The 103,666-nt window shown below is 57.8% G+C and overlaps 4 protein-coding genes across 6 annotated transcripts; 1 reads left to right on the forward strand and 3 right to left on the reverse strand.

Moving 5' to 3' along the window:
* Positions 1-2,553: 2,553 nt before the first annotated feature.
* On the forward strand, positions 2,554-10,726 carry LOC106857156 (acidic leucine-rich nuclear phosphoprotein 32 family member B). 2 transcript variants are annotated; one of them, XM_088179126.1, is made up of 7 exons: positions 2,554-2,709; positions 5,160-5,309; positions 5,752-5,874; positions 6,812-7,010; positions 7,258-7,379; positions 7,728-7,782; positions 8,950-10,726. In XM_088179126.1, exons 1-7 carry the CDS (start codon positions 2,656-2,658, stop codon positions 9,036-9,038), a joined length of 792 nt encoding a protein of 263 aa, XP_088035252.1. In that variant the 5' UTR covers positions 2,554-2,655; the 3' UTR covers positions 9,039-10,726. The 2 variants fall into 2 exon arrangements, with proteins under 2 accessions (XP_088035252.1, XP_088035253.1); XM_088179127.1 differs by having other exon boundaries at positions 7,261-7,379.
* A 1,300-nt stretch (positions 10,727-12,026) lies between these two features.
* ZNF414 (zinc finger protein 414) lies at positions 12,027-20,009 on the reverse strand. 2 transcript variants are annotated; one of them, XM_088179124.1, is made up of 9 exons: positions 19,916-20,009; positions 15,503-15,621; positions 15,072-15,167; positions 14,886-14,993; positions 14,604-14,709; positions 13,943-14,472; positions 13,540-13,590; positions 12,849-13,004; positions 12,027-12,442 (listed from the first exon to the last, which is right to left on the reverse strand). In XM_088179124.1, the coding sequence occupies exons 2-9, from the start codon at positions 15,570-15,572 to the stop codon at positions 12,366-12,368; spliced, it is 1,194 nt and encodes a 397-aa protein (XP_088035250.1). In that variant the 5' UTR covers positions 15,573-15,621; positions 19,916-20,009; the 3' UTR covers positions 12,027-12,365. The 2 variants fall into 2 exon arrangements, with proteins under 2 accessions (XP_088035250.1, XP_088035251.1); XM_088179125.1 differs by lacking the exons at positions 13,540-13,590; positions 19,916-20,009 and having other exon boundaries at positions 15,503-19,360.
* Positions 20,010-22,118: 2,109 nt separating this feature from the next.
* On the reverse strand, positions 22,119-38,712 carry MYO1F (myosin IF). Its single transcript, XM_014883004.2, has 28 exons — positions 38,596-38,712; positions 35,112-35,249; positions 33,273-33,362; positions 32,719-32,813; positions 32,128-32,215; positions 31,843-31,932; positions 31,210-31,341; positions 30,995-31,129; positions 30,785-30,917; positions 30,267-30,463; positions 30,101-30,181; positions 29,820-29,906; positions 29,585-29,671; positions 29,067-29,234; positions 28,902-28,987; positions 28,136-28,217; positions 27,927-28,033; positions 27,013-27,111; positions 26,367-26,511; positions 26,158-26,272; positions 25,385-25,554; positions 25,117-25,262; positions 24,702-24,848; positions 24,474-24,622; positions 24,135-24,218; positions 23,841-24,042; positions 22,939-23,105; positions 22,119-22,862 (listed from the first exon to the last, which is right to left on the reverse strand). Exons 1-28 carry the CDS (start codon positions 38,596-38,598, stop codon positions 22,786-22,788), a joined length of 3,300 nt encoding a protein of 1,099 aa, XP_014738490.2. The 5' UTR covers positions 38,599-38,712; the 3' UTR covers positions 22,119-22,785.
* Positions 38,713-39,909: 1,197 nt separating this feature from the next.
* ADAMTS10 (ADAM metallopeptidase with thrombospondin type 1 motif 10) lies at positions 39,910-103,076 on the reverse strand. Its single transcript, XM_088179080.1, has 25 exons — positions 102,753-103,076; positions 89,550-89,859; positions 83,362-83,717; positions 78,432-78,591; positions 76,092-76,309; positions 74,511-74,594; positions 74,001-74,146; positions 70,100-70,143; positions 68,513-68,618; positions 68,268-68,414; positions 66,137-66,278; positions 61,141-61,248; positions 57,597-57,742; positions 55,911-55,974; positions 54,588-54,690; positions 49,838-49,971; positions 48,539-48,662; positions 48,097-48,177; positions 46,863-47,026; positions 46,172-46,298; positions 44,719-44,848; positions 44,150-44,354; positions 43,374-43,550; positions 42,117-42,273; positions 39,910-41,672 (listed from the first exon to the last, which is right to left on the reverse strand). The coding sequence occupies exons 2-25, from the start codon at positions 89,635-89,637 to the stop codon at positions 41,563-41,565; spliced, it is 3,321 nt and encodes a 1,106-aa protein (XP_088035206.1). The 5' UTR covers positions 89,638-89,859; positions 102,753-103,076; the 3' UTR covers positions 39,910-41,562.
* Between the last annotated feature and the right edge of the window lie 590 nt (positions 103,077-103,666).

Consider the following 103,666-nt stretch of genomic DNA (forward strand, 5'->3'; position numbering starts at 1 on the left):
GGACAGGGGCCAGGCAGGGGGACAGCAGTGTGGCACTGGGGACAGAAAAGTGGCACTGGGGACAGGAACATGGCAGTGAGGACAACAAAGTGGCACTGGGGACAGGAATGTAGCCCTAGGAATGGGAATGTGGCGGTGGGGACAGGAACATGGCACCAGGGACAGGAAAGTGACTCTGGGCATGGGAATGTGGCACTGGTGACAGAAAAGTGGTACTGGGGACAGGAACATGGCCCTGGGGACAGGAACATGGCACTGAAGATGGGAATGTGACAGTGGGGACAAGAACATGGAGCTGGGGTCAGGAACATGGCCCTGGGGACAGCAAAGTGGCACTGGGGACAGAAATGTGGCACTGAGGACAGGAACATGGTCCTGGGGACAAGAACATGGCAGTGGGGACAACAAAGTGACACTGGCGACAGGAATGTGGCCCTAGGAATGGGAATGTGGCAATGGGGACAGCAGAGTGGCACTGGGAACAGGAATGTGGCCCTGGGAATGGGAACTGGCACTTGGGATGGGAATGTGGCACTGGAGACAGCAGAGTGGCACTGAGGACAGGAATGTGGCCCTAGGAATGGGAATGTAGCAGTGGGGACAGGAACATGGTGCTGGGGACAGAAAGGTGGCACTGGGAACAGGAACATGGCACTGGGGATGTGAATGTGGCACTGGGGACTGCAAAATGACATTGGGGGTGGGAAAGTGGCACTGGGGACAGGAACATAGAATCAGAGCATTTTTGAGGTTGGAAAAGCCCTCTGGGATCATCAGGTCCAACCATGACACCAGCACTGCCAAGGCCACCACAAATCCATGTCCCCAGGTGCCACATCCACATGTTGTTTGAGCACCCCCAAGGATGGTGACTTTGCCCTGGGCAGCTGTGCCAGTCTGACACCCTTTCTGTGCAGGAATTTCTCCTGATCTCCAATCTAAACCTCCCCTGGAGCAGCTTGAGGCCATTTCCTCCTGTCCTGTGCCTTGGACTTGGGAGAAGAGCCTGACCCCCACCTGGCTGCACCCTCAGGAGTCAGAAAGTTGCCAGAGGCACCTGGGGGTGGGAGCACGGAGTGGAGAAGGGACTGTGGTGCCTGAGGATGGGAACAGTGCTTGGGGACTGGAACACGATGCCTGTAGTTGGGAATGTGGCTCTGGAGACTGGAACACAATGCTGGGAATGGGAACACAATGCTTGAGGATGGGAATGTGGCTCTGGAGATGGAACTGTGGTGCCTGGGCATGGAAAAGTGGCTCTGGAGAAGGAATCACAGTTCTTGAGGATGGGAACACGGTGCTGGAGACTGGAACACAGTGCTTGGAGATGGGAACATGGTGCTTGAGGATGACAACATGGCTGTGAAGATGGAAACATGGTGCTGGAGAAGGAGCCATGGTACCTGGGGATGGGAATGTGGCTCTGGAGGAGGAACCATGGTGCTTGTACCACAGCACTGGAGACTGGAACACAGAGCCTGGGGATGGGAACATGGTGCTTGAGGATGGGAATATGGAGATGGGACTGTGGTACCTGGGCATGGAAAAGTGGCTCTGGAGAAGGAATCACAGTTTTTGAGGATGGGAACATGGTGCTGGAGACTGGAACACAGTGCCTGGAGGTGGGAACATGGCTCTTGAGATGGGAACAAGCTGCTGGAGAAGGAACCATGGTACCTGGGCATGAGGATGCTCTTGTGGAGGAGGAACCATGGTGCTTGAGGATGGGAGCACAGCCCTGGAGACTGGAGCACAGTGCCTGGGGTTGGAAATGTGGCTCTGGAGAGTGTGACACAATTCCTGGTGGAGGGAACACGGTGTTTGAGGATGGGAATGTGGAGATGAGACCATGACTCTGTAGATGGAAAAGTGGCTCTGGAGAAGGAATGATGGTGCTTGAGGGTTGGAACACAGTGCTGGAGACTGGAACACAGTGCCTGGGGTTGGAAATGTGGCTCTGGAGATTGGAACTCAGTGTTGGAGACTGGAACACAATTCCTGGTGGTGGGAACACAGTGCTTGAGGTTGGGAATGTGGGGATGGGACCATGGCTCTGGAGATGGGACTGTTTTACCTGGGCATGGAAAAGTGGCTCTGGAGAAGGAATCACAGTGTTTGAGCACCACAGCACTGGGAACACTGTGCTGGAGACTGGAACACAGTGCCTGGGGATGGGAATGTGACTAGAGATTGGAACAAGCTGCTAGAGAAGGAACCATGGTACCTGGGCACGGGAATATTAATGTGGAGGAGGAACCATGGTGCTTGAGGATGGCAACACGGCGCTAGAGACTGGCACACAGCATCCGAGAATCGGAATGTGGCCCTGGAGACGGGAACGCGGTGCCTGGAGGCAGAAACGCGGCCCCGCCGGTGGGCACAGAGCGGTGCCGGGACTCGAACCCGCGGTCCCCGGGGCGGTGCCGTGGCGGGGGGGGCGCGGTGCCGGCAGGGGGCGCTGCCGCGCGCGGGCGGGGGGGGGGCGCGGCGCGCGCGCCTTTGTTGCCGTTGGCGCCTCTTCCTGCGCCGGGCGGCGGCGGCGCGCGCGCGGGCGGGGGCGGGAGCGCGAGCGCGGCGGGGCCGGGGAGCGGCGGCGGCGGCGGCACCGGGGGAGCGGCACCGGGAGCGCAGCGCGGCACCGGGAGCGGCGGGAGCATGGAGATGGAGAGGCGCTTGACGCTGGAGCTGCGCAACAAGAAGCCGAGCGAGGTGCGGCGGCGGGGAGCGGGGGCGCGGGCGGCACGTGCTGCGGGGGGGATGGCGGCGGTGGGAGAGCGGCCCGCGGGGATCCCGCACGGCGGGGACCGGGCGGGTTTGGCGGGGTGGGGATGGGGCGGTTGCGGCGGGCGCGGAGCGCGGCGCTGGCGGTGGCGGGAGCGCTCCCGCCCGGCCCGCAGCCCCGGCATGGCGGCGCGCACGTGCGCGGCGGGGCCCGCCCGCACCGGGGCCGCGCTAGAGGCGACGGCGGAGCCCGGCCCGGCCGGCCCGGCCCGCGGAGGGACGCGGGGCGCAGCGGGGCGGGCAGCGGGCAGGGCCGGGCAGGGCCAGGCCGGGCCCTGTCGGAGTCAGCGGGGCCGGGCCGGGGCGGCCCCGCGCGGCCATGGCGGCTCGGCCATGTTAGCGGGGCCCGACGGGCCCGGAGCGGCTCCCGCGGGCTCCTCCGCCCGGGAAAGGGATCCGGGGCTGCGGGGATGAACCTTTGGGTGCCGCTGGGGCCGCCCGTTCCCCTCCGCTGGCGGCCGTGGGGCCGGGCCCAGCGCTCCGCGACCGCTCCGGGGCCGCCTCATGCCCGGCTCTGCTTTTCCTCCGGCCGCCCCTTCCTGGATCTTCCCTTTTCCCTGGATCTCCCTATCCCCGCTCCCTTTTTCCTGGATCTCTCCATGACTCGCTCCCTTTTCCCTGGCTCTCCCCATCCCCGGCCGCCCCGCTGGGCCGTGGCCGGTCCCTCCCTGGCCCCGGGGACACTCGGTGTCGTGGCAGCTGCGGGCTGTGGCACCCGAGCACGGGGGGAACGGGTGGAGAGCGGGGCTTTGGGTGGAGATTAAAGCGGCTTCGTGCATGGCGAGGGGATTTGCAGGGCCAGGGCGGCTGGGCAGGAGGAGCTGTGAGCGCCCGGTCCCCGTGGAGTGACGCCACGAACTGCAGAGCCAGCGGGGTCAGGGCTGGGTGTCCCTGCGTGTCCCGGACCCGCTGTAAGTGCAGCGCGTCCTGCAGTCAGAAAGGGCCCGGTGTGGGGTAAAGCTGGGCTTGGCTGGGTTAGGCACAGGTCACCCGGAGCAGCTGTGGCTGCCCCTGGATCCCTGGCAGTGCCCAAGGCCAGGCTGGACAGGCCTTGGAGCAGCCTGGGACAGTGAAGGTGTCCTTGCTCATGGCAGGGTGGCACTGGATGTGCTTTGAGGTCCCTTCTGTCCCAAACCATTCCAGGATTCCACGATAAGCTGGTGGAGTTCATGCTCACCTCTGTGCCCACAGAATGAAGCAGCAGCCACCCAGGTCTGGCCTTTGCCACCTTTACATTGGTGACAGTCTCAGTTTGGTTGGAGCCTTTTCTGGCTCATTGGGAGCAAAGCACCCTCGGCTCCGAAACTTCTGGCAGAGCCTCAACTCAAACCCCCAAGCAGCGATTCCACTTGAGGAGTTTAAAGCGATAATTCATTCTGAGCTTGTGCTGTGAAGGTGGCAAAGATGGCACAGCAGCCCCCAGACTCTCCCTCTGGGAAAGCAGAGTGGTTTTAAAATGACTCCCTATTAGTTGGCTGATGTGAGCAGGAGAGGTAAAATGGGAGCGCTGCGAAGGAGGAATTTGGAGAGCGCCACGAGCCTTCTGGCCAAGGCTCATTTTTGCATCTTGCTGTCAAGAATGTGTGGGGTAAAAGCAGGTTTTGGAAGTGGTTTGTAAGAGCTGGGGCTGTGTCTGGGGGCTTGGAGGACAGGGGTGTTTCCCCCCAGGTGTTTGGGGGCAGCAGTTCTGTGCTGGTGTTTGGTGGTCCTGGTGGCACAGAGGGGTTGATTCCTTCGTGTGTTGAATTCTTGGCTAGTCCTGAAGGTTCTTGCATGTGGAATCCATGCTGGGCACAATATTTGATGCCATCAGTGGTCTTGTGTCAGCAGCCTGAAGTGTTGAGCTCACGTGCTGAGCCCTGCCCCGGCACCTGTGTCACCTCGCTGGACACCATCACAGGGAGGTCAATCCTCTGGGGGACAAAGTGGGAGGGGACAAACCCAGCTGACCTTGTTTGGCCCCTCATTAGCAGGGCCTGGAGCGTGACTCTCAGAGCTTTATTGATGCTTTGGGATGTGACCTCGTGGTTCCCAACCCCTGTGTGCTGCTTCCTGGAGGTTGGGGACCTTGGTGGGGACAGCAGGAATGTGTTGGTGGCTTGTGCCTAGAGGGTGACACCCCAACCACGGTGAGGGACTGTCACCAAAAGTTATTTGGCTTTAAATTTGAGTGAGGAGGAGCTGGAGGCAAAGCCATGCTTTGAATATGTTGGTGATGCCACCTTGAGATGCCAGGGGGACTGTGGCAGTGTGGTGACAGTGTGGGTATCCCTGTGCCGGGTGTCCCTGTGGCACTGTGCTGGGGGTACCATGGCACTGTGGTGACAGTGTGGGTGTCCCTGTGGCAGTGTGGTGACATTGTGGGTGTCCCTGTGCAGGTGAAGGAGCTGGTCCTGGATAACTGTCGCTCAGAGGATGGCAAGGTGGTCGGTCTCTCCTCAGACTTTGAGAACCTGGAGTTCCTCAGCATGATCAACATCAACCTGCTGTCCGTGTCCAACCTCCCCAAACTCAACAAGCTCCGGAAGGTGAGTCAGGACTCTGGTCCCATCCCAGCAGCCCTGGCCTTGTGCTGCCCCTGGTGGCAGCTGCTTTTCCTGTATTTGCCAGAAAAAGGCCCTTGAATTTTGCTCTTTGCTCGCTGCCTGAGCAAGTGAGAGGGGTCAGTTTTAATGTGCTACAAAACCCTTCTGAGCTCCTCAGGTGTTTAGTGCCCTTCCTTTCTTGTGTTTTTGCTCCTTTGCTGCTGTCAGAAGCTTCATGACACCATAAATATTTTGGATTTTGGAGCATTTACCAGCATGAGGGTCGCTAGCAGTGCTGTGTCCCTGTGGGAAAGGGGTTTTAAGGGCAAACTTGACCTATGAGCCGAAATTTGGGTGCTTGCTGCAGCCCAGTTCTCAGGGCAATTTCCTTCCCTATATCATGAGATGAAACACTTGGTGACCATGTGATATTCCCTCCCTTCAGTTGGAGCTGAGTGATAATAGGATTTCTGGTGGCCTTGAAGTTCTAGCAGAGAAAACTCCCAACCTGACACACTTGAACCTAAGTGGCAACAAGATCAAAGACATCAATACCCTGGAGCCCTTGGTGAGTAGAGGCTGTGCTGGAATCCCAGGGATGACGTTTCCTTTGGGGAATGGGGCTGTGCAGCAGGAATCCAACGTCTTGGTAACTGTTCCAACAGCACTTCGTGGTTCTGATGGGAACAGATTTGATCCCAGTTTGAGGCTGGGCCAGTAGTTAATGGCTCCTCAGTCTGGAAAAGCAGCAGCCAGTTGCTAAAAGAAGCGTGAAATGGGGCTGGATGAGTAAAACTGGATGCTCAGTGCCCATCTGAGAAGGGACCGGGAGAGGTTGGAGGCAGTTGGAGGTAGGTGGCACCTGGGGTGTCATGGAATGAGGTAACTGGACACCAGTGAGGGCATCTGTCACATCAGCCTGAAGGAGACAGCACTGCAGGGTCCCGTTCCCAGAGTGGTCAGTGAGGCTGGAAGAGGCCTCTGAGGCTCCATCTGAGCTGCCCCAGGAAGGCTCTTGCTGTGAGGGACACCTGAAAGGTCTGACACAGGGCATTTGTCACACTGGTTGGTTTGAGCATCCATCCCCTCCAGAAGGAATTTGGGGTTGTTTTGCTCCTCCTTTCCTTGGCATGGTGCCCGGTGTGATGGCCTGAGCTGGGCTGTGCCAAGGGCACCCAGGCTGCAGCTCTCCCTGAGCTCTGCCTGATATTTTGAGCAGGATGAGTCCAGCTCAGCTGCTCCTGAGCTTACTGGGCCTGTTCAGAAGAAAGAAAGATTTGCAAATACACAGAGAGTTTGTTCCAGAAAGGGAAGCCAGGGTCCAGAGGAGCTGGACCGAAATTTTGTGCCCACAATGAGCAGGAGCAGTGACTCCTCTCCATCTGAGCAGCATGTGGGGCAGAACCACTTCTGTGCTGGACCCGGGGAGTGCCCCAGCCACCCTGCCTCGGCTGCCTGATCTTCAGACAGTGCTGTAAATAATCTTAACAAATTGATTTTTGCAGAAAAAGTTGCCAAACCTCCACAGTCTGGACCTGTTCAACTGCGAGGTGACGATGCTCATCAACTACAGGGAGAGCGTGTTCGCCCTCCTGCCCCAGCTCACCTACCTGGATGGCTTCGATGCTGACGAGCAGGAAGCCCCTGACTCAGACCCTGAAGCAGATGGGGATGCACTGGAAGATGATTATGAGAATGGGGAAGGTGAGGATTTTTTCTCCTCCTGGTTTTTCTGCTGGGCAGTGACTCCTTTTCCACTGCTGGGTGGGCTCCACAAACGGGGATTGGCACTGGAGCAGGGAGGGGCTGTGTGGGATTTGCTGAGGGGTGACAGGGCTTGGTGCTGTCCCTCCTCATCCTCTGTGAGCCCTGCCTGCTGCTCACACAGCACAGGGGTGAGGGTGGCTGGATTTGGGAACTGGGGCACTTCCCTCCCTCCTCCTTTTGGTAGAAGGTGAGGAAGAGGAGGATGATGAGGAGGAAGACGATTTGGATGAAGAAGTCATTGATGATGAAGAAGATGAAGATGATGACCTGGAAGGTGAAGAGGAGGAGGATGGAGTAGATGATGAGGTGAGGCTGTCACTGGTTCAGCACCAGGTCGTGTGTTTGTCCCTTGTCTGGTGTCACAGGAGCCTCTCTGGGGGCAGATCTGAGGAGTTTGCCCACCCACTGTGGCTTTTTCCCTGCACTCTGGACTCTCCTGAAAGTCAAAAACTCCAAAGAGTTTTCCAGTTCAGTCTTGGCCTGGCACTTCCCAAGGCTCTGAGTGCTGGATCCATGCAGCCCCATCCCCTTGGAGAACCAACAGCTCCTCCTGCCACCCTGAGGCTTCAGTGGGGTGGGAGAGGGGAAGGAAGACTGGGGTTACTGCTCATGGAATTGTGGTTCTTGCAACAAAGCCTCTTGTTTCCACTCCAGGAGGAAGATGAGGAGGAAGATGGTGAGGAGGATGAAGAAGATGAAGCTGAGGAAGGTGAGTTGAGTCCTAACAATCCAATTTCATGCAGAGCTTCATCAGCCTCAATGCAGGGCTGTTGCTGCAGCTTTTCTGCCCAAGCTGGTGCTGAGCACTGTCATCATCAAGGGTCACACAGGGAGGCAAAGGGGTCTCAGGACCTCCAAATTCCAACCATGCCGGGTAGTTCTGGGAAATGTGAGAGGTCAGCTGCTTAGAAAAGCAGTTCTGGGAACTGACGGGCCATGCAGGGGCAGGGCTTCTGTCACAGGAGTGTGTGAGGGAATCTCTTGGGGGCACATTCCCCTCTCGTCAGCCTAGACCTGAGCCTGGGGCCAGGCTCCTCTGGTTGTAACAAACATAAACACCCAGATGAAAGTTGACAGGATATTGTGGCTGGTGTGAATTCAAACTGTCTTGGATGAATCATGGAATTGTTAAGGTTGGGAAATCCTTCTAATACCGAGTCCAACATCACCATATTCACCACTGACCCCTGTCCCCAGGTGCCACCTCCACCCTTTTTTTAGTTCCAGGGATGATGATGCCACCACTGCCCTGGGCAGCCTGTGCCAATGCCTGACCTCCTTCCTGAAGGAATTTTTCCCATCTGAACCTCACCTGGTGCAACTTGAGGCCATTTCCTCTTACCCTGTTACTTGTTACCTGGGACAAGACTGACCCCCCCGGCTGTCCCCTCCTGTCAGGGAGTTGTGGAGAGCCACAAGGGTCCCCCTGAGCCTCCTTTTCTCCAGGCTGAGTCCATTTCCCAGCTCCCTCAGCCTCTCCTGGGGCTCCAGACTCTTCCCAGCTCTGTTCCCTTCCCTGGACTCGCTCCAGCCCCTCAGTGTCCCTGTCAGGAGGGGCCCTAAACTGACCCAGGATTTGAGGCCTCAGCAGTGCCAGCACAGAGGTCCATGAGCTCGGTCAGGAGTGCCTGAATTCTGCAGATGCTGTGTTTTTGAGGGTGTCAACAAAAAAAAACACCCGTTTTCAGCTGTTACACAGGATGCTTGGAGGGCAGAGAAAGTTGTTTCATGTCAGCCCAGACTTTTCCATGAGGAGCAGGCAGGGTGGATCTGCTCCCAAATGGTGCCAGTCTGCCCTGTGCTTGCTCCCAGCTCCACAGCTCAGCTGCTGCTCCCTGGGCTGGCTGGAAGAGTGAATCCCCTCCTCTCTTTGCAGACCATCCGTGTGGGCAGAAGAGAAAACGAAGTCTAGAGGATGAAGGAGAGGAAGATGCAGAGGACGAAGAGGATGATGAGGATGACTGATCCCAGCGAGCCAATCAGTTTTACAGACTCTGACTGTGCTTGTCTTAACCTCCCCGTTGTGTCTGTGTGAGACTGTAAATCCCTGTCTCCCACTCCTCCTCCTCCCCCTTTGTATGGCTGCAGCGTCCACAATATATTTTTTTAAGATTTAGAATACTGTAGGCATTCAGGGGAATCTTCCATACAAGGCTCACTTTTTTCTCACAAGTATCTCATGACCAAAGGCTTTTCTCCGTTCGGTGGTTTGTGCAGCAGCTTGCAAAAAAAAAAAAAAAAGGAAAAAAAAAATCAAAAAAAGAGAAAAAAATCTCCTCCTTAGGGTATCTGTGTGTCCAAAATCAGCTGTGCCACACTGGACCCAGAGCTCCAGCTCACACCCTGCCAGCACAGAAGGCCTTTGCCACCCTCGTGCCCTCAGCCCAGGGCTGAAGACGCTTTTTGAGCCATCTCGGGTGCAAAATCTGGTTCATCTCCGTGGACTCAGAACCATCCCTGAGGGTGTCTCAGATCTGAAATCATGGTGATGTGATCTCTGGACATGCTTGAAGATGCTTTAGTGCTGGGGCTGGGGGGGTGCCTGGAGTTTTGGGGGAGGGAGGGAGGGAGGGGCTGCTTGCATGACCTGGTACCTCTGCCGATGCACCTTGCAGTAGCCCTGCACTTGCTTTCCTATTTGTTTTATAAACTGGAACATTTCTCCCATCGGCCACCTAAGAGCCATCCCTTGGGCTGTCCCAGGTGAGGGGGGTTTTTGTGGCCTCAGCTGCAGGGAGGCTCCCAGTGGCCTGCAGCAGCTTTGGGAAGGGATAGGGAATGCAGGTGGGGGGATACTGCTCCTCCATCCGCCTCCATTTCACACTGTACAGCCCTGTGCAGCCACGATCACTGTGATGCTCCTGCAGCCCGTGTTAGCCTGTAAATTCTCAGGGTCCTTCTGCCAGCCAGTGCCACCTCTGCACAGGCCCCCGGTGCCAGCCTGGCCTGGGCATCCTCCTCCTCCTCCTCCTCTTCCTCCTCCTCCTCCTGTCTTCCCAGCATGGAACAGAACTCCAGCTCCTCCCTCGTGTCCCTGCTCTGGGGGTGCCACTGAGGTGGCTGGAGGGAGGATTTGGGGAACCCAGGCAGGTGCAGCATTCCCAACCCCACTCCCATCTTCCCCCTCATCCCACAGGTGTCCGGGCAGCGCATCCCTGGGGAGGGTGGGCTGGGCGGGGTGGGGACAGCGCTCGGGGGTGCAGACAAGCACTGGCACTTTGTGGCATTCCCGCTGCGTGCTCCGGGTGCTCCGTGGGCTCCCGGGGCCGAGGCTCCAGCCCTCCCCTCCCGGGGGGTGTGGGGTGTGTTTTGCAGCACATCCCCGTTCCTGTCGCTTCGTTCTCGCTGGTGTCTCTTGCATTGTACAGTCGCTGTGACCATTCGGAGATGAACTAATCCTGTAAAATGCAAACTGAGTAACTTATAAATGTTTAAGGAATTTTAAAAAAGAAAAAAAAAGTCAGAGCAGCAGTTACTTCTAATTTTTTTTCCCTGCATTTTTAGCAGATTGTATGGATTTTATATTAGCCTAGTAACTGTCAGGTTTTAATTGGTCAGACTAGTCCCAGAAATAAGGATCTCCAGCCCTTTTGTATCTTTTGTTACAAAATTTGGATAAAACTTTAATAAAGACTTCAGTTTTTAAAAATCTATTGCAATGGAGCTTGTCTTGGCTGCCTCTGCCTTGGGAACAGCCAGGAATGCTCGGAGTGGGGGCTTTGGGGCAGGTTTGGGTTTCTCCTGTCCCTGGGAGGGCTGGGTTTGGCTCAGCCTGGGCTGGTGGGCACAGAGTAGGGGCTCTGCTGTGGGGTGGGGTCCCAGCACGATGGGGTCTGCAGGACCCCCATGGGCCAGCGCTGCCCTTGGAGGGAGCCAGAGCCGGATCCAGGTTCAGGGAGGGCTTGGGAAGGGTCTCCCTCCTGCCTTTTGGGATGGGCACCTGCCCTGGGGGAGGCAGGGGAGTGTTCAGTGGGCAGGGTGGGCTGGGGGCTGTGCCAGCTGGGGTTGGGAGCTGAGCTGTGCCCCCCTTTGGGGGCTCAGGGTCCCCCCCCGGGGCCCTCTGTGATGAGCTGTCACTGTCAGGTCTCAGCAGCTCGGGGACCCTTCAGGGTGTCCCTCCCCCTGCTCAGGGGCCGGGCGCACCGGGCTGGACTGGGGACGGCACAGTCCCAGCTCGGGGGGGCTGCAGGAGAGGAGAGCTGGGGCATCCTGGTGTGCTGCTCCCCCTGTGCAGGGATGGCAGCAGGAGGAAGGAAGGGAAGGGATGCACACAGCACCCAGGTGGCCATTGGGCCTTTCTGAGCCCCATCGCGGTGTTTGTGGCCCCTCCCAGGGCTGGCAGCAGAGCAGGGGGTGCTGGTTCTTCCATCCCTCCCATCCCATCCCTCGCTCCCAGCCAGGGCTGGCGTGGGCACCAGCAGGTCCCAGCACGCCTCCCCTCAAACCAGTTTGCAGCAAACTTTTCACCCCGCTGGGCTGGGACCGGCAGAGCGGGACTGGGGAAGCCCCAGGGAGCTCCCATGGGGGTGCAGCACCCCCGGCTGGGCACCTGGGCCCCTGCCCCTCCCAATGGCTCTTCTGTGCCATTCCATGCCCTCCTCCTGGCACCTCTGCCTGCGGCAGGGCTGGGACAGGCACCGAGGCTGGCCGGGATGGGGTCCCACCCTTGGGTGCTGCTGGCAGAGGCTCCAGCCCGGCTGCTCAGGAGCCCTGCAGGCTCTGGGGTGTGCTGGAGCACGGAGCACCCCTTCCCCTTCCTCAGACCTTCTGCTTCCCCAAACACTTCCCTTTCTTCTTCCCCAAGCCAGCCCCTGGCAGGGTCAGCCCGGGAGCACAGGGTCATATCCCCTGTGCCCCCCTGTCCCCCTCCTTTGGTTTTGGGGGGGCTCTTCAATGCCAGCCCCGCTCCCCCTGGCCCCCACGGGGACTGACAGAGCCTCTCCCGGCCACCACTCCTGTACAATTCCCATTTATTATTCTGAGATCTCATTCCAGAGAAGTCCACTAACTCCTGAGAACCTACCGGGCTCCCGGCAGAGCCCCGGGGGCTGAAGCAACAAAACCTTAAGGGGAGGGAGATACAGCGGTTCCGGGTGCTGGAGAGTTCCCGAAAATAAAATGGAAAGGGAGAAATTCCAGGGAAAACATCGGCTCCTCTGGCACCCCGGGCTGGGCTGGGGGTGCTCCTGTCCCCAGGGAGAGCTGCCTGTCCCAGCACAGGGGCAGGGGCTGTGCTGTGACCCCTGCCCGGCTCAGGGGAGGCGCAGGAGAGTCCCGTGGGAGCCGCGGGCATCAAAGCTGGGAGTACAGGGAGTTCTCCATCTCCGGTGGCAGCTTGGCGTGGAACGGGGTGAGGCCCACCCCAAAATCTGGAAGGGAGAGGGAAGAAAATGGTCAGCACCTCGAGGGGTGGGCACACGGACCCCCCCCAGGGGCATCACAGGGGCACAGGGAGGACACTGAGGGGGCACATGAACCCCCAAGGACATTGCAGGGGCTGGGGACACAGAGAGGACAAGCACATGAACCCCTCCAGGGTACAGCAGGGGTTGTTGGACACGGAGAGGGCACAGGGAGGGCACACAGAGCCCAGGGGCATTGCAGGGACACAGGGAGGGCACACAGAGCCCAGGGGCACTGCTGCAGGCTGGGGAATCAGGGACTGGAACCTGGGCAGGCTGTGCCAGGACACAGGGAGCAGGATGTGCCCCATCCCTGCGGGGCAGGGAGCCCATCCCCGTGAGCATCCCCGGGGCCCGGGGGTCCCTCCCGTACTCATGTCGGCCTCCAGGCGCCCGGGCGGGGGGTTCTTGCGGTGGTCCTCGATGTGCAGGGTCATCTCCTCGCGGGAGGCGGTGGAGAAGGGGCACTGCGTGCAGCTGTAGCGGCCCCGCGTGTGCTCCCAGACGATGCGGCTGTTGGAGGAGTGCCCTGCAAGGACGGGCGGGCAGGGAAGCACAGGGATCGCCCCGGGATCGCCCCCGGGATCGTCCCCGGGATCGCCCGGAGCCGGGTGGTGCCGCGGGGCTATAGGGGCTGGAGCCCCCCCGCTCCAAACCCCACACGCTCAGGGGTTCCCTTCCCAAGGGAAGAACCCCGAATCTGGGAACCAGGCTGTGCCCCCAGGACACAGAGAGGGCACAGCGAATTCCAGCCTGGGGCACTGGGGGCACTGGAGCCCAGGCAGCTGCTGCTGCTGCTCCTCCTCCTGCTGCTTCTGCCCTCGGGGCCAGGCTGGGGGGTTTTGGGGGGGTGCAGCCGGCAACCCCCCTGCCTCGGAGCCCACCTGGGCCACATCCCCTCTCTGCGTGGCTCCCAAAAAGGAGGGAGCCCGCCCTCCCCCTCTGCTCTCCGGGGAGCACTGTCAGTGCGCCTGGGGCCTCTCCCATCCCCTGTGGCCCCCCCGCCGCCCCCCAAACCCCCCAGTGACAGAAAGCAGCCCCCACCCAGTAGGTGCCAAACTAACCTGGAGTCACTCCTGAGCCAAAGCATGGGAGGAGTGGGCTGACACTCAAACCTGCGGAGGGAATCGAGGGCCAAGACAAGCATTAGGTCTTCCCCTCCCTGGGGGGGGACACGTGGGAGGGCAGGCCTGGCCCGGCCCCCCCGCCCCGCACCCCCAGCACGCCGGGGAGCAGCAGGGCCGGGAGAATTTGGAGGCGTTTTTTTGGCGGTCGCCGGTGCTTTGCCCAATCGAACATCACAGAGGGGGTGGCACGGGTGGGACGGGGCTTTGGGGGGGCGGCCGGGCCGGAGGGGCAGGAGGGGCCCGGATCCTCGGCTGGGCGGCGGCGGGTCCTCCTCGGGAGCTGTTGCTGGTCAAGGCGGGAGCAGAAGAAGGTTTGTCCCGAACGGCTCCGCGCTCTCACCTTGGCTTTTCTTCCAGACGGCGTTGGAGACGCTGGGGGGGCCGTGGCCCGGCAGGAAGGGCCGCAGGCGGTGCTGAGCCGGGGGCTGCGCCAGCCCGTAGGGCGAGGGGGGCACGTAGGACAGGAACGGCCCCGGCACCGAGGACGGGGGTGGCCCCGAGAACCGAGTCAAGGACGAGGGCCCGAAGAGGCCGGGCTCCAGCAGCGGGAAGGGGTGGGGACCCGGCGACACCAGCGGCAGCGGCTCCAGCGAGCCGGGCAGCTCGGGCATCCCCGCGGGCAGCGCGGCCGGGGCAGTGTCCGCGCCCGCCGCCGCTTCCTTCTCCAGGGCCCGCAGGGCGCTCGGCAGCTTGGGCAGCCCCTCGGGCGGCTTGGCCGGGGGCTCCTTCTCCGGGCCAGAGGTAGCGGGAGGCAGGACGGGCTTGTCGGGCTTGGGGGGCGGCGCGGGGCCGCTGGCGCTGTCGGAGCAGACGTGCAGGTGCTTGAAGAGGGAGCGGTGCGTGCGGAAGCGCAGCAGGCAGTTCTCACACCTGGGGGCCGGGAAAGCGCCGTCAGAGCCCATTGCTGCCCCGGGCACCGCCAAGGGGAGCTCGGGGATGCCGGGGAGCAGCCGGGTGTCCCCAGACAGAACGGGATGGGGACAGGGAGCAGCGGGACTCACTTGAAGTAGCGGTTCGGTTTGTAGTGCACCTTCATGTGGGCCATGAGGTCCTGCATGCTGGGGAAGGTCTCGGTGCAGCCCAGGGTGGGGCAGTGGAAGGTTTTGCCTGGGCAGAGGAATTCAGGGAGAGATTCAGCCCCGGCCCAGTGGGGACAGCCCCACTGCTGGGTCTGCAGCACGTCCCACGCTCCCCCCACTCCCATCTCCCCCCACCAGCGCTGCTGAGCCTTGCTCTGCCCCCTCCCAGCCAAAAAAAGGGCACGTGGGGTGTCCTGGCCTTACCCTCGAGGGACTGCGTGGGTCTGTAGTGGACCTTCAGGTGGTCCACCAGCTCCTGCATGCTGGGGAAGGCCAGCTTGCAGCCGTAGCTCGAGCACTGGTAGTGTTTCCCTGCAAGGACACAGATCCGTCGGGCTCGTCCCTGCCCCGGCTGTCGCTGTCCCCTCCCCGGGGCGGGGCTGGGCTCACCTGGGACAGGTCTGCGCTTCAGCGGCCGCAGCTCCGGGGTTCCTGCGCTCCCCGCCACCGGCATCGGGGCACCGGGCAGGGCTGGGTCACTGCAGCCTGTGGGGAGAGCTTGTGAGGCTCGGCCCTGCCAAACCACCCCTCTGCCCTCCCCATCCCTCCAAAACAGGGAAATGGGGCCTGGGGGTCTGGCTGGAGAGGCTGGAGCCCTCCAGGGTGTGAGAGCTGGGAGGGGCTTTGCTCTAGGAAAAGCTGAGGTGTGAAGGTGAAGCCTGATGGTGTCTGGAAGTCTGGAACACGCTGGGTGATGCCACCTGCACACCCAGGCACATCCTGGCACATCCCCATGGGGAAGGGGGATTCGGCCAAAGGGATCTCCCGGCCACAGGACCCCGGCTGCTGCCCCTCCTCTCAGCACCCCTCAGGGCACTCACCTGCCCCCTCTGTGCCGAATTTCCCCCGCAGGGAGAAGGTGGCCACAGCCTCGTCCTTCTCTGTCTTCATGGCCTGGCCGGAGCTGGGCTCGGGGACTCGGCGGCTCCTCCCGGCGATGCTGCACCGGGAGCAGGGGGAGGGAGGTCACATCCCAGCCCGGAGCCATAGTGCCTTCCTCCTCCTGCTCCTCCTCTTCCTCTTTTTCCTCCTCTCTTCCGTGTCCCGTGCTCGTGGGACCGACCCTCCCACCCCCAGGATATCGCGGCTTCACAGAACCCAGAGCTGTCACTGTCCCCTCCCGCCTCTCCTGCCCCAGGGGGGTCCCCAAAGCCCCCAGACATCCCCCAGGCATCACCAGGATCCTGCTTGTGTCCAGCCCACAGCAACTGCAGCCAAAAATTCCCCCAAACTGCAGGATCCCCTCCAAGGCACAGCCAAACCAGGGATTGCTGGAGCTGCTCCAGCCTCCTGCTCCCAGGGCTGGGGGCTCACTGGGTGCTCCCCCCAAAATTCCAAAGGATTTTTCAGGCAGGAGGAGCAGCAGGTCCCACTGAGTGACTGGGAACTGATGATGGGCACGTGGGGACAGTTCCTGCCCAAAATTACATTGGCTTGGCCTCACCACGCCTTGGCAAGAGGCTCCCACATGGATAAGCCAAACTCTAATTCCCAGTGAAAATCATCTGGAAAACCCCTCAGTCTGAGAGATTTCTCTGTAGTGTCTTAATGTTGGAGTGAGAGAGAAAACGATGGTAATAATTGCAATAATAATGCTAATAAATAATAAGCAATTATGAAAATAAGGACAAAAGGGTAAAATAAAAAGGATAAAAGGGTAAAAATATTTATAATAGTGCTGATAATGATGATGATATTGATAATAATGACAATAATAACAATAATATCAGCACTGGGGCTGTGAAGTGGGCCCTGGGCAATGTTTCCCCAAGGGCTCAATAACTCCTTGGGAAATCTCCCTGGAGATCAGCTGTGCTGGCTGGGGCACCCCATCCTTCCCATTAACATCTGCTCCAGAGACACTTGCCCAGCTTTTGGCTCCGGGGGGTCTTGCCCAGCAGGGCTCAGCCTGGCCAAGCCAGGCTCAGCAGCTGTTCCTGCAGCACCCGGCACTCTGGGATGGCAGCCCAGCGGGAAATAAATCAGGGAGGGGGGAAAAGCCATGTGGGATTATTCCCGTGGCTGCCCCCGGGCTCCTGGCTTTGTCTGGGGGTTGTGGGGCTTTTTTTTTGTTGTTGTTTTTTTTCTCAGCTCAGCGACCTCGGGATGGATTCAGCCAACCATGGAAGGGGGTTGGCCATGGAACGGGGAATTTGGGGCAGGGTTGGGGCTGGTCATGGCCCAGGAGGGGAAATTCAGCCCTGGATGGGGGGTGCTCCATCTCCATCCTCCATCCCTGCAGGACATGGAGTAAACACAGAAAATTCCCAGCAGCTTTGATGGAGCTTTGTTTATCAGGTAGAAATGAGGGGTTTGGTGGGAAAAAAGGTCTTGGGAATCTTCTTTTTGAGAGAGACAATGCTGAAAAGGTCGAGGCAGGGCTGTGTCTGCCTGCCCAGTCCCTGGGCAGTGTTCCTGTGGCACTGCCACATTTTGGTGCTCAACCCTGAACTGGTGGAGCTGCTGGAGCCTTTCCTGGAACCACTGGTCCTGGAGACTGCAGTGAACCAAAATTCCTGATGGGAATGCCTCTCTGGATGAAAGCTGGGTGGCACAGCCTGGGCTCAGGACCCCTGCAGACCCCTGGGACTGACAGCCTCCAGGTGAGCCCCAGGGCACTGAGAGCTCTGGGGCAGCACTGGGAAATTTTTCCAAGAAATCAGGAAATTCTTCCCCAACAGCACTGCAGCAGGGGACAGGGAGCTCCTGGAGCTCCAGGGTCAAACCCAGCAGTGCCTGTGGATGTTGGAAGCTCCATCCTGTCCCTCTGGGATCACAGATGCAGCTCTCCATTTCCCTGTTGCAGCATTCCAGTGATGCCATGTAAGCTGTTTTTTTCTCTGGAAAAGCTGGGAAAATGCCTCTTGAGCAGATCCCCCGGAGTCAGGCAGGATGGACACTTGGCTTGTGGCCCCAATGCTCCCCACGGGTGACATGGCAGAGGACACGGTGGCAGCACTGTGGCATCGCCCTGTGCCCAGCCCAATGGGTTTTAGAGAGCAGGTGGCACCTGGATCATCTTGCTGTCATTTGTCACCTCCCATGGGATGGTGGCCAACACTTGTCCTCCTCCAGGACTGTCTGCTCTGCAGCCCTGAGCCTGGCACCCCAGCCCAGGTGCTGCTGACCTGCCACGGTCCCCATCCCCAGTGACCTCCTGGGGCCACCAGAGATGTCACTGCCCCAGAAATGTGACTGCCCCAGAAATGTGACCTCCTTGGTCACACAATTCCCCCAGAGACAGGACCCCCCTAGAAATATGACTCCCCCCAAGATGTGACCACCACTGCAAACCTGGAACCCCCAGTCCCGGAGCCACCACTGTCACTGCCATTATCCTCAGGGAAATCCCTGTCACAGGTTCAACCTCCCCAAAAAGCTGCTGACACCAAACTCCCTCATCACAACTCCTGTGGTGAACAGGGACCCCAAAATCCCTTCCAAGGGGCTGCCAGCCATGAGGGTGGGCAGGATGTTTGCAGCTGCCGCTCACCCCGAGCAGGCTCTGCTGCTGATTCAGTGAATAATTAACACAGCTCATCCCCCTCAAACCATCCGGGGGCTTTATCCATATCCCGAGACTTTTCCCAACCCACCCCGGGAGGATAAATGGGACAAATAATCCGATTTGAGCATCTCTGTGCGTGCTCTGAGGCCCGAGGATGAGGAGGCTCCCCCCAAACGCGGCTCCTCGGCGCAGGAGATGAGACAAAGGCTGGGAACAAGGGGCTCATGTGATCGCGCAGCCGGCGAGCGCCGGGGGAGGAAGCGCCGGCGGTGCCAGGGCTCAGCTCCTGCCAGTGCCACCACCCCGCGCTCAGACCCACAGCCCGAACTAGAACACACCCCGTGCATCCTCCTGGAGCCTTCAGATACCGCGGGGAGCCCTCTGAGAGCCGGGGGGTGCTGGGGGGAGGATGCTCCAGGTGCCCAATGCAAGGTGGGTGCCCCAGTCCCGGCATGCGCTGGAGCAAAGCTGCTGCCTCGGGTGCTACCCCTTCCAACTCCGAATCTGCCTGCAGAGCCCGAGGAGCCCACCCTGAGCCCAGGGACAGGGTGGGCATCCGGAGGGGCGAGCGCTGAGCCTTGTGTCTGGCCTCGGTGTCACATCCCTGTGGTGGCCACAGGGGCAGCTCAGCCCAGGCCCCTCTTCCCCCTGAGGGGGGAAACCTGGGGGTCCCCGCTATCCCTGAGATTGCTCCAAGCCCTGCTGCCATTTCCCCACATTCCCACACCACCCTGGAGCACACCTTTACCTCCCTGCCCATCCACCCGGCCACATCAGCTCTGCAGCTGGGAAAAAAAACCCACTGTCCCTTCAGGAGCCACCTGACAATGTCCCTGAGCCTGGACAAAGCTGAGCCCGAGCAGCAGCACCATGCAAGTTCACACCCTGGCCAAGGCCGGGAGTCCCCGGCTCTGGCAGCAGCAGAGCGGCTCGCACAGGGTGGGAGGATGGAGGGAGCACGGGGAGATCCCGGCAGGTGCATCCCGGGATGTGAGGGCGGTCCTGGCGTTCCAACAGGCCACACACCTGTCAAGACCGAGGGCGAGTGGCTCCCGTGGCTCCCTGACAGCCCCACAAGTGGTAACCCCAGGGGCAGTCCCCATGGCTACTGCTTTCTGGGGCTGGTAGCCCCCCACGGGCCATACACCCATGGCTACAAGTCTAGGGAGCAGTGACAGCTCCGGGAGCGCCCCCACGGGCACCCACCCCATGGGCAGTGGCCCCGTGACCCGGAGCCCCCGTGGGCAGCAGCCCCAGGGCTGGTGCTGGTCCCTGCAAAGCCCCGCTAGCCCGGGCCCCATTCCGGTACCGCTGCTGTCCCCAGGGCAGCTCCAGCCCGGTGCTGGTCCAGCCGCAGGCGCCAGGACAACTCTCGGTCCCAGGCCACCCCCGGTGCCGGTCCATCCCCCGGTACCGGTACAGCCCCGGTGCTGCTTCATCCCCGGTACCAATGCAGCTCCGGTGCCAGTACACCCCTGGCCCGGTACATCCCCCGGTGCCAGTGCTCCCTTCCCGGTGCCAGCACACCCCCGGTACCGGGGTACCCCCGATACCGGCACATCCCGGTGCCGGTACGGTGCCGGTACACCCCGGCCGGTGCCGGTGCATCCGCGGTGCCGGTAAAGCCCCGCTGTCCGCGCACCCCCTGTGCCAGTCCATCCCCGGTGCCGGTCCGTTCCCCGATCCCGGCCCTCCCCCTGTCCCTCCCGGTCCCTCCCGGCCGTACCGGGGCTGCGGCGGGGCCGGCGCCGCCCGGGTCGCGCATCAGCGGCGGGGCGGCCGCGGGGCCATTTTCTGTGCGGAGCTGTCGCGAGAGCGGGGGGAGGAGGAGGAGGAGGAGGAGGAGGATGACGGGGGGAGGAAGGAACGTGCGGAAGGGCGGGCGGGGGCCTGGGGGGGACCGGGCCCCGCCCCGCCCTGTTCCACCCCCCCACAACCCGGGCTGCTTTTCCCGGGAGATTCTCCGCGTCCCAGCGCCTGCGGGCAGCTCGAGCATCCTGGGGTTTTGGAGCATCCCGGGGGCTTTGGAAAATCCCGGGAATTTTGGAGCATCCCGAGGGTCTCGGAACATCCCAGAGAGGGAGAGGTATCAGCTCATCCTGAAGCTTTTGGAGCGTCCCAGGATCCTTGGAGCATTCTGGGGTCTCGGATCGTGTCAGGGGCTCAGAGCATCCCAGGGCCTTGAGCATTCCGAAGGCCTTGGAGCATCCCAGGACTTTTGGAATGTCCTGGGACTTTGGAGCATCCAGGGACTCTGCCGAGTACGCCAGGGGCTTTGGAACATTCCAGGGACAGGGATCAAGGAGCATCCTGAGGATTTTGGAGCTTTTGGGATACATCTTGTAATCCTTAGAGCATCCCAGGGCTTTGCAGTGTCAGGGGGCTCAGAGCATCCTGGGGTGCTCAGACCCTGAGCCCTGTGTGGAGTCCTGGACTCCCTGGAGCATTCCCAGGGCCCTCTGAGCACCCCGGGCTCCTGGGGACACCCTGGACTCCTGGGGACACCCCTGCAGCTCATGTGTGCCCTGAGGAACAGCCCAGGCCCCCTGGACCCTTTAGGATCCTCACAGCAGCAGAAGCCCCTGAGATACCCCCAAACCCAAACGCCTGGGAGCCCCAGGAGCTTTTTGGAGCACCCCTGGAGCACCGAGGGAGTGCCTGAGCTGGCCCAGCTCCCGGGTCCCTGCAGGGCTGAGCAGGAGCATCCCACTGCCCGCACCCACTGCCAGGGAGTCCCCAACCCCAGGAAGGGCTGGAAGGTGCAGGAAGGAGTTCCCTAAATCCCCAGAGTTTCCAAAGCCACTATTTTTCATTAAAATAAAACCAGACACCTTCCTCTTGGACTCTGCAGTGCAAGGACTCCTAAAAAGCTGTGATTTACAGGGAAAATCACTCCAAGGCCTGCAGGGGTTGAAAAACCCCATCATGAGGGAAGGGGGGGAAACCACAATTTCCAGCGTGGGGCTGTGAGGAACTTGCAGTTCCATGGGGAATTTCCCATCCCAGGGGGGTTCTGCCCTCTGTTAGTCCCACCCCAGAGGACACAGGGTCCCCTGAACATTGCTGGACCCCCAAACCTGAGGTGGGGAGCAGCTCCAGGGGGGACTTGGGAGTGAGGGAGGAAGAGGAGGGCTGGGGTATGAGATCAGGTAGGAAGAGGAGGGCCGCGCTCTGGGATGAGGGAAGGAGGAAGAGGAGGGCCGGGCTGTGGGATCAGGCCGGGCTCTATGGGATGAGGGAAGGAGGAAGAGGAGGGCCGGGCTGTGGGATCAGGCCGGGCTCTATGGGATCAGGATCAGGGAAGGAAGAAGAGGAGGGCTGGGCTGTGGGATCAGGCCGGGCTCTGTGGGATCAGGGAAGGAGGAAGAGGAGGGCCGGGCTCTGTGGGATCAGGATCAGGGAAGGAGGAAGAGGAGGGCCGGGCTGTGGGATCAGGCCGGGCTCTGTGGGATCAGGATCAGGGAAGGAGGAAGAGGAGGGCCGGGCTCTGTGGGATCAGGATCAGGGAAGGAGGAAGAGGAGGGCCGGGCTCTGTGGGATCAGGATCAGGGAAGGAGGAAGAGGAGGGCCGCGCTCTGTGGGATCAGGATCAGGGAAGGAGGAAGAGGAGGGCCGCGCTCTGGGGTCAGGCCGGGCTCTGTGGGATCAGGCTGTCGTCATTTCCTCTGGCACAGGCCTGGCGGGGGAGGCCGCCCCTCAGCCGGACACGAGCCGGACGTTTGGGCCCTGTTCATCGCTGTCCCGGCTGAAAACCTCCTGGAGCCGCCGCGGGGGAGACTCAGCCCCCAGCCAGCACCCCCAGCCCCCCGTCCCACTGCCCTGGGCTTTGCGATGTCCCTGGAGCACGGCCGGGGGTCGCGGTTGCCACCCCAAGCATCGATGCTGGCCCCGCATGGATGAGACCCCCCCCTGCAAGCTGCGGGGCCAGCACCCCCATTTATTACACTGAGCACCGGCAGAAAAAGCTGTGACAGCTCCGTGGGCTGTGTCTGAGACATCCTTGGAGTTTTTCCTGTGAGACCAGGCCATGGTGGCAGCAGCCTGGTGCTGTTTTGCCGCTGCCCCGGCAGCCCCGGGGCTGTGCTGAGCGATCCAGAGTCACAGCGGAACGCGGAGATGCCTGAGCTGCAGCCCTGGGAGAGCTGGTTTGTGCATTCGGCATTTTCGGGAGGGTTCATTGTGGGAGGAGCGGGGCTGCCTCTGATCTGTGTCTGCCCACGTCACAGCTTTTGTCACAGCCACAGTGGGAGCTGGCACCAGGGTGAAATACAACCCCCAAACTCAATATCTGAGTCGGGTTTGCTGAGTCTGGTTATTTACCATGATTATTAACAAGGATTCTAGTCATGCCACGGAGAAGTTTCAGTCCCAGGGTACGAACAAGCAGCCAAGAGCCCGTCCTTGCTGCAGGGGTGCCCCCAGCTAAAGGGGCTGCGGGATCCAGCGCTTGGCACCGGCACAGTTCGGAGGGCTCCTGAGGAAACGCTCACTCTGTGCCAGCATTGGTGGAAAAACTTCACGGAGTCACCCCTGGTACCTTGGGCACTGCCTCTGGGAGTGGGGTGGAAGGATGGTGACCTCCTCCTTTCCTCCAGCTCAGATCTTCTGCACATAATTCCCAGGGAAAAGCCCTTCCTTGCCGTGCAGCCGCCCCTTCCACCAGCCAGAGGCATCTGGGAGGGGGAGAAGAAGTCAGGTGTGGTGCCAGCAGGGCAGGGAGGGGAGCTGGGCAGGGCAGGAGCCTGGTACCTTCCATCAGGACGTCGATGACATCCCCCACGTTGAAGCTGAGCTCATCCACGTCCTGCCCGATGTACTGGTAGAGCGCCCGGCACCGCGGCCCCTCCGCCTTGGGCTGGGGCTTGGGGCGCCGGGCCGGGGGTGGCCGCTGGCTCACGCTGCGCCGGCGCTGCATCCTGAGGGGAGAGAGGGATGGGGTCCACAGCGGGAGGGATGAGCAGCTCCCTGCTGCCCACCCTGCTGCCCCCCACCCCTGGGATGCTCTGTGCCTGCGGGTGGGTGCTCCCAGTGCAGGGACTGGGAGAACTGGGGCAGGATGAGCTGCTCATCCTGCTGTCCCACACCTATGGGATGCTCCATGCCTGCACCCACGGCTGGGTGCTCCCAGCTCAGGGAATGGGGGAACTGGAGCAGGATAAGCTGCACCCTCCTGCCCATCCTGAGGTGTTCTGTGCCTGCAAGTGGATTGTCCCAGTGCAGGGACTGGGGGAACTGGAGCAGGATGAGCAGAACCCTCCTGCCCACCCTGCTGCCCCACACCCAGGGAGTGCTCTGTGCCTACAGGTGGGTGCTCCCAGTGCATGGACTGGGGAAACTGGGGCAGGATGAACTGCACCCTCCTGCCCTCCGTGCAGGTGTGTTCTTCCAGTGCAGGGGCTGGGGGAACTGGGGCAGGATGAGCTGCCCACCCTGCTGTCCCACACCCATGGGATTTTCCGTGCCTGCAGGTGGGTGCTCCCAGAACAGGGACTGGGAGGACTGGGATACACAAGAACCTGGGAGATGTGTCCTGCCAGCAAAGCCAGGTTGCCCCACTCTGGTCCCCTCCTCAGAGGGGAAAGCATCTCCCAGCGCTGGTGGCAGTGGGACAGGAGGATGGGACAGGGAGAGGGACGTGGGACAGGACCTACCCGGCCACCCCCTGGTCGGGCACGTTGAGGAAATCCATGTTGTGCTGGGATGGGGGCCGTGCCTTGGGCTGGTGGCTGGCGTTGCGGGGGGGAAGAGCCGCGGCCGGGGGGCCCCGCGTGTGCTTCTGGGGCATCCTGTAGGTGTCCCTCTGGGCCCAGTCGTCATCACGGGAGATCTGGGGACCCCCGTTCCTGCAGGCTCCTGGAACACCCCACCCCAGGAGGGTACATTACAGGGCGGCCATGCACAGACTGCACCCCCGGGAATCCCCCACCCTGGGACCCCCTGCTCACCTCTGGGTGCTGGGGGGACACTTCGGGAAGGTGCTGGACACCTGCTGCCACCTCTGCCCTGTGCTGCCCCCTTCCTTGTGGGCTCTGGGGGGACACAAGCCCCCCGTTAGGTGACAGTCCTCAGAGCCAGTCGAAGGGGCTGTCCCCTCATTTGTACCCTCTTCCCCAAAGGTCTCCATGCTGCCCCATCACCAGAGCAGAAGTGGGTGACACAGAGGAGACACAAACCCCACAGGGTACACCCAGCTCACCCCAATGCTCCCAGGCCTCCAGCTGTGCCCTGTGACCCCAGAGCTCCTGTGTCCCCCATTTGCCACCCCCCAGTGCCCTGGCACTCACTGGCATTCCTGGGGAGCCCATCCCCGATGCTGACCGTAAGGGTTTTGCCTCCAGCTTTGAGGGTGGCCACGTCGCCCTGTCCTCTGATGAAGGTGACGCTTCGGGTGCCACCGCCGCCCCAGCCCTCCTTCTTCACCCGAAACTGTAGTCTGGGGGTGAGAGAAGCCATGAGGCTGCGCTGACAGGACCCTGTCCTGCTTTGTCACCTCTCCTGGCCTCCATCCTTACGTGTCCTTGAAGGAGAGGGGCAGCTTGGAGCGGGTGAGCTCCTCGAAGCGTTTGCACAGGAGGCTGATCAGCTCCGTCTTGAAGATGGACTCCAAGAAATTGTCGGCATCATTCTCGTGGAGGATGAAGAAGTCGTCCTGCCTGGTGCTGGGGGAGCAACCAAGGGTGTCAACATTACCGAGGCTGGCCTGGGGGGATGTGGGGACCTTGCTGGACTTGGGCCCACGCCAAGGAAATTTGGAGGGAGATTTAGCTGGAAAACTCCCTGGCTTCTGCAAAACACCCATGGGGAGCCTCCTCCTCAGAGCATGGATAAGGGACTGGGGAGCACCAGGGCATGGAGAGGCTGCTGGAGGTGAGAGGGGAAGCCCAGCCATGGGGACCCCCTGTGCAGAGCCCCTGGTGAGGGACACACCTCAGCGAGACGCCGCTCACCGCCTGCAGCTCCACCTTCTTCTTGAGCACCTCCTTGATCTGCCCCTTCTCAGGCCCCTTCTTCACCTTCTCCCGCCCGATCAGGTAGAAGTACTTGGGGGTGAGGATGAAATCCCGCTTGATGGGCTGGGAGAGGGCAGGAGAAAGGAGTGAAGGGGTTCTGCTGGGGGCACACACACATCCCACCCACGGGAAGCCACCAGGAGCTGCAGCCTGGCTGGTCCCCAGCCCCAGGTGTGTCCTTGTACCTTGAACCTCCGGTCGTATTTGGTGATGGAGTCGGCAAAGTCGATGCGCTCCCGCTTGGCCAGGAACTGGCGCAGCTCCGGCCGTTCCTCCATGCCCAGGTAATCCCCCACGAAATTCCTGTTGATGCTGTTCCTCCGCCGCTCTTTGAAGTTGTAGAGGATGCTGGCAGCTGGGAGGGACCCCAGAGAGGTGCAGGTTGGACGTGGCTCTGTGCTGGTGGCTCAGAGCCCCCCAAACCAGCTGTGGGAGCTGTCACACAGATCGTGGCAGCAAGAAGTGGGGCTTGTTTTATGCCATGGGAGGGATCCCAGCTCCTTGAGCTTGGCTGGCTTTGAAACCCATTAATTGTCTTCAAGAAACCTCATGCTGTGGGAGGGAGGGAGGGATGGACCCAGCTGTTTTCTGGGTTTTCCTCCTTGACTTTTCCTGCGTGCTTGGGAGGGTGGGAAAACCTATGATGGGGTCAGGCAGGGACCAGTGGCTTGTCCCATCTTTGTGCCAACACTGACTCCCAGCTACTCCCCTCCATCCCTGTGCAGGCTGTGAAATGCAGAGTGAGACAGCACAAGGATCCCAGGGCTGGAAATCGGAGCAGGAAATCTCTGCTCTCCTTTCAGAATGGGATAAGACTCCCAACAACTCATTGGCCGGTTCCTCCATCCCCTAATCACCATTAGTGCCATGATAGGAGCCAGGCTGCTGCTCTGACAGCTGGGCTGTCCCAGTGAAAGGCACTTGAAAAGAGTGGCACTGTCCCTGTCCTTGTCCTTACCCTCCTCTCTCATCTGCTCGTATTTGCGGATGGCGATGTGCCGGCGCCAGGCCTTCTGGATCACCCGGGCGAAGCTGTCAAACTTCCTCTCCCGCATCTCCTCGAGCAGGAAGAGCTGGGAGGGACAGGCAGGGCTGAGCCAGGACACCCCAAACCCTCCCCAGTGGCACCCAGCCACGGGCAGTGTCCCCAGGGTCAGGGCCACCCACCGACTCGGGGTTCTTGACGAACACCTTGCTCCGGCCCATCTGGTACTGGTCTGGCTCCATGTTGACCGAGTGCAGCAGGTGCTGCACCCCTTGGCGCTCGTCCCCGCGCCACGACGGCCACGTCTCCGGGGTGAGGATGGCATAGCTGTGGGGACACATCAGTGTCACTGAATCCCACAATGGTTTGGGTTGGAAGGGACCTTAAATCCCATCTCATCCCACCCCTGCCATGGCAGGGACACCTTCCACTGTCCCAGGCTGCTCCAATCCCAATGTCCAGCCTGGCCTGGGACACTGCCAGGGATCCAGGGGCAGCCACAGCTGCTCTGGGCACCCTGTGCCAGCCCTGCCCACCCTCCCAGGGAACAATTCCTTCCCAATATCCCATCCACCCTGCCCTGTGGCAGTGGGAGCCATTCCCTGTGTGCTGTCCATCCCTTGTTCCCAGTCCCTCTCCAGCTCTTTAGTCCCTGGAAGGTCTTGCTGAAGCCTTCTCTTCTCCAGGTTGAACACCCCCACCTCTCTTCACCTGTGAAGCTGTGCCAGGGCCTCCCCACCCTCACAGGGAGGAATCTCCTCCTGAAGAGGTGCTGTGGGTCACAGCTGTGCTGTGGCACCTGCCAGCCCCGTGCCAGTGGCCGCTCACCGTTGCAGGAACTTGTGGAAGAGGCGGCGGTAGGCGAACCCAGCCCGGCGCACACGGATGTTCTCCTTCAGCCCCAGGTACTCCACCTGGTGCTTCACCCTGTGCAGCAGGGAGGGACAGTGGGGGATGGATGACAGGGTAGGAGAGGACCTAAAGGTGCACCTAAAGAGGACAATGTGTTCCCACACACTCCTTGTGCTCCCCTGGGTTTGTGGACAGCTCAGCGGGACCAGCCCAGGGCTGCAGTTTTTGGAGGAGAGCTGGTCCTGGCCACATCTCTGTTGAAACCCTGAAGCCTGGGAGTTTTGAACTTTCTATGCTTTCTAACACTGACCCCCCGCAAAAGAGCACTGCTTTTGACTTAAGGCCTTTGAAAAGGCTTCCAAATTTGAGTGATGGAGTTAAAATCACTAGTGTGTAGTTTAAATAAAAGTGTGTAATGAAAGGTTTAAAATTTGAGATTTTAAAAATATAGTAGTAACTATGAGACAAGATGGAAGTTTTAGGCAGTAGCTCTTCTTCCTTCTTGTTTCTTCTTCTTAGTTTTAGGTAGTACTTTTTAAATTAGATAAAAAATCCTGCAGTGTGAATCACAAGTGTTTAGTCATTGAGTCAAAAGTATAAATAATATAAATGTTAGTTTTTAATTAAATAGTTAAGCCTTAAAAAAACTTGTGACAAGCAAAATACAGCTCCATTTTCTTGCTTTTAGCTTATTAGCTAAAAGTACTATAAAACCTACCGTACTATAAATAAAAATTAATAAGCAACCAAATCCAAATACAAAAAGCCTATCTCTCATGCTTCAATTCTAACTTTAAGTAAAGGCAGAGGGAAAAAAGCGCCAGCCACTAATATGTGGTGTCACTAACACATGTCCATGGCCAGGTGTGGTTCCCTGGGTTCCCTGTTACCTGCTCTCCTCCCAGTCCCGGGGTTTCTTGGTCTCGTTGGGTTTGATGCAGCGGATGTAGTGTGGGGTGCACTTCATGAGCGTGTTCACCAGGTCGTTGGCCTGTTTCTGGTGCAAGGATTGACCTCTGTAGCATCCCAGGGAGTGGTGGGAGCACAGCCCCTGCCACTCCCCAGAGGCAGCTGCTGCTCTGCAGCCCATGGGACACACCTTGATTTTGGAGCCTGCGGTGGTCGGTCGTCCCTTTTTGTCAGAATCAAGTTTTTCTGGGAAAAGCATCCGGATGAAACCGCTGGAAGGGAGGTGACAGTCCCCAGGTGAGATCTGCCAGGCTCCCCAGGCTCAGCACAGCCTGGGCTGAGCTCCAGCTCTGCCTGCTGTCACTGGGAAATCCTCTACTGTGGGGTGAGTGGGGCTGAGTCCCATCCTGAGCACCCCCAGGAGCAGAGACAGGAGCAGGGGCAGGGGCAGGAACAGGGGCAGGGGCAGGAACAGGAACAGGAACAAGGGCAGGAGCAGGAGCAGGAACAGGGGCAGGAGCAGGAGCAGGAACAGGGGCAGGAGCAGGGGCAGGGGCAGGGGCAGGAACAGGGGCAGGGGCAGGGGCAGGAACAGGGGCAGGAGCAGGAACAGGAACAGGGGCAGGAGCAGGAACAGGGGCAGGAGCAGGAACAGGGGCAGGAACAGGGGCAGGGGCAGGAACAGGGGCAGGAGCAGGAACAGGGGCAGGGGCAGGAACAGGGGCAGGGGCAGGAACAGGGGCAGGAGCAGGGACAGGAACAGGAGCAGGAACAGAGCTGATGGATGATCCCACTCTGCCCAGCCCTGCAGCTCTGGGATGCCCCCGGTGCCTGTGGGGCCATGCAGGACAGAGCTGTGATGCCCACAAAGGCAGGGCCAGCCTTTAGGATTTGGATGTTGAGGACTCTGCTGTTCCCCCAGCCCGTTTGGGGTGCCCCAGGTGCCCAGCACTCACTATTCACTGCTCTGCATGAGCTCGATCAGGTCTGTGAACAGCACGTCGCGATTGCGCTCGCAGAAGCCGTTCACATCATAGGACACCTGGGGACAGGAGGGGACATCAGCTGCGGTGGGCGGGGCTGTGGGGTGCAGGGTGTGGGGTTTGGGGTGCCCTTCCCACCTTGCCAGCGTAGTGGTGGATGACAAAGCCCGAGTTCCAGCTGTTGAAGTGCTCGTGGGTGCCCACGGCCGCCTGCAGCTTCTGCAGCAGAGTCTGGTCGGCGCCCTCGCCCGTGGCGTGCATGGTGGCACACACGTCATCCAGGACACTCATGATCCCAGGAGGGTTCTGGGACAGGGAAAGGGAAGCCATGGGTGGGGCAGGGTCCAATCCTGCACCTGGTCACAGCTGCTTCATGCTGAGCCACAGCTGAGAGCTGGTGCCTTCCCATGGGTGCTGGCAGTGCCCAAGGCCAGGCTGGACAAGGCTTGGAGCACCCTGGGACAGTAGAAAATGGCCCTGCCCATGGCAGAGAGTGGGACAAGATGATCCTTAAGGTTCCTGCTAACCCAAACCAGTCTGGGATTCTTTGCTGCTTTGCAGGACCAGCTTTTGCCACCTCAACAACCCACCCAGCCCCTGTCCCTGAGTGCCTCTGCTCCCCAAAAAGCCTCCCTGGCAGAGGGGACCCCACTCACCAGCTTGTTCTCTATCAGGTCACACACCACCTTGTTGTTGAAGTACTGGATCTGTGTCCACTTGATCCCCTCCTGCACATATTCCTCCTGGGCAAGCACAGGGAGAGAGGGATGGGCCCCCAGCCCCTGGGATATGCTGCAGACCCCCTGCTCCAGCTGTGGTGCTGGGGAGGAGGGGGGTGCAGGAATTGGGGTGCTGGCACAGCCCCACAGCCCCCAGCCCAGCCCCCCGTACCTGCTCTGCCTTCAGGGTCAGCTCAATGAAGATCTGCTGCAGCTTCTCATTCACAAAGTTAATGCAGAATTGCTCAAAGCCATTTCTCTGCGTGGTAGATGGAAGAGAAAATGGTGCTGAGTTGTCTTCTGCTCCTCTGGCTCACGGGGGGAACCCCAACCATCAGTGCTTGGGTGCTGCTCCAGGACCCTTCTTGGGGCCACCTGATCCAGGTGCTGTCCTTGCTGTGGGAGCAGGGCAGGACATTCCCAGCCAGGCTCCTAGAGCACAGCCACACACACCTGGAATATCTCGAAGCCATAGATGTCCAGCACACCAACACTGTACTCCTCGTACGGCTTCTGCATCGCGCGGTTGATGGACTGTGGGACACAGGGGACAAGGTGGGTGCAGGGCAGTGCATTGGCTGTCCCCTGGTCCAGGGGGTGACCATCCCCTCTCACACACCTCCACCAGGAAGTCGAAGACGCGGGCGTAGAGCCCCTTGGCCAGGGCGTCCCGGGTGTAGGCTGCCTGCTCCACGTTGAGGGTGACGGTGATGGACTCGGAGCGGCCGCCCCACTTGCTGTCCATTTTCCTGCTGGTGACCTTCTCGTTGAGGCGCTCCTGGTCGACCCCCAGCAGGTAGGCAGGGAAGGCCAGGGCTGGGCAGAGCGGGGCTGGTCAGGGCTGTGTCCTCCCCACCTGGCTCCGGCCGTGGTTGAAACCCTCAGCCCCATCCAAGTGTGGAGGACAGCAGTGGGACAATGACTGGGGACATGAGATGGGTCCTTCCTCTCCCAAAGTTACACCTGGCATCTGTCCCCTGGCTAATCAAGCTCTGATGGCCTGAGCCATTTGCTTGCTGCCCCAGTTTCCCCATGTCTAACCTGGGGAAGGTGCTAGTGCTGCTTCCCTTTGCCCCTCATTCCTGAGGGTCCCTGTGACCGTCCCCACCAGTCCCCTGGAGCCACTTGGCTACTCACAGTCAGTGTTCTCCACCCGGGCGTAGTTGCCCTCCTCCCTGAAGCTGATGTTGCCCAGGTGCAGGATCCCTGCCACGATCTGCAGCACCAGCTGCTGGTCCTCGCCGCGGATGCCGATGACCTGCATGGCGTTCTGGGGGTGCACGGACCCCATGAGCCCCTGCCTGGCCCCAGAGCTTCTGGGGACTCCCCTCCCTCCCAGGCACTCACCATGGTCTCGTGGAAATCGCTGCGGTCATCTGTGCCCTCCACCTGGTAGGTGTCTGTCTGGTTCAGGTAGAAGTAATAATCCGGGCTCATGATGCCCAAATTCTGCCGCTGCTCTTGGGATGCCCCTTGGATGAGCTGGGAGGGGACAGGGGGCTGTGGTTACTCAGCTCCTGGTCCCCGTCCTGCAGCCTGGTGGCTCCAGGCCACCCCCATACCTGATAGTAGATGTGGAAATTCCTCTCGCACTCGTTCTGGCTCACCACGCGTGACTTCTCCAGCAGGAAGTTGGAGATTTTGCCCCCATCGGGCTCTCCACCCCGGCTGAACTGGATCTCGAAGTATTTTCCCTGCTCCAGCACAGATCCTGCTCAGAGCCATGGCCCTGACTCAGGGGATTCCTCATTTCCCTTCCACCCCTCCCCACCACACGAGGAGCTTTGCTGGGATGTGCAACCCCTGGCTGAAAACTTCATGGTTTATGTGGAGACCTCGTTGTACCCTCAACTGCCCAAAAGGAGGTTGGAGCCAAGTGGAGTTGGTCTTTTCTCCCAGTAATAGGCAACAGGACAGAGGGAATGGCCTCACATTGCCCCAGGGGAGATTTAGATTGGATATCAGGAAAAATCCCTCCACTGCAAGGGTGGTGAGGCACTGGAACAGACTGGTGGAGTCAATCCCTGGAGGGATTTAAAAGCTGTGTGGATGTAGCTCTTGGGGACATGGCCCAGTGGTGGCCTTGGTAGTGTTGGAAGAATGGCTGGACTAGATCTTTAAGGTCACCTTTCCAACCCAGCTGGTTCAAGGGCTCTGCTGCAGCCCTGACCCCCCACACCTGCCCCAGGACTTACAAAGCGGCTGGAATTGTTGTTCCGGACAGTTTTGGCATTTCCAAAGGCCTCCAGCAGTGGGTTGGACTGCAGGATGATGTCCTTCACGTGCTGGGGACAGAGGAGGGGAGGGCTCAGCACAGCTGTGTCCCACTCCAGGCCTGGGGACACACCTGAGGCTTTGCACGTCCCCAGTCCTAGAGTGGCTGCTCCATGTGTCTCCATCATCCAGGGGGGTTGGGGCTGGGGTGGTGGGGATCAGTTGGGAGGTGAAATGATGAGTGGCAGGAGGGACAACAGACCTACCTGGACTTTCTCCCCACCCCCAGACACTTTGGAGATGTAGCCCATGATGTATTTTGCTGCCACCGTTTTCCCAGCTCCGCTTTCCCCGCTGTGCAAATGGCAAAGCAGAGGAGATGTGAAATGGCCCCACCAGAGCCACCCATCCTGGGGGCTTTGGGGTGGCTCCTGGAGCAGGACCAGAGGATGACAATGAGGTCTGGAGACTGTGGCCACCTCCTTCAATGGGGCTGCCCAGGGGTATCAGGTGAGCAGAGCATAGCTCGGTGAGGAGCTGCTCCACGAGACGTTGAATTTGTTGTCACTGGATTTAGAAGTGGAGGAGGGGGACTTGGGAGCCTCAGAGGGAAGTGTCTGGCCTTGCCCCACATCCTGAGCATTTCCCTTGCAACACTGCCCCGGAGAGCTGCATTGCACAAGGCTCTGTCCCTGCCTGGGACACCGCTGGTCACAGCCTTGCCTGGTTCCTCCAGACACCCCAGAGCCCAGGAGCCACCTCTTAGCTGGGACACCCTGGCTAGGGAGAAGGGATGGTGGGGACAGATGTCCCCAGGGGCAGTGACACCCCAGCTGTGTCTCAGTGTCCCCCAGTACCTGATGATGACACACTGGTTCTCTCCATCGATCAGCATGTTCCGGTACATGTTGTCAGTCAGGGCGTAGATATGGGGAGGATTTTCATACTGGGCCTAACCAGGGGACAGGGACAGAGGGCTGAGCACAGAGCAGCCCCCAGCTCCCCTCCCCAAATCCCCTTAATTGCCCACAGGGGAGCCAGCCTCTCCACACTGACCCTAAACAAGGGACAAGGACAGCAGTGCTGGGCACAGAGCAACCCCCAGCTCCCCAAATCCCCTAATCAGTCTGCCCATGGAGGAATCAGCCTCTCCCCACAAACACCAGCTCATCAGCAGCGGGTCTGGTGTTTTCTGACTCTCCCCTCCTCCTCTGGGAGGCTCGCTGGGGCAGAGCCACGCCGACTGCATTTTACCATCTTTGGGTTTATTCAGCGTGCATTTCTGAGCTGAATTCCCCAGGATTTGCTGCAGGGTCTCTTGCTGGGAGCACTGACCCCTGCAGCAGCCAAGGGGCTGTGGAGGATGGGGACCCTCAGAATTAAGCCCGGATTGCCCCCGGGGCAGCCTCACCGCGCCCTGGTACAGCTCGATCTCGCGGTCGGTGAAATACGGCATCTGCTTGAAGGGGTTCACGGAGATCAGCACGGGCCCGATGTAGGTCTGGGCAGCAGGTCAAGGGCCATGTGTCCCTTCCCATGTCCCCCCTTCCCAGTGCCCAGTCCCACCCCGGAGGCTGGCAGGTGGTTGTGGGGTCCCTGCCACGTCCTGGCACCAGGGTTTCCAGCTTGGCACGGGCAGAGCTGCTCTGCTGCCCTGACTTGGGGCACTCCCAGAACTTCCTCAAACCCGGGGTGTCCCCAGCAGTGTGCTGGGTGCAGGAGCATCCCCTCAACTCCCTGCTCTGGCTGAGGATCGGCCCCAAAAGCCTCTCCAGCATCCCTGGAATCCACCCTCTGCTCACGCTCCATTTGCAGCTTTTCCAGCAGGAGCCCATCCTGATTTTACATCCAGGGAAACTGAGGCACAAAGAACCGAGGAACCGCGGCTCCTGCCTTTCCCTGCCCACCAGCCACTCCTTTCCTGCAGCATCCCGGAGTCACTTTGTGTGGGCAGGGCCATGGAAAAGCAGGGAATTGCACCTGGAAATGCGGGATCAGCTGGCTGAGGAGATGGAGGCTGGGGATGGAGCAGTGCAGGTGGGGTTATCCCAAGCCTTTGATATCCTATTTGTGTCCCACCTGCCAACGGGGCAGGGGGACAGGGCCAAAGGGCAGGAAGAGGGAGCTTTTCTGGGAAATGCAGAAGCTTGGGATGTTGAGTCATGACTGGACAGAGCCCTGCGTGCAGCAGCACAGAAAAAAAGGAAGAGAGAGGCGGCGTGGGGTGTTTCTCCCCTGAAAAAAATAAAACAAAAAACCCAAAAAAAGCCAGCCCCAAACCAAGCCCCAAACGCATGTGAAGCTCCAGGGCTGTGGGGGCTGTGGCTGAGTCACAGCCAGGACATGGCCTTGTAAGGACAGGGCCACATCTGCAGGGGAAATCCAGCGGTGTGGGCAGCACCTCTGCCACCCCTGAGCCCTCCCCGTGCCCGGCTGTGCCCCTCGGGACTCTGCTCCCTGTCCCCAGCAGGGACAGCCACCCCCGCCTTGGGGACAGGGCACCGAGCTGGCCAGGTCTCCAGGCAGCTGTGGGGTGAGCAAGGGCTTGGGGACATGTCCCTGTCCCCCAGAGCTATGGTGCCCAGCAGTGCCAGCTCTGCGATTCAGCAGGGAGCTGGAGCAACTCCCTGTCCCCTGCGCTGGGATGGTGTCCCCTGTGTCCTGGGATGGTGTCCCCTGTGTCCTGGATGGTGTCCCCTGCGCTGGGATGGTGTCCCCTGTGTCCTGGATGGTGTCCCTTGCACTGGGATGGTGTCCCCTGTGTGCTGGATGGTGTCCCCTGTGTGCTGGATGGTGTCCCCTGTGTCCTGGCACCGCTGGGGACGAGGGGTGGCACGTACCTGCAGGGATGCTCCCGCTTCATCCAGGGCTTGCCTGGATTTGTGGGGGGTTCAGAGAAGCCAGGACATGCTGTGGGTATGGCTGGGGGTGGGTGACAGCAACAGGGGACAATGGTCACTGCTGCCACCCCGGTCACAGGAGCAGGGGGAGGTGAGCGTGAGGGGCTTTGCTCGGGGCTTTGTGGCTACAAAGGAAGGACCAAGGTGGGTCCTGCAGCACGGAAGGACAGGGCTTTGGTTGTTGTGTCTCTGCCAAGTGCAGCTCAGCTCGGGGATGGTGACATCCCAAACCTGTCCCCAAACCTGGGACTCCAAACTGGGGAGCTCCAGTTTGTCCCGTGCCCTGACAAAGCCTCGAAGCTCATCCCTGCTGCTCCCCGTGCCTGTCCCCGCTGCCTGGGCAAGGATACAAAGATGAAATCATCCATGAAACGCTTCTTGAGGTTCTCCACGATGGCCTCCTCGGAGATCTTGGACAGCAGCACCATGTCGTCCACACCGCTCTGCTTGACATTGTGGCTCTGCCAGTGGAAGCGCTCCTTGCTGCCCTGAGGGGACAAGGACACAGCGACTGTGCCAAGGCCACCTCCTGCCACCAGGGCTGGCTCTGACCCCCCCCGAGCTCTGGGACTGGTCCCTGGCTCAGCTGTCGCTCCAAACCAGGCACCTCGTGGTGCAAAGGGACGGGTTTGGCCGAGCTGGGAACTCGCAGAGCTCTAAATTCAGAGCACCGGGGCTTGTCCCAACCCTCTGGATCCCTCCTGACCTGCTGGCACCTGCAGAGGAGCAGACAGGACCTGCCCAGGCCCCTGCTCCTCACCCGGGCTAATGAAGCACTAATGAAGCACTAATGAAGCACTAATGAAGCCGTTGATGCCCAGACTGATCATGAGCCAGAGCAGCGCAGGGGGAGGGTGGTGGCGGCATCCTCTGCACCCCCACATCCTCCTTGCACCACCCTGCCCCTGTTCCCCTTCCTCCTGCCCAGGGAGGTGCCAGCGCCCTCTGAGCTGTCCCAGCTCACCCAGCCCCGTCCTCCAGGGGCTGTGGGGCAGCAGCAGAGCCGGGCTGTGATTTCAGCCCTTGTGGGGTAAACACAGCTCTGGGCTGGGAGGGGAGGATTTCATCCTGCAAAAACCACCCTGAGGCCTCTCCATGCTCTCGATGTCCCCACAAACAAATTGAGCACTGCTGTGGTGCCCGTGTGGTCCCCGGCATGGTGCCCAGGAGGGGACGCCCCATCTGGACCAGTCTGTGGCCCCTCTTTCCCCATCCCCGTGGTTCCTCTTTCACCCCCCATGCTCCTGTCACCGATTTCACTTCTCCCCCATCAGCCCTGGCCTCTTACTCTTTCCATTTCCCTTTTCTTCTTCTCTTCCCCTTTTGCTTCATTTCCCTGCAGGCTCTCAAGATTTCAGGGCTTTGGATCCTGACACCTTTGCACGCTCCTGGCAGCCTCTGATTTTCCCTGGGTGTCTTCAGTCCCTCAGAGCCACCCCGGGGTGTCAGTCACAACCTGGCTCCATCATGTGCTGCTCCCCTGCTCACCTCCCTCTTCACTGGGCTCTGCATCCCCAAACATCCCCTGTGCCCCCTCTCCAAACCCCAAATGCAAGTCAAGCCCACGTAACTGCTGAAGGGGCTTTTGGCTGTGTGATCCCATCACCTTTTTTTGGGTCAGCTCAGGGGGCTCAGGGCATCCAGAGCTGCTGACACAGCCTGAAATCACCCAGGGAGCTTCTCTTCCTCCTGGGCTTTTTTCTTGCCTTCATCCTAACATCCCCTAGGAAATCCAGCTGGACAAACACAGGCAGGCTTAGCCATCCTCTCCAGGTCACTGTGGTGTCATCCAGGGAGCTGCCAGGGACCCCAGGAGCTGCCCAGCTTCACCCCACCCTGGCCCAAACCCTGGGCTTCAGGAGGAGAAGAGTGGGAAGACCCCATGGGCAGCCAAACACCTCTGTGCCTTGTCCCCATCACCCCAAACCTGCTGGCACAGGCACCCTGGGCTGCTGATCGAGGCCAAATTAAGGCAAAAGGAGCATTTCCTGCACTGAGAACTCAAAAGTTTTAAGCTGACACCCAGAGATTCTCCTACAGCTACATGACTGCTCTGAGCTGTCAGGGGTGAGTTTGTCTTCACCTCTTCTTCCCCTGGGCCAGCTCAGGGGCTTTCCTGGCTCTGCTGGGGCACCTGGTGCAGCCCAGCTGGGAGGAAAACACCAACTCACAGGTGGGGAATGAAGGGTTTGTCCTGAGGACCTGCAGAGCTCGGGGTGTTCCTGCCTGGCTTCCCTGAGCATGTCAGGGGGGGTTTGCAGAGCCAGGGCTCACTAAAAAATCAGGTAAAATCTGAATCAAATCAGGATGAAGAGGAATTGGGGTCCCTTGAAGCCCTGGTGCTGTCCCAGCTCAGTGCCCAGAGAACTCCCATGGGATAGGGCTGCAGATGACATCTCTGTGGGGAGTGGGAGCACAAATTAATCACTTCCAGAGGTTTGGAGCAGCAGTTTCTCTGTCCCCTGCTCTGTCCAGTCCCCCCCTCTGCCCCAGGCCAAAGCTGCCCAGGGAAGGGCGCCTGGACCAAGCCATTCCATCCTCATGCCAAGCAGGGAGAAGCTTTTGTCCCCCCTCCACCTTCCCGGTGCCCTTTGCAGCCCCTGTGCATGAGGGACTTTGCTCCAAAGGTGGCAGGTGACACATGAGGATTCCCTGAGCATCCCCAGCTGTGGGACTGGCACTGTCCCCACCCCTGTGCCAGGATGCTCCTGGCACTCAGATAGGATCTCTGGGCGGGGAGGGGAGCGGCCCTTTGGCAGCACATCCAAAACATCGTGTTTTCTTCAAAGCTGTGGTCTAAACCACAAAAGAAGCTGCAGCACCGAGCAAGGAGCGGATGCAGCCCAAAGTGGCATCTTTTGAGTCAAGATAAGCCAAGCCTAAAGGTTCCAACACCTTAAAAAACACCGGAAGCCTCGAGAGGAGCAGCAGGTTTGTCACATCACTGTCACAGCCAGGCACAAGCAGATGTGGGGATGGGGCTGGCCCTGGAGCTGGGCCTGGCAGGGGTCAGGGTTGTGGCTGCAAAGTCCTTTGGTTTGCCAGGAAGCCACAGAGCAGCTTCAGGTGGTGAGAAGGAGACAGAGTGAGTTTCATTGGGGACAGCATCTAAGCAGCCTCTCAGAGGTGACAGCCACAAGCGTGGGTGGAAAAAGGTTCAGTTTCCGCCTGGTCACTGTCCCCTTCCTGTCTGGGTGCAAAAAAATGCTGGGGACAGCATCACCCCAAGGGGCAAAGGAAGCAGAGCTAGGAGCTCACAGCTCCTTGCCCCATGACTGAGCATCTTCCTAATTTTGAGAGCTTTCATCTTCCTCTTCTGCCTCCAGAACTCCCAGAAGTGGCTGTGCCCTCCCTGCAGCCCCTGTCCCCTGCAAGGTCTGACCTGGGCACCAGAGGGTCCCTCCTGGCCTGGGGCACGTGGCTGCCACCCCTGCCCCACTCTCTGCCCCACTAGTGCACAGTGACACCAGAAGCACGGCTGGGAACACCAGTTTGTCCTGTGGGTACCACGGCAGCGACAGCAAAGCCAAACCTCTCTGTGCTAGCACAGACCCATCCCCTCGTGGTGCCCACCCTGTCCTGGGGGACACCAGCACCCCACACCCACCCCAGTGCCTCACCCAGCCCTGTCCCCCAGCTGGGGAACACTGTCCCCTCTCCAGCAGGGACATGGGGCAGACCCCTGGCACGTCCCAAGGCAGCAAGGGACCAGGCTGGGTGCAGGGGAGGGCAGGGCTGAGGTGGCCCTGAGGTGGCAGGAGTAGGAGGTGACACCCGGGGGGGGGGCCGAGGGGAGCGGGGTGGGGTCCCCAGGAGGGCCCTGCTGGCACTCACCATGATGTCCCTGTGTCCCTCCCAGGCCGGGCTGCTCGGGGCTCCTGTCACCGACGGCCCGGGGCCATCCCGGAGCACTCGGGTTTTGCCTTTCTGCTGTAACAACGATTGTGACGAATTTTGTTTCCCTCCCACCACTTCCTCATTTGGCACCCTTTGTGGGGGTGGGGAGGACAACGCCAGCTTTGCTGCCGGGGGACTTTGGGGTGGCCCTGCCCAGAGTGTCCCACTCTGCCACTGCTGGGGTCACTGAGCTGGGGGAGGGAGCAGATGCTGGACAGAGCCTGGCAGGGATGCTCAGAGCCTCCATGACCTTCCCCTCACCCTGAGATGACAGCTGGATGTCACCTGTCCCGTAGCCACCTGTCAGTGCTTGGAGGTGGTTTTAGGAGCAAGATGCTATTGGCTGCTGGTTTGTTTTTGTTTTTTCCCAGGTCTTTTAAATAAAAGAGACTCGACCTGAGGTGCAAAGTGGGGTTGCTGCAGGAGGCTCAGGTCTGAGACAGCTCTTGGCCACCCTGTCCCCACTGTTCCCTGCAGAGTTACAGACTGGTTTGGGTTGGAGGGACCTTAGAGCCCATCCAGTGCCACCCCTGCCATGGCAGGGACACCTCCCACTGTCCCAGGCTGCTCCAAGCCCCAGTGTCCAGCCTGGCCTGGGACACTGCCAGGGATCCAGGGGCAGCCACAGCTGCTCTGGGCACCCTGTGCCAGCCCTGCCCACCCTCCCAGGGAACAATTCCTGCCCAATATCCCATCCAGCCCTGCCCTCTGGCCGTGGAAGCCATTCCCTGTGTCCTGTCCCTCCATCCCTTGTCCCCAGTCCCTCTCCAGCTCTCCTGGAGCCCCTTTAGGCCCTGCAAGGGGCTCTCAGCTCTCCCTGGATCCTTCTCCTCTCCAGGTGAGCCCCCCAGCTCTCCCAGCCTGTCCCCAGAGCAGAGGGGCTCCAGCCCTTGGAGCATCTCCGTGGTTCCTCTGGGCTGGCTCCAGCAGCTCCACGTCCTCCTGCTGCTGTTCCCCAGGGCTGGGGCAGCTCTGCAGGTGGGGTCTCACCTGAGTGGGGCAGAATCCCCCCCCTCCCCTGTTGGCCCAGCCCAGCATCACCAACACTGGGGGTCTCTGTGTCCATGGGGGGAAAATGTTCCTCCATGTCCTAAAGCAGCTCTGGGTGAATCCCCACCTCTCCAACCTGCTTTGCTCTCCAGAGAAACCCTCCCCTGCTTCCAAAGCCCTGCTTTGGGGTGAATTGTGGTGCTGTGGGTGCCCAAACCCAGCCCTGGGCTGGAGGAACACAAGTGGGAGCAGAAGCTGTGCCCGGGATCGTAGCTACTCCTTTATTATAATTCATGCCGTTACGTCGCTCCTCCTCAGAGTTAGTATGTTAAACATTGGTCAGTAGATATATATCGATATAAAAATGGTGAAAACACCCCCTCCCCTCACCCAAAACATCAGAATGGAGCATGGCACCAGGAAGGAAGAGAAACGAGGTTTGCTGAGCACCAGAGAAGCTGCGATCGGCCGAGGAGCAGGTGGACACAAAAATGCAGCTGGGACAGGAACACACGGGGGCTTTGCTCTGGGGGAAGGGGCTGTCCCCTCCCTGCACCACAGGGATGGCCTCAAGGGAACAAAACACGGCTTTGGACAAAGGTTTCCCATCGCTGTGATGTGGAAAGGCCTGAAAATAATCATAACAATAACAATTACAATGCTAACAAAAAGCACATGCTTTGGAGAGTTGAAGTCAGGTCTCCTCCACAGGCTGCCCACGGAGAAATTGGCCCAGGTTTGGCCACGAGGTGACCTGGAGGAATTTCAAGCCTGCTCTTTTCTCATCACTGGAGGCCTCCTGTGGGCAGAGGAGTGGGTGGCACTGGGACTGGCACCTCGAGGCCACAGCCACACGTGGCCATGCTGCCTTTGCAGGGAAAGCACCTTTGGAGGCAAAGCACCTTTGGAAGTCAAGCACCTTTGGAAGTGAGGCTGCTGCAGAGGCTGAGGAGATCTCTGGGCAGGGCCAGGCCCTGGGAGCACTGTGACAGGACCCTTTGTGCCCTAGGGACAATGTGACAGAACCCCTCGTGCCCTAGGGACACTGTGACAGGATCCTTCGTGTCCTGCATCCTCCTCTGCTTCACTCCCTGAGCCTGGCACAGCCTCGATGCCCATGAAGATGCAGCCCCGAGCACGTCTCTGCCCCCACCTCAGCTCGTGCTCCAAGGGATAAAAACTGGTCCTAAAAGTGACAAGGGCATTAAGGACAAATAGGGGAACACCCCAGTCCAGATTGGTCGCTACAGGAGTTTGGAGAACCCCCTCTCCCAGTTAAACTGGTGTCACCCTCTGCTCACGGGGTGACCTGCTCCCTGTCCCCTGCTGCCAGTCCCGAGGTGACAGGGTGCAAACCAAGGGGACAAAAATCCCTGCTCAGCCCCACTCCCCCCAGCCGCTCCTCTTCACCCATCACCCAGCAGCCACAAGCCACGCTGGCCACCCGAGGCACCCGAACCCTCCTCCGTGTGTCCCCTGGGATCCCGAGGGAAGGGCAGAGCCCCGGGGCTGCTCCAGCCCCGCGCTGTCGCCCTGGGGACACGGAGCAGGGTGAGGCAGGAGCGGGGCGAGCGGTGCCGCTTCCCTCAGTGGCGCCTGCGGGACCTGGCTCCGCTACTAATAAATAACAACATCAGAATTTCAAGTAAAGTCCTTGCTCTGCCCAGCTCCCCCCTCTCCCAGCGCTCATCCAACTGGGGCTGCAGTGGTTTAACTGGGAACCTGCCATTGTGAAGCTCGGGGGCCAGGGGGGTCTGTGGGGACGGGTTTGGGTGACGCTGGCTCCCTCTGGAGTCTGTGTGGGAGCCAGGGGACATTCCCAGGGCGGGCAGGGAGGGCAGGCTCGGGCAGCCCTCCAGTGGAGCTTTGGCCTTCCAGTTCTGCCACGGGGGTCCCGCTGTGTCCCGCTGTGTCCTAGTGCCCCTGGCAGGTTTTACAGCACATCTGTCGGAAGTAGGTCCGGCTGCAGAACTTGAACTTGAGGACGAGCGGGCAGTAAGCCACCTTGTTCACATCCTTGCACTCTGCAGGGACACAGAGAGGGGGAGCAGGGTCACAGCCAGGCTGAGGAGATCCTGGGGGGCTTTGCCAGGAAGCTGAAAGATGCAGCTGGGATGAAGAAGCTGCTGAGGACCTCAGTAATAAAAACCTCTCTTTGTAAAGGTGCAATTCCTGCATTTCTTGGGGTCATGGCACACCAGGTTGGCCTGGGACCAGAGCCATAGAATGGCCACAACTTCCACAGAGTGATTTGGGTTGGAAGGGACCTTAAAGCTCATTAATATCCACTCCTGCCATGGGCAGGGACCCTCCCACCATCCCAGCTTGCTCCAAGCCCCAGTGTCCAACCTGGCCTTGGACACTTCCAGGGATGGAGTCTCCCCACCCTAGAGCCCAACTGGAGTTGTGCTGGCTCCAGTGTCCCTGTCCCCAGTGGCACACGTGTCCCCTCCCCAGAGACCCCTCACCTTCAGGGTTGTCCGTGGGCCCTGACTCGCACTTGGTCTCGCACTGCTGCATCCCAGGGGGCTGCAGAGCCTCCAGGCACTCCATGGATGGCTGCCCCGTGTGAGCCAGGCACTGCACAGACCTTCTCTGCTGCCCCAGGCCACACTGGGCAGAGCACTGTGGGGAGAGGAATGAGGGATTTGTTTTTCCAAACAAGCTGTGGGTCTGCTGGTAGATAAAACCAGCACTGAGAGATAAAAGAAACAAGGGGAAGGATTGCACTGATTGATGAATCGAAAAAGATATTTGCCTTCACAAACAAACTGCAGGTTTGCTGAAAAATGAAATTGGATATTGAAAGATGAAAGAAGCAATGGGGAAAAACCATGAATTCCATAAGAATTAAAAATTAAAAAGGAGGGTTATACATTAGAGGGGAATCTCAGGTGTCAGGTGTTCTGGGAAGTCTGTACCTCTCAAGTACCTCAGCCCATGGGGAAAGAGAGAGGGAAACTGGGATAAAAAGGAGGCTGCATCCTCCAAAAATCTGAGAGATTTCAGGGAATGCCCTGTGGCCTCTCCCTTTATTTGAATAAAGTAAAAGGACTCCTCTGTCTCCTTTTTGGACATAAACCTCTGGTGTTTGTGGATTAATTTTCCTGACAGTGGAGACAGCACAGAGGGAGCAGCTGTGGCCACCATGGCTTTAGGAATGTGACAGGAGTGGGCACAGATGGGGGTTTGGGGGTGCAAAGCGTGCTGGAGGTGGTTGTCCCTTCCCTCCCCCGCTGGGACTCCCTGGCATGACTGAGTGCTGCATCCCAAAAAATCTTGGTTGGATTCTCCAGGGCTCAGGGAGGATCCCTCATCCAGCCCTAAATCACCAGCCTTTCCCAGGCCTCCTGCCCCACAATGTCACCCTGCAGCTTGAGGGGTGTTGGAGGGCAGGGAGGAGGGTCAGGGTCACCCCACTGGGCTATGGGGGATTCACCATCTCACATCTGCAGCCACTGCCCTGCTGCCCCCAGCCACCCATGGCGACCCTTCAATGACTTCTGTGGGGTCCTGCTAAGCCTGGGACACCCCCAGGGTCAGCTCTGCCCTTATGTCACCACCACAAACGAGCCAAAATGGGGGCAAAGCACACTGCCAGGGGGTCCTGCTGTCCCCTGGACAGCTGTGGTGGCCACCCAGGGCTCTGCTGGCCAGTGAAATTCTCCTGCACTGCAGGATTTGAAGGTCTGGGGAGGCTCCCCCGTCGGGAGGGCTGTCCCTACCTCTCCCCACTCGCCGGTGACCCAGCGGGGCGGGGGGCAGCGCCGCAGGTTGCACCTCATGCTGGTGGGGGGCTTGGTGGCCTCGTGGCACTGGGACGTGGGCAGGGTCACGCTGTGGTCGCCGCTCTTGCACAGGACGATGCGGTGGCGGAAGCCGGGCCCGCAGCTCGGGGTGCACTGCAGGGACAGGGGACACGGTCAGGGTGGCTGAAAGGAGGGGACAGAGGCAGCTCTGGTTCCCCCCGTGCTCCTGAGCTACAACATTCCCACACTGAGCTCTCCATGGGTGTCACTGATGATTGGCACTGTCCTACAGAGCAGCACCCTCAGAGAGGTGAGGGATGATGTCAATCCCAGAATCAGAATACCCTGAGCTGGATCCCCCAGGGATGATGAGTGCAGCCCCTGTCCCTGCACAGACCCCCCAACAATCCCACCCTGAGCATCCCTGAGAGCGCTGTCCAAACGCTCCTGGAGCTCTGGCAGCCTTGGGGCCGGGACCATTCCCTGGGGAGCCTGGGCAGTGCCCAGCACCCTCGGGGGGAAGAACCTTTCCCTGAGCTCCATGCCAAGCCCTGGCACAGCTCCAGCCCTTCCTGGGCTCCTGGCCCTGGCCCAGAGCAGAGCTCAGCCCCTGCCCCTCTGCCTCCCCTCGGGAGGAGCTGCAGCCCCCGAGGAGTCTCCCCTCAGTCTCCTCTGCTCCAGCTGAACGAGCCAAGTGCCCTCAGCTGCTCCTCAGAGCTTCCCCAGCTCCGTGTCCCTCCTTTGGCACTCGCCTCTGACCAGTCCAGGGCCACCCACTCTGGAGGACACGTTTGGTTGTTGCAGGGCTCCAGCATCTTTGGCCGTGGCTGGCTGCAGGAGGCATCATCCAGCGTTTTCTCCTCGCTGGCAGAGATCTTCCTCTTGCAGAAGACGCTGCGGGTCCGGACGCCCTCGTTGCAGCTCCGGCTGCACTCGGACCAGTTCCCAATGGCCCAGCTGGAGATGGGGCAAGAACAGAGCTTGGAGGAGCACGCTGGGCTGGGCTTGTCCCCAGCTCCTGCACACAGCCCTGGTCCTACTCCAGCCACAGCCTCCCAGGCAGCTCTGGCTGAACCACAGAGTTCCTGCACCTCTGCCCTTCCCCTCCAGGAGAGGAGCCAAGGAGGGGCTGGGACAATTCCTGAGGGGCTCACTGAACACCTGGGGCACAGAGGAGAACCCCCCACCCCATTTCCCAGCAGAGCTGTTCCAGCCAGGCAGTGTCACCAGCGGGGGCTGACTTGGGAAATGCAGCCAGAGGGAATTTCAGTCTCTTCCAGCCTGGTTCCCCCTGGCTCCCTGCCCTGCTCCAGGTACTCACGCCGGGGGACAGGGCTCGGTGTTGCAGCTCCTCTGCCGCTCGGGCACTTTGGTGTCAGCGCTGCAGAAATGGTTGGGCACAGTTGAGCCATCAGAGAGCTTCCTGCACACCACAGACTGCATCTGGCTGCCTGCCCAGGGAAAGGAGGGAAGGGGAAAGGGAGGAGGAGGCTGAGGATGGAGCAGAGCCGGGCTGTGGGTGCCAGACCCACAGCTCTGCTCCCACGGGGTGATGTGACACAGCAACCACTTGTCCCTGCACATGGAGCCTGAACTTATTCCTCCATTCATAACCAAGGGCTTCTCTGACACCTCCAGAAATAATGGATGGTGTGGAATGATGGTGCCAATGCCTGGATGAGGCATTCTGGGTGACAAGGGGGGAATAGGGCACAGGTTGGACTCAATGGCCCTGGAGGGTTTTCCAACCTCGATGATTCTGGGATTCTAGAGCTCACCAGCCAGGGCAGGACACGCCAGAGAATGGAGGGTCACAGCATTCCAGGGATCTCATGCTCAAATGAACCTGTCCTAGCCCTGGCCTTTCTGGGCAGCACTGGGGGAATAACAGGAACAAGGAGGGACAACACTTGATCCTGGTCTGGCATGGAAGACAAGCCCTGAGCCTTAAACAGGGAACATTATTGGGCCATTCTCTTCTGAATACCAGCTCAGCCCCTCCCAGCCAGGCTCTGCAAAGTCCTGAGACATGGCCCAAAACTGTGAGCCAATCCACATGGGAACCAGTGCAAGGATTCAGGGAAGCACCAGGCGTGTTTCAGTTCACAGATCTGAGGCCATAGGGGCTGCTGTGACCAGCTGACCTGTCCTTGAACATCCCTGGAAGTGTCCAAGGCCAGGCTGGACAAGGCTGGGAACAGCTTGGGATAGTGGGAGGTGTCCCTGCCCATGGCAGAGGGTGGCACTGGATGGGCTTTAAGGTCTCTCCCAGTCTAAAGCCATTGTATGATTGCATTCATTTCATCAGTAAATGGGTTTAAAAAGGGATGGAGGAACAGGACACAGGGAATGGCTTCCCATTGCCAGGGGGCAGGGCTGGATGGAATATTGGGAAGGAATTGTTCCCTGGGAGGGTGGGCAGGCCCTGGCACAGGGTGCCCAGAGCAGCTGTGGCTGCCCCTGGATCCCTGGCAGTGTCCCAGGCCAGGTTGGACATTGGGATTGGAGCAGCCTGGGACAGTGCAAGGTGTCCCTGCCATAGAAAAGGGTGGAAAAATTTAATCTTTAAGGTCCTTCCACCCATACCTGTGGCCCAGCTGAAGATGGTGCCCAGGTTCTTTGCCCTGGCACTGCCTGACACAATTCCCACGTGGCTGAGTGAGGGGTGGGGTCATGTGGAGACCCCAGAGCTCCTCAGAGCCAACCAGAACCTCAGACACAGCACAGGGGGGTCCCACAAGTCCCCCCCAAAGCAGCCCAGCATGGAAGCTCACCCCCTGCACAGAGCACAGAGCACTTGGTCCATGGGGTGTAGTGCCAGGAGTACAGGCTGGAGCCATCCCTGCCCACGGGAGCGTTGAACTTGTAGCGGATCCCCTGCAGCTCCGTCCGCACCAGCACCTGCAGGAAACGCGTCCCCAGGACATCAGTGCCACCCAGTGAGCACCCAGGTGACATCCCCAGCCCCTCTAACACCCAGGGCAGCTGGCATCTTCCCCTGTCCCCTTTCCTGGCCCTCCCAGACCTGGCGGGGCAGCCACCAGTGGGGGCAGTGAACAAACACCCAGGCACATCCCCAAACCTGACAGGTTAGGGCAGGAGATCTGGGAACTGGGGAAGGAGACCTGGGAGTGCCCAGTGGATAAAGCACTGGCCTCCTAAGGCAGGGGCTGTGGGCTCCTGTCCCACCTGGGGTGACTCTCTCAAAGTCTGGATGTGGCACTTGGTGCCATGGTCTGGCTGACAAGGCAGTGCCAGGTCACAGACTGGACTCGATGGTCTCAAAGGGCTTTTCCAAACTAATAAATTCTGCGAGTGATTGTGTGAATTTAGCCCAATTTGCTCTCTATGTCCCTTTACTCCCAACAGCCACTCCAGGGGCTGATCAGCTCCAATCCCAGGTAGCCATTGCCAAGTCCCTCTAGCCCACCAGGACCATACAGGGAGGGGTCTGAAGTTACCAACCATGACAAAGAGGGTGATGTTGGTGGGTCCCAAAGCCTCCAGTGACTCGGGCTCCTCAGGGGACCTCCTGTAGTGGAAGGTGGTGCCGGCGATGTCGAAGCGCCGGGGGGGATCGATGGAGAGCTTCCCATTGATGAAATATTCACCACTGTCCCCTCGCAGCGCTGCCAGGACAGGCAGAGAGGTCAGCACAAAGCCTGGAAGCACCTGGGCCAACTTCAGCCAGGTGCTTCTCACCTGCCGGGCTCAGAGCATCGCCAGGACAGCGGGTAAATGGCATCAGCTTTGTCCCACAGGGAGGGCACAGGCGGGGGCTGGCTCAGGGTCACACACAGTCACCAGCAGGGTGGCACCGATGCCCCCACGGGGCGATCTCAGCCTGCCCAGCACCTCCCTGTGAGTGCGGGGAGCTCAGCTGGGCTGGGGACAAGCTGCGACCACGAAGCCAGGCTCAAACCCGGCTGTGCACCCTGGGTGGGGGCTGCTGGAGGAGGTTGTGGCCCGCGGCCGGGCTGTGCTTGCCCGGCAGAGTCGCTAGAGGGGGATCGGAGCGCTCGCTCCGGGCTCCGCTGCCCTCCCCGACCCCATCGCGCTCGGGACAGGCGGGATCCTCCGCGCTGGTGAGGATGGAGGATGCTCCCTCCATCTCCAGGACAGATCCCGGAGTGGCAGAGCCTGCGGACAGCGCTCTCGTCAGCACGCAGAGTCCCCACACAGGGCAGAGAGGGGTGGCAGCAACTCCCAGCAAAGGGAGCTGGACGGGAGAGACGCTGCCAGGAGAATCCTGCGGGCTCCTGCTCCTGCAGGCACCGAGCAGAGAGCCAGGGCGAGCACCCTGCCCTGCCCTGCCCTTGGGAGGAAAAAGGGGAAAGAAAATCCTCGTTGTGAAAGTGGGACTGAGCAGGGCTGGAAAACCAAGCCCGAGGAAAATGTGAGTGTTTTGAATCCCCAGGATGGCAGAGGGGATGCCAGGGCAGTGCCAGGAACTGCGGGATGTGGGGTTTGCTCAGGGTTGTGGTGCTGACACAGGACAGGGACACTGGGGGACACACAGCCCATGCTGGCCTGGGACACCTGCCCTGCTGCCTTCCCCTGCCCCAAACCCCAGCCTGGGACCCCCCACCCCATTCCCAGCTGCAGTGGGAAGTTCTCCAAGCCAGGCCTTTCCCAGACCCTGTAAATCCCAGGGGAATGGCAGGGCCTGGCTGGGATCTCACCCCCAGCCCTGTCTCACCCAGGTAGTTGATGGAGAGGTTCAGCTCCCGGATGTCGATGTGCACGGAACCCTTGGGGATCTGGATCACCTCCTCATAACCTGTGGGACAGCCAGGTGAGCAGGATTTTCAGCCTCCACTCCCACAGCCAGAGCTGCCCTGGGCTGGATGGGAGCGTGAGCCAACCCCTCATCCACAGGGAAATGATGGAAAAAGCATTTTGGGCACCAAACTGGAGTGGGTTTGCACTGTGGGCTGTACTGGGAATGTGCTGTGGAGCTGGGGAGGAGCTTGGGAGCTCAGTGTCAGAGATTTGGGTGCCAGTGGAGGCTTGGCTGGTGGACAGGAGGGATTGGCTCCCTCCTACCCTTGGGATGTTGCTCTGGGATATGTCCCTGTCGTCCCCAGGGCCGGGTGAGGTCGAGGAGTGATTTGAGGCTGTCCGGGCTGTTTGTTCCCTACCTCCCTCGGGCAGGGACTGGTTGAAGACGCCCTCGATGGTCTCGCAGGAGCTGCCATCTCCCCCACACACCCGGCACTTGTCCTCCTTGGAGTCGGAGCCCAGCACCCGGTCACAGCCCACGTGCTGTGGGAAGGAGCAGCAGCAATGAGCCAGCCTGGAGGGGCCCTTCCCTCCCCACAGCTGCCCTGCAGCTCCCCCGAGGGTCCCAGACACCTCAGCAGTGTCACCTGTGCCACCCCTCTCCTGGGAGTCTCTCCAAGGCTGGGGGGTGCAGGCAGGAATCCTGGGGTAAAGCAGAGGTTGGGATGCCTGTGAGGAGCCCAGGGGAAGCCCTGTCCCTGCACCTCAGGTGTCCTTGTGGCCTCTGTCCCTCTGCCACCACCCGTGGGGTGGCACAAAGGTCACCAGCACGGCTGTGGCTCCCTCGCGTGCAATTCCCCTTTGTTCCACAGCCCCATGGAGACAAAAAGATCCCAGAGGTACAGGAAGGGAGACAGACAGATACACAGTCTGTCTGTCTGTCTGTCTGTCTGCCTGCTGGGGGATGTTGGCCACTCCCACAGTGCTTTCTTAGAATGAACTTTTACAGCTCCCCCCAGATCCCATTGCAGGGGAAACATCAAAAGGCCTGGGGCTGCACAGATCCATCCCTGAGGGTGGGAATGCCTCAGAGTGGATGGGCACAAGCCCAGGGTGGGAATGTTCCTGCTCCCCCTGGGTGTCCAGGCAGAGAAATCAGGGAATTACAGAGAAATCATGGAATTACAGGATAGTTTGGGTTGGAAGGGACCTTAAATCCCATCTCATCCCACCCCTGCCATGGCAGGGACACCTTCCACTGTCCCAGGCTGCTCCAATCCCAATGTCCAACCTGGCCTGGGACACTGCCTGGGATCCAGGGGCAGCCACAGCTGCTCTGGGCACCCTGTGCCAGGGCTTGCCCACCCTCCCAGGGAACAATTCCTGCCCAATATCCCATCCAGCCCTGCCCTCTGGCAGTGGAAGCCATTCCCTGTGTCCTGTCCCTCCATGCCTTGTCCCCAGTCCCTCTCCAGCTCTCCTGGAGCCCCTTTAGGCCCTGCAAGGAGCTCTCAGCTCTCCCTGGATCCTTCTCCTCTCCAGGTGAGCACCCCCAGCTCTCCTAACCTTCCACCCATCCCATGTCTGTGCGAGCAGTTTGAGGGCAGCACTCGGGGGTCTCTCCTTGTCCCCCCTGCCCAGGATTTTGTCCTTGTCCCCTGTGCCTGGGGGTCTGTTCTTGTCCCCCTGTGTCCCTGCCCCATCCCAGGCTGTCCCACCTTGCACTCCCCGTTGACACAGATGTCATTGGAGTCCTGCCTGCACGGGGTCCCGTCCACCACGGCCGCCGCCCTCTCCGTGTAGAAGTTGAAGCCCTCGGCCAGGCAGTTGAGGGAACAGGCCTTGACACCCCCTGGGGAAGGAGCACAGCTTCAAACAGGGCTGCCAAGCACAGGAGAGATGGGCAAAACCACGAGGATGCCCCTGGAGGACCCCTCAGACCCCTGGGGGGACACTGGGGGGACACTGTCCCTCCTGCACAGCCTGGGGACGTGGGCTGGATGTGACAGGGAAGGAAACAAAGTGATTTGTTCTTATCTGGGTCACTCCTGGCATTTTACAACTTGTGAAACCCTTCTGGCCACTTCACCAACAGGGAAACTGAGGCAGCAGCTCCTGAGTTACCTTCCCAAGGTGTTTTCAGCTGCCAGAGCAGAACAACCAAATTATCCAGAGAAACCAATTCTTTCTGTCCAGCAAAGGTGGTGACAGCAGTGTGAGGAGGAAGGAGAAGGATCTACAAGTTACAGCTGAAATTTCTGTATTTCCTGTATTTTCCAACAATCTTTGCCAAAGCATCACCCCAGGAACGTGCCTGGATATCTGGATAAAGTGCCTGTGAGTAGGATGTGGGTCCAGCAGAGCATTCCCTGGCTCCTGCCACGGGATTTTATCAAATCCTGGTGTGGCTCATGGCGTTTGCTGCCTTTACTGAGCATCCCAGCAGACCCAGCAGAGGTGCCTGAGCTGTGGCAGTTCCCTCCTGGAGGCACCAGGCACAGCCCTGCCCCCTGTGCCAGAGCTGGGAAGCTCTGGAGGGAGAATGGGAATGTGCAGAACTCGAAACTCAACACATCAAAGGGGAAGAGGGAGGGGAGGGGGCCCAGCTGTGCCTGGGAGCACCCGAGTGCAGCTGGGGGGGAAGAGAGAGCAAAGCTGGAGAGGGAGGAACAGGAGGAGACATGAGAGGGGAATTCAGCAGCTTGGAGGCATTTTCTGGAGCAGGATGCCTGGGCAAGCCCCTGGAGAAGCTCTGGGAAGCAGCTGCTGAGCAGGGGGGGCTCAGCAGCCACCTCTGAGAGCAGGGGGAGCCCTTGGGGCCAGGCAGGAGCTGGGACTCAGGTCCTGTGGTCACACTGCTCCATGTGGGATGATGCCTTAAGGATTCTAGCTTCTAAATTTTTTATCTATTTGTAATCCTGCAATTCTTCAGTGTATAACTCTGAACTCCATATCCAGTGTGAGCTGCTGTTCTCTCATTTTGGTCAGACATAACAATTCCTCTCCAGGCTGGGGATCAAGGACACCTCTCTGCCTCAGGCCCAGAGAAATGGAAACAAAAGTGAGTTGGGGGGAGCAAACCGGGGGTAAATGCTTTCATTATCTGAAGCTGTAATTGGAATTAACCCTCAATATACAAATGGATCAAACTTATAAAAGTGTGAAATCCTGTGACCCAGGGTCCATTTTGGGTGCAGCCCTGGGGGGGCTTTGTCTGCCCCAAATGTACCTGAAGGCCCTTCAATAAAGGGCCTGCCTTTTATTCTCCTAATTTTGCCCAGTCTCTGGTTTTAGGTACCCTGATAAGGAATCAGGGATGAATCCCTGCTGATCTCCTCTGCTCACTTGGGAAAGGAGCCCTTCAAACCCCACGGAAGAGGAACAGGGAGAGGGAGAGTGAAGGAGGGAGAGGGGTGACCCTGCATTGGTCCCCATGTCCTGACTGTCCACGAGATGGCTGGGCCACCTGGAACAGTCCCCACACCCTCCCTGGGGACAATTTCCAGGTGGAATTTGCCCTTGGCAGCCAGGTCACCTCCCAGAGGAAAGGAGTCTGGAGTCACTGCCCAGCATCTGCTGGCAACTGGAGTGTCCTTGGCACTCAGCCAGCCAAGGGCTGCCCCGGGCAGCACCTTGTCCTTGTTCAGGTGGCTCCAGTGACAGCTGTGTCCCCATGACAGCAGCACTGAGCACAGCAAGGCTAAGTCTGGAACACAGCAAGATCCTCTGGAACAGCACAATGTGCCCTGGAATTCCCGGAGATGGGAGGAGAGCGACTTCCACAGAATGACTGGGACCTCTGAGCTGGTCCAGGGAATGTTGCTAAATACAATTATGGAATTCCAGAATATTCTGAGTTTGGAGAGACCCTCAGGGATGATGAGTGCAGCCCCTGTCCCTGCACAGACCCCCCAACAAGCCCACCCTGAGCATCCCTGAGAGCGCTGTCCAAACGCTCCTGGAGCTCTGGCAGCCTTGGGGCCGGGACCATTCCCTGGGGAGCCTGGGCAGTGCCCAGCACCCTCGGGGGGAAGAACCTTTCCCTGAGCTCCATGCCAAGCCCTGGCACAGCTCCAGCCCTTCCAGAGGGGTGAAATTCCCGGCCAATCTCCATCCTGCAGATTCTGGTCCCCTCTCTTCACTTGGGGTCTGCCGTGGTTCCTCCTTTGCACATTTAACAGAGCTATTAAAATAGAATATTTTCAGCAGGCTGCTGCCTCCGAGGATGTTTTGTTCCTCCTGCCCTCTCCCGTGGAGGAATTAAGCCTTATTACAATTTCAATCTCCTGTTTTCCGCAAGCTCCTGCTCCTCCCATCGCTCTCCCCGAGCTCCCGCATCGGCCAAGAGCAAAATGAAGAACGCAGAGAACAAAGCAAAGCAAACAAACAATTCAAGCCGCATTCCACGAGGTATCTGCGGACTGCTGAGCTCAGCGCTGCTCCCCGGGCTCCGCGTCCCGACCCCGGCTCTGGGCTCCGGCATCGCTGGAAATCAGCGCCAGGAAAATATCCCCGACCTCAGGGACCCGTGTCCAGCTTCTTCCCTTCCCAAATTCCTCGTGGTTCCCTCCTCCGAGCTGGTGGGACACCCTTTGTCTGCAGGCTGGGGGTGCTCCCTGCCCGGGATATTTCCCAAAGAATTGTAGAGTGAGGCACCCCCGAACCCACCCAGCCTTTTGGGGAGCCCGAGGGGATGAGCTGAGCAGGAGAAGGGGCTCAGCAGAGGGTCAGGGTGGTGATGGGGTCCCAAAGTGCCCAAAACTGAGCTGAGGACAGATTTCCTGCCAGCTGGAGGGAGGAGTGCCCAGGGATGAGGCTGCCAGCAAGGAGAGATCCTGGGGGGCTGCTGGTGCTGACACCCCCCACTCCTGAGAGGCTCAGGAGGGGGGAACCAGCCCTCACTGCCACCCCAAAGCCTGGTGGCACAGGGGGACGCAGGGCCTGGGGACAGAACACCAGTGGAAGGGCAGGACAGGAGGGAGCCATTCCCTGGGGTCAGGTCTGTGACATGGGGAAGGTGCAAGGGACATCCCCACCTCCCCCAGGATGTGCCTCTGTCACCCAAATGCCACCAGGGATCACAAAACCCCCCAGGCATGTGAGGATGAGGGTCCTTGTGCTGCTGAAATCATGGAGTCACAGAGGGGGTTGAGTGGGAAGGGACCTTAAAGCCCATCCAGTGTCACCCCTGCCATGGCAGGGACACCTTCCACTGTCCCAGGCTGCTCCAAGCCCTCCCAGGGAACAATTCCTGTCCAATATCCCATCCAGCCCTGCCCTCTGGCAGTGGAAGCCATTCCCTGTGTCCTGGAACTCCAGGCCTTGCTAAAATTCTCTTTCTTTCCAGCCCCCTTTAGGTACTGGACACAAACCAGGTGTCCCCAGTTCTGAGAGAGAGCCCAGAATTGTGCAAAGAAGTTCCTTGACCTTCCCCACTTCATGGTCTCTCCCTGGGCCACCCCAGGGGACAGCAGTGACACCCTTTGACACTGAATAAAGAAAATAAAAGTGCTCCTCGTGACCATTGCCCACAGCCAGTATAGGAAGAGGAGATGAAACTCCCAGACCCTTCAAACCACGGCACTGTCAGCACTCCCAGCCTCCCTCCAGGGGAGAGGTTTCATCACTTATTTTATGGCAGAGGAAGCTGAGGCAGAGAGAGAGAGAGAAAAAGAGAGGAAGGGGCTCTTTATGAAAGCCAAAAATCCATATCAGGGTGAGGTGACATCTCAAGGGTGATGCTCAGCTGGCCAGCCAAGCCCTGGGCTATGCCTGGGGAGGAGAGGTCTGAGCCAGGGCAGCTCCAGCCTGCAGGGTTGTCTCCACCTTGGCATCCACTGGGGTCTTGGGGTGACTTTACAGCCTCACAATTTTATTACATTTTTATTGATCCATCCCCTGCAGCCTCAGCACAGCTGCTCCAGCTGCAGGAGCCCTGCAGGGAGCTGGGCTTGTTTACACAGCTGGGAAGGATTTCCCCACTCCAGTTCATTAACTCCACGAAGGAGACGAGCTGTTCCTCCTCATTATGGAGAGATTTCTGCCACAGAGCCTCCTCCTGCCCCTCTCCTCCCCAGACCCTTGTGCAGGACCCAGGGCTGACCTCGGGAAGGGGGAAGTGCTGCTCTTTGAAGGATCCCATCCCTTCTCCTGCTCAGGAAGCTTTCCCTGCCTGCTCTGTCTCCTCCCTTCTCTTGTCCACCTTGCTCTGCTCCCTCAGCAGCTGAGGAACGAGCCTGGAGGAAAGAACAGCTCCAGAGCTGCTGGGACTGCCTCTGGCACAGGGGTGGTGACCCAGGATGGGGGCACAGCCGGTTCCTGGCTGTCACTGTCACCCAGCAGCACAGAGAGGGCGATCAGAGCTGTGGAAATCCTGACCAAATGTCCCCAGACCCCCTTGGACCACCAGACCCATCCCTGCAGAGCGTGGGGGAGAGCAAAGCTGAGCAGCCCCTGGCCCAGACTCACCTCCCCTGTAGGTTTTCCAGGTGTAGTACTTCCCTCGGAAGGGCACGTTATCGAACTCTGCACACTGCAGCTCTCGGAAATCCTGCGAGCCCGGCGGGCAATCCTGTGGTCACACAGCCCTGCTCAGCCTGGGGCTGGGGCAGCCAGGAGGGCAGGAACTGCTCCAGGCACTGCCACCAGCCCCTCGGGGACAGGGACACCAGCTCTGACAATGGGGCACTGCCACCAACCCCTCGGGGACAGGGACACCAGCCCTGACACTGCCAAAAGGGGGCAGGACAGTCCCTCCTGCAAGGCTGGACACGATTTGAGGACCAAGAACTCGAGAAGGGGCCCCAGGAGCTCAGAGTGGGATGTGACCCTTGGGAGCAATCCCCCCAAAACCAGGTGCAAAGCCCAGGGAAGCAGCAGGACCCGTCTCTTTCCTTCACCAGCAGCCCGTGGGGGTTAAAGCTACAATTCCCCAGCCCCCAAGCTCCTCTGAGCATCCCCTCAGCACAGTTTTTTTTCTGTGAATCTTTGAGGTTTGACCCTCAGCCGTGGGAGCAGAGTCTGAGCCAGCCTCTCTCACCTGAGCAGCCGGGCAGGTGCAGCCTGCGAGAGGCAGCGCTGTCCTGGCACAGCTGCAATCCTTTATCTCCCCTCCTTTCCCTCCCTACCTTCGGGCCCCTCTGGATCCCGAAGCCCCGCAGGTCCGTGCAGCCCACCCGGCCCAGAGCCGGCCCCAAACCTGCCTGGTCCTGCCCGGAATTCCCCATTGCGGGATCGCTGCCGGCACACCCCGCCCTGCCTCCTCCTCCTCCTCCTCCTCCTCCCACAGCTGCACAGAGCACCCGCAGCTGTGTGCAGAGGGCTGATCCCACCTGAACAGGGCTGATCCCAGCCACAGAGGGCTCATCCCAGTTGAAGAAGCCTTATCCTACTGGGAGAGAGCTCATCCCACTGAGACAGGGCTCATTTAACCCGGACAGGGCTCATCCCACTTTGGAGAGGTCTCATCCTGTCTGGAAAGGGCTCATTCAACCCAGACAGGGCTGATCCCAACCACAGAGGGCTCATCCCAATCCGGACAGGGCTCATCCCATCCAGAAAGGGCTAATCCCACATTGGAGACACCCTGTTCCCCCTGGACAGAGCTCATCCCATCTGCACAGGGCTGATCCCACCCGGAGAGGGCTCATCCCACTGAGGCCTCATTCAACCCAGGAAGGGCTCATCCCATCCAGAAAGGGCTCATCCCATCCGGAAAGGGCTGATCCCAATCTGGACAGGGCTGATCCCCCTCCTCCCATCCCTCCCATCTCTCCCATCCCCATCACTCACGTCGGTGTTGCAGGAGCGGTAGCGTTTCCTCTCTCCCAGGCAGTATTTCCCTCCGATCGTGGGCCTGCCAGGCAGGGAAAGAGACTCTACAACAGCTCCAGGCACTCTTTGGGGCAGGTTTGTGCCCCGAGGAGCTTGGGGTGGCTGCCCCAGGTGGCTTTTCCCAACCCTGCTCTGCACAAGGGCCGATCCTGCCTGGGCACAGCCCCTAAAATCTCCCCCCAAGTGCACAGAGGGCTTGGGGATGTGGGGCAGCCCCAGCACAGAGCACAGAGCTGGACAAAGGCATTCAAACCCTGCCAAACCTTCCAGGAGTCATCACTGAAAAGGAAGCAGGCCTGGCTTTATGTGGATGGACTCAAGAGCAGCTGTCACTGATGCTCAGGTGACATGAGGGACATGCACAGGGCTGGGGTGGCACTGGAGGAGGGGATTATTGTCAGGATTATTTAACAGTATCATGTAGAGAACAGCCTGAGCCTGCTTCTTCACCTCTGGCTCCCTTTCCTCCCCCACCATCCTCCCAAAAATGCATTGATGGAAGAGGCAGAAATCGGTGGGCGAGCCAATTCTCCAACTGGGACATTTGCTGTCCCCTCAGGGCAGTGCCATCTGTGCCAGCTTTACACTTCCCTCTCTGCTGTGTCACTCCTTGCCAAGCCTTGGGCACTTCCAGGGAAGGCAGAAGCTGAGGAAGCCCCTTCCCCACACACCTGCAGGGTTGGGGACACTGCAGGGACACGGTGGCAGGGTGACACAGTGACAGGGTGACAGGGTGGCACAGTGACAGGTTGGGAGGGTGGCAGGGTGACAGATGGGCAGGATGACAGAGTGACACTTTGACATGGTGACATGGTGACAGGGTGTCAGGGTAGCAGGATGACACTTTGACAGAGTGATAGGGTGGCAGGGTGACACGGTGGCAGGGTAACACAGTGACAGGGTGACAGGGTGGAACAGTGACAGGTTGGGAGGGTGGCAGGGTGACATTTTGACAGGGTGACAGAGTGACACGGTGACACTTTGACAGGGTGGCACAGTGACAGGGTGGCACAGTGACAGGGTAACAGGGTGGCAGGATGACACTTTGACAGGGTGGCACAGTGACAGGGTAACAGGGTGGCAGGATGACACTTTGACAGGGTGATAGGCTGACAGGGTGGCATGGTGACAGGGTGACGGTGTGGCAGGGTGACAGGATGTCAGGGTGGCACAGTGACAGGGTGGCAGGGTAGCAGGATGACACTTTGACAGGTTGGCAGGGTGGCATGGTGACAGTGTGGCAGGGTGACAGTGTGGCAGTGTGGCAGGGTGACATGGTGACAGGGTGAAATGGTGACAGGGTGACACGGTGGCAGCGTGGCAGGGTGACAGGGTGGCATGGTGACAGGGTGACACAGTGACAGGGTGACAGGCTGACAGGGTGACATGGTGACAGGGTAGCAGGGTAACAGGGTGACACAGTGACATGGTGACATGGTGACAGGGTGACAGGGTGACACGGTGTCAGGGTGACACGGTGACAGGGTGACATGGTGACAGGGTGACATGGTGACAGGGTGACAGGGTGACATGGTGACAGGGTAGCAGGGTAACAGGGTGACACGGTGGCAGGCTGACAGGGTGACACGGTGGCAGGGTGACACGGTGGCAGGGTGACAGGGTGGCAGGGCCAGCCCCGCGTACCTGGGGCTGTCACAGTGGCGCACAGACGAGGACACGCCGCCGCCGCACGTCCGGCTGCACTCGCCCCACGATGACCAGGACCCCCAGGCTCCGTCCACGCCCTCTGGCCGTGTCCCGAAGGGCACACACTCCCTCTTGTAGCACCACTGCGGGGACACAGAGCTTGGGACACCCCAGGCATGGGGGATCCTTCTCCCAGAGCCGGCTCAGGGCTGGGATCTTCTTGGATCCTGAGGAATCTCAGCTTGGAGCTGCACCGGCCTCGGAGCCAAATTCTCCAAGGCAAAGAGTGCTCACCCCTGCTTGGGGTCAGGGGCACCAGTGTCCCCAGTAGCACCATCCTGGGGGACAGGCAGCACTGGCAAGGGGTCACTTCCCAGCTGTGGCTGCCCTGGGTCCTTGGCAGTGCCCAAGGCCAGGTTGGAGCAGCCTGGGACAGTGGAAGGTGTCCCTGCCATGGCAGGGGTGGCACTGGGTGAGGTTTAAGGTCCCTCCCAACCCAAACCAGTTTGGGAATCTCCTCTAAAGAGCTCCTGGGTCTCTCACATCCTATAAAAGCCCTCAGCGGAGTTCCAGGTCTTGGATTGGAGCTGCAGCCGCCAGGCAGGGCCAGGATGCCTGGGGGACATGGGCACAACCCCTGCCAGCACAGAGGGAGTTCTGTGTGTACTGGGAGCTCACGTTGTGGTTCGTGTGTCCAAAATGTCCTGGATCAGAAAAGGCCTCGGGTTCAAATAAAGTTTAAATTTTAATATCAGCGTTGTTGTGTCATTGTTCTGCCGAGGAGCCTTACAGAATCCGCCTGTCCCTGTCCTACTGGGAGACAGATGCTCATGGAAATTTGCCCATGAAATATTTCCCTCAGGTCTGGCACGGGTCCCACAGCCCCTGGAGTCCCCAGCCATGGCAGGGGTGGGACGGTGCCAGGGCGCGGTGCCGGACACGGAGCCCCGGGGGCTGAGATAATCCCAGGAAGGAAGAAAGTGCTGTGTGCTCCTTCCAGGGAACGGGAACCCACCCTGGAGCTGCTGGCACGGCCTCTCCCTGCTCCTCCCGAGCCAGCTCTGCATGGGCAGCCGGGAAAAACGCACTGGGGCTTCCCAGGAATCGCAGCTCAGATCCCTGGGAGCACCAGACCCTCTGCAAAGGGGATCCCATGTGGAGGAGATGCTCTGCAGGCACAGCCTGAATATCCACAATATTCCCAGTGAGTCTTTCCTTTCCTTTCCTTTCCCTTTCCCTTTCCCTTTCCCTTTCCCTTTCCCTTTCCCTTTCCCTTTCCCTTTCCCTTTCCCTTTCCCTTTCCCTTTCCCTTTCCCTTTCCCTTTCCCTTTCCTCTTTCCTTTCCCCTTTCTTTCCTTTCCCTCAAGGCTTTTGAAGAACCCTGGTTAAAAAGCAGTCACAAAGCTGGGGGAAAGGGATGTTTAAAAGTGGGAAAAGCTGGGAAAAAGGAACAAAAAATGCCACTGTGGATTCTTGGGGTAAGACAGGTGAAGACAACGATCACAGGAGATTGATTAATGTATAAAAGGAGGATCTGGGAGGAGGAAATACCCAGATGTTTGGGATGTGGGCACAGCAGAGCTTGGCTCAGCCTTCCCCCACACTGGCTGGCAGAGCACAGGAATTTTCTCTCTCCTTTAATATTTCATACTTTAAATTCCCTGATCCTTCTGTCTGCTCTCCCCAGGGCAAAGGGAGAAGCCAGGGAAGAGCTTGGAGACCAAGGGCTGAGGTCTGGGGCTCATCCCAGGAGCTCCAGCTGGGACACTGCAGAACCTTAATATAAAAATGCATCTCCTTCCACCCAAGGCCATCAAATCATTTCCAAAGAATGAATGGATCCAAAAGGACAAATACAGGGAGGTAACTGGGGGTTCAGAGTGAGCCAGAATCCTCCCAGAGAGCAGCTCCCACAAATTCTGGGGCTGTGACTGCTTCCCTTCCCTTCCCTCAAGGCTTTTGAAGAACCCTGGTTAAAAAGCAGTCACAAAGTAGGGGAAAAGAGATATTTAAAAGTGGGAAAAGCTGGGGAAAAGCCATGACCAGGAGGGAAAAAATGCCATAATTCATGTGAGTGTGCAGCAGGAGGGATGTGCAGCCCCAGGAGGTGTCTGCTCCTCTCTGCCCCAGTTTCCAGCAGAACTAAAATGAGCATTTGCAAAAAATCCTGGATTTGTCAGAGCCTCCCCTGCACAGCAGCTTCTCCAGCTTCCTAAGGATCTGAAATGTTTCTTGGGAATTACTTTTCTTCCAGTGGAATGGGGAATGTCCCAGCCCTGATTCTCCACTGTCCCAACCACTGTCCAGTGTGCAAAGGGCCTTTGTTTGAGCAGTGCATTCACACCGGGGAAATGAGTGTAGGAGGAGCAGGGAGTGAAGCAATCGGGGCAAAATTCACGGTCAGGGAAAATCCTGTCCTCCCCTCCCAGCCGAGGGTAAAAAACCAAGATTTCATCATAGCCAGCTTTTCCCAAGTTCTCTTAAAAGCAAAAATCTGGGAAAACTGGGGGGGGGGGGGAAATCCCTTTTTTCAGACCAGCCAGGAGATCCCAGAAGATCCCAGCAGGCCTGAGGACAAGGTGTTCATTTAAGGACATGGCATTGCCCGAGGTCACCTTGCTGTGCCTCAGGGGTGACACCAAGAAGGACTTTGCTGGAGCTGGGATTCCCTGTTCCCTATTCCCTGTTCCCTATTCCCTATTCCACAATCCATATTTCATATTCCCTATTCCACATTCCATATTCCATCTTCTAAATTTCATATTCCATAATCCCTATTCCACGTTCCCTATTCTCTATCCCATATCCCATATCCCATATCCCATATCCCATATTCCATATCCCATATTCCATATTCCATATTCCACATTCCCTATTCCATATTCTACATTTCACATTCCATATTCCCTATCCCATATTTCATATTCCCTATTCCACATTCCCTATTCTCCCTTCCACATTCCACATTCCATATTCCATCTTCTAAATTCCATATTCCATAATCCCTATTCCATGTTCCCTATTCTCTGTCCCATATTCCACATTCCATATTCCATATTCCACGTTCCCTATTCTCTATCCCATATTCCATATTCCATATTCCATATTCCACATTCTATATTCCACATTCCCTATTCCATATTCTACATTTCACATTCCATATTCCCTATCCCATATTTCATATTCCATATTCCACACCCCACATTCCAGCACTGCACAAGCTGAGCTCTGAGCTGGACTCTGGGGTCATTCCTGGGCTCTGGGGTGATTCCTGGGCTCTGGGGTCATTTCTGGACTCTGGGGTTATTCCTGGGCTCTGGGGTCATTCCTGGGCTCTGGGGTCATTCCTGGGCTCTGGGGTCATTCCTGGCCTCCTTGGCCCATCCCAGCCTCTCTCCAGGACAGCTCTGGCAGTCAGGACAGGCTTCTGGCTGCTCCTAAATCAACTCCACGCCCCCAGTGCGAACAAAAAATCCCATTTTTGTCAGGAGAAGGACCCAGCCGTGCCCTGCCAGCCCCGGGGTGCCCAGGGCTGCCTTACCCCCTTGTCGATGGTGTTGGTTTGGCAGATGGTGCCCTCGGCCGCGGGGATGCTGTTGGTGATGCAGCGATTGCTTTTGCTCAGACACCACAGCTCGCTGCAGACTTCCTGCACAGAGGAGATTTGGGGACAGGCAGGGGCAGGGGGGAGGAGAGAGACAAAGAAACAAAACCCAGATTAGGATTTGCTTGTGCCAGGGGCAGCATCACCAGCTGGGTGGGACACGGGGACACGGGGACATGGGGACACTGGGTGTCTTCAGCATGGTGGGGACAATGAGATCAAACCCTGCCAGCTGCTGTCACCCCAAGGCCACTGCCAGCTGTCCCCCTTCTCTGGGCTCAGCTGAGCACTCGTGGGGTTCCCTGGCTGTGGGGGTTCCCCTGATGCCTTAAGTTTTCAGTTTTTTCTGTTGTGCTTGGGTGGTGAAGACAGAACAGCCCCATTCCAGCTGGGGACTCCAGGACAATCCCTTCAAACTTCAGGCCCTGAGCATAAACAATGTGAAAAGAGGAGGGTGGGCAAGCAGGCAAGGAGGATGAAACTTCATTATTTAAGACTATTAATTGGACAGTTCTGTATGCAAATGCACTAAAACCTGTAAAAATGTGAGGTCTCGTGACCCAGCTCTATTTTGTTTCCACCTTGGAGCCATCCATGGCTGTGGCACTGGCACTGCCAGGGTGTGGCCTTTGCAGGATATTATTATTATCATTATTATTATTATATCAAGAAATATCCATTTTATCCCTCTTAACTCTGCCTGGCCTCTGTTCCAGCTCCTCTAGGCATCACCCCAGGCTCAGGTGGCAGAGCTGACCCCCAGCCAGCCCATGCCAGAGGTCACCTTGGACACCTCAGTTTCCCTATAACACATGAAGATATTATGGGGTGGATGTAACTGTTCTAACTATAAATATGAACAAAAGCATCAGTGTTAAAGTAAATAGATGTTAAAATAGCTGTGATCCCTTAAAATTGAATAGTGAAAAAATTAGACCCCTGCTGCTCCCCCAGGGAAGAAGAAAAAGAAAAAACAACTCTGTTTTTTCAAAGATGAAGAAAACTTTTGTTTGAACTGTTATAATCATTAAGTGTGCCCCATAGTTAGTATAGTCCTCAATCTAAAAAAACTGTTAGTTAAAAAAATTTTTTTACATAACAATCAGAATTCCATTCTCCTGGGCAACTGATCACTGTGACATCAAGACCATGAAAAAACTGTTTCTTGTAGAGAAATCTCCATAAACTAAAAAGAGAAATCTCCTCTCTCAATGAATTAGTAAAGGACTATTTTAAAAATTATAAACTGAATTGTTTTCTGAACATTTTCAATATAAAAAAAAATGAAATGTGTAAGGGAAAGAAAAGTAATCTAAAGCTTTATTCTGAGGGGTTTATTTTCTTATGGTTTCTAATAATAAAGTTTCTCTTTGTACCACTTAAAGTTAAACCTGTTTTACCTTCCTCCTAATCCTATCTCACAACAAAAAAATTTCAAACTGACCAAAACGACTACACTCAGTGACAGCTGAGCTAAGCCCACTGTCCTTGTCCTCATGTCCCCAGGTTTGTGTCTGTGCACTGGAGGCTGAGCCCATTCCTGCCTCCTGCCCCTCCTGGCTGCTCTTTGCATCCCAAATCCAGCTGGATCCACATCTGCCTCTGTGGGAATCTGGGAATTCCCTGTGAGCATCCACAGCCCAGCTGGAGATGTCCCTGCTCACAGCCAGCCTGAGAATCCCAAAGATTCCCCTGGAATTTTTAGAGCTGTTTTTTGAATAATCAAAATAATGCCAGATCCCGAGCCAGCCCCTCAGAGCTGGGCACCTCTGGGTGTCTGCTGGTGCTTTGTGTCCACTGGGTGACTCCAGACCTCATTCCTGGAGGTTTCCTGAGCCACAGATCCTGAGCTTCAGCCCATCCTGACCTCTTAGAGCTCCAGCAAACAAAAATCCGCCCTTGGCTGTTGCAGAACCCACCCAAAAGTGAAATCAGAAAGCCCAGGCCCTTTCCAGCTCCACTCAGTGCCCCAGGCTGGACTTCAGCACCTGCAAACTGCAAAGCAACCCCTAAAAATCTCATTTCCTGAGTTTCCTGCCTGGTCCCTATCCTGCTCCTATGGAAAACTTGCTGCTTTTCAGTCTGCTTGCTCTGACTGAGGTTATCCAGGAAATGCTACACAGGTCACAGTGTCAGGGACAGAAAGTGTCCTGGGATGGGGAGCAGAGCCTGAGCTGCCACTGCCATGGAATTGTGGAATTCACCTTGGGAAAGCCTCTAAGGAAATCAAGTCCAACCATTAACCCAGCACTGCCAGGCCCACCACTAAACCATGTCCCCAAGTGCCACAGGCACAGGTTTTGGGACACTTCCAGGGATGGGGACTCCACTACTGCCCTGGGCACCCAATGCCTGTCCCACCCTTTCAGTGAAATAATTGTTCCTAATATCCAGTGTAAACCCACCCTGGTGCAGCTTGAGGCCATTTCCTTCTGTCCTGTCACTTGTCACCTGGGACAAAACTGAGCCCCCCTGGCTGTTCCCTCCTGTCAGAGCCACACGGGCCCCCCTGAGCCTCCTTTTCTCCAGGCTGAGTCCCTTTCCCAGCTCCCTCAGCCACTCCTGGGGCTCCAGCCCCTTCCCAGCTCTGTTCCCTTCCCTGGACACCCTCCAGCCCCTCAATGTCCTTTTTGTCACGAAGGTCCCAAAAACTGAGGCAGGGTTTGAGATGCCTCAGCAGTGCCAGCACAGGGGACAATCCCTGCCCTGCTGCTCCTGCTGGCCACACCATTCCTGACCCGAGCCAGGATGTCCTGGGCATTCTTGGCCCCCTGGGCACGCTCTGGCACAGTGACCATCACCCTCCTCCTGACACAGGGGGTAGCTCTGGCCACCTGTCCCCAGTGAGGTGACAACCCCCGGGGCTGGATCCAACCTTCCAGCCCCTCATTCCTGCCCCCAGAGCAGCAACCCCATCCCCCAGGAGCGGCTGGGAATGCTCAGTGCCCGGAGGTGAAGGGATGAGCTGGGGGTTGCTCTGCCCCGGGCAGAGCTGGCACAGGGAAACCCTGCAGGCTCCATGCCAGGGGCTGGGTATCTGATATCATTCCTTGCATTGGAGCTGCACAGGGAATTTGGCTCCCAGCCCCTTCCCCAAGGGCAGCTCAGATGGTTTTTAAGCAGGGGAAGGAGAGAGTCTGTCCCATCCTCAGGATGCACCCCTCGGTGATGGCAGAGCCAGAGTGAGCACTGGGGAGCAGGAGCCCCTTGTCCCTGTCACCAAGGGCTTCCTGGTGACCTCCCAGCTTCAGTCATAGAATCATGGAGTGGTCTGGGTAGAAAGGACCTGAAAGATCCAACCCTGGACACCTTCACTAGACGAGGCTGCTCCAAGCCTGGTCCAACCTGGCCTGGAACCCTCTCCATCCTCATGACACCCATCAGTCACCCCCTGCCCTGGCCTGGAGGGAGGGATGCTGCCCTGCTGGCTCCCTCCCTCTGGAATTTGTTTCCAGGGGCACAGGATGGGTGGCTCACACATTGACAATCCAGATTTTCCTGCACACAGTTGAGCCCTGGTGCCCTTTGGGTTTCTCCCAAACCACGACAGGGCTGGAGGGGTCACGCAGGGACATTTGTGTGACCCTTGGATACATACAGGAAGTGTCTGCCTGGGTTAAAAATTCACTGGGAGACAGGGGGAGGTTCCCTTTCCTGCCCCTGGCTCAGCTGAGCAGGGGCACAGACCCCAGTGGGTGGCACCTGACATGGGACACCACAAAAAAGAAAACCAAATTCTTTGGAGTCAGACTGCTCCTCCTGCATCTGCCCCATGTCCAGTGGGCTCTGGGCCCCTGGGACCTGTTCAAGGCATCAGCTTTGCCCTTTTGCCACCAGGATGATCTGGTGGCACCAGCAGGGGCTTGGAGCCTCCCTCACAGTGACAGCCTGGCTCACACCAGGGCACTCCCACGGCAGAGCTGGGCTGGGCTTTGCACAGAGACAGAGAAACCAAATCCTGAGCTGCTGTGTTTGCTCCTTCACAGCTTGCCAGGGCATGGACTGGACCTCTGAGATCATTGAGTGCCACTTTTTGACCCCCAAATTTTCAACCAGCCCAGAGCACCACACCCAGTGTTCCTTGGACACCTCCAGGGATGGGGACTCCAAACTTCCCTGGGCAGCCCCTGCCAATCCCTGACCACCCTTTCCATGGAGAAATGAGCACTTCCATGGAGAAATGAGCATTTCCATGGAGAAATGAGCATTTCCATGGAGGAATGAGCATTTCCATGGAGAAATGTGCTCCTGCTGCCTGTGCATCCCATTGCTGGCTCCTCTGTTTTCCCCAAAAGAACGTGGGTGTTTAAGGAGCTCAAGCAGCCCTTCCATGCACATGTTCCCTCACCACTCTGCTCAGACCCTTCAGGACATTGAGAACAGCAAAGTGCCAGGCTCAGACCCAGGAAAACTTTTCTCCTGGAGCAGCCTTTCCTTCCAGTGTTTTCCTGGGTTCAAAGAGCAGGGGATGGCAGTGAGGTGGCAGGGGATGGCAGTGAGGTGGCAGGGGAGGGGGGTCAGGTGGGCAGCAGCCTCCAGCACATCCCTCACCTCACCTGGGACAAAGAATTTTCCTGAGTTTATGTGAGCAGCACAATGACTTCTGGTAAGGATTATGGAAAATATGTCCTTGTGCAAAGAGAGGGGAGGGGACCTTGGGGACCAGCAGCAGCCAAGGAAGAGGCAAGAAATCTTTTACCATGGGATTAATCTGACCCAAACTGAGCTGAGACCAACATTTATGGACAGGACACCCCCTCCTGTGTGCTCCCCCAGGGAAGCACAGCACGGAGCTCACCAGGAACTCAGCAGTGCCCCTGGTTTGGAGCAGGACAGTGATGTGGGCAGCAGGGGCAGCCCCACGGACCTTTCCTTCCCCCCACCCCCCTCCTCCAGCCCTGGGAACCGATAGTAAAGCAGGAAGGCTCTCTACCCCGTATTTACACTGGCGGGATTTGACTCCGTACTGGAAGCGGCACTGCTCGTCAGCGTCGTACGCCTGGCCCGGGGCCACCGTGGGGTAGATGAAATCCTGCTTGGGAGGAGCGTTGTTCAGGCACAGTCCCATCCCTGAGCTGGAACCAGAGAGGGAGAGTCAGAGCTGACTGAGGGGACAGAGAGCACTGAGGTGAGGGAGCAGCAGCTGCCGCTCCCAACTCCACTGGGGCTGAGCTTGGCTGCTTGAGGGGACAAATCTGGGTCAGAGAAAGAGCTCTGAAATCCTTCCAGCTGTGTGCCCCGGGCTGGGAAGCACATCCTGGTTCCAAGGTAACTCTGGAAGTGTTGATGTGAGGGTTCACAGAATCCCAGAATATCCTGAGCTGGATCCCTCAGGGATGATGAGTGCAGCCCCTGTCCCTGCACAGACCCCCCAACAATCCCACCCTGAGCATCCCTGAGAGCGCTGTCCAAACGCTCCTGGAGCTCTGGCAGCCTTGGGGCCGGGACCATTCCCTGGGGAGCCTGGGCAGTGCCCAGCACCCTCGGGGGGAAGAACCTTTCCCTGAGCTCCATGCCAAGCCCTGGCACAGCTCCAGCCCTTCTGCAGGCTGTTGCCAGCCCCTGGCTGTCCCTGTGGCAGCAGGCAGGTGTGCCCAGGCAGGTGTGCCCAGGCAGGTGTGCCCAGCACCCTCAGGTGCCCCCCCACCCAGCTGTGAAGCCCCAGCTGAGAGGAGCCCCTCTCTCCAAGCCTGACCTCCTGCTTGCCAGAGCTTTGTAGGAGCATCCAAATCCAGCCAGGAACGCTTTTCCCTCCCCTTTCCTCGCTGCTCTCTGAGCTCCCCCTAAATCAAAGCTGCTGTCATCACCCCCAGCCCCAAACCCTGCTCACACCGTGTCCCACCGGAGGCTCCTGGAGCCCGGGGTGGCCAGCACGGAGCACGAGGAGCAGGGATGAACTCTCCGTGCTCCTCCAAGGCTGCCAGGAGCTCGGGGTCAGCAGAGGACGAGGCAGCCCGGCTGTGCCACGTGCCTGCAGGGCCAGTGGTCACCAGCGAGGGGGACAGGCCTGGCTGTGGCCAAGCCACAGCTGCCAGATGTGGGATTTGCTGCCGAGCCACGAGGCTTGGCTGGGCCTTGCAGGAGCCCCTTGGGGAGGAGCCCTGGCTGCTCCTCTTGCTGCGTTCCAGAAGCTGAGCTCTGCTGTTCAGACTCCCTGGGGGCTTCCCTCCACACTGACCCCACACTTGTGCTGCTTCCAGTCATCCCTCAAGCCCTGCCCAGTCCTTCCTTTAGGGAGTTCCTTTGTCCTATAAAAAACCTCACCAAAATGGATCTTGATGAATTGGTTTGGGATAGAAACCCTGGGGCTGCCTGAACCCTGCAAGGCTTTGATTCAGGCAGGGTGACAGCCTCAAAACTCTGGGATTTAGGAGCCTAAATCATGGAATGGTTTGGGTTGGGAGCCTTTAAACTCATCTCATTCCACTCCCTGCCATGGCAGGGACACCTTCCACTGTCCCAGGCTGCTCCAAGCCCCAATGTCCATCCTGTCCTTGGACACTGTCAGGGATCCAGGGGCAGCCACAGCTGCTCTGGGCCTGCCCACCCTCACAACAAAGAAATTCCTCCTAATATCCAATCTAAACTGCTCTCTTTTAGTTTGCATCCATCCCCCTTGTCCTGTCCCTTCTCCTGAATCATAAAAGAAGAAAAAGAAAACCAAAATCTTTGCCCTGCTTTGCCCATTCACACAGAAAACTCCTCCTCACTGCCTGGAGAAAGCACCTGCACCACACAGACCCAATCCTCTCCCCAGACCTTCCTTCCTTCTGCAGTTCCAGGCTGGACTTCAGAACCACCCAAATGCCTCCGGGGAGGACTGATCTATTTGTGAAGTTTCTGGATGTGGGAAACCCAAATAAAGCTCTGCCAGCCGCAACATAATTGGTTTTAGATGTTCAACAGGCAGGAAAAACATAGGGAAATCCAAAGGAAGGAAAGAATGTGACTCTGGGGACAGATGAAGTGCTGGGAGACAAGACAGGAGGTGCTGGGGGATTTGGGAGCTTTACACCGTGCTCACAAGAGACTGGAGGAAGGGCAGGGAGGGCTGGGTTCCTTACTCCAGGAAGCTGGTGATGTAGTCCCTGCTGCAGGTGGACCACACGAACGGGTTGGTCTTCATGGTGATGTGAGCAGCCATCAGCTTGGCTGTCTCCTGCCCCCGCGAGCCGCAGCTGTTGCCGACGCCGTCGTGGTTCATGCCAAACCTGGAAAGGGCACAGGGAGGAGCTCAGCTGGGCTTGGGCACACCTGGATGTCCCCCAGGGAGGGTTTGCAGCCCCTCAGGAGCTGCCAGGGCTCTCACGTGTGGCCGATCTCGTGGGCGATGGTGAAGGCGGTGGCCAGCCCGATGTCCTCGTTGATGCTGCAGCTCCGCTCCCGCTCACACATCCCCCCCACGGGGGCCAGGCCTGGGGAGGGGACACAGCTGTCACACAGGGCCACCACAGGGCACCTGATCTGATGCCTGATAGTCCTTTCCATGAAGAAATTCTCCCTAAAATCCCATCTAAACCTCCCCTGGCACAGCTTGGTGCTGTTTTCCCTCCTCCTGTCCCTGTTCCCTGGAGCAGAGCCCGACCCCCCCCGGCTGTCCCCTCCTGTCAGGGAGTTGTGCAGAGCCACAAGGGCCCCCCTGAGCCTCCTTTTCTCCAGGGTGAGCCCCTTTCCAGCTCCTTCAGCCTCTCCTGGGGCTCCAGACCCTTCCCAGCTCCATTCCCTTCCTTGCTCATGCTCTACCACCACATTTCATCACAACCAAACCTCTGGCCTGGCTCAGCTCTGCCCCATACAGGGTGAGTTAAAACCCTCAGTGAATCTAACACACTGTAACACTGAGCACAAACAGTCCCTTCTCATCATTGCACTGGGCTCTGGGATGGACTCATGGCTCTTCCAGGCCATGGTCACTCAGCACTGGTGGCAAATTAACAGTGACGGGCTCAGAAATGCTAAGAAAGGGTCAAAATTCTCTGAATTTCCTATCGAAATGGTGCAGAGGGGAGCAGTCCTTGGCACAGCCCTGATGGGGGAATCTCAGATGGACTGCACCAGCTCTGGGGCATCCAAACCCGGCCAGGGACAGCTGAGCAAGCCAGAATCCAACCCTGGTTCTGCCTGGCACCCACCAGGAATCCAGCATGGCTCATTGGGAGGACTGGATGATGCTGAAATCCCCCTGAATTGTGACAGCAAATTCCCTCTGCCTGCCCCAGCAGCACAAACTGTGCCACAGCCCCGGGCCAGGGAAGGGCCTGGCTGTGCCAGTGGAATGATTTGAGCCATCCCAGCACCTCCAGCCACAGCCTGCCCAGGAATAGTCCAGCAGGCCATGGACAAGCCCTAAAAGCAAGTGGTTCTTAATCATCAGGTTGGAGCTGGCCCAGGGATGGAGGAGAGGAGGGTTCCAGGGCCCATCCATCCTCAGAGCTGTTGGTTTAGTGTTCACAGAAGGGAGGAGAGGCTGGAAACCACTGCTCTGGTCCTGGCCCTGCTGCTGCTGCTGCTGGGGCAGGAGCTTCACCTTCACTGGGAAGAGATGGCACAGGTGGGAAAGGATGGCACAGGTGAGAAGAGATGGCACAGGTGGGAAAGGGATAGAACAGGTGGGAAAGGATGGCACAGGGGGGAAAGGGATGGCATAGCTGAGAAAGGGATGGAACAACTGGGAAAGGATGGCACAGGTGGAAAAGGATGGCACAGGTGAGAAGAGATGGCACAGGTGGGAAAGGGATGGAACAGGTGGGAAAGGATGGCACAGGGGGGAAAGGGATGGCACATCTGGAAAGGGATGGAACAGCTGGCAAAGGGGATGGCTTAGCCCACCCTCATCATATTCCCAAAGCCCTGTGTGCTGCTGGGAGCTGCTGAGGGGTGTGGGAATTCTACTCACCCAGGGTGCCACAGGGCTTGTTCTTGTAGATGCAGATGTCGTACCTGGGGAGGAGAGAGGGCAGTGTTAAGGACATTTCTGATTTTGGGAGTTGTCATTTCACTGATGTGCTCACATCCAAACCACTCCAAACCAGCCCTGGGCTGGAAAGCACCAATGGTGACAGGCAGGACAAAACTCACTTTGCCCAGGTTGAGATTCACTGAGGGTTTTAACTCACCCTGTCCTTTAACTCTGGGGCTGAGCCAGGCCAGAGGTTTGGTTGTGATGAAATGTGGTGGTAGAGCATGAGCAGGGGAAGGGTCTGGAGCCCCAGGAGGGGCTGAGGGAACTGGGGAGGCTCAGCCTGGAGAAAAGGAGGCTCAGGGGGGCCCTTGTGGCTCTGCACAACTCCCTGACAGGAGGGGACAGCCGGGGGGGTCGGGTTGTGCTCCAGGGAACAGGGACAGGAGGAGGGAAAACAGCACCAAGCTGTGCCAGGGGAGGTTTAGATGGGATTTTAGGGAGAATTTCTTCATGGAAAGGACTATCAGGCATCAGAACAGGCTGTGCAGGGCAGTGGTGGAGTCGTCACTCCTGGAGGTGTTAAAAACATGAGCAGATGTGGCACTTCAGGATGTGGTTTAGTGGACAAGGGGATTCGGTCAAAGGTTGGACTGGATGATCTTGGAGGCCTTTTCCAACCTTAACGATTCCATAAATCAGCAGGGACAAGGTTATTCCAGACTGGAGCTCTTTGGGTTTGGGTGGGTCCAGCTCTGCTCCCCAGCACTCCCGGGAGGCATCAGCACAGGGGGAGAGGACAGGAACAACCCTGCTCTGTAAGCTCAGGTGTCTGGCAGGAAATGCTATCAATCAAACAGAGAAACACAGAATCCCTGCATGGTTCGGGTTGGAAAAGACTTTAAAAATCATCTCATTCCCCCCCCTGCCATGGCAGGGACACCTTCCACTAGCCCAGGGGGCTCCAGGCCCCATCCAACCTGGCCTTGGACACTGCCAGGGATGGGTCATATGAAATTCTGATTCAAAACAAAATAAAAATAAGGAAAACATCTCAGTTTGAAAACATGTTCAATTTCAAACCCCACTGTGGTTTCATGAAAATGCTCCAGTGATTTTTTTTTTCCAGTTCTTTACTGAGAATTTTCCAAACAAATCCAATCTGGGTTGATTCAAGGTAACTCTTTCCTCAGTTCCTGGCCTCGACTTCCAGCCATTGCATGAAGGAATCCACTGTTTGCACATCATTAGCTGGGTACAAGGAAAGGTAAAACAAGGAGAGCAAAAACCTTCTCCAGATGGAAATGCAGCATCCTCAAAATGGGAAGAGGTGGCAGCTCCAAATGAGACCAGTTTGGGTTAGAGAGGGAATATTCTCATTTCCTTGCAAAGATAAATATTTGGGATTTGCAAATCTGGGCTGAAAGGGGCCAGGCTGAGAGCTGGGTAGGGTGGGGTCTGCTGGGGGCCAGGGGCCAGCTGGGCTGGGCCACCCTGGAGCCAGGCTGGGGCTGCACCGAGGATTGTGACCCCAGAGCAGGTCTGGGGACACCCATGGGGTGAGGATTGAGATCCCAGAGTGGCTTTGGGGTCACCCACGGGGTGAGGATTGAGATCCCAGAGTGGCTTTGGGGACACAGGGTGGGACCGAGGATTGTGACCCCAGAGCAGGTTTGGGGACACCCATGGGGTGAGGATTGAGGATTGTGGCCCCAGAGCAGGTTTGGGGACACCCATGGGGTGAGGATTGAGGATTGTGACCCCAGAGTGGCTTTGGGGACACTGGGCAGGACCCTCTGGCACCGCTCGCCCCACTGACCCCTCGGGGATGAGGGTGGGGGGTGAGAAGTGGCAGCACACGAGGGGTTAAGTGCGACACATTCCCGGGGATGGCTCCTGTCCCTTTGGCCCTGGCACTCCCTGGAAGTGCCCAAACCTCTCCTCTCCCCTCGGCAGGAAACAAAACATTTGTTGCTTTGTTTTGAGCGAATGCCTTTCAAGCCTTCGGAGGCTCTGCTTTGACACGTCCCTGCAGGAGAAAAAAGCCCCGAGCTCAGCAAGATCTTATCGGGACACCGGGAATTTATCGGGGCCGGATGCGCCGGGCGCTGTCCAGGCTCAGCCAGCGGCTCTGGGCTGACTCAAACATCTGGATGGGGACGGAGAGCTCGGAGCCGGCGTTTGCATCCCACACAGAGGGTGGGAGGGCAGGAATAAGCTGCAGCCCCCTCGGGAGGGGGAAATTCTGGGGCTGAGGGGCCCTTCTGTCACTCCTCTGTGGGGTCTCATCCACGGGATGTTCCAGGCTCCTGCTGGAGCTGGAGCAGGAGAGCAGCACATGGACCAAAGGGAACGGCTCCCACTTGGAGGCTCCCTGTCCAGCACTTCCATTTCCTGATTTCCACTCCACAGGAGATGGGCAAGGCACAGGATAATGCTGGGTTTGCCTTTGGGTCTCCCAGGATGCTTCGCCTCTGTCCAAGCAGGGATTTGTGGAGGGACAATCCTGGACACAGGCAGCAGCACTTGGGGAGCTCAGCACTCCCTGTGCCCTCCATCCCCCCAGCATCCCGTGGCCTTCCAGCACTCTGCCATTCCCTCCACTGTCCCTGTCATCCTCTCTGTGTCCTCCTTCCTTCTGACCATCCATCCCCATCCATCCATGGATCCATCCCATCCATCCATCATCCAGCCATCATCCATCCATCATCCAGCCATCATCCATCATCCATCCATCATCCATCATCCATCCATCCATCATCCATCCATACATCATCCATCCATCCATCCATCATCCATCATCCATCATCCATCCATCCATCATCCATCATCCATCATCCATCCATCCATCCATCCATCCATCCATCCATCCATCCATCATCCATCCATCCATCCATCCATCCATCCATCCATCCATCATCCATCCATCCATCCATCCATCCATCCATCCATCCATCCATCCATCCATCCCTCCCTCCTTCTGCTGCCCCAGGCTCAAGCACCCATCATTTCTAACAGGATTTTTGTTGTCCTGCATGTGGCAGCTCAGACCCTTCACAGATCTCGGGGTCTGATCCAGCACCCAGGTCTCTCCTGACCTCCCCTGCTGTGGCAGGAGCACAGGGACACCAGCAGGGCAGGAGTGTCCCAAGGAGAGAGCTTATCCCAACATGGGGGCACCTAAAATGAGCTGAGCCACATCCTGGGCTGGCTGGGGCCAGTCACTGTCCTGAGATCCTGCTGGAATCCCCTTCCCCTCCCAGAGCAGAGGCTGACAGGGCTCTTCATCCCAGCAGGAGGCTCCAGCATTCCAGGGTGGGCTCCCACCTGTGCCCAACTCTGCCTTTTGGGGCAGAAACGCCCCGTGGCTGCAAACTGAGCTCTGAGAGCCCAGCAAAGACTGAGGGAAGACCAGAGGGTGACAGTAAACTGGAGTGGAGATTGATAACAAACTGGGGTGGAGATTAATAAACTGGAGTGAAGATTCATAAACTGGATTGGAGGTTGATAAACTGGAGTGGAGCTTGATAACAAACTGGGGTGGAGCTTGATAACAAACTGGGGTGGAGATTGTTAACAAACTGGAATGGAGGGTGATAACAAACTGGAGTGGAGATTGATAAACTGGAGTGGAGATTGGTAACAAACTGGGGTGGAGATTGATAGCAAACTGGATTGGAAATTGATAACAAATTGGGGTGGAGGGTGATAACAAACTGGGGTGCAGGCTGATAAACTGAACTGGAGTGGACACTGATAGTGAACTGGAGTGCAGGGTGATAAACTGAGCTGGGGGATGATAACCATCTGAACTGCAATAATCTGCACCCCCTGAGGGTCAGGATGAGCCCCTTGGACAGAGGTGGCACAGCTGCCACCCCCCGGGGACAGGGCTCACCTGGTGATCAGCACGGCCGTGTCGTGGTTGGCGATGCCGTTCTCAGGGATGGCGTTGCCGTTGCCGTTCCTGTTCACGATGGATTTCTGCCACTTGCAGAAGCTGTCCAGGGATTTCCCAGCGTGGTGGTTGATCTCCAGCGTGGGCTGGAATGGAAGCAGTGGCAGAGTGTGTGCCCAGGAAAGCTCTGGTGGGAAGGCACTGCCCGTTCCGTGCCAGCAGAGCACTGACACCACCCCAGACACCCCCAGTTCCTCATGGAGCCCATGGGAAAGCAAGAAAGGTGGGACTGCAGAAAAAATAAAGTTGCTTAAACCTCCCTAAAGTTGCCTTATCATGGAAAAAATCAGATTCCCAGAGGTCCCCTCAGCCCAGTCCTCAGGGGGCATTGGGAGGATGTGGAGCAGCCAGACTGCACCTGGGGGAATTCCTGGGAGTGCCATCCAGGAGGACACACAGCTCCTGAAGGGAAGTGCAGACACAGCACAGGCTCAGCAAAGCCCAGCTTACCTGATCCTCGGTGAGCAGGATCAGCCGGGTCACCAGGATATTGACAATATTGCCCAGACTCGAGTCCTGGAAAAGTTTGGCAACCTGACCTCCAAGAAACAAGAAAAGAGGAGTCTTAAAAATGAGCTCTGTTGCCGGGTGAGCTGGGGAGGGCTGGGCAGGGCAGGGAATCGGGGCTGGGCTCTGAACACAACATTGAGAGGAATGAGGGATTTGTCTTTCCAAACAAGCTGTGGGTCTGCTGGTAGATAAAACCAGCTCTGAGAGAGAAAAGAAACAACGGGAAGGATTGCACTGATTGATGAATGGAAAAAGATATTTGCCTTTACAAACAAACTGCAGGTTTGCTGAAAAATGAAATTGGATATCAAAAGATGAAAGAAGCAATGGGGAAAAACCATGAATTCTATAAGAATTAAAAATTAAAAGGGAGGGTTATACATTAGAGGGGAATCTCAGGTACCAGGTGTTCTGGGAAGTCTGTGCCTCTCAAGTACCTCAGCCAATGGGGAAAGAGAGAGGGAAATTGGGATAAAAAGGAGGCTGCATCCTCCAAAAATCTGAGAGACCCCAGGGGAATGCCCCATGGCCTCTCCCTTTATTTGAATAAAGTAAAAGGACTCCTCTGTCTCCTTTTTGGACATAAACCTCTGGTGTTTGTGGATTAATTTTCCTGACAACATTTTTGGGAAGCAGGGATGGGAATGGGACTCCACACCACCACTTGAGCAGCAGAATCCCCTAAACCACGCTCAGAGCTCGCTGTCTCAGAGCAGTTGCTCCTTGCCCGGAGCCCGGATGGGCATTTTGGGCAGCCCCAGGGATGGAGCTTTGCAGAGGGGAGGGCACAGCATCCCTCGGGCATCGGGAAGGGCTCAGCATCCCCCAGGAATGTGCGGCCCCAGGCGGGTGTTTCGGAGCAGATGAAACGCCTCGAACCGGGATTGTTTGAGGATCTGGCGTCGGCTTTAGAAATGCAAAGCATGAAAAGCGATCCTTCGGAGGAAGGGACAAAGAGCAGTCACAGAGGGGCTTTCAGAGGCTTGATGGATAACTTCCAAAGCCATCGCACCTCGCAGGAGGATCCAGCGCGGCCAATTCAGGCTTTTAATGCATCCAGCCTGGTACCCTGCGGCCAGCAGTGCCCCGGGCCAGGAGCGCAGCTCGGGGGGATTTCTGCCGCCCCTCTCGCTGCTCAGCCCCCAAGCGTGAGAGCTCCCTGTCCTTATGCTTTCCCATGTGCTTCTCAGCTTGCCTGGCCGCATTTGCAATGCTAATTTGAGCTGAGAGATGCTGTTCAAAGAAAGGCTTTTGTTCTCACAGCCCGGGGTCAGACAGGGCAGAGTTTACCTCTCCAGGCTCCGGGGTCCCACTGCTCAGCAGCAGCAGCCTGGCAGGATTTGTGACCCCGAAGCCTTGATCTGAGCCTGGGGAGAAGCCAGTGCCAGCCTGGAACAGATCCGATTTCCCTGCTGTGTCCCCCATGCAGGAAAATCTCCTTTTGCCATCACGGCCGTTTGGGATGATGAGCGGGAGCTCTCCCCCAGCCCGCGAGGTTCCTGGTGCGGGTATAACACTTACAATATTCATGATGGCCAGGATGTACTGCTCGATGTCCCTGCGGCCGTGGTAGCCCACCATCATCTTGTCAGCCACCACCAGGGTCTCCACGTAGCGCTCGGTGCTCACCGACCTCTTGAGGGGCAGCTGCCCCCGCTGGCTGTGGTTGCCCGATGGCTTCAGAGGGGAGGGCTTCAGTGTCCTCAGCCACCAGTGCCTCCCCTTCCAGGGCTTCTCGTCTGGGGAGGGAATGGAACGGTTCTGATGCCCCCGGGCAGGAGCTCCCAGGGGTCAGGGGTGGGTTTGAGGGGAGGAAAGGACGTGGAGGAGCCCTCAGGATGCAGCAGGGGAAGTTTAGGTTAGATGTCAGAAAAAAATTCTTCACTGCAAGAGTGATTGGGCAATGGAATCGTCTGCCCAGGGAGGTGGTGGAGTCCCTGGAAGTGTTTAAAAAAAGCCTGGATGTGGCACTCAGTGCCAGGGTTGAGTTGAGGAGGAGGTGTTAGGTCATCGGTTGGACTAGATGATCTTAAAGGTTTTTTCCAACCGAGTTCATTCTGTGATTCCGTGGTTTGTGCACCATGTGTGGGTTAAGAAAATGTCCCAAAGGCAGTCCAGGGCTGTCCCCAGGCTCCTGCCAGCCCTGCTGGAATCTTCCCTGCCCTCCTGGCTCCTCTGTCCTCTCCTGCCCAGCAGATCTGTGCCCAGCTCATCACAGCCACAAACCCCTCTGAGCTGCCCTCACCTCTGCCCCAGGGTGGGCTTAGAGACTACACAGCCAGAACCTGAAAATGAAGCCCTTGCAGACCCTTTCCTCTTTCCTTCTCCTGCCAGGACCTGGATTTAGGGCCTGGCTTTTCCACCACAGAAAAGGCTGCAGCCTCCACAGCAGCAGCAGCTTTGTGGGACTTTGCTTCAAGTGCTGCTGAGCTGAGCCTGGGGATGTCCCCAGCAGAGCCATCAGCTCCAAATTCCCCTCCTGGAGACCACCACAGGACAGGGGAGCTGACTGGGAGACTCCAACCCTGCTCCTGCCCTGCCAGCAGATCCAGCTGGATCCTTTGCCCTGCTCTGAGGCTGGATCATCACATCCAGCGAGGCTGGGAACATGGGCACACCTCAGGCAGCCCCAAAACCTCCCAGCTCCAGCTCCTCCAGAGATCCAGGGCAGCTCCTGGGGGTGCTCAGGACAGGACAGGTCCAGCCAGCAGGGTGAGGGGTGGGGTGGCCTTGCTGGAGCCATTGCACTGTGGTTGTTCTAAACTCCTTTGGCCTCTGGCCCCCACTGCACATCTCTGCTTTCCAAGAAGCAATTAGGAACGGGCTAAATTATTTCTGGAAGCTGGGGAATGTGGCAAAGAGTCAGCAGGAGGGGAGTGAGTCTGCTGGAGCTTCATCAGAGTGGCTTTGGGAGCTGGGATGGGCAGAGGCCAGGGAAGCACAGGGGGCTCCAGAGGTGCTGGTGGGTGTGGGGACACTCAGAGAAGGTGACAATGACTTCAGCAGTGACTCCTCCTCTGGTCAAGTGTCTCTGCTGGGCCAGTGGATGGACACCCAGGGGTGACACCCAGACAGGAGCAGCCTCTGCTCTGTTCCCAGAAAAAGCCACCAGGCCCTTCTGCAGGGCTGGGATCTCCCCTCAGCCTCTCAGAGCCTCTCTCAGCTGAGGGAGGGGCATCCTCTGGGCCTGCCACATTTTGAAATGTGCAGGTGAAACTCTGCCTGTTCACAAGGGCCAGGGATTGCAGCCAGACTTTGGGACACACTGGTGGGAAGGACAAGGACCAGAAGGGCACATGGGGAGAAGCCAGGACAGAGTTTGTGGGTCCTTTGGGAGGTCAAAGCCCTGTAGGTGCAGAGATGGGGTTCCTGTGCTGTCACCATTCTCCTTAAACTTCCCCCAGAGCCCTCTGTGAAGGACCAGACCCCACATCCCACCCTCCAAGGGCCTTTTCCACCTGGTCCCCATCAGCAGCAGAGTTCTCCCAGCATGGACACGACCTGCAGTGACCAAACCCCGAAGCCAAGGCTGCGCTGAGCACACGTGAGCTGCGATTTCCCAACACCCTGCAAATTGGCCAAATCTGGGAGGATTCTTCTGAAGAAAAACAAGAGGTGTTTTTTTCTCTTCTATTCCGAGCTCTATTTACAAATTTTAAAGCCCTGCTGCGAGGAGGAGAGGACGGGAGCTTCCCAAAGCCCAGACCACCAAAAATGGGTGAAAGTAAAGGCAGAAAAATCTCGAATTCGGGAGATAAGTTTGGTTCTTTGCCACGTGGAGCAGAGTGGACCTGCTCTGCCAGGATTTTCCCAGCCTGTTTTGGGCTGGGTTGAGGAGGAGGAGGAGGTGGGAGCACCTACCCAGCACTCCACAGGCTGCATCCATGTGGGGGTACTGCAGGGACGAGCGCTTGTACACGACGTGGGGGCTGCCCTTGCCCTCACCCCCCGTGCTGACGTTGGCTCCAGGGCTCAGGGGCTCGATGAAATATTCCTCCTCATCTGCCACGATCACCCCGTGCTGCAGGAAGGAAGAGGGGAGGCAATAACACAGGTGAACCGAGGGGACATGCTGGTGGCTTCTCACAGCGAGTTTTTGCTGATTAACCCCGAATTTCTGGGGACTGACAAAAGCTGTGGAGGAATCCTGCACAAACACTGAACTACAGGAACCCACAGAGCAGAGGAAACCCAGCCAGATGGTGGTGGATGCCTTGGGACATCTGTGTTCACTAAAGTCCTCTGGAAATCACAGCCTTGCCTTGCTGAGTTATGAATGAGTTGTTTCCTATTCCACCCACTCGGTCTCAGTGGGATCCCAAAAACCCCCTTCAAACACAGCAGCTCTGAGCTCAGCCTCCCCAAAAAACCTTCCCAAGCAGCTCAGGACCATCCCCAGCAGCTGGGAACTCGGTGCTGCAGAGAGGGGTAAACACCCCACATGTTTAAAATATGAAAGGTGATGAGGCAGAGCCAAACCCTTCCCTGGAGCCTGGATGGGGCATCCCAGCCCCTTTCACACCTTGGATTGGCCACTTCAGTGAGATCATCTCGGGTTTGCTCCCTTATTCCTTTTAGTTTTTTATTCCTTGTCTGGCTCAGTCTCAGCTGTGAGCCCAGGCTTTGCTGCCTGGGGGGATCCCCCTGTGAGGCACTGAGAGCCAGGAGGGGCAGATCCCAGGGGATCCCACCAGGTGCTCGCAGGGTCCCTGCTCTCCACCCTCACAGCAACATTCCCTCTACCCGAAAGGGCCGAGCAGCACCAAAAGTTTCTGGGAGCCCAAGACGAGCTCCATCCCAATTCCTGGCACTGAATTTCTCCATCCCAATTCCTGGCACTGAATTTCTCCATCCCAATTCCTGGCACTAAATTTCTCCATCCCAATTCCTGGCACGGAGTTTCTCCAAGGAATGTGGTGTCCCATCAGCTGAACTTCACCAGTAAACGACAGAAATGTGCCTGACGTGGCTCAAACATGATCCCAAAAGTCCAGGAGCCAAAGCTCCCGGCTGTCATCCCCCTCCCTGTGTGCAGACACAGCTCTGTGTGCAGACACACCTGCCCTGCCACCAGCGGGATGTGACAGCGCTTTTGGGCAGTGCCCGAGGGACAGGAGCCCTGCTCTGCCAGGGTGGGGAGTCGGGAATTCTGTCCCTGTGACACATCCCGAGGCCCCTTCATGGAAGAACCACCTGGAGCAGCTTCTCTGCCGGGTGTGGGTGGGGAGAAGCTCTCGGGGCACTGTCCCTCCCTGCCGGGGCTGTCGCTGTCCCCTCCCCGGCTCGGAGCTCAATGGGGGCAGTGTGAGCAGCGAGCCCCCAGTGCCGGGGGATTTCCTCCTGCCCCGGGCTCTGCTGCTCTTGGCTCGGCTCCACCTTTTCAAACACAAGCGAGGTACTGTGAGGTTCCCCTGGCCGGGCTGGGGCGGGCAGCCAGCTGGAAAGGCTGCTGGCTTTGTGGGGTGGGGGAACGAGGTCACCCCAGCCCCGGGGCACAGCTCCGGGGGGACAGCGTGTCCTGCCCCAAACCCATCCCTCTGCAAAAGGGATCTTCTCACTCCAGCCTCTGCAGAGCCTCCACGCCTGCCTGGCACCTTCCAGCAGCGAGGCTCGGATGTCACCGGAGTCTGAGAATTGTCCCATCGCTGACCCCAAGGGCTGAGCTCCGAGGGCCGGGCTGGACGTGACACAGGGCGGGTAAAGGGGGCGGTGAGAGGTCCTGAGAGAGCCCTGTGGTTTGTGGGGGAGCTGGACTGGATATCCTGTGTGTGATTCACACAGGTCAGCTGCAGAGCAAGGAGGGTTTGCACTGTCAGCTCATACCACACTTGGCAAAGGCACAGCCACGGCCTGGGGCCAGCTCCTGGAGGAGCCGTGTGACAGTGGGGCCATCTGGCTTCATTCCTGCTCACCTGGCTCCATTCCTCCTCACCTGGGTCCATTCCTGCTCACCTGGCTCCATTCCTCCTCACCTGGGTCCGTTCCTCCTCACCTAGGTCCCTCTGGGCACTCCTGTTCATGCTGGGCTCAGGGGGCTCCCCAGGACAGCTGTCCCCAGACCCCTGGCAGTGCCCAAGGCCAGGTTGGACAGAGCTTGGAGCACCTTGGGATAGTGGAAGGTGTCCCTGGCCATGGTAGGGGGTGGAATGAGATGATCTTTAAGGTCCATCTCAACCCAAACCATTCTGGGATTCTCTGATGAAGACCTGGCTGTTCCTCTGACACAAAATGAAAAGAATGGCACTTCTCTGCTCATTGTTTTCTCCTGGCTGTGATTATTTGATGGTGGGACATGATGGATCCTTGGCATCTCTTGCAGCCCAAGGGATGAAACACAGGGATTCCTGCTCCCAGACAGGCTGAGGTTGCTCCCTGGAGGCTTCCAGCTGCTTGGCCCTTCTGGACAGCTCAAAATGTGAAATATTTTTGAAAATGGACTATGTCACCCTTTGTTTCCAACAAAGGCCACGTGGTGGGATTGGGGCTGTCCTGTGCAGGACCAGGATGGGCTTTGATATCCTTGTGGGTCCTTTCCAGCTCAGGATATTCTGTGATTCTGTGGCTCTGGGAACTGGGTGACTTTTCCCTGGCTGAGCCTGAAGCCCAGCAGGCTGTGGGAGATGTGTGGGGTGAGCTCTGCTCCCTGCCTGCCCTCGGGCCAGGTTCACAGTGCCTGTGGCTGGGAAGAGGAGTCACTGGGAGCGTGCCCAGAATGTCCAGGTGTTGGGAAGAGGAGTCAGTGGGAGAGTTTCCAGGTATTGGCATCCAAAGCTGGAGGGCTGTAAGGTGAGAGCTGTGCTGGGGGTGTTCAAAACCAAAGTGGTTCAAAACCAAACCTTGCAGGCATGGGAATTCGTGGGGGATGTGGGAGTTTGAGGGCAGGAGGATGGCCTGGAGCTCATTACTGTGCTCACAGTCATCCCTTTCCCTCCTCCTCCTCCTCATGCTCAGCTCACCCTGTAACCAGCTCAGGTCCCAGTTTGTGCCCAGTCACTGCCACAGAGCCCATCACTGTGCAGAGGGGGGGTCACTGCAGTGCCCCCTCAGCAGGAACCTGCACCTGGGGACCTGGGGACCCTCTTCTGTCCCCTCCTTTCCCGATGGGTGATGCCCTCCTGGAACAGAGCCTGCTGGGGACGAGGGATGGCATGAGAGGGTCAGTGGTCACCCAGAGCACTGAAAAACATCTCCCATGGTAAGTCCAGCCCTTCTTCACCAGCTAAAATCATCCCAGACTCCTCTTGCCTGAATCCCAACCCCACTGTCCTCAGTGACCCCCAGCCCTCCTCCCCCATCCTCGCTGTGTCCATAACTCTGGGGGGCAGAAGGGCAGAGTTCAGGCAGAGGAGAGTTTGTTGGATGACCCTCTGTCCCTCTCTGTGCCTGGCTGCATTTTCCTCCAGACAGCCCTTGGTGCCTCTCCAGATCTAAACACAGCCTGGGGATGGAATTCTCCCAGCTCCAAGTGCTGCTGGGCCATTGCTTGCCCCGGCCTTGCTGCCCTGAGGAGTGGGAAGGCAGGGGGATGCCAGATTCCTCCGGAGCCAGCAGCACCCAGCTCACCCTTTGTGAGCACCATGGAATTCCCTGGGACTGGAGCAGAGTTCCCATGTCCAAACAAAGGGCTCCGGACCAGGAGTTTGTGCAGCTCGGATTGTTGGCTGTGGGCTGGAAACTTTAGACTCTGTGATATAATGAGTCAGATTCTCGTTTCTGTTAATAACCCACAGCACTGTTCTGGCAGAGTCACCCAGCAATAAATCAAATGGGAATTCATTCCCATTTGGAAGCTCTTCCACACTGCCAGAATGCTGCAAGGAGGTGGGGCTGGAGCAGAAATATGAACCTGGTCTAGAGAGTTTTTTCTACCCTTCCAAGGGAGCCATCAGCCTCAGGATTCACTCATGGGTTATGTTTGCTCCATCCCTCCATCTGGCAGCTCAAGAAATATGCTGTGTGAGCCAGAAACATCAGAAAATCATAGAAAAATAGGGATAGAAGTCCTCAGTCTATTCCCAGGGCTGGGAGACCTAATGAATCATACCTGCAGGGTTTTGGAGAGGCTTTTGTCTGGCCTGTTCCTAAAGATCTCCCAAGATCTCCCTCTCTCCAAGCAATCTACCCCGGAGCTCAGCTGTTCCTACACTGATGTCCACCACTAAGACTCCTTGCTGATGTTTAGGACTGGGATGTTCAATTTGAGCTGTCAGGACTTGGAAGATCAACCAATTCCCACCCTCCTTCCTGCAGCCTTGCTGGTTTGGAGGAAATGCCACCTTGCCCCCTTCCTGATGTTTCCATTTTCATATTGAAAACTGATTATTTCAGGGTTTTTTTCCTTCAGAAGTGACATCTTCTACGTCCTGAGAAATGGACAGAAACAACTGAGATTCCCAGGAATGCATCTGCATTTGGAAGGATGTGGATGCACTTGTGACATTCCAGCAGTGCCATGAAATCCCTGCCCTCCCGCACTTTCTTCCTCACACACAAAACATTCTTTGCTGTTGCTCTTGGAAGAACTTGGTGACAGCCAGGTCTGGCTATCCCCAGAGAGCCAGGATTATCCTATTCCCATCAAAATCAATGGGAAAATGCCCAGAAACTGTCCTGGAAGTGACACACAGATCAGGAACCCCCAATGATGTGACCAGGAATGGCTGCACCCTCTGCCAGCGTGGAATATTCCCGCTTGCCACCAACCCAAATCTTGGTGGATCCACCACATGGATCCACCTGCTGGAGGATCAAAGCTGTTGGCACTGCCCCTGGCCACCCAAACCAGACTCACCAGCCCGTTGCAGTTGCTGATGGCCACCTTGGAGCTGAGGTACTGGTCCTGCAGGTGGCCGGCGTAGTGGCAGTCCTCGTGGAAGTCGTGCTGCCAGTCCATGCCATCCCTCTTCCAGTACTCCACGGTGAAGTGCTCGGCCAGCAGGTTGGAGTGCAGGGTCAGGTTGAGCAGGAACTGGGTGTGGTGGGCAGAGACTTTGTAGAAGACCTGCTGCTCCGAGGGCTCGTAGGGCAGCGAGCGCCGGGGCCGCGGCTTCAGCTGCCGGCGCATGTCGAAGGTGAGGAAATCCCCGTTCTGGTCCACTTGGATGGGGAAGGCGATCTCATAGTGATCCAAGCTGGAGAGGAATTCCTCTGGGGAGGGAAGGACAGGACACACATGGCAATGGCAGCCTGCAAAGGGGCTTGAACGCTGTCTGAGGTTGCAATACAGGATTGACCAAAAGTCTGGATTCTATCACCAGCTGTTAACCCAGCTGGGGCAGTGATCCTGATCTCTGCTAATGGGTCAGCTGTTAAAACCAAGCAGGGCAGTGTTCTTTATCTTTTCCAAACCCATCCTCACTCCAGGAGATCTCTCCTGTTCATGGGCCATGCAGTCCCAGTGCATGGCTGATAAAATTCCCACATCCCATTGGGAGATGCTCCAGCCAGGGGGAGGAGCCGAGCATTTCCTACCCAGATAAAATCTGAAATGTGGAACAGCAGAGCAGCCTTTTCCCACTGGATCCCAAAGAAAAATTCGACCTTTCCACATCATCACTGCATCTTCAGAGGAAGAAAACTGCACCTTCTCCAGGAGCCCTGCTCCAGCAGAACCACATCTGTCACTGCAGGAGGATGAAGCCACCATGGAATGGGACTGCACCAAGCCCTGACTGACTGACTGGGTGTCAGGTTGTATTCTGAATCTGTCAGTGGTTTTCTTTTGTATTTTTTTTTTCTCTTTTTTTTCCTATTAAATTGTATTTCTGACTTGGAGTCTCTCACTGGTTTTATTTTCAAACCAGTACAACACCCAGCAATGCCAGCCTGAGCACAGCCACAGCCAGTGCAGGTGGAGGGTCAGGGTCCTGCCACAGCATTCCAAAAATTGGAATCCCAAGGCTCTGCCCAGCCTGCAGGATCCTTGGGAAATTCCCCAAACACTGCAGCCTACAGAGCCTTGGGGTAGCAATTTTGGGAATGTAACTTTTTCCTCTGTAGGTCTTAGAGAGGAACAGCCTGGCCCAAAGGGCCCTTTGGGACACTCTGAGTGTGGCTCTGGACCTGGAGTATCCCAAATCCTTTCATCTCCACTGGGAAGAAGGAATTCAAGTTTTGCAGAGTCCAGCTCTGAGCTTTGGAGGGTTATTTTAACCCAGACCCAGCAATGAGGTCTCTTCAGAAGGAGCCTTGGAGTGACAGTGGCTCAGGAGAAAAGTCTCCCTGTGGGTTCCTCAGGACATCTGCAGCTGCCACAGGGAGAACACAAACAACAGCACCACCCCAACCTCCCCAGTCACAGCTGCAGGAGCTTCAGGGACACAGAGTCCTTGAAATGCCAATCTTGATATCAAAATAAGAGAGGGGGCAACCAGAATTCCTCCAGTGGTGCTGAAAATGAGCAGGAGCAGAAGTCAGACCTCCCAGTTCCCCAGCCAGGTCTCTGTCTGTGACCCCATCCTGCCTTCCCAGCTCCCTGGATTGGTTTTATCACCTCAGCCTGGCTTAGCAGCTCCTCTTGGGGCCCTTGAGCTGAGCCTGTGTGGTGCCACCAGGCTATGCTGTGACAAGGGCTCTGTCCCCAGCCCCTGTGCACACACAGCTCTGCAGGCTGTCAAACAAACTGACACCCTGCAACTTCAGCAGAAACTCCTCCTTTCCAAAGGAAAATGTCCCAGGGGCTGCCAGACTGGATGTGAGCAGAGATCTGACTCAGCCCTCAGCCCCAGAGGCTCGACTGAAATGGGAAATATCTGAGTGCTGGACCAGGACATCTCCTCCTCACTGAGTGTCCTGAACCCCTCGTGCCTGGAGGGTTTGAGCCTCCCAAGCCCTCATGGGAGGGGATTTTCCCTCTGTTCCCTCTGGAAAAGTCTTCCTGTGCTTTCTGCATCCTCCTTGTTGTTTCCTATTCAAGCAGAGGGGCCTGGCTGCTCCAGGGTGCCTGAATTTGCCAGGCTCCACAGCCCCCACCTTCACCACCAGAACCCCAGCCAGCTCCAAACTGCACTCTCACCACAGGGCAGCACTGGAAAGTTTCCTTTTCCTCTGTTTTCCAGTGTGGGAGCCTGACAGAGAGGTTTCCTTGGCCACCAGCAGTGGGACAGCCCTTCCACCCTCTGGGATTAGGGGTGAGCTCCCATCTTTCCTGACCAGAGACACTGCTGGCACCTCTGCCTCGACAGAATTAATTATTAGGTTTTTAACTTCCCATGCTCCAGCTTTTCCTGCCTCCCAGCACCTCCCTGAGATGGGGCTGGGCAAACAAGGGTGACTTTTTGCACTTAGAAATGACTTCAGGCTTGGAAAAATTTGCTGTCGGAAGTGTTTTGTTTTCCTTTTTGCCTCTTTGCAGTCCACGTGGGCTTGGAAAAGAGTGAATCAGAGGGTGGTTTGTGCTCACTGTGGCTACAAAGGACCTGGGGCTCCAGGCTGGAGGCTCTGATCCTGACCTGAAAGACACTTCCAGGAGGAAAAAGGTGTCCAGAGCCCGAGGGTGAGGTGATGTATGAGGACCTGGTGGTGTTGTGTGCTGGACACTGCATCTCCTCAGGGATGTCACTCTGGACACTGGGGAGAGCTCAAGAGCAGTGCCCTGCATCACAAAAACAGTCTGGGAAGTGATGCTTTAGAGTGGGAATGCCTCAAATGGAAAAAACAATCCTGGAATAGAATCATGGAATGGTTTGGATTGGAAGAGACTTTAAAGCCCGTCCAGTGCCACCCCTGCCATGGGCAGGGACACCTTCCACTGTCCCAGGGTGTGGCCCATTCAACCCGGCCTTGGGCAATTCCAGGGATCCAGGGGCAGCCACAGCTGCTCAGGGAATTCCATCCACCCTCACAGAGAAGAATTCCTGCCCAATATTCCATCTCAGTCTGACATTCCCAGTATCCAAGGTCACACACGTGACAGCTCTGCTGACAGTGTGGACAATGAAGGGAGACTTTGAACACAGAACACAAGTCCCTGTCCTTGTCCAGTGTCACAGCTGCCTCCTTCCTCTGCCCAAGGACTGTAAAGGATTAGTTCAGCCTAAGAGATTTGGATCTCTCCCTCCCTAGCCCTGTGTGATCCTCTGAACATCACACACATTCCCAATTCCTGCATTTCCTAATCCCTGCTCCCCAAATTCCAGCCCACAGCCTCTCCCTGCTGTGCCCTCTGCCCCTCAGGCACTCCCCACTCCAGGACAGCTCCTGGCTGTGTCCAGCAGGGTCTGCACTGCAGGTCAGCCCTGGTGTTCCCAGAGCCTGTCCCAGGGACTCCTGCTCGAGGCTGGACACCCCTGGAGCAGCACAAGGAAACAGCAAAGGGGAAAACTGGGAAGGAGGAGGGGTGAGCTGGGGTTAGAGGCATCTCATGGGGTCTCTTTTCTGGTGGAAATGGAGCAGGGGTGGCACAGGAAGGGAAAGGGCACAGAGGGGCAGAGGGGGAGCTGAGCAAAAAGGAGAGGGGGAAATGGAGGAGGGAGAGTTTTGTTCTCTCATGAGTTACTTCAAGCATGGAAAGGAAGCAGATGTTTGCTGTGGGGAGCCCCAGCTGCAGCCCAGCCACAGCTCCCAAGGGATGGCTGGGGAGGATGCTCTGGAATCCTGGGGTTCAGGCTGCCCTGGCACTGCATCCTCCAAGGGCCCTTTTTACACCTCTGAGTTGGGAACAGCAGGATGAGCCCCACTCAATGTTCTGTAAAATGAGAATGTCTGGTCTGTCCCACAAGTAAACAAAGGTCCTGGCAGAAATTCCCTTTGGATTAAAACTGATGCACACTGTGAGCATGAGCTGGATCCTTTGTCAGCTCCCAGAATTCTGGAATGGTTTGGGTCAGAAGGGACCTCAAAGCCCACCCAGTGCCACCCCTGCCATGGCAGGGACACCTTCCACTGTCCCAGGCTGCTCCAAGCCCCAATGTCCAACCTGGCCTTGGACACTGCCAGGGATCCAGGGACAGCCACAGCTGCTCTGGGAAAGTTGTTCCAATTCCAGCTGTTCCCTGAGCTGTTACAAACTGCACCCTGAGTGTCCAGGCTACATCTGAACCTTTCTGCTGCCTTGGAGAGCCCTTCAGTGCCAGGCTGCTGCTCCTCACCAAGATTAAAATTAGAGCTCGTGGCTGATACCTTAATCTTTCTCCTGCATAAAGCAAATACACTGATCTGGGGTGGGGCATGAGGATTCTGCTCCAGAGCTGCCTGCAGGAGTCCCTGGGACCAGGGGCTGGTGATAACACTGCCCTTCACTCTGCAACTGCTGCCAGGAGATAACAGAGCCTCTCCCTCTCCAAGGCTGTTGTGGGGATTAGGAACTGTCTCAGCAGCCTGGTGAGGTGTTGGGTGACAGCCTGACACCAAAACCAGGGCTCTGGCAGCAAGAGGGGCCCCTGGGGCAGCCGGGCCAGGGAGGGGACCAGGATGGGGAGGGAAAAGAGACTGAGGATGGGGACAGGGGCTGGGGAGGGGCCAGGCTGCAGTCCTGGCGTGCTGATCCCAACACACCACATCCATCCCATGGCACCACATCCCAGCACCATCACGGGCTGGGACATCCCCAGAGCTGCTCAGGGCCTGCATGGAGGAGCACAGACGAGTTAATTCTGGCTTTAATGGAGCTGTGTTACCCCGGGGGGGATCCCAGCCCTGTGAGCTGGGGTGGGGCTGATCCCACAGCAGTCCCAGTGGGAACTGACGGGCATGGGGGGGCCCAGAACAGCCCCCAGGCACTGCCAGAGTCCAGAGGAGCTGGGTGTCCATCAATGCCAATGTGCCTGGAGAAGGTGCCCAGCTCCCAGCTGGGGCTGGCTGCTCTCCTGGCACTGCCATTCCTGCCCTGAGGGGCTGCTGTGTCCCTGTTCCCAGCTCTGCTTCTCCAGCCCTGTCACCACAGCCTGCCCTGCTCAGCAGCCCAGGAACGTCCCCAGCTTTGGCCCTGCCATGGTCGATGTGGGCACACGAGGGGTGCAGGATTTTGGCTGTGGGAGTGACACTGCCAGGGTTTGAACACCTTGCACAGTAAATGTCCAACTCCAGAGCTCGCTCCTCTCACCTCTGGTGCCTGGTGGCAGTGTTCACCTTGCTTATTAAGGAATAATCCTAACAATATTACCATTAATCAGTTTAATTGCACTTTGTTGCCTGTGAGTGTTGGTTGTACTCCAGGCTGGGCTCAAGGCTCCATCCCATTTTCCAGTCCCTTCGCCTAAAAATACACCTAAAAAACGTGTGTACAAACCAAAGCTGCTCCTCCAGCACCACAGCCCTCACCCATGGAGGAGGACATTGCTCCTCCTAGCAAAGCCTCTGCTCACCCTGAAGGGAAGCATCCCCTGCTGCCCCCACACCTCCCTCCTTTCCACACCTGTCATGGCTCTGGCCTTGCACTGACCCAACTGCTTTGAATTCTGCCAAAAGTCACAGAGGGCAACACCCGAGAGCAGAACACCTCCATTCCTTGATGGAAACCCCAGGGGAGTGGGAGCAGAGCCTGGAGGTGTCTCCATCTGCTCCCCCCGTCCCTCCCCAGGCCAGCATTAGGGTTCTGCCAGCAGCAGTGCAGTGGATCCAGCTCCTCTCCCCACAGGTGAATTCTGCTCCTCTCCCCATGGGTATCCCCAGTTCACTTCCTTAGGGGTGGATCCAATTCCTCTCCCCATGAGTTAATCCAGTTCCCTTTCCCATGGGTGGATCAAACTCCCCTCCCCAGAACTGAATTCAGCTCCCCTCTCCACAGATGGATCCAGCTCCTCTCTCAAGGATAAATCCAGCAAGGGTGGATTCAGATCCCCTTCCCAGAAGTGGATCCAGCTCCTTTTCCACAGGTGAACTGAGGTCCCTTTCCCCATGGCTGGATCCAGTTCCCTCTCCATGGACGGATCCAGCTCCTCGTCTCGTCTCGTCTCGTCTCGTCCCGGTCCCGGTCCCATCCCATCCCATCCCATCCCATCCCATCCCATCCCATCCCATCCCATCCCATCCCATCCCTACCTTGTGACTGGAAGGAGTATCCGGGGAAGGTGCCCCCGGCCAGGCCGAGGGTCACGGTCCAGGTGAGGAGCCTCCAAGCCGTGGCCATGGTCAGCGCCGCTCGTGTCGGAGCAGGGAGATCTGTGCCGGCTGGCAGGGCGCTGTCCCCACATGTCTCTCCCTCGGCCACCCCTTATGTCCAGAGAGGAGTCCCGGGTCCCTCCGCAGGCATCCTCGGCCGCTCCGTGCTGTCCCGAGGCCGGCGGGGGTGGCAGTGCCAGGCCAGCACTGCGGGGTCAGCACGGGCTCGTCCCCAGCTCCGGCATCGCCCCTGCGGGGGAGACAGCGGGCGAGTGAAGGGATGGAGGAGAAGGACACGGGGGAACGAGGAAAACGGGATCCTGGAGAAGGCAGGAGTGGCATGGAAGGAAAGGAAAAGAGGAGAAAAGGATAGGAAGTGTTTGAGGATGAATTAACCCCATCAGCTCCTGCTCCGCCTCCCGGAGGTTCTCCCAGCTGGGATTTATTTACCTGCGGAAAGGAGCTCAGGATCAATGGGAATCCTTCACCCTGTGGCAACACCCTGGGGGAAGAGCAGCCTCAAAGTGCCCTGGGTCACCTGATCCCTTAAAGAGAGCAGGAAATAACAGCACTGGCAGGGGGTGGTGAGCAGCAACCCAGAAATCCTCTCCAGGGTTTCCCTGGATTTCAAACACACTTTCAGGACTGTCACGGCACTGAGGGAAGAGCACTTGCTCTCGGAGTGTTCTGGCTGAACCTTAAAAAGTCATGGAAAACAAAGAACCCATTCAGGGAACTCACCCTCAACCCCATCCACAAATGGATCCCGAGATTCCAATCGCATTTGTTCTTTAAAATGCTCTGCTAATTGCTCCGGTGAAAGATTCCTGGCTTGCAGAGAATTTCCACTCAGTCTGCGTCGATTACACCACGCTCACATCATGCTGGGGACTTGCACAAAGCCTGCGGGGTTTTATTCTTGTCCACCCATTCCATGAGTGTGGGATGAGTGCAGAACATCCCTCAACTCCCAGAGAATCCCAAATATGCCAGCGGTGACGCTGCAGAGCAGCCCAGCAGCCAAACCCAAACCTCCCTGCAGAGGGGGCAGATAAAATCTGCAGCAGTGGTGCAGATCCCACTTGCTGGAGCAGGGCTGGGAATGGCAGGATGAGTTCCTGGGAAAGGCAGAATGAGCTCTGGGAATGGCAGGATGAGCTCCCAGGAAAGGCAGGATGAAATCCCCGGGAATGGCAGGATGAGCTCTGGGAATGGCAGGATGAAATCCCTGGAAAGGCAGGATGAGCTCCCAGGAAAGGCAGGATGAGCTCTGAGCATGGGAAGAGGCTGGAGGTGGGAGGAGGGTGCTCTTTGCAAAGCCAGGGCCTGTGTGTGGTCCTCATCCCAGTAAGGAAAGGCTTAACCCCTGCCTTGCTCTGCCCTGGGCTGGTTTAACCAGCTCAGGGCAGGGGAGCTGGGTCCCCTCGGGATCTGCTGTGCTCCCCTTTGTGTCCTTATGGCAATCTGAATCCCTGGAAGCCAATTTCTACTCCTGCTTTCCCATCTTTACTGTGCCATGAGTGGTATTTGTGCTGCAGGGGCTTGGAATGACATCCAGCACAGCCCAGAGGTGTAGGGGAGGTACAAGGGGAAATCCAGGAGATGATTTCAGATTTAGCATGGAAGGCACAGAATGGTTTGGGTTGGGAAGGACCTTAAAGCTCATCTCGTTCCACAGGGGCAGGGACGCCTTCCACTACCTCAGGGTACTCCAGATCCTGTCCAGCCTGGCCTGGGACACTTCCAGGGATCCAGAGGCAGCTACAGCTCCTCTGGGCAACCTCACAGGGAAGAATTTCTTCCTAAAATCTCATTTAAATCTCCCTTCCTTCAGCTTAAAGCCATTAATCTAAATTAATGTTTTTCCCCCTACTAGGCAGAAACAGTAGGAGATGAAACACGCAGCTTAAAACACAATTTAGAGTTGCATAATTCAAATATTAAGATTTTTCATTGCTCATCTACTCTTAAGAATGGCCCAAGAGCCTCAGTGAGGCCTCAGTCTGGACTCCCCAGTCCCATCTGGTGCCACTTGTCAGATTTTCCCCTGCAAAACCCAGGTACAACACGATGGTGGCCTCCAAAATTGTGCATCCTGTGAGTGGCCCCGAGAATAAACTGCATGAGAGGCGAGCAACTCCCACCTTGAGCTGCTCCTTGTCTCTGGGACAGGTAAGGGGAACTAGGGAGAGGGGGAAGAGGGTTGGGGCAGGAATCCTGCCCCGTTCCACCCCCACACGAGGATGCTGAGATCTGGTGACAGCATCACCAGTGGTGCCACCCCCGGGCTGTGGCACAGCGAGGGCAGAGCCAGGACCGGGCTGGGCACGTGGGGGCTGCTCTGTGCCCACTCCTGCCTGCGGGAATTGGGCTGGAAAAGGGAGAAAGCAAAGCCCTCGCCCAAATCAGCGTTTTTCAGCATCTCCCAAATTCGAGATTCCAGCTTTTAGAGGCTGTCACGGCTCCTAGCCTTTGGAGCCCCAGCTAAAGTGTATTTTCTCCTGGGCTTCACACGGCTGAATTCCCCTGTTTTCCAGCTGTTGAATCCTTTTCCTCCAGGCTGTCGTCGCTTCCCGTCCCCCCCCCAGCCTGTCCGTGTCCCCCCTGCCCTTCCCCTCCATCCCGGCTGCTCAGCATCCCCCGGAACAGCGGCCGGGAAGGCGCCAGGAGCCCGCAGCCTTGACCTTGGGGGAAGGAGGCGCGTTGGGAGCAGCACAAGGCAGGAATTCCAGCTGCAAAAATTCCTGCGGGCCGGGCTGGGGGGGGGGGGGAAGGGCCCGGCTGCGATCCCTCCCTGCAGGCAGCGGGGAAAACACGGCCCCTTCCCAGCGGTGCTTCCTTCCCAAAGGCCGGGGAGCAGGCGGAGGAAGGAGCAGAGAGCCGGAGGAGCGCGGTGCTTCCACTTCCATCCCTGTCCAGTTTTCCATAACCTCACTTTGCCGCTTCGCTCCGGACAACCCCGAGGATCGCGGAGCCCCCGCGGGACACGGGGATCGCACGGGCCGGGCTGGGGGAGCTCGGGGACAGCTCGGGGACAGCTCGGGGACAGCTCGGGGACACGGCGTGACCTCTCCGGTCTCGTGCCTCCCTCGCTTGGGCCGCTTCCGATTTGCTCCTTCCCAAGGAATTCGCTGTCCTTGGCAGGCTCGGCTCGGGCTGACGCTCCCGGCTCCCGGTGCCAAGGGTGGCTTTAGCCCAGCGACACCGGGGACGATGCCACCGCAGCGGCCAGGTCACCTCCTGCCACCCCAAAACCCCCGGGAGGGGAGGGGCTGGGCAAAGGGGATAAAATTCCAGCTGGAATGGAGCGAAAAGAGAAGAGAAGAAGGAGCGAGGCAGATGAGAACTGTTCCTAATTTCAGCCGCGGCGCTGCAGACAGAATTCCCTGAAAGCGCGGCTGCTTGGCCGCTGCAGGGGCAGCGCCAGGGGAAGGTAATAGGAAGCAGATGGGCTCTGCTCGGGGCCAAGAGGAAGGTTCAAGGTGCCTCCTAGTGCAGGGAAGAGGAATTTAACTGCTTTTAAAGATGCAGGGCCCGGCTGCTTCCAGGTTTCTCATCCAACTTTTGCAAATTATGAGCTCAGGTGTCCTTTTTCCTTTTTTTTTTTTTTTTTTTTTTTTTTTTTTCTTGAGGGGGAAATAAATACAAACACAGATTTCTGCTTCCAGCTTGCCCCGCAGGGAGGAAATACTTTTAGTGCACCCTCAGTCAGGCCTTCCACTGACATCTTCCCTTCCAGACATGGGAGAACTGGGAGCACTGGGAGCACTGGAGAAGTGAGAGCAGCACCCCAGTGGGAGCACTGGGAACAGTGGGATCGGTGAGAAAGCAGTGGGAAAACAGTGAGAGCAAGACCCCACAGCTGCACCACTCCAACAGCATTTCTGGGCTGTGTTATTTTAAGGAATGAAAGCCTCAGTGTTAATTTATTCTGTAAAATGGGGAATTGACATCACCCCATAACCCCACTGGGGCTATCGGGGTTATCATGGGGCCACATCCCACAGCTTGGTCCCTTTTTGGCCCCAGGTGCCCTCTGCCCCTCCCAAGGGGCTGAGCAGCACCTCAGCCCCACAGCAGCCCTGGCAGCCCCCACAAAGAGCACCACAGGGGTTTCTGCTCCTCCAGCTGCTCCAGCCTGGGACTTGTTCCACCAGGTCAGAGTTTATCTCTGGGGTGAAGAGCTGTGAGCCCTGGGCTGGCTCCACGGGCCTCATTTCCTATGGAATCCAAGTTAAACACAGCAGGGACTGCAGGGCACCGGGATTTGTGGCTCGGGGGCTGTGCCAGGGCAGTGAGGGCACTTGGCAGCAGCAGCACCAGGTTTTTCAGGCTTTCTCACCACCCACATGGATCCCCTGCTACCCACAGAGGGCTCTTTTTTACTGCTGGGGTCCCAGGACACACAACAGCCCCTTATTGCCTGTAGCTCCAGGATATTGATCCCAAAGTCACCCGATAAACAGTCCCCCTGTCACCTGCCATCGCTGCTTCATGAACGGCCACAGGTTTGGCTGCAAAGCCTCAGCTGGAATTGACTTTGACCCTTCCAGTGGAGAAATTTTTCCTCATATCCAATCTGAACATCTCCCGGGGCAATTTGAGGCTGTGTTCTCTCCTCCTGTCCCTGTTCCCTGAGACCAGAGCCTGACCCCCCCCGGCTGTCCCCTCCTGTCAGGGAGTTGTGCAGAACCACAAGGGCCCCCCTGAGCCTCCTTTTCTCCAGCCTGAGCCTCCCCAGCTCCCTCAGCTGCTCCTGGGACTCCAGAATCACAGAATCAAAGATTTGTGCATAGAACCATGGAATACCCTGAGCTGGATCCCTCAGGGATGATGAGTGCAGCCCCTGTCCCTGCACAGACCCCCCAACAATCCCACCCTGAGCATCCCTGAGAGCGCTGTCCAAACGCTCCTGGAGCTCTGGCAGCCTTGGGGCCGGGACCATTCCCTGGGGAGCCTGGGCAGTGCCCAGCACCCTCGGGGGGAAGAACCTTTCCCTGAGCTCCATGCCAAGCCCTGGCACAGCTCCAGCCCTTCCTGGGCTCCTGGCCCTGGCCCAGAGCAGAGCTCAGCCCCTGCCCCTCTGCCTCCCCTCGGGAGGAGCTGCAGCCCCCGAGGAGTCTCCCCTCAGTCTCCTCTGCTCCAGCTGAACGAGCCAAGTGCCCTCAGCTGCTCCTCAGAGCTTCCCCAGCTCCGTGTCCCGCCTTTGGACATTCTCCAACACCTCTGGGTCCTTCTGATCTTGTGGTGCCCAAGGTGCCCCCAGCACTGGAGGTGAGGCTGCCCCAGTGCAGAGCAGAGTGGGACAATCCCTGCCTGGCCCGGTTGGTGATGTTCAAACCCTTCTCATCTCATCTCTACATCCCTGCTCCTCCTCACCCCTCTCTCTGGCAGGGGCAGGTCTCTCACAGCTGCTGCTGCATTTCTGTGTTTGCTGCCGCCTGGGGGGGTCTCACCCGCTGCACCCCCCGGGGCCCTGGGTGTTCCGTGCGTGCTCAGCCACCACCCAGCTCCCAGCTCCCAGCTCCCAGGTCCTGGCAGGTCCCTGCACGTTCCTGAGGATGGAATAAACAGCCCCGCTCCCCTCACCGCCCGCTCCTCCGCAGCACAGGGTGAGCACGTGGGGGATGCAAAGCTGTCCCAGAGACCTCCCCGGCTTCCAGCAGGAGAACGTCCTGATATTCCCGACAAAATATTTGGCTGGGCTGCCAAGTGGAAAACATGCTGAGCTGCAGATGGCAGAAGTCTCCCCGCAGTCATCTTGCCAGCACGACACGACTTCCACTGGGAAGTCATTTCTCAGCTCTAGGGCAGCACAAGGGGTTAAACCCACAGAAATCAGCATTTCTACTGCCAGGAGCATCTGCAAGCTGTGAGAAAGGGGTTAAAGTCACAGGTCTGCAGAACACAAAATAAGAACTTGAGCCATAATCTGCTTTGCTGCTCCAAGCGTGGCCTCTCTGGGGCCACGGCGAGTGAAGAATTAGAAACATGGAGTTATCCCTGTTCCCAGAACCCTGCAGCCTCCAGCCCTGGGACGGTTCCTGACTGCACAGCCACCCTTTGGCTGCCCTGCAACCCCGCTGCTCGCCCCTGCCACCAATCCCACCTGGTGCAATGCCAGCTCTGCCTGTCCCCTCCCTGCTGAGCCCCTCGGGGCTGGGAGGGGGCTCAGGATGCTCAGTGCAGCCCCCCTTGCTGGGAGGGCTGATCCACCTCACCCCAAGAGCTGTTCTTTTCTCACCCCAGTGACTGCAGGTCTGATTTCATCTCCCCAGGAGGGGAGATGCCCTTTTCACACCGTGCAAATCAGATCCAACCCCATCTAAAGGTGCTCCCCAGCAATGTGGGAAATGCAGACCGGCACTGCCAGTGTGACCCTGAGAGACGAGGGGTCTGATCAGGGCTCTCTGCCCCCTGACAGCACCCCAGTGCCAGCCTGGGTGCCAGGGGCACATTCTCCCTGCCTTTGGACCACCAGCTCCCTGTTCCAGGCTGTCTGTGGTGCTCCACAGCCGGCCCTGCTGTGCTCTGGCCGGGCACACCCTGCATCCCTTTGTACAGCAGCTTCACGGGGCTTTGGGCTCACTCCAGCACTGTGTGGGAGGACGGCTTTTTTTTTCAAAAACACGAGAATTATTTTACAATTCAGTGCGATCTTGGTGAGGAAAGGGCTGAACTCCCCCCTTGCTCCTCTCCAAAACCTGTAATTTTGCCAGCAAAGGGGCAAAAGAGGCCCATGCCAAAGGCAGGGCAGGGAGAGCAGAGCTGGGAGCAGCGACCTCGCTCTGACACCGCCTGCTTGGCTCTCTGGAAATCCTATCCCTGTGTTACATAAGGACCTGGCCCTATCTGGAACGCCGGGGTCACTGCACTTCTCCAAGTGTGGTAAAATGCTCGGAGGTCCTCAGCAGGAAAGCAGGAGGGAAATGCCAGCTCGGATCCTGCTTGGGATGGGCAGCTGGGCTTGGCATAGGGCTGAGCCCTGCTGGAGCTGCCAGGGCAGTGCCACAGCTCCAGCCCCACGGAAGGTGGGCACTGAGATTCCCAGTGCTCCCATCCTGGGACTCCTCCTGCTTTCGGGAGAGGACTCCACCAGGCAGGTCCACTCTCAGACAGGACTTATGCAATAGTTTGGAGCCTCTCCATGTGACCCAGACTTGCTGGCTCTCTGCCATCGCTCTCCTCACTGACTCCAGCCAGGCACAGAGCAGGATTAGAGAGAGACCAGGCAGTCATTAACGGGGTGCCAGTAATTAACCCAGTGCCAGTCATTAACGGAGGGTACCAGTCATTAACAGAGCACATTCCCCACCACACAGGGCCCTGCCAGTGACACACACGCCCCATGAGTGAAGGGACACACGTGTCACCCACATGGGCACAGCTGCAGCTGCTCGTGTGCATGGGGATGGGGATACTGGGGTTTGTATGGGGATTAACTGCTCTTTGCACATGGATACGCTTACCTACATGTGATAACGTTATCAGCATGGGGATACACACGATTTGCATGGGAAGACACAATATCTGCATGGGGATAGACATTATCTGCACATGGATACATGTTATCTGCATGTGATAACATGTTATCAGCATGGGATACACGCTATCTGCATGGAATAGATCTTATCTGCATGAGGATAGACATTATCTGCACATGGATACAACCTGTGTTATCTGCATGTGATAACACACTATCAGCATGAGGATACACACGATTTGCATGGGGATACACACTATTGCATGGGGATAGATGTTATCTGACATGGATAACACGTTATCTGCACGTTGATAACACTTGATCTGCACACACTACCTGCAGACAGGTGTGATGCCCACACCCCCTGTGCGCTGCCATCCCACAGATATTCCATGCCCAAAAGCCATTTTTATACCTGGCATCTCTGTGGCAACCTTTGCCTCCATGAAATGCTCCCTCTCTGTGGGGTTCAGCACAGCCAGGAGAGAATCCAGAACCTCCTGGGCCTGTGCACAGGCAGCTCTCCCTGTGCTCCTGCTGCTCCTCCCAGCACGGAGCAGCACCAGGGCTCTGCCAGGAAAGGGCTCTGGGAAAGGCCGGGAGTGCTCACACCTTGGAGTGGGCAGGGGAGCAAAGCCATGTCCATCCCGGCAGGGCCAGATCTCATCTCCATCCTGGCAGGGCTCTCTCCTCTCCATCCCGGCAGGGTTGGTTCTCATCTCCATCCTGGCAGGGCTCTCTCCCCTCTCCACCCCGGCAGGACTCTCCCTTCTCCATCCCGGCAGGGCTGGATTCTCTCTCCATCCCGGCAGGGCTGGATTCTCTCTCCACCCCGGCAGGGCTCTCTCCTCTCCATCCCGGCAGGGTTGGATTCTGTGTCCATCCCGGCAGGGTTGGATTCTGTGTCCATCCCGGCAGGGTTGGCTCCCGCAGCTCCCCTGCCCCAGTCCCGGTGCTTACACAACCCAGCCCCGCAGGGCTCCGAGCCCTGGGCTTGCACAAAGACAAACACGGAGCTGTGCCAGCACCGAGCTGTGCCAGCACCGAGCTGTGCTCACCTGCGTCACCACCCCGGCCCTCTCCAGGACGGAGCTGCTCCGTGCTGGGAGTCCCAGCTGAGGCACGAGCGTGGTTGATGTGGTTTGTGCAGTTCCAGCTCACATCAGCTGTCACAGCTCTCACACACCAAGTGTTGCACCTGAAATTTGGCTTTTCATCAGCCAGGCTGCAGGACAGGGTTGTACCCCAATCACAGATGTTTGGGTGAGAAAGGATCTTAAAGCTCATTTAGTTCCATTTCCCTGCCATGGCAGGGACACCTTGCACTGTCCCAGGCTGCTCCAATCCCAATGTCCAGCCTGGCCTTGGACACTGCCAGGGATCCAGGGGCAGCCACAGCTGCTCTGGGCACCCCGTGCCAGGGCCTCACTGCTCTCACAGTCGACAAAGATGTGTCTGGTTATCAGGCTGGACGTGCTACAGGGGAGGGCACAGTCCCCCTACAGCCCTAGGTGCCACACCTCGTGCATCCACAGTCTCAGGCTGGAGTTGGAGAGACAGGAGAACTCTGCTGAGCTTCCCAAGAAAAGCCTCTGAGGTGATTCCTGCTGCCCAGCAGAGCTGTGAGAAGCCCTGAGGGCCCTGCAGTGAGCCTGAGGCTCCTTCTGTCACTGTCACAGCACAGCCTCATCCAACTCTGCCCCCAGCCCTGGCCAGGGGGACAGACCCACAGCATGGCCCAGCTCCAGCTCCCCTCGGGCTGAGCTGGTCCTGCCAGGCTGAATTAAAGAATAAGTGACATTGGAAGGGACACGAGGGGGTCTCTGGTCCCATCTCACTCCTGAACTGGGTCACCTTTGATGTTAGATCAGGACCACACAGCCCAGCCTGTCCCAGAGGGTCACAGGAGTGGCTCAGAGGAAATGCAGGGAGCTGTGGAGTGGGAAAGCCAATATGGACCTCCCTGTCCTCCCAGGAAAGCAGAGCCAGTCAGAGAAGTGCCATCCTGCTGACACAGAGGAAGTGTTCCTTCCACATCAGGACAAACCAGGGAGGGATTTGGTGCCAGCCAAGGCCGTGGCATCACCCCCAGGTGACCCCAGGGTCCCCTCAGTGCCAGGCAGTGACCATGGCAGAGGCACCCACAGCCCCAGGACAGGTGACCCCAGGCCAGGGGAGCCCTGCAGGGCCAGGGAGGCCTCCTGTGGGATGAAGCCTTGCAGAAAACTTCAGCTGTGGAACCCCTCCAGCCCTTACAGACCTGCAGCTCATGCCCAGGCTCTGGCTCCTTGGGAGCTCTGGGAGATCTGCTGGGCAGAAATTTTGGGCCCTTTTCCCCTCCCTGCAGGTTCTTTACTCAGGGAAACTTGGCTCAGGTGGTGTGGGATGCAGCTCCTTCATCCACAGCCGGGGAATGAAGAGTCCCTAACCCTGATGGGACTGAACTCATCCTTTGCACTTTCATTTTGGTCAAAGCCACTCCCACCAAAGTCACAAATACCACAGGAGGAGGCCAGGACTTCACCTGCCAGTTTAGCTCATTTGGGACCAACATCTAGGAGTGTTTGAGTTCAAAAAGTCCTGCAGGACTGCACAGGAATAGATTCATTTTAGATAATTTTTCCTTTTAAATTAAGCTACCATATAAGAGTAGGAACCCAATATTGATAATGGGTGATAAACAGAAGTGCAAAGCTGTGGATGTCCCATCCTTGGCAGTGTCCAAGGCCAGGTTGGACAGGGTTTGGAGCAATGTGGGACAGTGGAAGGTGTCCCTGCCCATGGCAGGAGTGGGACTGGATGAGCTTTAAGGTTCCTTCCAACCCAAACCATTCCATGATTTCATGAAAGATGCTGAATAGTCAGACATGGAATATTCCAAGCATTTCCCAGCCTGGGAGGATGCAGAAGGTGAGAGAGGAGCAGCAATGGAGCAGCTGGATGGACACCCTGCACTTCACACGTGCACTGGTGTTGCTCCACTGAAGTCAGACAGAGCTAAAATATTCCAGCAGTTTCCCAGTGGAGACTCTCCCAATCCTTCAGTTGGCTGCAGACTTCATTGAAGGCTCTCACAGAAACCAAGATGGGAAAATTGGCTTGGATGGTGTCTCTTTAAACCTCCCTCAGTGCTGGAAAACAAGGCTGCAGGTTTTCCATGTGTCTCTCTCCGACCTGCTCACAGATTCCTGGGAAATGTTTGTAACTCCTCGCCCTGCAAACATTTCCTACAGTGGTGGGGTCAGGCAAAGTCCTCTCTGCCTTGTGTGTCCTCAGCACATCTGAGCTGACATCACCCAGCCAACTGCTTCTGAAAACGTGACGGATTTGGTCCCAATTCTGTTTGTTTGAAGCTCATTTTGTGTTAACCCAAGACCGAGGCAGGACAGGACGTGACAAACACATCCTGCAGTGCTCCCAGCTCCCAAGGAATTCATTGCTGGAAACTTGGCAAGAAAAGTGGGGTTTGGAATGGGGGGTTTCAGATAAGCTGGAGATCAGGGTTTGCATGGAATCATCCCTGGGTGCATCCTGTGCTCAGGGCCCTCCATGGAGCTGCAGGGCCCAGGCTGTGCCTGGAGCAGGATTCCATGGAATGGTGAGAACAGCAGCTCCTCCCCAGCAGTCCCTGGGTGGCCTGGAGCCATGGGTGATAAGAGAGCCTCTCATGTTTCAGGTTGGAGGAACAGACACTGTTTATGTTGAGCAGCACCACCTTCCTCCCCTCCGGGCTCCTCTTCAGCCTCTCGGCGGCTGCTCAGCCCCGGCTTATCGGGGCCAAACGTGCCAAACGAAACAGCTCAGCCCCCCGGCCCCATCCGGGCAGAGCTGATTTGCAGGAGATGACAGCACCTTTCCCACCCCAGCCCTGCAGCACCGCGTGGGGAATGCGGCTGGAGCCGCCCCAAGAGGCGCCGGGAGGTTTTGGGATTTGGGGAGGAGGAGGAGGGAGCACAGGGTGCTGCCCTGGGAGGTTTTTGGGATGTGAGGAGGAGGAGGAGGGAGCACAGGGTGCTGCCCTGGGAGGTTTTTGGGATGTGAGGAGGAGGAGGAGGGAGCACAGGGTGCTGCCCTGGGAGGTTTTTGGGATGTGAGGAGGAGGAGGAGGGAGCACACGGTGCTGCCCTGGGAGGTTTTTGGGATGTGAGGAGGAGGAGGAGGGGGCACAGGGCGCTGCCCTGGGAGGTTTTTGGGATGTGAGGAGGAGGAGGAGGGGGCACAGGGCGCTGCCCTGGGAGGTTTTTGGGATGTGAGGAGGAGGAGGGGAGCCCCGGGGCCAAGCAGGACCAGCGGGAGGCTGAGGATGGAGCAAGTGGAGCACTGAGCACGTTCCATATATGGAGAAACTTTGGGAACAACCTCCCAAGGACCAGGGGAAGCCTCAGTGATGGAGGCATCTCGGAGCAGTCCTGGTCCCAACTCAGGGAACATCCCTGGGAACCACCTGGGTGTCCCATGGATCATCTCCCCTCCCACCCTGGGCAGCGTGGGGGAGAGCAGAGGGGAACAAAGCTCCCCAAAGCCCTCCCTGGCCTGCCCAGCCCTGCCCTGCATCCCACCCTGGCACCACTGGGTGCTGCCAACGAGAATAAGACCGAGCACGATCAGAACCAGAGCTGTGCTGGGGCAGAGCCATCCCCAGCACCGGGGATATTGGCAGGGATTGCAGCAGGAACACAAAAAAACCCCTGAGGTTTTGCATCTTGACCACAAAAAAGTCGCCAAAGTTGGGCCTTGGTGTGAAATGTGACATTTTGCTGCACTGGGTACCTGCTCCCAGCACAGCTCCACACTTCCCTCTTGGTTCTTCCCCTCGGGAAGATATTTGCCAAGGTTATTTTATAAACTCCTTTCTATTTATAGCCCAGCTCCTTCAGCTCTAATGAGATAATCTTCTGGCATCTCACCATCACTAATATTTACTTTGATGTTTAAAATAACATCTTCTGAGGGATCGATTTTTTTTTTTAAATTTGAAAAAAAACCCCACCACCTTTAGAACATAACCAAAGCAAAGCAAGAAACGAGCAGAGCAGTGGGGCCGAGCTCCTGGGGACGCACACGGAGTCAGTGACACTGCAAGATTTCAGGGCAGACTCTTTATAATCCTGTGAGCACATCAGGAGGGAGAGAGGCATTGGCAGCTCCTGAAGATGGAGAGAGAGACAGGGAGAGAGGCAGAGGGAGCGCGGGCTGTGTTTATTCTCAGGAATGAAGGCAGCAAGGAACGTTTCATTCTGCAGCACGGCTTGGAGCTGCTGCTCTCTGTAATTGAGAGCTTGGCCCCGGGCAGCTCAGCAGAGGAGATTTGGGGTTTAGAGCAGCAAACATTCGATGCCTGGGTTAATACAATTAAAGAAGTGCGGCCGAGAGGGGCTGGGGGAGGCTAGGGAGGCAGCGCACGGGATCCCGGCTCTGCTGCCTGCAGCCACTCTGAAACACAAGCCTGCGTTTTTATGGAAACTCTGAATGTTGGAGAAGGGTGAACATGGTTTTCATTCTCATAAATGTTTTTCCAGCGTGCAAAGCTCTCCGGGCTCATTCCTTCTCCAGGGAGACGGTTCTGATTTCAAAGAACATTTGCGTTCCCTCCACCCCAGACCACCCCACTCCAACCTCAAAGAGTCTCCTCTGGAAAAATTATTTAAAGAGCGTTTTACCTTTTCGAGTGCTTTCCCTTCTTTCTTCTTTTTTTTTTCCCCCTTTTAATTCCTTCAGTTTCTCTCTCTCTCTCTCTTTTTTTTTTTCCTCTTCTTTTTCCCAGCAGCAGCCAAAAGCTCCTCTCTCCCCCTCAGCCCTGCGCGTGTCAGAAAGTTTCCAGGCTGAGGGTTTGTGTCGCCTTCCTTAAGAACCTTCTTCTGTCAGACCCAGGCAGAGCTGGAGTTGGAGGCTTTGCTAAAAAGTCTCCTTTCAGGAAGTGAGCAGTAATAAGAGAGCAGCTCGGAGGCAGCACATGGATAGGGGCTGCTCAAGAAAAAAAAAAAAGAAAGAAAGAAAGAAAGAAAAAACTTTGCTCAGGAATTTTGCCAGGATTATCCAAAAGAAAAAAAAAACAAACAAAAAACAAAAAACAAAACCCCCCAAAAATTAAAAAAAAAATAAAAAAAAAAAATCCCCAAACCCACAAGGCTGGAAAAGTCCCGCCCGGACTGCTGACATCAGTGCAGAAGGCAGGTCTTGGCTGGAGCACTATAAAACTAATCAGCCTTTCTGTGGAGGAGCAGGGAGGGAGCTGGGGCAGCCCGGGAGGCGATGCCGGCGGCTCCCCTGTGGATAAATCCCAGGAAAAGCCCTAAAGCAAAGAGGCCGTGCTGATAGTAGCACACAAAGCAGATAAAGCAAACCTCCATTGGTTTTGGTTTGGTTCTTTTTTTCCCCCCAACAACAAACACCACTCCCATCCTTCATTTTAACCGGAGCTTTCCAAATGCTTTTAAAAACCCAGGAGTGTGTGAAGAAATGGCCTGAAAGGCTCCACAGCAATGGCAGGGACTGGCTTTGAAGGGAATAAAAGCCCTCGAGAATCGGGCAGTGTTTTCACAAGTCCCTTCCCTCTGCAGTTACATCATTCCTG

This window comes from Sturnus vulgaris, chromosome 26 (assembly GCF_052056855.1).
Source record: "Sturnus vulgaris isolate bStuVul1 chromosome 26, bStuVul1.hap1, whole genome shotgun sequence".
Taxonomy (NCBI): Eukaryota; Metazoa; Chordata; class Aves; order Passeriformes; family Sturnidae; genus Sturnus; species Sturnus vulgaris.

Coding starts and splice junctions, on each gene's coding strand:
- ADAMTS10 (XM_088179080.1), bottom strand. CDS start 89,637: ATGGCCACGGCTTGGAGGCTCCTCACCTGGACCGTGACCCTCGGCCTG. Junction 83,718..89,549: donor ATACTCCTTCCAGTCACAAG/GTAGGGATGGGA, acceptor TTCCCTCCCCAG/AGGAATTCCTCTCCAGCTTG. Junction 44,355..44,718: donor ACCGAGCCCTGTCCCCCGGC/GTGAGTACCTGG, acceptor CCCCATCTCCAG/CTGGGCCATTGGGAACTGGT.
- LOC106857156 (XM_088179126.1), top strand. CDS start 2,656: ATGGAGATGGAGAGGCGCTTGACGCTGGAGCTGCGCAACAAGAAGCCG. Junction 7,011..7,257: donor TGATTATGAGAATGGGGAAG/GTGAGGATTTTT, acceptor TCCTTTTGGTAG/AAGGTGAGGAAGAGGAGGAT. Junction 7,783..8,949: donor AGAAGATGAAGCTGAGGAAG/GTGAGTTGAGTC, acceptor CTCTCTTTGCAG/ACCATCCGTGTGGGCAGAAG.
- ZNF414 (XM_088179124.1), bottom strand. CDS start 15,572: ATGAAGACAGAGAAGGACGAGGCTGTGGCCACCTTCTCCCTGCGGGGG. Junction 14,473..14,603: donor AAACCGAACCGCTACTTCAA/GTGAGTCCCGCT, acceptor CCCGGCCCCCAG/GTGTGAGAACTGCCTGCTGC. Junction 13,591..13,942: donor CGTCTGGAAGAAAAGCCAAG/GTGAGAGCGCGG, acceptor TTCCCTCCGCAG/GTTTGAGTGTCAGCCCACTC.
- MYO1F (XM_014883004.2), bottom strand. Junction 33,363..35,111: donor TCATGGATGATTTCATCTTT/GTATCCTTGCCC, acceptor CCTGCTGCCCAG/ACCTACATCGGGCCCGTGCT. Junction 30,464..30,784: donor CCGGGTGGAGAACACTGACT/GTGAGTAGCCAA, acceptor CGCTCTGCCCAG/CCCTGGCCTTCCCTGCCTAC.